Below are 102,765 nucleotides of genomic sequence, written 5' to 3'. Positions count from 1 at the left end.
CCTTCATGGGGAAAATCTGGCCGAAAGTTTCGACCCACCAACCCCAGCCCCCCTTTAACGTTGTCCGATCGGGCTGAAATTCACAAGTTAAGGTCCCCTAGGGCCCAGGAGCTTATCCACGAAATTTCAGCTCGATCCGATAACTCCTTCCCTGTTTTCCAGAAACCACGCATAGCCACTTAATTTTCATATTCTTTTTTTCTCTCGACGCCTACAGGTCACAGCCGACATCGGATCTGGGTGTACGAAGACTCATTCGATGCGGAATTCTCCGAGTAAGTGCCCTTGAAAGTTTCGTAGGAAAATCTTAACCCCCCGAAAGTTTCGACCCCCCAACCCTACCCCCTCCCCCCTTTAACGTTGTCCGATCGGGCTGAAATTCACAAGTTAAGGTCCCCTACGGCCCAGGAGCTTATCCGCAAAATTTCATCTCGATCCAATAACTCCTTCCCTGTTTTCCAGAAACCACGCATTAGCCACTTAATTAACCCATTTCTCCATAAGAGCCCATGTTAATTTGAAATTTTTAAAAGTTACTTAAAAGTTATATTTACACACATGCAGGTGGTTAGCTCAGTCGGTAGAGTGTGGGACTTTTAATCCTCGGGTCAAGGGTTCAAGTCCCTTATCGGGCGGTTTTTTTCTCACAAAAAAAATTATTATTAAATTACATCCACCGTGGATTGTAGAAAAACGTACAGAAATAATATGAAAAAAACTTCGCTTTCTTAAAGAGTTAAAGAGGCTGCGTCCCAAAGTCGAACCTTAAAACGTACAGGAATTAGGAGAGGCAGTTAACCCCCCGCTTTTAAAAACTCTTTTGTACAGGTTTTTTGTTGTGGGGGGATGCCGCCCCCTAACCCCTCGCTCTTGGCTTCGGAAAGGCCCTCTTTTAATTAACAAAAAATTGAAATGAATGAATAATGGAATAACTTCGAAAAATGTTAAACACAAGAGGACAGGAGAACCATTGCGCCGAAACTAGTAATTAGTAACAATGAAGTCCCCCCACAACAAAAAACCTGTACAAAATAGTCTTTAAAAGCGGGGGGTTTGGAGGGCGGCAGCCCCCCAACTGCCTCTCCTAATTCCTGTACGTTTTAAGGTTCGACTTTGGGACGCAGCCTCTTTAACTCTTCAAGAAAACGAAGTGTTTTTCATATTATTCAGTATAAAGCTTATATGGATTTGGGGTGTAATTTAAGACACTTGTCTCCAGGTTCTGAGGGGCTATTTCAACCCCGAGGGCTTTTTATATGATCTTTTGACTATTTGAAAAAAATGTCATCTCAAAATTTTTATGGATGCATTTGGAAAAAAAACGTGAGGGGTTACTTGCCCTTTTATCACTTTTGACTCTTATATTTATTGAATTTATATCCCTTGCCCTTAGGCTCGTGGGCGTTACCATCCCCAAAGACACAATTCCTGTGTCTTTCAAACATACTTAACAAAATGGCTATCTCTAAATTTTAATTGGATGTGTTTGGGGAAATGATGAGAAAAAGAGAGGGAGGGTGGTTGTCCTCCAATCCCTTTTGACCATTAAAAAGGGCAATAGAATTTTTAATTTCCAGTCCAATTAACCCCCTCCCAAGTTTATACACCACCCTTCCTATAAAACTTGATTCCCCAGGGCATAACTTACAACCCTTTACTTGAGTGCTCTGGGGGTGGGTTATCTTCTAAGATATAATTTACAAAGCTTTTAACTACGCTGAACAAAACTGCTATCTTAAAATTTGGTTTGGATGTATATGAGGAAATGATGGACATGAGGGGGGGGGGGTTGTTACCTTCCAATCACTTTTGCCTATTAGAAAGGGCACTGGCCTTTTCAATGTTCTATCAAATCAGCCCCTTTTAAAGTTTCAATGACCACTATTTCTATGGGTAGTCTCCTGGTCTAAAAAAATAAATGCTCAACAAATACATTGTGCCATCATCACTTTTTACTTAGATAGCGTTATTGCACTGCCTATGGTTGCACGAGTTGAATTGTAATTGATGTTTACTATGCCAAAACCATCTCTGTGTTTCTTAATATCTGTTATTAGCATTGATGAGTTAGCTGGTTTTGGTTCTGGAATTAATTCCTGGCTCTGGATTTATTTAGGTGTTTAGCTATTGAATCAACTCTTAATGTTTCATTTGAACCATAGTGACAATGGATAAAGTTCGTCAGTCTTCTTAGGTGTGAATGCTGTTCGAGTAGAAAATTGTTAAGTTTTGGTATATCTATCAGTCTTCTTAGGTCGTCAGTCCTTATAGGTGTGAATGCTGTTCGAGTGGAAAAATGTTAAGTTCTGGTATACACAGTTTTTAGGTTGTTACTTTCCAAATCTAAAGTGAAAAATGGAGCGTGTGCAACATCCACTACTATATCCTTCTTTGGTGAAGAAGCCGTGCACAAACATGAGGCGGTTACACTTACACTAGGAAAAATAGGAACATTTCATTCGGAGGTTCAAAAGAAATTTTATCTAAAAGCGGTGATCGTCAGAATAGCAATTTGGGCTATTTCTGCCCGTTCCTTGCGTGACGGCTTCGACCGCCAATTTTTCACTTATTTCTCAAAATTTATTTAGCAAAATTTTTAAATTGTCAAAACATGAACTTGATGAAACTTTCAAGATATCCAAGTGCATTTATAAGAATACAGCAGTTCCATTCTTCTGTGGTTTGCGACAGAAAACAGTCAGGAAGATATAAAGTTACGTTAAGGCAAGATTTCCCCTTAACATATGAAATGGCCAATCCACCCTATCAGATTGGGCACAGGAAATCTTGGAATTCCTGGAACACATGTAAGTTTCTTGTTAGGGTGCAATTTTAGATGGGTATACTTTTTGATATCTTTACAAGTTGCTCATCTGGGGAACGAACCCTTTGAGGAATGGATCAAGAGACTAATTTGTGCCATGGAAAGTTTTGAAGTATCTAGGCAGGCCTATTCCCTATCTCACAAAGATTAATTTTGCTTCTGGAACAACAATAAGACAGAATAAAAGGTATAGGTAAAATTCTAGTTGATTGACTTTTGGCTATTTCAGAAAGGGGTTAGGTTAAGAAAATGAAACTTTCAGGAATGAGTCTAAAGGCTAAAGTGTGTCCCAGGAAGGTATTTTGAGGTACCCACCTCCACTCCTTCCTCTAAAGGGCCCTGAAATTTGCCTACATGACATGTCTATACCTTTTGAAATTTTGACAAAATAACATTTTACTTTAATTTTCAGTTACCAGTTTCTTTTTTCTCTGTGTTTAGTTCTGAAAATGCAATTCCTGTTATTTGAGTAGAATTCCAAGCTATATCAATGTTTTTTGTTCTTCAAAATTTAGGAAATGTATTTGTATATCTTTAAAACCTTATAAATTGGGATTGAGCAAAGTTGTGAAGCTGAAAACAATTTTGTTGTACCTCATTCAAGCAGAAAATCTATTTTGCAAGGTTTCACTTATATAACACACATATTTTAAAGGTCATCAAAGGTCAGGACCCTCTAGAGAGAGAGGGAGTGGATGTAGGTACTTCTAAATACCTTCCTGGGACATACTTTAGCCTATAGACCCATCCCTGAAAGTTTCATATTCCTAACCTAACCCCTTTCTAAGATAGCAAGAAGTCACTAAACTAGAATTTTGCCTAAAGTTCATTTCCAATGCAAATGAATACTATATTTGGATTCAGGATAAAATTCTGGCTCTAAAGGTATGTCTATGTCTTCATTTGGTCTGTAATTTTAGCCAGATATCATATATATTAGTGATACTGCGCCCTCCCCTCCTCCATGATGATCTCAGTTATAGCCCTAGCTCTTCTCTATTGTTGTTCATCTTCTAGTACATCTCATGTCTTTGTTTATTAACAGGTAGCAGCATTTTTGACCTGTAAAAAACATCAGGCATGTGTTATGTTGATAAACTTATGTTTGCTCATATAATTTAGCTAGGAAGAAAGTCAATACATCACTTAATGCCTTTTTTTATGCTCTTCTCACATGTAATTATTGCTTCCAAGGCAAATTCCATTTTGAGTCCTTAGGGGCCTCAAAAGGTGACTTGTTATAGTTTCTAGGCTATGATGTAAAGTTACAAATTAATTTAAAAGCTAGTTAGATATGAAAATTAGCTTTTAAATGAGCTCTTAAACAACTCTCTTATGATTTTTCAGTGTCCTGTTAGCACCAAAGAAAACAGAAGATCAGTGGTCCAATCAAAGAATCCAGTCAAAACAATAATACTTGAAATAAACTTGTAAAAAGCTTTGAAATTAGATGTCATATGACTATATTTGAAACCGGGAATAATAAAGACAGGCAAAGTGATTCTTGGTAGCAAGTTCTATTCTAAAAGAAATAAGTTCTCAATTCACAAAAGCTCTCAGACTGTTTAAACTATCTTAATCTCCCAAAATCAAGTCTCTCCCAAAGAAGAAACATAACAAATCCAGTTTCTGTCCCAGAACTTCTAGTGAAAAACATTGTATTAGAGATCTACTTGTTGATAGCTTTCACAAGAGATGTCACATGACTGTTCAATTGTAAATTAATTATTGGATATAATGAAGGTTAAGGTAGTACAAAGTAAGAATTTTTTTATTTTTAGCTCCAAACTTGTCAGACCATATATTATTTGAAAGCTCTCTGTCTAATGGACATGATTGTGGCCTAGTTTCCATGCCTAGGCTTAATGAGCAATATAAACTCTCTTTTTCCTCACACCTCAGATATCCTCTTAAACCCTTCTCCTTCAACAAAGAATAATGGAACATGCCAAAATATTCTTGCTATTATTGTTTATTCATCAAAGAAATAATTTCAATTTCCAGGAGTTCCTAGGCTGTATAAACCATTATACCTCTCTAAGAAGAATCATTACAAACACATTTTGTGTCTTTGAACTCCTAGTCAAAGCAACAATGCTTAAAATCCACTCATCACTTCTTTTGTAACTTGTTATTTTCTACTTGATATTTAATTTTGTTATAATATGTTCCAAGTTCAGAAGAGCAAATAAACTACACTGACACCACAGATATTTATTCAGGTTGTCAATTTACTCCAAGTTTTACTCAGTTTATTCTGTTATAATATGAAAAAAACTTCGTTTTCTTAAAGAGTTACAGAGGCTGCATCCCAAAGTCGAACCATAAAACGTGCAGGAATTAGGAGAGGCAGTTGGGGGGCTACCGCCCCCAAACCCCCCACTTTTAAAGACTCTTTTGTACAGGTTTTTTGTTGAAGGGGGCGTCTGCCCCCCTAACCCCTGCTCTTGGCTTCGGAAAGGCCCTCTTTTAATTAAAAACAAATTGAAATGAATGAATAATGGAATAACTTCGAAAAATGTTAAACACAAAAGGACAGGAGAACCATTGCACCAAAACTAGTAATTAGAAACAATGAAGTCCCCCCCACAACAAAAAAATCTGTACAAAAGAGTCTTTAAAAGCGGGGGGTTTTAAAACCTTAACTTAAGGTTTGACTTTGGGATGCAGCCTCTTTAACTCTTTAAGAAAACGAAGTTTTTTTCATATTATTTCTGTACGTTTTTCTACAATCCATGGTGGATGTAATTTAATAATTCCTGTACAAATGTTGATATTCGTAACTTTTAAGAATTTCAAAAATTCTTGATAAGAATTTCAAGGATAAGGATTTTAAGAATTTCAAAAATTTGATGCAGAATTCTCTGAGTAATTTTCCTGGAAAGTTTCTTTGGGAAATCTTAACCCCCCGATTTTCTAGCTTAGATTCCTGTACGTTTTAAGGTTCGACTTTGGGACGCAGCCTCTTTAACTCTTTAAGAAAACGAAGTTTTTTTCATATTTTGTGAAAAAAACCACCCAATAAGGGACTTGAACCCTTGACCCGAGGATTAAAAGTCCCACGCTCTACCGACCGAGCTAACCACCTGCAAGTGTGTAAATATAACTTTTAAATAACTTTTAAAAATTTCAAATTAACATGGGCTCTTATGGAGAAATGGGTTAATTAAGTGGCTAATGCGTGGTTTCTGGAAAACAGGGAAGGAGTTATCAGATCAAGCTGAAATTTCGCAGATAAGCTCCTGGGCCGTAGGGGACCTCAACTTGTGAATTTCAGCCTGATCGGACAACGTTAAAGGGGGGAGTGGGGTTGGGGGGTCGAAACTTTTGGGGGTTTAGATTTTCCTACGAAACTTTCAAGGGCACTTATTCGGAGAATTCCGCGTCGAATGAGTCTTCGTACACCCAGATCCGATGTTGGCTGTGACCTGTAGGCGTCGAGAAAAAAAAAGAATATGAAAATTAAGTGGCTATGCATGGTTTCTGGAAAACAGGGAAGGAATTATCGGATCGAGCTGAAATTTCGCGGATAAGCTTCTGGGCCCTAGGGGACCTTAACTTGTGAATTTCAGCCCGATCGGACAACGTTAAAGGGGGGCTGGGGTTGGTGGGTCGAAACTTTCGGCCAGATTTTCCCCACGAAGGAAAAGTCGGAGGGGGATGAAATTTGGCAGGTTTCTTAGTTGGAGCTTGGGCTACAAAATGCATCCCTCCCCATCCCTCTGCGACCACTGGAACCGAAGATCGCTTAACATTGTTGTGGTTCGCCTCTTTATAGAGGCACGAGTGTGCCTCCTTGATAGGAGACAGGTTAATCACAAGGTATGTTTCACCTTAAATTTTTTTTGACTCTACTTTCCAATGTTTCTTGTTTTAGATCTCAGTTCTATTGATACAAGCATCATTTTAGGCCATATTCTTTCTTTTATGTGTGTTTGGTTAGTATTTTAACCTTACTACAGTGAAACAACCCAAACAATTACCCCAGTGATGATTTTAATCAAACAGTTTGTGGTAAAGAACTATAAGTAAGGAGCAACTCAGCTCAAAAGTACCCAAAGCTATAAAAAAAAGGAATTTTGACAACAATTTGTGCATAAGAAACTGATTTTTTATGCCAATTCAAAATAAATTAAGCATAATGCTGCCAATCAAAAGCTAAAAGCTAGAGAAAAATTACCTGATTTTCAAAAAAGGGTAACACCCCCTGAAAGTCAAATAATCTTAATGAAAATACTATATCCTAGATCAGGAGAGGGCTCATTTGAACAGAAATTGAAAAATCTAATGCCTTTTTTAGCAATCAACGATTGTGCCACTGGAAAATAAGGTTTTATGCCATTTTGTTGCACAAAACTACAATCTTGCCCCAAAGAGGGCAAAGTTGCCATTCATTGACAATTCTGATACAGCCAATTGGTTCATTAATGTCAAAACACTGTATATTGAGCCTCAATGTCACATGGTGGTGTATGTGTTCCTGAAAAATTATGTAATCTAGTCCATCCGATATATTGAATATCTTAATACTTCATTCAATAACCAAGTTTATTTACCTTCTTTTTCATGAAATTATGTTCAGTGATATATAAGTGTACATCAGCTATTATGAAACATGGATGATGGGTTATTGTGTAGAGGGGGGGGGGGGGTCACACACCTTAAAAACTACATTCCAATGCCCAAAATTGTCCAACTGCCCACGAGCCTTCATATAAAGGGTGTCTATGAAGGGGGGGGGTGTAGGAATTAATTTATCATCTCCCTTCTTATGGACTAAGCCTGAATAAACATGCTGCAGGGTGATACATCCTTTCTTGTTTCAGAAAAACGCTTCTGGCACCTATTTTAAGGCTTCATTTAACTAAACTTATTTGCTTCATAATACAGTAATTTTTGAGGAAAAGATTCTCTACAGGGTTAATTTTCTGGGGTATATTCCCTAGGCGGGATTTTCTGTAATTCATGCATGAAATTCTTTTTATCATGAAGGAAATTTCCTGGGAAATCTTCTGGGAGTGAGTTTTTCATGGTAGAGAAGAATTTTATAGAAAACATGCCAGATTATTTTTACATGTCTTACTGTCTTTTTTCCTGCACAATTTTACATATGTGGAGAATTTTCTAAGGGATTATTGGCCAGGGGAAAATTTTGGGGGGATCTTCCATGGGAGAATCTTCTGTGGGAAGGAAATTTTCCAGGAGGCATTTTACATAGAGATCTTCTGGAACTCTTTTTATTTGTCTTACTTTCTCTTTGGCTGCTCAATCTTTAATATGGAAAGAATGTTCCAGGGGGAATTATCTAGGAGAAATTTACATCAGATATGGAATTGTCCAGGGAGATTTTCAAGGTTTGGTGAGATTTTCCATGGGAGGAGTTTTCTGTGGAGAGAATTTCCATAGGGAGACTTCTTAAAGGAAGATTTTTCACAAAGCAGGGCATGGCAGCATTTTTGCAAAACAGTTGGAAATTAAATGAAAAAAAACAAGGTTTTTTCAAGGGTAATTAAGGAGAATCTTCCAGGGGGAATTTTCATCAAGGGGGCTGTCCACTCTTCAATCATTTGCTTGTTATGGGTGTTTTTTTTAGTGATTTAAAAAAAAAGATTCCTATTCTAATTCTATGGCCCTTGTGACTTATCAGTCATTCTTAAGGAATTGGAACAAAAGTCAAACTTTAGTGTAAAGAGCAAGAGGCTGGGGAGGGGGCAGTCCTTGTCATATACAGAATAATTTCTGTTCCTTTTAAATTTTAATGTTTCTCATCAATATCAGTTGAAAAAACCTGTTTTTTATTATTATTTAATAACTATAAAAAGCCAGTGAAAATTGGACTATGCTGAATAATTCTTTGAAAATTTATCAAAAAGAGTTATATTGAATGAAAAAAAAAGCAAGAATCTTGTATTTAGAGCTAATAGTTTGTGCTGTGAGTTCAACTGGTCAATAACATAAGATAATATTTATTTTCAAAAGACTATCACAAGTTCTATAGAGCCGAATTCACTTTATATGTCAGTAAAAGCTAAGAAAAAAAAAAAAATCAAAACAGTACATTAAGTCAAACACTTAAAATTAAAAAAGCAAAATCATCAAAGATAAAGGGCAAATCAGTAAACTTAACAATTAAATTACAAAAATATGCAGTAAATCAAAAAAATAAAAACAGCAATAGAGGAAAAGGGGAATTTGGCAAGTACATAATCACAATTTAAGGTGTTCCAGAATAAAGGGTATAAAACTTTTGCGAAACCTCTCTGTAACTGTATGGATTGGAGAGTAAGTTGGGATTGCTAAGGAGGCTGACTGGGGGAGTTGGAGTCTAATGGGATTGTGAAAATCAGAGAGTAAGTCCTCAGTATGCTGATTGGTCATTGGAAATAACTGATTTAGCAAAAAGCAGGCAAATTTTTTCCCTCCTGTCTTTTAAGGTGGTAATGCGTGCAGCTTTAAGGAGGAACGAGTATGGAATTTTGCCTTCTTTGTAAATGATCCTGAGTGAACGCTTTTGGACCGACTCGATTTTGTCACTAAGTTCATTTGAAAGTTGTGAATGCCAGACCGGACATGCATATTCCAATAACGGCCTGATAAAGGATAAGTAAACACAGAAGGAATGTATCTTAGGACATTTAAATTTGTTTAGCAGCTTAAAAATTTATAGTGAAACATTTGCTTGTTTAACAATGTTGGAAACATGTGTGTCTCACTTAAGATCATTAGAAAATGTGACACCAAGAAGCTTAACATGTTTCACTAGCATTTCGCGTGGGACCGGGTCACAAAAAGCAGGAGTAGATTTCAAGAAGTTGATCGTCATTATCTGTGATTTAGTGGGATTTACTGTCATATTTAGATTCTTAGTTTCATCCGAACATTGGGTTAGGATTTCAACAGGGTCACTTTTAATATTCCTATGAAATACTTCAAGGATCGACAAGTCATCCACATATTTCCATCTTTGGGGGAATTCCTTGCCAATTTCGTTAATCATGACACGAAATAATAGTGGTCCCAACAAGGTTCCTTGAGGTATTCCACAGTACCTAGGGAGGGGGTTAGAGAAGGTATTTTTGTATTTTACAACTTGTGATCTGTTTGAAAGGAACGATATAACAATATTTACTAAAAGTGGGTCAATTTCAAAGTTATCATGTAGTAAACGAATTAGGATATTGTGGTCAACTAAGTCAAACGCTTTTTGGAAATCGACTAAAACCAGGTTTAGCCAAACATTTGGTTTCTCTAGTTCACTTAGGACCGTGTGAATCAAGTGTACAAGGTAATTGGGTGGTGGAGGTTTTTCTTAAATTACCAAACTGTCGGATGTCAATGCGTGGTATAATTTTAATTTCAATAGCCAGTCACAAAGGAACCCTTTGTAAAGCTTAGAAAAAACTGGAGTGTGTGTAAGACGCAAGATGCAGGTTCAAATCGTTGGCTATCTTGTAAGGGGGCTTAGGGAGATGAAAATTAACTTCAACAGGGTTTTTTCCGCAAATCTCTTTAATTTTCCTGTACCATTGTTTGGGCTTGTTAGAATACAGATCCTTAACCTCACTGTTGTAATACTAAGAAGCTGCCTTTCTAAATTTTCTCTTCAGGAACTTTCTTAGATCATTAGCCTGTGTGATATGTCCTTGCTTGAACACATTGATTTTTTTCCTTATTATTTTTTTAAAAGTCGCAGTAATGTAAGGTTTATTGGTAGAGCATATTTTATTTTTTTTACCGGAAAATGGGCTTCATAATTACTCCTCAATAAATTTTGGAGGGAAATTTTGGCCTTGAAGTCATCATCATTTGTTTGGTACACAGGGACCAATTTTCACTAGTGATCCAAGAGCCAAAATTGTAGTCCTGAGTCAATTAGAGGTCTAAAGACGGTTTCAGTAATAGTTAAGGAATGTTTAACTGTAGCTAGTGGAGATAGGAGTAGGCTAAAGTGGTAACTACCTCCGAGAGGGGGAAGAATGGTGACAGGTCTGTAGAAATTTGACATATTAGTGCATATTAAATCAAGAGTAGAATTGCCTTTGGTAGTAGGGACTTTTACAATTTGTTTTAGACTAAAAGTATTACATGTAGACTCAAGTTTTAATTCATTTGCATCACCTAAGAGGAAAAGTCCATCATTTGGGTATTTAGATAGTATATAGTCAGCACTGCCATGCAATTTTTCAATAAAATTAATTTTTTCAGCCGCTCTCTGCCCAGGAGAGTAGTAAAAACAACACAGGACAATCAAATTGAAAGTACGTGGTAAGACCTTAGGTCGAACACAAACCCACAAAATTTCATCAAAGAGAGTAAGACAAGGAACTAATATTTCTGAAGGATAAAAATCATACGGACAAAGAAAAGAATTCCGCCCCCTTTCTTACCCAGAGGGTGGGTTTCGGGTCTGAGTTTAATAAACTGGGAGAAATCATTCATTTTTAACCTGTGTGTATTTTGAGCGTGTACTTCAGTAATAGCGATTATGTCTGATCTATATATTTTAGAAAAGGAGTCAAATTCATTAAGTTTTTCAAAATTAAGACTTTCAGCATTGCTTAACAAAAGTGTGAGAAATTTAAAACGACCTGCAAAGGTACCATTTTTACACTTGACTTTATTTAAATTACAAATTGGTACAGGGGGTGTGGTGGGATTCGTAGGGGGGGGGGGGCAGATTAATGTAGTCAGAACAAGGGACTGATGGAGCACATTTGACTTTTATGGGATGACTATTGGAGTCAACATCGATAGATGAATTATTAGAGTAATAGAAGGATTTGTCTTGGGGATTTGGAGGTGGGGGGACGGGCAATGATATGGATGAAGCACGACTAGAACAATTAGGATTTATTACAAAACAATCAATTTCTTCTAATAGCGAAAACCTGTTACTAAGCGGGATGGCTGCTGTGAGTTGCTGTTGTTCAGTGGGAGTGCTGTCTGCTGATGTAAACAAGACTGAGGCGGGGGAATTTGGGTGGGTATGCAAAACTCCGGCCTTTGGTACGCGGGAGAAGTCGGACGCGTTTGGGAGAGCTCTAGAGGAACCGAATTGTAATGATCTTGGTACAGGGGGCTGCGAGCTGAAATCATAATCGGAAAGGATGGGGCCTCCCTCCGAAATCCATCCCCGTTTTTTGTCAAATTCTTAGAACTAACATCGTACCCATTCGAAGGTATACCTCAGTGCTTCTCAACCTTTTTTTACCCATGGACCCCTTTTCTCTTTTTTTTTTATCTTGGTGGACCCCTTCATAGCTATTGGATATAAGAACAATTTTCTATTCTTCACTAATATAAATTTTAAGGTTTTAATTATCAAAGAAATAGTATACGATTAAGCTTTATTTTTAAATGAAAACTAGTCTAATGCAAATAAAATATTCAACTATAATAACAATAATAATAATTGTTATTATTACTATTATTGTGATAATAACTACAATATTACATTGTTTCTTCCATGGGCAAGCAACTCAAACTCTTGGAGAGTAGAGCTCCTCAGGTAGTTTAATTCACTCCAACATTATTTTTGTAAACTGAATGCAAAAAGAAGTTGAAATTAAGTGTGTGATTAAAAAAAGGGAAAAGGCATGTTTATTCAATGAGATCCCTGTGGTTGATGCTTCTCAACGAGTTTCTTTATATTTGGTTAATATTCCACAATGTCAAGTCTATTGTGAGCTTTTGATAACATTTGTGAAACACGACTAAATCCCGCTTCAACGAGATAAGATGTAGGAAAAGCAATAACGTAGAACTGCGCTTTATCCCAGAGCAAAGGGTACTCTGTAGCAACAACGGTTGTTTTCCATATATTGTACTTTTCATCTTTGGATTTTGCACGCGTTATTTCATCACTTTGTAATTCGATGAGGGGCTCTTGCAAAGACAATTCTATTTCGGCAACATTAACTTCAAAATGAATTGAAACCCAATCGGTATATCCATCCTGAGTAGGTCGCTAAACCGAGTTTGCATATCTTCATGTATATTTTCCAAATATTCACCATATAATACAAGATCTTCATCTTGCAAACCGCTGCTAACACAGGCCAAACAACGAAACTGTTCAAATGCACGACGCCAGATATTATTCTTATACAGCTGTAGTCTTCTTAGAAAAGCAGCAATAGCACTTTTACTAGATATCAGATTAGAATCGTTTCCTCGGAGCTGTTTGTTAAGTGAATCAAGTTTTTCAAATATATCTGATAAGTAAAATACATCATTTTTATTTGCAAGCAGTTTCGCCCCAAGTTGTGTGTCAGCAAGAAAGGAAACAATAGAATCCCAAATTGCAAAGAAACGCTTAAGATAATCCCCCTTTGATAGCCATCTCACCTCTGTATGTAATACAAGCCGCTCAAACTCTTCTGCATTTTGCTTACAGAATTCATGAAAAAGGCGGTCTCGGAGAGAATTTGATTTAATATGGTTTACTAATTTTATTACAACAGAAAGGGCATCATGCAGACGTGCACTCATTTTCTTTGCAACTAAGTGTTGATGGTGTGTCACACAGTGAACACAATATACTTCTAGGACTGTTTTTTTTTTTAAATGTGCAATAAAACCTTTGTATCTGCCTGTCATAGATGGTGCACCATCGGTAGCACAAGCAATTACATTTTAAAGTGGGATATTGTTTTCCTGGAAATAAGTAGCAACTTCATCAAAAATTGTTTCACCTTTTGTGTCTGTCGTAAGACTTGTATCAAAAAGCATTTCCTCTTTGGGTCCTTCATTGTTAAATCTAACATATGCTAATAAAAGGGCCTTATTATCTCTTAAAGTTGATTCATCAAGTTGAAGGGCAAACTGTTTCACTTGCAAATGAGCTATCAATTGTTTTTCTACATCCTCTGCCATTTCATCAATGCATCGTGACACAGAAGAGTTGCTTAAAAGGATGGAATTAGTAATTTGAATTGCATTTTGTTTCAAAACTGACGAAATTATAGCAGAAACTGCGGTGGAATTACTGTTTCATCAATATTATGGGGTTTTCCGGCCTTTACAATTATTTTGCTTATTTCATATGATGCCAGGAAACCATCATTTCCAAAGATATGTTGAAAGATTATGATCTTTGCTCTTGCTACTGACCAACGGGTAATAGATAAGTCGTTGAAGATCTATGGTTAGGTACCGGGCATTAGGAAGGAAATATCTGCTTAAAAATAAAGATCAAAGCTCACCGCCTACTTCATGAGAGAAGTTCAAAGATTTTCACCTTAGCTTGTTCTTGCCACTGACTGATGGATGAATATATAAGTAAAAAAAAAGTATAAAAAAAATAATGAAAGAATTACTAATATATATTTTTCAAAATAATTTAAATTACAGTAGAAATTGAATTCTTTAAAATAAAGAGCGTTCTGAGTTGGTTTTCTTCATGGACCCCCAAAATATTGTCGTGGACCCCCAATTTGTTGTATTTTGCCTGTGGACCCCCAGGGATATTACATGGACCCCTAGGGGTCCATATGGACCCCGGTTGAGAGCCACTGGTATAGCTTGTGGCTTAGAGAATAACCTACTAAAAGACTTTGGTATAAAAACATGATACTTGTCACAACCGAAACAACGACCCGACATAAAAACAGAACAAATTGAAACATGGTCAAACGAGCACGAACTTTTATTGCAAGAACCCGTCAGAAAATATTTACAAATATGAAGCCGATTACATCTTTTTCCGTGATTACATTTTGCACGTAAAAAAATCCTTGTAAACTGATTTCGTTTTTTTATTTTCAATTACACGATGATCACCATTTTTTTTTCCAGCTAATTCTTCCGTTTCCTTCACTTTCATATGCCACAAGTTTCTCATAAACAATTTCAATATCTGCATCGGATTTCGTAGTAACCTTATTAGTCTTTAAACCAAAAGTGTCATTATCCTCTTTCAAATTCAGCATACAACCGGAAGCCGTTATGTTATTCCTATATTCAGGAGCCTGATCCTCTACCATACTAATAGAAGATTTGTCACTGGGATTACGTTCATGAATAATTGATTTCATTTCAACATTATTAACTTGACCGTTCCGGTCAATGTCATTGCTAATCACCTGGTTTGTCACTGGTTCAAGCGCCCTTGACCTCTAAAATGAATTTACGAAGGGTAATATAGCATTTTCTGAATTTTTTATTTTCATTCGATTGACTTCATCATATCACTGTTTTGAGTTACAGATAGGGGTTCAGAAACTACGGTCGAAATGTAGCTTAATAACTCTTCTAGTCTGTCTTTTAATGGTTTTAGAATATCAAGATTTGTCTGGCAAGCAAAATCTTTAACACAGAGATTTTGGATATGTTAAATTTCCTCTGGTAACACATGAGTAAGGTTTGGTCTGAACTGATACCTCACGTGAGCAGGTACGTAATTTTCCAATGGTGGTGTTAAGAGTATAGGATGGGTCGACGGAAGAAAAGGTCTGGCACTCAGTCTGACAAGAAAATTCAAGATGGGGGGGGGGCGTCACTTCATGTTGTAAATAGGGAGAGGCTAGAGTCAACTTCTGCGAAGAGGGAAGCACCGGCAATTTGAGCTCTTTTAAGATATTAAGCATCCTAGCTCTTGAATTTGGAGAACGAAGGGTGCGATGTGAAGATAAAACAGGTGAATTTAAAGAATCTACCTAATTGATTGGCATTTTCTTAGATGAGCAGTCAGGACAACACCAGCTCTCACTCCAATTAGCTGTATCAATTCTGGCACATTTTTCCGCTCCTGCGTGAAACGAGCAATTGCACCCTCCACGCTTCACAGAGTTTGAAAAGACTCTAAGCCTACATTGGGGACAAACTAGTCTTTGTCTGACCATTGTTTTTTAAGAGGTTAATGGTCCGGCTGAAAAACTTGGCTCAACTCTTTTGTGCCAAAGTCAATGCACTCTAGTGTATAACTTAGACTCTAAATCAATTTCTGAAATTTTAATCCACCTAACTCAACTAGCCTGATGTTCAAGAAAGCAATGAGAATAATTTTAGAACTTTACTCTTTTTTGTTTCTTTTGTATAGAAAAGTGGATTTGGTAAAAAGCTCATTGAGTGGCTTCTGGCTAACTTTGAAAACTCTTAGGCAAGGTAAATCAGAAATCAATGAATCTAAACAAAGACATAGAGAGGTTTGGGGAAATATATTACAAATTGGGTCTAGATTCAGCGTAACTTTGACTGTAGGCCTTATCTTAGGAGTTACCAAGACCTGATCCAGCTTCTAAGATAAATTATAATGTTGGTACAAAGCTAGAACCTTTTTTATAGAATCTTTCAGATCTTACAAGAAGGGAAGAACTATTTCTTCTCTTCCCATACAAGGATGAATAATTCTTGCCAGACACTTACTTCTGCTCAACATCAATTTCTGTAAGTTTTATTCACCTGCCACACAATTTTTTCAAGTTCTTGAAAGTCAGCATCCTGAAAGAGGGAATGGGTAGAGGTATGCACTTGATAACAACATTCGTATACCTTGCCTTAATTTGGCTATACGATTTATTATATGATTTATGTATATGAGTGATCGATTGCACCAGTTACTTCAATTTGTTATTAATACTGTCAGCAAAATAAGAATCAATGTGTGTTGTTGATGTTTGGGGCTTGACATGTTTGACCAATAGGTCAACTGCATTTATATCACTTGGTTTAGCTTTGCCTTTTGTAATACTGTCAACAAAATAAAAAGTAATGAACGTTTTTGTTGTTTGTGGTTCAACAAATAAGAAGCAAAGCATGTTTTGTTTTTTTGGAATTTGGCTTGTTTGACCAATAAGTCATATGCGTTTGTATCACTTGGATTATCTGTGCTGTCAACAAACTAAGAAGCAATGCATGTTGCTGTTGTTTGGGGTTCAAATATGATGCATTAGATGTGTTTATTTGTGCAATGAAAATGATGAAGACTTCTAATGATTGCCCTTACATACCAAAGTATTCTGTGCAAGATGAGTTCGAGCTTAGCACTAAGGATCTGAAGGTGAAATTTAAAACAGGGTATCAAATATTTTGACATCAAGCAGAAATACCCAAAAATATCATAGACTGTAGGGAATTGCAATAAAGGTTTTGGGAGCATTTCCATCATCATATCTTGTCAAAAACAGTAATAGTTTCATTACAAACCTTTTAACAGAAAAAGAAGCAGATTTAATAGCAGAGACCAGGAAGATTTGTAGTTATTCCTATAAAACCCAAACCAAATGTTGAAAATTTGCTGTCAATCCATCAAGTACATCCCTCTTAGTTAAATTTGATAATATTTCCTCATTGTCATTGTAAAATTTATGGTACATTGCTGATGTTTAATTTTAATTGTATTACAACTGTTATCAAACAATGTAATGTGAATACAATAATAATTGATAGTGTAGTAAGTAGGCCTAAGCATTTGAATAAATACAACACAAAAAAATACAGGCTACTATTTATTTTTATTTTTGCCATTCTGAATGGTGTTTTCTAAATCCATTTTTTATTGGCCAACTTCACTTTTTTGATATCCACTCACAGAAAAATATATCAATTTAACACAGTATTTCTCACTTTCTTTTTGAAAACTGTTAATCGTGATTGGACCTCAACCACAACAAAAATTTCCATAGCTAATTCTAATTTTCACATTTTTGTTGAGTTGTGGGAATAGCCTATGGTAGAAACGTCGCTGCAGGGAATCCACCAATACCAGCAAAAAAGGGGTTTATGTGAAAAAAAGTTTGGAACCTCTGGCTTAAACCTTCTTCTTGACTGTTGATGTTAGAATCCATACCAACAGGACAGTGAGCTTGGCATCATTAGCACATATTGGTAAAAAATTATTAACAAACCTGCAACAATCATTTGTATACCAATTAAATAAGTTGGGCCCAGCTTAATCCCTTAGGGTGCAACACTGATGACAATCTCTGGCAAAGAGATAAGTGAATTACCATCATCATAATGAAAAATGCCACATGGTGTGATGAACCAGAAATGAAGAAACTCAATCAACTAAAGCGAAATCAATCGTACAAACCTGAGCTTGAAGTTAAAAGAGAATGCTCCATATTATCAAAGGTCTTTGCTTGCTTAAGTAGGATGATATCAATTGATTTTTTCAGTAAACTTAGTTGCATGATTATAGATTTGAATAAAATTAGTTGAAGATTCAACTATTTTCAAGCCAAAAAGATCCAATTTCAGAAAAGAAGTTACTGTCTAGGAAAAAAAAAACTCAGATGAGTGTGATCACTTACTAGCACATTTTAAAATCAGAATTTGATTAAGCATGCTCATGAATTAATATTTAGAATTATATTCTACTCTGCTTAGGATGTGTTTATTGAAGCCAAAGTACCTCCCTAAAGAATCTTTCTGAAAGTGTACCATCAGAAATGCTAAATGATAAGGAAGGTAAAAACCTTTGAAATATCCTGCTGCACTACAATGCATTGGGCCAACTATCTAGACAATACTTCTAGTTAGAACTACTGAAAGGTATATGGGAGGCACAACGTGTCTATGTACCCACGTTGGGAGGTACAGCCTCTAGGGCTGTGACTCCCAACGTGGGGCGCAGACCCAACTGGCGGGGAATGGCAATATTTAGGTGGGTCATAGACAGGACACGCATCCTTAGGCTGACTATACTTTAGAGCCTTAGTTTCGAAAAAAAGTTTTCATGTGAATGCTGTCACATTAAAATACATTTAAAGAGCAAAAGATGTTGTATTCAGACATTATTTTTCTTTGTATAAAATATGCCTAGAGGACAACCCAAAAAAGATACTATGTTATATTCTATATTCTAGTTTGCTTGAGAAGGTAAATAAATAAAATGAAAAATCTTATTTAAAAAAAAAACAATACCATAAACAATGATTTCAATGATCCATTCAATGGGGATGCTTTTGAAGAAAATCTTTTAATAATGTTTTTGTTACTTTTACTGAATTTATATAGGTCTACCTGGTAGCCATGGGTTCTTGACATACCAGAATTATTGAGGCGTGCAGTAGATGTTGTTCTGGGAAGCCATGCGCGAATAGCATAAGCCAATGATATCTCATGTATTTCTTAAGTCTACTTTAATAGCTAGTCGTGCAAGAAGCTGAAAAGGGTCACAGTGTGAAATTTTTTTAAAATGGGAGCGTTCTATTTGCTCAGCTATCACATGATGATCAAAATACATACCCAAGAATGTTGAAGGATATTTCCAGTTTTTTTTTCTAAATGATGTCCTTGGTTTTAACCTACATTGTTTGCATATATTTGGCCTTTAAATCATCTTGTATGCAATTTAAATTTCCCCATTGGCCTGAATCATCAGAATAACCTCTTGCTCTCTGTCGAAATTGTCTACAGAAAGTTTAGAAATAGTCTTCTAGAAACAATTTTTATAAACATACCATTTGAAAACCATTCTTGAATTATATATATATATATATATATATATATATATATATATATATATATATATATATATATATATATATATATATATATATATGTTTGTTTATTATTGCATTCTCTATTTTTAGTTTTGTGGAAGAGTATTGGGGAAAACTCTAGAGCCCTATGTAAAAACTAAAAACGAGACAACTGTGAACTATGAAAAACTGCACAACAAACTTCTATGCAAAGTTTGTTTTGCATTGTCAATGAAATAGACTTCTTATTGGAAAGTTTCCAAAAACAACAACCAATGTTGATTCTGTCAGAAATAGCCTGCAGTTCTAGATCCCATTGTTTTATCAAAAACCTAGTGATTTTGGCTGTTTGCAAAAAAAGGAGAAACAAATAAGACCTAAAGTGGGTTATAGCCCCTCAAAAGGGTTTCATGTAATTCGTTGTCAAGGCAAAAGATTTATTGGCAAGCAGAAAGAGCTAGGAACCTTCCTAGAGAATCTAACACCATTTCAGATAATATTTATTGCTCTTCAGCCACTACCTAGAAGTTGCTGTTTATTGGAAATTTTTACTTAGATTTTCTTCATTTAAAGCTATGATTCATTTTCAGGTAACCTATGGGAAGGCTTAAGATCTGCAGAAACTGCGGTGGAAGATATGTTTATTAGGAAGTTCATGAGTGGCACTTGGCATAATCTATTCGCATCCGAAATTATAATAAAACGACAACATAATATGATCAGAATTGGCGGCATTATTACTCGAGATTTACCACCCAGAAAGTATTATTTTCTAATTGGTTATACTGAAGAGCTGCTAAGCTATTGGCTCCAGTGTCCTGTTAAGTTAGAACTACAAACTGTAGAATCAAAGCTATCGGTTGTTTATGCTTACAAATAAATTTTAGTATTTTTTATGAATTATAACTAGTGCTAATTTGTATATATTGCTAGTGCAAGTTGCTATTTGTTCTTTGATTCCCCTAAACAATTTAAATACATAGAATATGTTCATTCACTACATTAGCTTTTAAGTAACATGATCAGATCAATAAAAAAAAAATCAAATAATGCAAGGAGTTACAATATATATATATATATATATATATATATATATATATATATATATATATATATATATATATATATATATATATATATATATATATATATATATATATATATATATATATATATCATGAAAAGAGAAATCACCAATACAACAGCACAAACACAAAAAAAAAGAAAAAAAAGAGAGACAGAAGGAGAAAAGGAAGACTGTTTTCCTAAATTAGTGATTAATATAGACCAGCACTTGAATGAGGCCTTAACCCTACTCATCCATACAATCACATAGGTCAAACAGCATAGCCATACACAATCAACCATAAAGAATAATCCATGGACAGGCAGTCATGTCGTCAATAAGTATAAGTCGTCATTTACCAAACAATAGAAAAAATAATAAAGACAAATAATTCAGAGGCAACAACCCAACACAAGGGCTCATCAGGAGAATCCTTTTTTAAGATATAATAAAAAAAAAGAAGGCCAGCTTATTTCCTATTTTGAAACCCCCGTTTTTATTTGACAGAACAAAAAGTTTTTTGCTCGCAGCATTTAATTTCATGCGTATTCCAATTTGTTAAGAAGAGGGGGGGGGTCTAACTGCTAAAATCTCTTTTTTTATGATAATAAAATACATAGATTGTGTTGATTCTGGAGGGGGGTCTTGCATTAAAAAAGGAACCATACATTGGATCTAAGTTGAATTTTCCCTTGAACTTTAAAAAATATTTAGCAGGATCATCTTCGAGCAAGTGTCCCCTGGGTGCCTCTAAATTCCCATCTCCTTTGTCATGATTTTTTTTTTACATCAGAGCTTTGCTCAAAGAAGCCTTTTTTTGCCATCCCCTCTTTCGACTCCCCCGTAAAAAAAAAAATGTGGTGGGAAGGCCCCACTCTTCTTAATGAACGTTTAAAAAGGCAGGAGATACAGATTTCCGAATGAATATTCCTATTTTTCTTTGTTATTAACTCTATGGGGTCATAACTGATAGTAGAATGTTTTGTTTGTTAGAGCTATACTTTTTTCAAAGTGTTATTTTTCTAGAAAAAAAAGAAGCTAAAACAGCAAATAAAATAGCAATTGGATGAGAGGTCGATTAAAACGGGAATACTAGATGGGGTTCATTACAGCTAATTGTGGCGTTCTGTATTCTTGAGCACTTTCTCTTATCAATCAATCAATTTATTTATTTAAAAAGAAACATTATCAGTTACTTAACTTCGACTAAGCATAGCTTGTGAGCCAAAAAGCAAAACGAAGATGAGAAAAAAATTGAAAAGTAAACAAACAAGCAGACAGACCAAGTTAATGCCGAAAAAAGGTGAAAATAAAGACGGTAATGTAACGGAAGTGAACAAAAACAGTTAATAAATCATAGAGACACTAAATTAAAATAAATTTGAAAGTTATTAAGGGAGGGATATTTCCTTATGCTGTAAGGATCTATATTTTAACTGATGAGAAGCTCTCGAGAAACTGTATTAATTTCATTTGATTAAATTTTTATTAAAAAAAGAAAGAAAAATCGACGATATTATAAAAACGAAAGAAGATAAATACAGAGAATAAATCATAGAGAACCCAAATAAAACTAAATTTGAAAATTAATACGGGAGAAAAATTTCAAAAAATTGCAAGAACGTTTATTTTAAGGGACGAAAAGCTATCAAGATTTTTAAACTTTCGTGAAGAGAATTCCCAAGCATGATAGAAGTGAAAATTGGGGATAGGCAATTACCTTTTCTTAAATCGCTTTTTGACAAAGAAAAACAACTCAGTTCCAATATTAATCTTATAAATCTGAGAAAAAACACAGTTAGATCTTGGGTGGATTGAGAAGTCTTTCAAGTTTTACTAAAATGCTTCATTTTCTGTCTTTGCTTAAAAACTTGTAAAATAAAAAGAATGAAATTCAGTTTCACCTACCTTGAAACGGTTTGGTACTATAAACCGGAGAAAATATAGAATAATAATGTTGGATATAGCTTAATCATTGCACGACTCATTTAATTTTTAATTTGATAGTAACGTACAGATTATAGAAATTTATCTTGAAATTTAAAATATGAGATTTCTTGGAGAAACTAGACAACGTGCCTCTCTGGCTTCGTGCAGTCTCGAGTGCCAACCTCATGGTGGTCGTAGTATTTTAATGAAAAAGGAAAGACCTCAGAAAATTTATCTTTTGGTAATTACTACTGGGGGGGGGGGTGAGCTATAGGCTTATGCTACTTCAGTGGAATAATTATAGTTACAAGTGCAATCTTTTAATTTTACCAATCTGCATTGCATTCAATAAAAGAAAAATAGTGAGATTACACATCAAATTATTATTGAAAAGGATGAGATAAAAAGTGAGAAATTTTCTTCAGGAGATGCTTGACATTGTTGAGACATCGACTGTTTGCATATCACCGACTGATCGTTTCGATCAGCCTTCTTTGACTTTCACATTGTGAGAACTTACTAGCTCCTTCCGCTTAACAACTATAAGCAGCTGACTCGTCTGATATAGCCAGTTAATCTAAAAGAAAAACATCAACACATGTAAGAAAAAGGAAGGCTAAATAAGAATAGAAGGACTTTGAATTTTAAAGCACGTGGACATGGCCAAGATTTAATAATAATAATAATTTATTTCTGATCCACTATACAGCAATACAAGTGGAGTTAAATAACATAAACAAAAAAAAAAAAACAAAAAAACAAGAATAGTACGTCAGAAATCGCACTTTCTAGTACAGCAGATGGATTAAATTGGGAAGAGGGCCTAATGAAAAAACACATGTTCTTTCAGCTTGGTAATTGAAGACTAAAAAGATGAAAGTAAATCAGTCACACTATATCGTCAAGCAATAGCGGATTTACGATACGAACTCAGAAGGTAAAGCAAAAATTTACAATATCTAAAATAAAAGTATGCGAATCTCTTGCAGATCTTTCTTTTTCAGTGGGTAAAGCCCCGTAGAAGCAAAACAGATTGATAACGAAACTTAAATATAATTTAGTACTAGTAAGACCCTTCCAAGAGTATTGCCTGCGGTTTGGAGAACCTTAAGCTTTCTTTTTAACATCTCTAAGAATCTGAGTATGCAGGGCTGAAATACACCACCGTGTCTGTGAAACAAAACGAATGGAAAAAGACCACAATTCAAGATTTCAGAAACAGACTTGAATTGAAAATTAAATATTCCCACTTCTCTATATTCGGTGAAAGACTGATACACAAAAACATCTGGGAAATCAATTTAACGAAGGACACTAATCTGATTTTAGAACGGCTTATAACCAAAAGATCATCGGTACAAGCAATATACGATGCGTCAAAAGAACCAAAGAGAAACGTAGGCCCAATTCTCGCGAGCCCATTGTGAATACAAGCATTGAAGAGATAAGGTGCAACACTCACCCCTGCCGATACCAGATCTGACAGGAATATTCTCTGAAAACCCCGAACTTGACTTTAGTCAAATTTACTATACCAAAAACGAAGTAATGGAACTACTGAAGAGTTAACGCTGAAAAACCGCCCTATTTTTTCTATTCCGTACCTTCTGGAGGGGTGCCAACGGAGTTTTCTCAATTTTAAAAAGATTTTTAAGAAAGGGCGGTTGAGTGTGTCGTGGTATCGTCGGCAAAGTAATGTAGTGGGCTTGCGAGGTTGTCTCCCATGTCGTTTATGTAGATGATGAAAAGCGTGGGTTTCAAGACACTGTCATGGGGAGCCCCTGCTTTCATTGAATATTCGCAAGAAATAAATTCGTCGATGACAACCCGCAGGGAACGATCAGAAAGAAAGCTGTCAATCACTTTAACAGACATCCACGAACACCGTACGCTTGGAGTTTCTTTAGCAGGCCACGGTGACACACTCTGTCGAAAGCTTTGGCAATGTCGAATGACAATACCTTAATGTCGTTACCCATTGCCAGAAGTTCGATCCTCTCCCGATGCTGGGCCACTAGGCAGTCTAATGTTGAGCATTTTCGACGGAATCCATATTGGTGATCGCCTAAAAGGTCATTTGATTCCAAGAAATGTTTTATTGGAGACGCCCTAATAGACTTTGCCAACGCATGAGAAGAGGCTAATAGATCTATAGGAGCCAACGTTCCTTTGATCGACATCTGGCTTTAAGGTAAGCATAACATGGACGGACTTCCATGATTGTGGGAAGGTTCTGGAACGAAAGTATATCCGGAAAAGCAATGAAAAAGATTCAGCTAGTTCAGCACTGCAGGATTGTAGGACACCATTTGGTATGTTGTCAGGATCTGCGGCTTTGGTCACACCAACATACCGCGAATTGTGAAGGATCTTGGGAGCGAAATATTCACACGATCCAGGATGGCATTGGCTCGGATGGAGAAATTTGGCACTTCTCTGCCGTCGTCGTCCAGATTTGAGAAATCGCCAAGAGCTTCAGCCTTTTACTGTGTGAAGGAATAGGAAGTCCCTTTGGACGACGATAAAGCCTCCTTCAAAATTCTCCACCAACTCATTGCCGAAGCATATCGAAGCTTGGTGGCAAATTTCTCCTTGTACTGAAACCGGGACTGCCGAATCGCACGAACTGCAACTTTGCGCGTGTTGAAGAATTCAATTCTGTCCTCTTCGCTCTAAAGGAGCCATCGCTTGTGTACCTTTTGCTATGCTCGGATAGCCTTCTTATACTGGGCGTCAAACGAAGGTTTGTCCTTAATGAACACCGGGATCCGCTTTGAAGGGATATGTTTTTCGACAGAGTCAACTATGACTTAACGGCACTACACTGCAGCTTCCTCTGGGCCTTCAAGGAGGAAGGCTCTCCACTGCTGAGAACGAAGAGTGTTTCTTAAACCGTCCCAATCATCTCTATTGTATTGCCAGATTGTTCGCTCATGCTTTATTGGAGGCGGGATACGAAGGTTTCCACATACAATGACGGCATTGTTGTCACGTCAAAGCATGAGCATCTACCTTAAATGAATCAGTATGATCTGTAAGGAAGAGGTCAATATAAAATGATCCGTCTGGACCTTGATACGTCTCGGAATCGACAAATTGTTTCTGCCCATAAGAGATAAATAAATCATACAAGTCCGACCCTTCCTTAGCCATATTTTTGCTGCGAAGCCACACGCTATGATAGACGTTGAGGTCTCCATGGGGGATAATGGCATACTTGCCCTGTAAGTATTCGAGTCGGACTTCAATGTAGTTAGTGATATGGCAAGTTGGAGGATTATACAAGGTACCAACAATCATGGACTTATCTGGGAGGGTCACCCTAACCCACAGCTTATTCGCCTGCAGAATCTGGTATATTTAGGCATGAATATGGTGTGTGGCTCTGTAGATAAACAGTAGCACCTCCTCCTCGTATTTAGCGCCTTCACTACGTGATAAGCATTTCTTTTTTAGTAATTACATATCCAAGCATATGAAGCTTCATACTAGAGAAAGGGTTTACAGTTGCAAATTGTATTTAAAATATTTGATCAGATTTAGCTGATTTTCAAAAAGGGTACTACAGACCTGCAATTTACCTGGAAAATGACTATTTCACTTTGATCCTGCAAGAGCGAACATTTATTCTATTTTTGTATAATAATATTATAATATATTTTTGTCATTATCACACTCATTTAAGTGAGAGAAATGCTTTTGAGATATTTACCAATGCCCTTCATTTATCAAGAAATTTATCAGTATCACTCCACAAAAAAAGCTAGTCAAAAATAGACCATAAAACCAGAAATTGATGCACCACAATCCAATAAAGAAACCAAATATACCGATGTCGCATGAACAAAAATTACTCGATAAAAGTTTGAAATCTGTGTTTTCGCTCGACAAAAATTTGAAAACTATGTTTTCATTCAACAAAAATTAGAAACATGCAAGAATTTTACAACAAAATTGGAAATCTGCAAAAACTTTACGACAAAACTGGAAATCTGCAAAAACTTTGCGACAAAATTGGAAATCTTTGACAAAACTGAAACAGGCGAGAAAACCTGAAAAAATATAACATCCTTGAATAAAAATTAGAAATCTGTGTTTTCGCACGACAAAATTAAAAATGGTAAAAATTGTCATCTAAAAATACTGCAATTTCAAGCCTTACCAAAAACATTTAAAAAATAGCAAAAAACCCTCGACAAAAATATTAAATCTTCAAAATTTTAGAACAAAAACTGAAAGAATTGAAATGATAAAATTTAAACAGAGAAACTTGAAGTAGGGAGTGAAGAAACAGAGACATCGTGAAGAAACACGGAGAAATTAACTTATTGCAATGCTATTTTCAGAAACTCGTTAAGAGAGCAGTTGATGAATCAAATTCCCTTATTTCTAAAGCGAAAAAGTCAAGTTTTTTGGGTAAATGTCACCTTTTCAATTTTTACCCCGATTTATAATTTTTTAAAAGTGTTTTTGCTGTTTTCAATTTCAGTCATGAAGTTTTAAATTAAAATGTTTTAGATAGGAAAAATTTTCACCATTTTTGAGTTTTTGTTTCTGCCAATTTCAGCTTTGTTCTAAGGTTGTAAAGATTATCAGTTTTTGTTGTAAAACTGTTTTCGCAAATTTCCAATTTTTGCCCAGGCTTTTTGCTGTTTTTCAAGATTTTCAATTTTTGTCGAGTTTTTTTTCGCCTGTTTCAGTTTTGTCCTAGAGTTTTCACTGATTTTCTAGTTTTATGGCACAGGTATCGCAGATTTTAAATTTTTTGTCAAACGAAAACACGGACTCCTAATTTATGGCGAGGTTATTTGCTGTTTTTCAATTTTTCTTCACACGATTTCACTGTATTTAGTTTCTTTAATGAATATTAATTTCACTTTTTATGATGTAGGGAAATCTCCCAAGCAAGGCAGAGAAAAAGCTTTTAGGAGCTGCCAAAATTAGAATAAGAATATTTGTAAGTTTCCTCTTTATGTACATTTTTAAAAGTCTTCTTGCTTCTGGAAGGGGACCTTCACATAAACATAGAAGGAAGTTTAAAAGGGAAAATTGAAAAGCAATCTACCTTCATTCCTTATAATTATTTTGAACCAAGTCTGTAATATCAATGTTAGCTACCCTCTTATTGCACAAAAGTTCTATGTGTGACATAAAAGACTACATTTATGTGCTTACCTTGCTAAATGGTGGAGAGGTGGACGAGCATTATGACTGCCTCCAGGAAGTATCCCAAGAGTGGAAGGGGGCAAGTACTACCAGGACTTTGTCTTTACGAAAATTTGAAAGTAATTATCTCTTATTTTCCTATTTATAAGCATTTTTAAATGTCTTTTTGTTCTGCAGAGGGCATTGATCCCCTGGCCCCCCTGACAATGTCAATAGGAGACATTTTATAAAAAAAAAGTTTTGTTAAAAGCACGCACCCTGAAAACCTCAGAAATAACCGTATAATTTGTCTTTGATATTTCAGACCCCCTCCTCCAAATAAATATTTTGAGGAGTAGACTTTTTAAGGGATGATTACCATTCCCATAATATTGTTATTGTTATACGAATATTAAACTTAAATGTGAAAAAACAGGGGATGTACAGGGGAGTAACACCCTACCTCACATTTAAGGGACCTTTGGTAGAACGCCCAAAGGGCTCTATCAAGTATATAGCTCTAAGAGCACTATCAAAACTTGCATGGTATAAATTCTGAAAGCATGTTAAATTCGAATTGTGTAATCAAAGATTGCCTTTGAAATAGGAAACATCCTTCACTGGGCTGCAGAAAGTAAAAGAACAATTCTTGATGCTCTCAAAGTCTTTTATCGGTCATGAAATGAATGATTTCTTATAACATAATTTTAACTCTCTAAAAAACTCACGAAAGACTAGCTTTCAGAAAAGCGCTAGTTTTCTTTTTTTACTCAATTTTACATTAAATTCAGAGGTTGCAAAGAGAACCTATTTTTCAATGAGCGTTAGGCTATAGATGTATGGTGAGATCCCTTGAGAAATAAATAAATAAAGAAAGAGAGAGATGGTATGAGCAGTATATCGATAACTTACGATAATAAACAGGGAGCACAAACACAAAGGCATGGCCAAAACAATTGAAATGAACATCCCATTGCTGTCAAAATACTGCTCCTTTGAAAACAGACTATAAATAAAAAAAATATTGTAAGTATACACTAAACTGTTTTCTTTTCTTATTGTTTATTACCCCAAAAGTAAGCAAAAGAATAGAGCTTATTCTTAAAAAAATATGTAAAAAATAAACATACAAAATATGTATGGTATAGGGTATAAGCACACAAAGTGGTGACTGCCTAAAAAGCTGGTAACCTCATATTTGCACGACAGATAATTCTAGATGAATTTAAAGCTGCAACTTACCTATTGGGAGTAGTAACAACCGCCCCATGTATCTACCTGAGTTTTATACAGCCGCACATTTTCCCCCTAGGCACTAAATCCCTCCTCCCCCTCCTAAATATTTTTTTGTGAACTCTTAATACATCATTTGAGGATTTTCTGCAAGCAAGGTATTCAATTCCAATCAAAACGACTACATATTAAAAAAAAAACAACAAACAAGCATAGAAGACGGAAAGAGTAAACAGAACACACAATAATTTAGGCTGTTTCAAAAGGTACGCACAGCGTCAGACAAATTAGGAGCGCACGATTTAAAATTATTGCACATGAAGTAACACCCAACTTACTAAATTATGCCGAGAATAAAGGACTCTCAAGTACGGTGACTTTCGAGTTTTGTTTTTTCATTGTCTGTCTTCTTTTAGTTTAAAGCTTCGGCTTCTTTTATACATTTGTATATATACGGCTATTTTAATTTATTTGTATTTCTCCTGACTCCTTTTTTTTATATTTGCTTGGTTCAGGAATTTCATTTTTAGTTTTTCTGTTATTCATTTTTTTTTTCGATTTTTCAAGCTTTGTTTTGCACTGGAGACTGTTCAGCAGTTATTTTCCGAGATATCTTTATTCTTCCAATTTTGTTATCTGTGATTTCATTTTGATAAAATTTTTCAAGAATATATTGTCTATTAACAGTAATACAATGAATGATTGCCAGTTGCTATCCCCACCACCCTCTACTCGGTAGCCCCATTTGCTATACGTGCCCTGCATTGGCACGTATAACCTTAAACCTTATTCCCTGTGCTATTTATTCAAGTTTTATCTTCATTTGACATCGACGTTTGTTCTTTATACGACTATCCCAGGGGATAGGGCTAATATATAATTCGAGAATCACATGTGGTTGTATAAAAATAGATCTCCTCAGCAATTCAACACCCTCCCCCCAAGAAAATGAAAATTTGAGGTTGAACTGAAATTACTCTTAAATTGAAATTACTGGCGATCACATGTAGAAATATCAATAAATATTTAAATACCTCCAATTTCTTGCGGCAATTTCATTCAGTTTCTCAGCACAAGCCACAAGAAACACTGAAAGACAATATATATCAATAAGACATCGCAAACCATCACTTTAACTTTAAATTCGATCTAACTTTCTTCTAAATTGGCTTTATTTCATACAAATGCACAAAAACCATAGTAATAATCCTAGAATTCCATCTTTAAATCAGAGGCGTAGCCAGCGATATAGCAATGTAACCTTTGTTTTGTAGTCAAGATGAAAATATCTTTTGGCATAAACGCACAAAAAAACATAATAATTATCCTAGTTCATTCTAGAATTAAATCAGAGGCGTAGCCAGGGACACAGCATCGAAACCTTTTTTTTAGCGAAGGTAAGGGATTACATATTTTTATGAAATACCCTATGACACCCTATACAGTTCTCCTAGCTTTTAACTAAAGCAAAGCATGTACGGATTAACAAACAAAAAGAACAATAGTCTAAAGACTAGAAGAACCAATAGAGGTCCAAGAATAAACAGTAGCCTAATAATGTAGAAATTCAAAGGAAGAAAAATGGAAAACATTAAAGAGAGAAAGAGTACAAATAGAAAAAAGAAGGAAATAAATTGTCAAAAGAGCAAATCTGAAATATCTTAGGAACAGCTAAGGATATTAAGGTAAAACTTGCAGGAAACGTTGAGGGGGATATTGAACTAAATCAAAAGACATTAATTGGAGCAAGGTTGTCAAAATGGTGGAACTGCAATGTATCTACAACGTTTAAGAGTTTAAGTTGAAACCTTAAGAGAAAGTTGTAGGGAATACTGAACGAAACTAAAATGTGCATCTGGTTATCGAAAAGACATATAGTTAATATCTCAGGAATGGCTAGTGGTATCAAGCTGAAACTTACAGGGGATTTTGAAGAGGATGCTGAACTAAATCAAGAGACACCATACATAGGTCATCAAAAGGAAGAATATGCAATATCTCAGGAATGGCTAAGGGCATTAAGTTGAAGCTTCCAGGGAATTTTGAGTGGGTTTTTATACTAAATCCAAAGATACCAAGTATATTCAGGCTGTCAAAACTGCAAATCTCTTGCCATCTTTCAAACGGCTTGGGGTATTAAGTTGAAACTTCCAGGGAATGTTGAGGGGGTTGCTGGACTAAATCTGAAGATTTCATGAGCATCTTGGTTTTCAAAATGAGGTTCCTGTAATATATCAGGATCAGCCAAGAATATTAAGTTGAGATTTACAAGGAAAGTTGAAGGCGACATTGAACTAAACCATAACATGCGTCCTATGTCTAACTAAATGCGTCCATGTCTAAATAAGAGAACATCTGCAATATTTTATGAACAGCTAAAGGCATTAAGTTTAAACTTTTAGGGAATGGTGAAAGTGAAGTTGAACTAGATCAAAAGGCACTACTCGCATCCAGGTTATCAAAAGGGTGAATTTGCAGTATCACAGGTAGGGCTATGGGTACAAAATAAAGGATTAAGGCACCAGCTGAAACTTTAAGGTAATACTGGATGGGGGATCAAGTAGATGTGAAATTTTGACTTGGGGGTACCAAGGGGAGCATATTATGGACAATAAATGTTTGAAGATGAACGTCTGATATTTCTAATTTATATGAAACCGATTAGCAGCAAGTAATGTTTATCATTTTCTTAACTGCCGAGTTCACATTAAAAGACAATGAACAACAAGCTCAGCACACATTTTTTTTAAAAACAATGATAGTTTTATTAGCAGACAAGTTTTGATCTTTTGTATTGAAGAGACAAAAACTATTATTTTTAACAATAGAGGAGGGGGTAATCCACCTCCTCCAGATCCATCCTATCATCCATTACCATATAGTGGTAATAACTATCTATGAAAAAAATTATTCACAATGCTATTGAAAAAACAACTCAGATTTTGGTTAAAACTGTACAGGAAAGTGAAATGAAAGTGACAAGAAAAAAAGAAGACAATTTTAATTACACTTCATTTGCTCCAAATTTAAGGTCAAAATTGAACAAAGAGACTACAAAAATTTCTTTTTGTGAGTAATTATTTGAACTTTATAGGCATAATTTTGCCTATTTTACATTAGGTAAAAGTAACATTCAGCATGTCATATTTCATGAAATGGATACAAACTTAGGAAGGGCCAGGATTTTACCTTATTTGACAAGACAATGTTTTGTTTTACTTGAAATTTGAAACCCCCGGTCAGCACCGAGTGTGTTTATTAATTGGACATTCAAGTTTTGGCGAATTTTGTGTGAAAATAATTACTGACGTTTTGTCTGCTTTTTTCGTTTCTGGTAATTTAAATGCGTTAGATTTCACTTGTTGTTCGATTGTCCATGCTTATACTTACCAAATGAATGCTTCCTGTATCCAAAACTGTTATACTACTAAGATGAAAAGCAAATCTAATAGCCAACTTGTTATTTTTGGAAAATATTTCTTATTACAATGTAACTGCTTCACAGTGATGTTTATTTAATATATTCACGCACAGTCGCAGATCTGGAGAGAGGAGTAAATATATTGTTTTTCGGAAGTTGATAATGACGTTATTTATTTTTGAAAAGTTACAAGATTTTTAACAAGGGAAGCAAAGGATTTACCACCTCCCCTTCCCTAGAATAGATAAAAGGCATGTGCGGTTCAAGTTATACATTATTTGAAAAAAAGTAGGTTTTAAGGCATAACTACCTTCACTTGCAATTACAACCTCCCTCCTCCAAAAAAAACAAGAGCCAAGAGCTCAAATGGCACTTATGACGAGGTCGGAAGAGCCAAGAGCTTCTTCTCACCAAGTTCCATTACGATCGCTCCACTCTAAACGTTTTCCAATATTTCTGGTTTCCCCTCAAACTCCCCCCAATGTAACTGGATCCATTTGGGAATTAAAATAAGAGCTCTGAGACACAAGGTGCTTCTAAATATCAAATTTCATTAAGATCCGGTAACCCGTTTGCAAGTTAAAAATACCTCATTTTTTCTAATTTTTCCGAATTAACCGTCTCCCCCCCCCCAGATGCTCAGATACCTGCCAACTTTCAGCGATCGCTATATTAATCACATATCTAGCTACGGATCTTCTTCATGTAAAAAATTCGGTGGCCGGGATTCGAACCTGAGACCTCTCGCACCCTAAGCGAATATCATACCCATCGATCATAAGCCATGCTTAAAAAGAACAATAATTTGTTTTATTGGAAAATAAAATTCTTCTCATCTATCTCATTCGCTCGCTCCCCCCCAAATGTTCAAATCGGGGAAAAGACTATTTCTAATTTAATCTAGTCTGGTCCCTGATACACCTGCCAACTTTCATCATTCTAGCCTATCTGGAAGTGCCCAAACTAGCAAATCCCCCCACAACTCCCCCAAAAGAGAGCGGATCCGGTCCGGCAATGTCAATAACGTATCTAGGACATGCGTTTATTCTTCCCACCAAGTTTCATCCCAATCTCTACACTCTAAGCGTTTTCCAAGATCTCCGGTTTCCCCCTCCAATTCCCCCAATGTCACCTGATGCGGTCGAGATTTAACATAAAAGCTCTGAGACACGAAGTCCTTTTAAAAATCAAATTTCCCTACGATCTAATTACCCGTTCGTAGGTTAAAAATACCTATTTTTTTCTAATTTTTCCAAATTATCCGTCCTTCCATTCCCTCCCCAGATGGTCAGATCGGGATAGCAATAATTTCTAATTTAATATGGTGGAGTCCCTGATACGCCGGCCAATTCTCAGTGATCGCTATATTAATCACGTATCTAGTTTCGGATCTTCTTCATGTAAAATATTCAGTGGCCAGAATTCGAACCTTTGACCTCTCGCACCCTAAGCGAGAATCATACCCCTAGACCACAAGCCATACTTAAGAAGAACAATTATTTGTTTTATCGGCAAATAAAATTCTTCTCATCTATCTCATTTGCTCGCTCCCAGCCCCCCCCCCCCCAGATGGTCGAATCGGGGAAGAGACTATTTCTAATTGAATCTAGTCTGGTCCCTGATACACCTGCCAACTTTCATTGTTCTAGCCTATCTGGAAGTGCCCAAACTAGCAAATACCCCCACAACTCCCCCAAAAGAGAGCAGATCGGATCCGGCAATGTCAATAACGTGTCTAGGACATGCGCTTATTCTTCCCACCAAGTTTCATCTCAATCTCTACACTCTAAGCGTTTTCCAAGATCTCCGGTTTCAGTGGCCGAATTTGAACCTTAGACCTCTCGCACCCTAAGCGAGAATCATACCCCTAGACAACAAGCCATACTTAAGAAGAACAATTATTTGCTTTATCGGCAAATAAAATTCTCCTCGTCTAACTCATTTGTTCGCTCCCCCCAAGATGGTCGAACCAGGGAAGAGACTATTTCTAATTTAATATAGTCTGGTCCCTGATACGCTTGCCAGCTTTCATTGTTCTAGCCTATCTGGAAGTGCCCAAACTAGCAAATCCCCCCCCACGATTCCCCCAAAAGAGAGAGGATCCGGTCCAGCAATGTCAATAACGTATCTAAGACATGTGCTTATTCTTCCCACTAAGTTTCATCCTGATCTCTACACTCTAAGTGTTTTCCAAGATTTCAGGTTTCCCCCTCCAACTCCTCTCAGTGTCATCGGATGCAGTCGGGATTTGAAATAAGAGTTCTGAGACACAAGGTCTTTCTAAATATCAAATTTCATTAAGGTCTGATCACCCGTTAATAAGTTAAAAATACCTCATTTTTCCTATTTTTCCGACTTAACCCCCCCAAGCTTCCCCAAAGAGAGCCAATTCGGTTTAGTTATGTCAATCACGTATCTAGGACATGCGTTTATTCTTCCCACCAAGTTTCATACCAATCTCTACACTCTAAGCGTTTTCCAAGATCTCCGGTTTCCCCCTCCAATTCCCCCAATGTCACCTGATGCGGTCGAGATTTAACATAAGAGCTCTGAGACACGAAGTCCTTTTAAAAATCAAATTTCCCTACGATCTAATTACCCGTTCGTAGGTTAAAAATACCTATTTTTTTCTAATTTTTCCAAATTATCCGTCCTTCCATTCCCCCCCCCCCCAGATGGTCAAATCGGGATAGCAATAATTTCTAATTTAATATGGTGGAGTCCCTGATACGCCGGCCAACTTTCAGTGATCGCTATATTAATCACGTATCTAGTTTCGGATCTTCTTCATGTAAAATATTCAGTGGCCAGAATTCGAACCTTTGACCTCTCGCACCCTAAGCGAGAATCATACCCCTAGACCACAAGCCATACTTAAGAAGAACAATTATTTGTTTTATCGGCAAATAAAATTCTTCTCATCTATCTCATTTGCTCGCTCCCCCCCCCCCCCCAGATGGTCGAATCGGGGAAGAGACTATTTCTAATTGAATCTAGTCTGATCCCTGATACACCTGCCAACTTTCATTGTTCTAGCCTATCTGGAAGTGCCCAAACTAGCAAATACCCCCACAACTCCCCCAAAAGAGAGCAGATCGGATCCGGCAATGTCAATAACGTGTCTAGGACATGCGCTTATTCTTCCCACCAAGTTTCATCTCAATCTCTACACTCTAAGCGTTTTCCATGATCTCCGGTTTCGGTGGCCGAATTTGAACCTTAGACCTCTCGCACCCTAAGTGAGAATCATACCCCTAGACAACAAGCCATACTTAAGAAGAACAATTATTTGCTTTATCGGCAAATAAAATTCTCCTCGTCTAACTCATTTGTTCGCTCCCCCCAAGATGGTCGAACCAGGGAAGAGACTATTTCTAATTTAATATAGTCTGGTCCCTGATACGCTTGCCAGCTTTCATTGTTCTAGCCTATCTGGAAGTGCCCAAACTAGCAAATCCCCCCCCACGATTCCCCCAAAAGAGAGAGGATCCGGTCCAGCAATGTCAATAACGTATCTAGGACATGTGCTTATTCTTCCCACTAAGTTTCATCCTGATCTCTACACTCTAAGTGTTTTCCAAGATTTCAGGTTTCCCCCTCCAATTCCTCTCAGTGTCATCGGATGCAGTCGGGATTTGAAATAAGAGTTCTGAGACACAAGGTCTTTCTAAATATCAAATTTCATTAAGGTCTGATCACCCGTTAATAAGTTAAAAATACCTCATTTTTCCTATTTTTCCGACTTAATCCCCCCCAAGCTCCCCCAAAGAGAGCCAATTCGGTTTAGTTATGTCAATCACGTATCTAGGACCTGTGCTTATTCTCCCCATCAACTATCATCACGATCTCTCCACTCTAAGCGTTTTCCAAGATTTCCGGTTTCCTCCTCCAACTCCCCCCAATGTCACCAGATCCGGTCAGGGTTTAAAACAATAGCTCTGAGACACGAGGTCCTTCTAAATTTCAAATTTCATTAGGATCCAATCACCTATTTATAAGTTAAAAATACCTCATGTTTTTCTAATTTTTCTGAATTACCGAATTAGGCCCCCAACTCCCCCAAAGAGAGCGGATCTGGTTCGGTTATGTCAATCACGTATCTAGGACTTGTGCTTGTTTCCCCCCTCCCCAACTCCCCCCAATGACACTGGATCCGGTCGAGATTTAAAATAAGAGGTCTGAGTTACGAGGTTCTTTTAAATTTCAAATTTCATTAAGATCCGATTACTCGTTTGTAAGTTCAAAATACTTCATTATTTCTAATTTTTCTGAATTACCCCCCCCAAAGAGAGAAGATCCGTTCCAGTTATGTCAATCAAGTATCTAGGAGTTGTGCTTATTTTTCCCAACAAATTGCATCCCAAGTTCTCCACTCTAAGCGTTTTCCAAGATTTCAGGTTCCCCCCTCCAACTCCCCCAAAGTCACCAGATCTGGTGGGAATTTAAAATAAGAGCTCCGAGACACAATATTCTCCTAAGTATCAAATTTTGTTAAGATCTGATCACTTGTTTGTAAGTTAAAAATACCTCATTTTTTTATTTTTACAAAGAAACCACCCCACACTCCCCCCCTCAGATGGTTGAATTGGTGAAACGACTATTTCTAATTTAATATGGTCTGGTCCCTGATACACCTACCAAATTTCCTCGTCCTAGCCCAAACTAGCAAAACCAGGACCGATAGACAAACCAACAGAAATTGTGATTGCTATAAGTCACATAGTAAATACCAAGTGACATAAAAAAAAATTATAGCAGTACCCTTATATTGGTTAAATAAGCACTTATACCAACAACTTATTTATGTGATGATTTTGTTGATTTTCAGGAACACTATCTGGACCAGGAAAACAACGCTAACACAAAATTCCAGGTTGTGGCTGATTTTGAATACAAAGAGCTTTTTGGGGCAAGTAAAACATTTTAGAAACTGAGCTAAGATTTTAGAAAAGAGCTTTTTGGAGTAAGTGAAACATTTTAGAAACTAAGCAAAATTAAAACACAAAAGAACATAATACTAAGAGACAAAGACAACTTACATAAAGACAAAAAATGAGAAATTTGAAATGCTGGTCTATTCCTAAGACGTATTACCAAAAACAGGTTAAACATATGAAAAATGATAAGTGCCAATATCCATGGTTCTTTCCAGTTTATCTGAAAATTATAAGAATTTCAAGTGCAGTAGTTTAGAGACTAGCATGACTTAAATGGTTGGACAAGACACAGTCAGGAGCAAGCAAAAATGAGTCACATGTTAGAAAGAGCATCAATAGAAATAAAAAATCTTCTAATTTCATTTATAAATACACCGACCATATCTTAGTCATAAATTAAACCACAGCAAATTCATAATTACAGAGTAAAGTAATTGCAATTTGAAGCCCTTTGATTATGAACAGTGTTTCTACTATGAAGAATTAGTTATTCACCTCCATCAGCCAAAACTCTCGAATTTGCTGTTAATAAAGCAAAACTTCAGAAAACCTTCAGGCAAAGAGAATGGAGTCAGGCCTGAGTTAGACTACAGTTGTGCCTGTAAACAAGAACAGAATTCCGCACTATAACAATCAAAAATTGTACTTTACTCAACTTTCAAACAACATTTTTTACATAAATCACATTAGACTTAGGGCTGGAGGACACAGGTATGCTTGTAGCCTAGCAACAAATTACCCTTCATTCATACTGAGGAAATTTCAGATGAAGGGGACACTGGGGCAATATGGACTCTCGGGTACGTTCCCACGCACTCTATTAGTCACTTAAATTGGAATTGACAGCAAGAAGCATTTACTTACAGATAGTTGATCAGCTGAGTTCACAAGAGTGCTACTTAGGTTAGGAATCTGATAATTAAAAGTTGCGGATGCAAATTGTGGATTGGAGATGCTCTAAGATTTTGTTGAGATTATTTTAGGAGAATTATGGATACCAGTGATCAGGTTATTAATTACAGGGTACCTACAACGCCCTTCTTGCAGCCAAATCTGCTTTGTCAGGGGTGCCGAGAAAGCATCAAAGCATTCTAACATTCCTATAGCAAGCCTGATAAAAATGGGTGAAACCATTGAGGAAAATACCATTAAATTAACTCAAGAGTAACAAGCCAGAGATAATCAAAACCTGTAGTGCCATTGACAAAACATTAAGTACATATAAATTATCTGATTTATCATTTATCTCACAAAAGCTAGAAGTTGTACTATAGACTCCAAAACAATGCTGTATTCCAGCCTAACAATAAACAAAAATGAAGCCGAAAACAATTACAGACAACTGGGAAAATAACAAAGTGGATTGGTTTATTCATTCCTGAGATGCCTTGGTGCGACTATTCACGCTCCCTAGGCTGCAAGCATTGATTGTGCAACAGGTTTCAATCCGGCAACAATCAGGGAGCGTGTTGACAACTACTCAGCAGTGTTGTAAAAGGAGAAATTTGCAAATTCTATATAAAATGTAGACAAAACTAACATTATGATTCCGCAGAGACCTAAGAAAGGGATAGCTTTATAAGCTGTTAATCAAGCCGGTCAACTGACATCATCCAAGATGGGTAAATTTGAAACAACATGTTTTACCATTAGCATTACATGTGTTATAATTCCCCTCTTTATAGTCTTTCTGTATGTTCATTTTAAAAATATATGGCCTCTGGTGCACTTACTGGCACAAAAGCTGCTGCTCATATAAGTAGATTGATGACTTCTGAAACCTTACATAATTTCTAAAACACTTTCAAAAGCAAACGCAATGCAGTCTTGCCTCAAAAATCCTATTGTACACGGACAGCCATGTGATTCATATCACTAGAATTATTGGAATTTGCTAATTAAATTGGATTGTAATCCTTACATTCCCACTATACACGAGTCAAAAACTTCAGCCTTTGAAGTTTTTTTTTTTTTTTTTTTAGCACCAACAGCTCAATATAAGAGAGCTACTGATATGAGGGTCCTTAACCATCCTGGCCAGCTCATCAGAACTGATAATGATGAAGATCTGCTTGGCAGTGCTTTTCTACTGGTTTTTATGCTTCAAAACATTTTGTCTATTTTTAGGGTTTCTGGAGCCTATCCCTTCAGCCACAATAAGTTTGCAAATGAAAAACTCCTTAGCTTTTATGACCATGCAGAATCAGCTCCTCCAAGTTAGAATCCTCCTGAAAACAAGGATGTGAATAAACCAGGCCCTTTCTCAAATATGTGTGTTAAGAATTACCAGGAGAAAGGCCTGTATGTCAAAATGTCTAAGATCTCCATTCTGACTAAAGCCAGTACCAAGGAAAATGCTACCAGCATCAAAGGCGCAAAAATGACTTTAAAAACCCAATTGACAAAATGTACAGAAAAATTCAAAGAAAAGAAAATGTGAGAAGTAAGAAGCCCACAGGTTACCAAGAAAAAGGTAAAACAAGTCTTGAATTTTGACATAATAGATAGTATAGTAGTCAGCATGGTATGGAAGAAGATTTCCATCTAAGTCAATTGGGTGATGAAAGTATGCATGCAGAAGTTGTGGGATACTTCAACTATGAGGACATAATAAACCCTGACTAAGTCCTTGTCTTTAATGGAAAAGTAGGGAAGATCTTCACCTGCTCTGTTAGCAAAATCATATACCAAAATAAGATACTCTATTTAAAAAGCCTTTATCCATTCATGGGGATGGATAAGATTTATAAATTTGACAGAGACAACATCAAAACAAACATTGAGCCTCTGTCCCTTACTGGCTATACTACATGATAAGCAACATAGTTTTTTTTTTTTTTTAATTTTTAAAGAGCACCTGTCCAATATGATATCAAGCGTTTCATTAAAATACTTTGCTAGTCTTGCAGTTGAATGTTGTCTAAGTTGACAGAAAATACCTAGTTTATATTTGTGTATCAAACATTTCTAATATACATCAAACTAAAAATCAGTTACTCTGCTCTTCTAGTTCTGAATTTAAGAGTTCCAGGCAAAACACAAATCAGTATCTGAATAACTCATGCCAAATGTTTATTATACCCAGTGTTCCAGGTACTTGGAAACTAATAGAAACTTTTCATAGATCATTCCCAATGCAAATTTGGTAAGAGATGCAAGTTTGTCATCTATTATGCAAATAAAGCCAGCATAATAAAAAATTGTATTATTATATTTGTTTGAGAAGAAATGACTTCAAAAAAAGCTATTTGCGATTCTGTAAGAAAGTGCCACAATACCCTTGTCTCCCTGCTCTCAAAAAAGGTTACTTTATCCTAATTCAAACAACTTTTTTACAGCAGACAAATGAGATCTAAGGTTAGACTGCACACATATGCCTGCAGTCTAGCATTAGCATAACCCTATCATTCACACCAGGCAAATTCCAGATGAATTTAACTTGTTTCTATTATTTGATAATTTGAAAAAAAACTTTAATTGACTGGAAAGACAAAAATTATGAGAATATCAAATAAATAGGATAATAATAGAAAAATACTAGGGAGCCATCTGAACTTCCAAAATGCACCTCTAGCTCATCCCTTATAAAAAAAAAAATAATTCATTACTTGTAACAATAAATGACGTTTATGACAACTAGTAATAACCGGACTAGTTATCATCTTTGTCAGTTGTGATGCTGGCTTTTAGCTTTTCAATGCTTAGATTTCTTAGCCATTTAGACTGATATTTAGCTGAAAAATTTATGGGTTTTATTTTTGGATTCCAGCCCAGTTTTTTTTTTGGTATAACTACTTCTAGCAAGGTGGTCTCCCATATTTTTTTTAGATGCAACATTACTAAGGATTCTAAGAAAAGTTTCAGCAATGGCAATAGGAGAATTGCAAGCTGGTCAGGTAAAGAACCAGAAACAATAAAAGAAATTGTAAATCTAAGCATACCTGTTGGGCCCTTATGTCCATCATGGTCCCCAGGAATTGTAGGGTTGTCTTTTACTTTAATTTACAAACAATTTATTACTTTACATTTCTTAACAATCTTGTGGCATTAAATCCATGGTGCTTGTATTTAAGTAACATTTACTAGCTAAGTTTCTGAGAAATCCAATGCCATTTCAGGCTCTAATAGCTGTACCAATTTATAGGTCCAGCTAAGGAAAAAAAAAAAAAAAAATCAAATTTAAGTTTATCCCAATAGAAGCCAGGCAAAACTTTCTTGCTGTACTTTGTTATTTTTCAAATTAAACTCATTTCAAACTCTGGAACAGGAATTAGAGTCCAAGCCTTGCAATAAACAAATATTCTTCATCAAAAAGGTCAAATTCAAGAACAGAAACTAGTCTCCGTTGTGCAAAAATATTCCCCAAAATTCTGGGACTATTAATGATTGCAGTTTTTCACTCTGAAAGAGCAGACTGTAACAAATCTAGGACACAGTAGGAAAACATTCTGGTCAGGACAAATTCTCAAGTTCATGGTTCTGACTTTTAGTCATTCTTGCATTAGATCAAAAGTTTAGTCAAGAGGATAAACCAGTGCATATTGCATAGCAGGATCAATGTCATATCAAAGAAAATAAATAAATGTTGCTGTTAAAATTTTAACTCAGAATCAATGCAGCCATTGTTCGTATTTCCTTCTTAGTCTACTTCTTTAGATCATCGTGAATTAAGAAGAATACCTGTTATCAATGGTGTATCCAGGATTTTTGTTTATGGGGGGATATTTTTATGAAGGTATTTTACAAAAAAAAACTTTAGAGGGCATGTCAAAAATTTGTGTACATACATTTTGTTGTGTTTTTCAAGTTGGACTTCTCTTTTTTGGGGGGTAGGGAGGAGGTTCAAACCCAGTGACCCCCCCCCCGCTCACAGGATACAGCCTTGCTAGTTATTATTGTAGATTATTTAGAATTAAATCGTGACTGTGCGATTTGTTTTCTTCCTTTAAATATTTTGCAGATTTAACTAATAAAACTTGCTGATTTGACTAATAAATATGCTAGTCAACTAATGATAGGCCTGATGTTCCTTTGTCAATATTTTGTTTAATCTTGACAAAACACACACTATGCCAGTCATCTGCCCTTCGAAAAGTTCTTCAGGAAATCAGCCATAAACCAAACCAGAGGCCACTCAGAAAAGGTATACAAGCCAGAAAACATGCCCATGCAAACTTTTTCTCAGCACAAGCAGTCAACACATGGAACAACCTGTCTGAACATGCCATCCAAGCACCAAACATCAATAGCTTCAGAAACAGAGTTGAAAAGTACTGGGAGAAATGCAACACCAAGTTCAATGCATTTGTTGAGTAGTCAACACAACTTAAAGATCAACCCACTACAAACCCATCAAGCAAACATAGGGCATTGAACAGGCAGGGCAACTGCTGAATGGTGCTGAACAACTTTGAGTAGCTTTAAGTAAGTAAGTTGCCGGCTTTTTAAATATAGCCTAAGCTATATCTTAAATTACCTTAAATCACATTGCCAGCAATGAAGACAAGTGAATGCTGGTTAATGATGATGATGACTCAACTCACTAGGTCCACCCCAAATTGTGAGCCAAGGTTTCTTGTACTAGTCTTTGTCAACTGCAGACTTGAAGGCTTCAATACTGCAAGACATAACAGAGTTCTGGCTAGAAGAGTTCCATAGGTTGACTACACAATTAGAAAAGAATATATTTTGCAGCCTGGTGCTAGCACATTTTCAGTAAGGCTTCAAAGGGGGACCTCTAGTACACTGCAAACTTACTATCTGAAACAGGATAGGGATCACACTCTGGTCACATACTAAATTGTATGTCATTAACACATCTCCTTGCCTATGTCTATATGTGAGAGATGGTAATTTGAGCTTGTGTAATCAGATAGGATATGGAAGATACTGAAATCCCTTTATACATTTAGTCTCTTGTTGCTATACTGATTTCAGAGTTGATATTGCACCCTTATTGACTGGAGTAGCAATACACATCCCAAATGCTAATTTTGGTCTGAGCATGCCCTTTAAGAGCTTGGTGATCTGCTACAGAACATTCTTTTTGTTAAACCAAGAGTTTGGTCAACACTGGCTACTATAGGCTGTGCATAAAAATTAAACTTATCATCAACCAAGACTCCCATATCTTTTTTGCTATGACTGCATATGAGTGGTAGTTTTGAAACATTGCTGGATTCCATAAAATACTGGTACAGAAGCTTATTTGCTCCAAATGAATGACTTTGCATTTCTGGGTATAAAATTCATGCTGCCAGGATTTTCTCCACTTTGAGAATACATCAAGATCAGCTTTGATGGCTATGGCACATTGTGGGTCATGGGCAGGACCAATTATTTTGAAATCATCCACATACAAACAAATCTTGTTCTCTGATTGAAGGTGCATTGCTGATGGGAATATTAAACAATGTTGGACCTAAAACCACTCCTTGAGGGGCTCCACTTTTAACATCTGCTGATTCCAAAAAGAAAATTCATCTGCCATCTCCAAATACCCCTACCACCTGCTTTCTATTGGTAAGAAATTGCATTGTCCAGTTGACAACATCTTCATGATGCATTGCACAAAGTTTAGAATTTAGTCTCTGGTGATATACATTATCAAATGCTTTGGCTAGATCCATAATATCATGTCAATAGGAGATCCCTCATCTGTAAGTTTTGTGACATGCTCTAGTGTATCAATCAGGTTAGTATTAACTGATTGATTAGGACCAAATCAATGCTCATTAGGTGATAGTAGACAGTTATTATTTAAATGAGCCATAATGGCTGAGTTGACCATATCCTCAATTAGTTTTCCAATTGCTGATGCAAGATTAATTGGTCAGTAATAGTTAGAATCATTTCTATTGCCACCTTTGTTTGCAGACATGATGTAAGCATTCTTCCAGTCTTGTAGAATATATTTAGTACATAGGGAGTAGTATGTAGTAGAAAAGTAGAGTGAAGGGATGCAATAACACAGCATATGTCTCATTTAGTGGCTGAGGGTAGTACATCTGGAAATGTGAATTTATTTGGGTTAATCATCTTCAATTTGTGTCAGATTCAACTCTACTTTCATCAATAGTTCATGTGGAAGACTCTAAAATCAACGATGATCATTTACCAATCACGTGCCAACTATCTTGCTCCATGGCGACCTCTGTGCAACGTAACTGTCCCAAGTGGTTCTCAAAGTTAAATTGGGAAAATACCAATGTTTCACTTTATGTATTGACATTGTCCCAGTTATTATCATCTATTAAAGTGCCTTTCCACTTATTGCAAACATCTGTATCTACAACTTCAACGGGGATAGATATCAACTCGTATTATCAGCAAATAGTGTTCTGTCTAAAGTCTGCCGCTAAAACAGCTGTAGCCTCCGAGTGCGTGCGAACGGGTACTCGCAATCCCTTTTGGAAAGTTGATCTTAAAGTGAAGATAGCTAAACAAAAAGCTAAGTTCTGGCTCCGTATGTGGATAGCCTGTAATCGTCCTTCTTCTGGTTCAGTACATCAAATAAAACAGAAAACCAAACGAGAGTACAAATATTCCCTGTGTAGAGCGAGACTGAATGCCTGGGATGGTCCTTGTGACAAGAAATCCCGGGATGGTGTTATAAACAGTGTTAAGTGTTCACCTCCAATTAATTCGTCTCTTTGGCTATGTGACTTCGTTTCTCATTATAAAAATATTTTGCTTTCATTTAATATTAATCTCCAAAATCATTTTACAAAGCTTGTAAACTCAATCCTCCCAATTCGTATCAACCAATCTCAAGTGTTGTCGGTGGAATCTGGTGTTATACTCCGAGCTCTTATGCAAGTGAATAAGTCTGAGTCTCTCAATAGTGATGGTCTTTGCTTCAAGTTTTTTGCTTATGATTGTCCTGAACTGCTGAAGCATTTGCAATTATTGTTTCAGATGTGTTTGGCACAGTCTGTTGTGCCAGATAGTTTTTTGTCCGGTTGTATATCTCCCATAGTCAAGAGGGGTAAGGACCCCAGTGCTTGCTCTAATTATCGTCCTATCACTGTGTCTTGTTAGTAAGCTATTTGAATATGTATTGCTACCGGCCATTAACTCCAAGTGCAATTTTACACCCTTCCAGCTTGGTTTTAGAAAAGGTATGGGCTGTTTTCAAGCTCACCATATTGTGGGTTGGCTAATGAAACAAGCTGTTGCTCAAAAAAGTCCCCTGTATTGTTTGACTGTTGACATATCTAGTGCTTTTGATAATGTAATTCATTCAAATGCTTTGTTTTCTCTAGCAGCCTTGGGTGTTAACCTTTCTATTGTTTCAGTGCTTAAGTATTGGTATGCTAATTCTTCAGTTAGGGTGAAGTGGAAAGGTATGGTAGGGGAGTATATTCCTGTTAAAAAAGGCGTTAGGCAAGGTGCCGTGTTATCCCCGAGCATTTTTAAATGTGTTTTAGCTTTGTGTCTCCAACGTTTTCAACCGTCAATTTTTTACAATGATAATTTAGGCATTAGTCACATTGCATATGCTGATGATGTTCTGCTTCTTAGCCAGACAAAAAATAGTCTAATTACCAACTTCTACCGGCTTTCAGCCGCACTATCCACAGTAGGCCTTTCAGTTAATGCCTCCAAATGTGAGTTTTTGTGTTTTGGGAGTCCTCCACCAGCATCACCTCTTTGCTTGGGTTCTTCAACTATACCATGTTCAGCAAGTATTAAATGGTTGGGTCTCTCTTTTTCCACGTCACTTTTGTCTACTTGCTCTGCTATTACGTCCAGCGTGCTGAAAAGTATGCGGGTTGGATATGCAAAAATTTCACCAAATCATGGTTGGTATAACCAAAATGGACTATGCCATCTTTATTCTAGTTTTTGTGCCCCTGCTGTTTTTTATCTTTCTGGTTTTGCTTTCCTCCTTCGCAAGAAGGATACAAAGAAAATATGCTCAGGATATTTTAAGTATTGCAAGTATTTGCTGCATCTGCCTTGGTGGTATTGGAATCATACAGTTGTCTCTAAATTTGACATCGTTGATGTGCCCTCGTGACTGAAACATTTATCTAAAGATATATGTTTTAAAACTTGGCAAATGGTCAGTGGTTTTGACCCTCTTTGGCCATTTTTTGATTGGAGGTAATTTATTTATGTTGTATGTCGTTATGCTGCTATGTTATTTATGTTATTATGTTTTTTGTCTTGTTTTTTCTTTTTTTGTGTGTTTACTCCACAGTTTAATGTACTTTGTGGGTTATAAATAAATTATTATTATTGGGTTTCTACATCAGTTTTGGTAATAATAATGGGTGCAATACCTTTTAAAATTTCATACCTTGGGGGATCTGCAAGTGGACCATTATCAGGACAGTAGCCTAAATACAAAGACAGAATGCTTATTTAATTTATTGGCTATTACCCTTGGGTCAAAGATTCTTGTGAAATCTAGGAGAAGTTGAGTGACACCATGCCTACTGGGGTTACCAGATGATGCATACCTCCAAAATTTCTTGGAGTTAGATTTCATTGTGACTGCTATTCATTCCTCATACTTTTCAGTGGTTTTGCTATTAGGCCTAAGACTTCTCAGTTGGTTATGCACCTGTTCTTATTTTGTGCAATAATACCCCTGGTTTTAATTCCTTATATATCTAATTATAAAGGGACAGGTAAAAAGTAAAAGTGAAGAATATGGGATTATTCTTTACAGTCTCTACTGGAAGTACTGATCTTTGTTTCATGGCCCTTAAGCCAAGATTTCTAATAAGAGGTTAGGGACCAGCTGTCATGTGCTTTTGCATGCCCTTCCTTCCCAGATTTCTCTAGGTACCAATTTAAAGCTGTTTAGACTCTGGTTGAGCTTACATGGTCACAGCAGTGACCCCTATTACAAATGTAATAGGCTAACAGTAACACCAGGACTCACACTCCTAACCTTATGGACAAGGAACTTCTTGGCTAAGAATAGCTGATAAAGCAAGAGGAAAAAATTGCAATGGAAGCAATTATTACAGCCTAAACTAGCTTGAACACTGTTAAGGGGGATCTAAAATTCCAGCACTCTTTTTTTGCTAGGCCTACCCAACTCTGGTATTGTAAGAAAATTTAATTATAATTTTCTCAATTAGGATTAACAAAAGAACATCTCTAATTTAAAGTTCAATAGACTAGGATCCCCCCAAGGTCTCAGTATAAATGGTTTAGCACAAGCTAGTGACTACCATGGAAATAGGCCTACAATAGTCGATGGCATGTTTAGCCAGTATTGAAGATACTGCTTTATCGATATCTAAGTAAAAATAGTGTGTTTCCCATGTTGTACTCTCACGTTAAGTAAGAAAGATTGAAAATATTCCATATTGAGCTATTTTAAACTTTGTAAAACGTAGGACATCTATGATCGAAAGACAGGCTTTTCTGCTAGGTCCTCTCTTAATTGCCTTTTTTAACTCGTTTTTTCGTCGTCTTCACAAAAATTGTAAGGTATCCCTTATAATAACAATTCTGTTTCAGCTAAAAAAAAATTGTTGGATTATATTGTTAACGAATTTTTCAGAAAAATTTCAGAAATCTGTTGCAGAAATTAAAGTGCAATACCAAAAAATCCCTAATGCAGTAACTAGTTTTCCTATGCTAAAAGCATCTGGGGAAAAACCATGGCTGCCGATATTTTTTTCTGTTTGCAGTCTTTTTTTCTATCCCAATAAATATCTCTTAAGATAATTTAGCCTAAGAAGGGCAATCAAAAATTGTGTTTTTTTTAATTTTCTACCAAATTAACACATTTCTGAAATTTGTCAGCTAACAATTTCTGATAACCAACACTTTTGTTACCAAGAGCTGAAAAACTGCTATCTTACATTTTTGTAAACAATTAAACCAAAAAAAAACACTAGCTTGTTGTCTAGCTTGTTACGTTGTTAGTAATAAATGATATCGACTTTATAAGAATTCTTTAAATAATAAAAATGATCCGATCCATACCAGAACTTATAAAAATTATAAAAGTACCCTAAATGAACCACTGAAAAATGTAAAAAAAAAGATGAAAGAAGATTCACAAAAACTTGGGGTGACTATGAAAAAACATAGAAAACAATTGAAAGCGTGAATCGACAGAAAACACTGTTTTCCCCCATATAGTATTAATGAAGAACGGTTTGCCAACCAATATACAAGAAAAAGTATGCAATGCTCTTTCTCGACATTTTCCAAGTATTGAAGTAAATCTATCTTCCCATTGTAACGTTCTACCTTTTTTATCCCAGTTGACCTGGGTTCTACAAGTATTGAATAAACGTCTGCTTACGAATCAACTGACTTTTTACATGGTGTCAGAGCCCCTCTAAAAGTGATGGAAGCCAACGTACCATACCCCACAATGGACTGGTCAAGCGACAACCTCAAAGAGGCATGGTCGAGATTCCAAACACATGCAATCCGCATGTTCCAAGGACCCCTTAGTGGAAAGACTGAAAAAATCCAGTTTGCGTTCTTGCTGATCTGGTTAGGAGAAAAAGGGAGAGACATTTTTAGTACATTTACAATATCTGCTGAAGAAACAGACAAAAATTGGAACATACATATCCAAATTCAGTGAATATTTCAGCCCCCAGTCAAACACGGTGTTCTCAAGATACCTCTTTCACAAAAGAGACCAACGTGATGGTGAAACAATCGATCAGTACATCACAGAATTAAAGTTATTGGCTCGGGAATGTGAATACTCCACAACAGACTTGAAAGAGGAAATGATAAGAGACAGACTTGTATGTGGTACCTCCTCAGCGAGAGTCAGAGAGAAGCTTCTACAGGCAGGTTCAAATCTGACCCTGTTACAAGCAGTTAATATATCGAGGGCACATTTAGAAACCCAGGTGCAGCTTAGAACAATGTCGCAACCTGGCTCGAGCAGCATCCACGGAGGCCAGGATGCATACATTAAACAAGAAGTTGACTTCATTCGAAAAGGCAAGAAGACGAACCAGAGTACACAAGCCTACAAACAATGTTATTTCTGTGGCGGAGAGTACTCCCCCCTGCACAAATGCCCAGCCAAAGGAAAAGCGTGTAGCAATTGCGACAAGCTAAATCATTTTGTGACAGTTTGCAAAAGCAACAGAAAAACAGTAAACCTCATAAACCAGGAAGCATGTCGAAATAAAGACGATGATCTCTTTATCGATACAGTGAACATTATTGATTCTATTAACATGGATAAAGGTGAGGACCAACCTTATGTGAAGCTTATGGTGAATGCACAAGCCAGAATCACTTTCAAAATCGACACTGGCGCCCAAGCAAACATCATTCCAGAAAGGAATTTCAAGACCCTCAAGCCAAAGCCTGTAGTACGTGAAACGCTACAGATTCTTACTAGTTTTGGCGGCCAGAAAACACATACGCTTGGAGTCTGCAACCTGACATGTACATACACAAACGGCAGCAGTGAAACTCAGCCCTTCTTCATTGTAAAAGGAGCTGAACCAAAAGGAGTACCAGCTAGACGCGTTCCGATATCCCTCCAAGACAGCTTTAAGAAGGAACTCGATAGGATGGAAAGCCTTGGGGTCATAGAAAAAGTCTCCCACCCCACAGATTGGGTCAACGCTGCAGTTGTAATTGAAAAGCCTGACAAGAGTCTTCGGGTCTGCATCCACCCCCACGACTTGAATATGGCCATTAAACGACCCCATCTCCCAATGCCTATATTCGACGAAGCTGTTTTTAAACATGCCGGCGCTAAGTACTTCACAAAACTTGACGCTCGCCATGGATATTGAGTCGATATTGACTTGACGAGGAGTCGTCCGAATTAACAACGTTCAACACACCATATGGCCGATACAAGTTCAAACGGAAGCCGTTCGGCCTAATCTTGGCGCAAGACGAAATCCAGCGCTGCATGGAGGAGGCCTTTGAAGGTATCAAATGTTTTTCAGTCATAGTGGATGACATCATCATAACCGGCCGAACCAATGAAGAGCACGATTCTAATGTGCGCAACGCGCTTATAAGAGCCCGCGAGAAATGCGTGAAGCTCAACCTTCAAAAATGCATGTTCAAAAGTGATAGCATCCCGTACTTTGGACAAATAATATCGGAAGCTGGCATCCATCCAGATCCACGGAAGGTTCAAGCAATAGAGGAAATGCGCATCCCATCGACTAAAGATGAACTTCAGACCGTCTTGGGAATGATGAACTATCTGGCAAGGTATATACCCAATCTTTCCTCACTGAACCAACCACTTCGCGAACTGGCAAACCAGCGAGAGTTCAAGTGGGAAGAAGAGCACAACTCAGCAATCACAAACATCAAAGAATCGATTTGTGACTCATTATCATTCCTTGATCCAACATCAGGAAACATCGAGCTCTAAGTCGATGCTTCGAAGTTCGGCCTTGGGGCTACCATTCTCCGGAATGGAAAAACTGTATCCTTTGCATCGAGATCGCTTAATCGCACCGAGAAGAATTACTCACAGATAGAAAAAGAATTATACGCTATCCTCTTCGGCTGCCTGCATTATCATCAATACCTGTATGGCCGGAAATTCATCGTTATGTCCGACCACAAACCTCTGCAAGTCGTCCTAAACCGCCCTATTTCGAAGTCGTCACCTAGGCTGCAACGGATGTTACTGAAAATCCAGCCATATGATTTTACAGTGATATTTCGCCCTGGTAAAGAAATTCCTGTTGCCGACGCCCTAGCCCGCTTATATCTCCCTGAAGAGGATACAGAAACGCAAATGGAGATCGAAGCGTACGTGCACTCTGTGATGACGCTTCTCCCAATAAGCCCGGACAGGCTGAAAAAGCTAAAAGAAGAGACAGCAGCTGATCATCAATTGGTTCAGCTCACTAAGACTATCCAAAGTGGCTGGCCCAAATCTAAAAGGTCCGTCCCCACAAACATACTCCCATTTTGGAACTTCAGACACGAGTTAACAGTCATAGACCAGATCATATTGAAAGGCGATCGTTTGGTGATTCCAAAAAATTCCCGCAAGAACATCCTAGACCGCATCCATTCATCACACCTGGGAATTGAAAAGACTAAGCAACGAGCTCGCTCTATTGTGTTCTGGCCAGGTATGACAAAGGATGTTGAAGAACATATCAGACACTGCTATGCGTGTACCAAATATCAAAACTCGAATCAAAAGGAGCCGTTGTTACCTCATGATATCCCTCGCCTACCTTGGAAGAAGATCGGTTGTTATCTGTTCTACAAGAGTGGAGAATATTACCTCATCACCGTCGACTATTACAGCCGGTTTTTCGAGGTTGATAGAATCGGTAGCAATGCATACGCCCATCAAATCGTATCATGTCTTAAGAAACAATTTGCGCGGTATGGAATCCCTAGCGTCCTTATCGATAATGGTCCGCGGACTCGTCGATAATGCGGACCGATAATGGTCCGCAATTCACATCAGCTCTATTTCAGAAGTTCATAAAAGACTGGGAAATAGCTCACAAGACTTCATCGCCAAACTTTCCGCAGTCAAACGGACTTGCAGAAAGGACAGTACAAACAGCCAAGGATATCCTTACTAAGACTCATCTCGCAGGAGACGATTTCGAGTTGGCAATGCTCGAATACAGGAACACACCGGTCGATGGACTGGTTTCCCCAGCCCAGATGCTGATGAGCAGAAACTTGAGATCGATAGTTCCTTGCACTGGAGAACTACTCTCCCCAAAAATCGTTCATCATAGCGAGTTCGTGCAGAACCGAAAAAAGCAACAATCACGCCAAAGGAAATACCACGACAGGCAGTCAAAAGAACTAAAACCCTTGCAAGTCGGCCAACCAATTCAAGCCCAAATCCAGGGTAAGACATGGCAGTCTGGCACAATCGTGAGAGCAGACAAGCATCCCAGATCATAAATAATCGAGACGAACGAAGGAGGAACCTATCGGTGAAACAGGCGTCACATAAAGGTGCTCTGCCATTCAAACAGGTCACCTGATGCTACTGAAGCCCTGGAAACCGCACATGGTGAATCTATGGGAAAACCACATGCCGAAGCTCTTACTTCGTCACCCATAACTTCGTTTGCTGCTCTCACCCCTCCACCTAAAACGCCTGATCTAAACTCACGGCCGACTTCCCATGATCTTAGTCCAGCATTCCATACGTCAATACCTGTACCAAGCACAAGTCTCACGACCCACGTGGATCTACAGGGTGCTCCGTATTCGACCCATTCAGGTCGATGCGTAAAGCCCGTAAAGAAACTAAGACCGCTAATCGTAGAGGTGAATTAGAGAAGTGATCCAAGTGCCTTATCGTATTATGAAGTATGTATGAGAGAATGAAAAGTGTTAGAGAAGTGAGCCAAGCGCCTTCTCGTATTCTAAGAGTGAAGACCACTAATCGAAAGAATTGGTCTAGTGATGCATGCCCGATTGAAGTGGAGTGGATTGGTTATGGAATAGTGTTTATTTGTTGGTAATATATAGTATGGTTTTCGTACCAGCTCACTAGTTTGAAAAAGAGGAAGGATGTAACATTCTGACTTACCTTTTCTATTCCAGTTGACCTGGGTTCTACAAGTATTGAATAAACGTCTGCTTACAAATCAACCGACTTTTTACACCATATTGTAAGTTCTGATGATAATCCTCCTTTGGAGTTTCTTACGATGACTCTAATTGATGTTTCTATGTATATGAAATCCTTCTCTCATGACAAAGTAGAGAAAATTGTTTTTGCGATGAAAGGTACCTCGGCCGGTAGAAATTCACTTAATCGTCGTGTGTTTAAAACGGCATTTTCTTATATTGCAGATGTTTTTACTTCCCTTATTAATGTGTGTATGAAACAGAGAAGGTTTTCAGATTGCTTGAAGGCTGTTTGTATAGCTCCTATTCTAAAGGCGGTAATAAGAGTGATATTGAAAATAATCGACTTATTTCGGTCTTACCTGTTATTTCTTACGGTCTAGAAAAGTGCACTAACGCTAGAATGTGACCATTTAGAACTGCATCAACCGTTAAATCCAGTTTAATTTAGTTTCAGGAAGGCTAGAACTACAGAGATGGCACTATCATATATATCTTGGTAAAGCGTCTGGTTTGTTTCTGGATCTGATTAAGACATTTGACACTATTGACCACCAAACTATTGCGAAAATATGAATTTTATGGGCTATGAGGGGCTAGTTTGGCCTTCTGCGTGATTACCTCCAAAATAAAGAGCTGTACGTCCACCTTAATGGATTCTCTTCAAGCAGGGGCGTCGTTTGGGGGTAGGAGCAGTCACCCCCAAGTGAAAGCATTGTTAATTGTGGAGTCTTCCAGGACCTCTGTGTCATGTTCTACTCTTTATTTTTAGTTATTAATGATCTGCCAAATGTTGGTACAACTACTTCTAGAAGTAAAGATTTAGTCTATCCCGCACCTTCTAGGTCCAGGATCACTACACTCTTATTTGCTGATGATGCAACATTGATGTGTGTAGCTTCAATTGATCTACTACTTACCTCTACAATTAACTCAGCAATGACCAAGGCATGTCTATGGTTGTAGGTAAACCGGCTTAACCTAATTATAAGTAAGTCAAATTTTGTTATCTTTTCACGGTCTCTGGTCACAGAATTATCATTTGGATTACGGAAATACAAAGGGAATTGTTAAGCGGTCGAGGTCCATTAAGTACCTTGCGATTGTTATTGACGAAAATTTATCATTTAAGTACTATATAAAATCTCTCTGTAAAATATCATCGCGTAATTTAGGGATTATCTGTAAATTTAAATATATTTTTTCTTCATATGTTTAATGGTTATTGTGTTTTTCTCTGATAGATCCGTATATTGTATACTGTTGGTCTATATGGCTTGGTACTTTTCCTTCAATACTTCGCACAATACATGTAACACAGAATAATGCCATTAGATCAGTTTGTGAAATAGGGAACCAGGAATCGGCCAGGTCAGTATACAGTATAATTAGTATATTTTAAGAAACTTAGCTTTTAGTTTTAAGAAACAAGGATGTATACGGTCAAAATGCATCTGATATCCTTAGCAATGTTATATCATATTGAAGAACTTATTTTTTACTTTTAAGAAATAAGGATGTATATGGCCAAAATACATTTGATCTCTTTAGCAATGTTAGATAATTTTGAAAAACCATAATCAAACCACTGTATAAGAAAGGCGATAAGAGTGAGTAACTATCAAACATTAGTCTGGTCTCAGTAGGTACCAAATTACTTAGTAATATGATACTTTTTAGACGGAGAGATGCTGTAGACAAAGTTTTAAGAGAAAAACAGTGCAGTTTTAGAAAAGGTGGAAGATATGTCGACCATATCTTTGCTCTTAGGTTAATAATTGAGATGTGCCTGAGTTATCAAACACCTTTTGTTCTCAGTTTTATAGATTATAATTAAGCGTTCGATTCTGTTAATAGAAGGGCTTTAGCAAAGGTTTTATCCTTGTATGGTATACCACACAAATAAATTAAAGTGATTTTCAAATGAGGTTTGCAGCTGGTTTTTTACTAAATCAAGAGTTAAGCAGGGTTGATTTCTATCCTCCTTTATATGGATCATTTCGTTGGATTTTGACTGAAGAAGAACAGGAAAGGCAATGGGAGACCACGGAATCAAATGGGAAGGAGAAACTTTCCTGGCCTTAGATTATGCTGACGATTAAAGCATCCTAGATGAAAATGAAAGCAAGATAAATTAACTTTTAGAGGTTTTGCGAGTTAAGGGTGCTAGAATAGGTTTGAAAATAAGTGTTAAAAAGACTAAGTCACTAAGGCTAGGAATGAGTGTAGATGAAAATGTGACGTTGGGCAACGAAATGATTGATCAGGTGGACAGCTTCACTTACCTTGGTAGCATTATTAGGAAAGACGGTGGGAGCAGCGAAGACGTTAAAAGTAAAATAGCCAGGACTCAGGGTGTTTTTCCACAGTTAAAAAAAAGTTTGAACTAATAGGAAGACAAGTGTTCAAATCAGGATTAGAATATTGGAAGCTACAGTGATGACAGTTGTCAAGTATGGCTCTGAAGCATGGGCGCTCTGAAAAGCAGTTCAAGATTTGCTAGATATTTTCTAGAGAAATTACCTATGGATTGTTCTGGGTACCCGGCAGACTTACCGTATTTCAAACAGTAGGCTGTGTGACAAGTGTGGTTCAATCCCGCTTTCTATGGCAATAATGAGAGAAAAGTTGAAATGGCTAGGGCACGTTCTGCAGATGAAGGGTGATGGACTGCCAAAGATTGTTCTTTTCGGCGAACCGTCTAAGACTAACAGAAAGCAGGTCGTCCGCAGTTGGGGTGATAGGATGTCATAAAGAAAGATTTGAATGAACTTCCTAGAAGGGTGTTAATGGGGAGGCTTAGAAAAGATTAGCATGGAGGAGGAGCATGCGTAGCTGTGTTGGCCTCAGCTGGCTTGGTGCTGCGGTGAGTTGTTAGTAGTAGTAGTAATGCCTGCACCTGGATTGCGTGATTTTCATACACTGGTTTTTATTTGCACTTATTGTAATGCGTGCCTTCCGGACTGTTTTACAGGGATATTTCGTTAAAGGTCGAAGGTTCATTGTCAGAATTCGTACAAGTAGAGATATTGAGGTTCCTCACCTAGTTTCAAGTAGGACTGCTTTTTGAGTTATTTATAAAGGGGCTAAGATTATCCCAAGTACCAAGGAACTACCCATTAGTGAATTTAAATCTTTTTTACTTGTGGGGCTGCTTGGTAAGTGGACCTTCGAAACAAATCGACATTGATGGAATTAAAAATGATAATAAACGTATAACTATTTTTGCTTCGATATCGTAATATTATGCAATTTTATTGTGTATGAAATATTTATATAAGTTTTTTTTTCGGCACAGGGTTTCACCCTTCAACTTCTTATAGAATATATTCGGTTTTTATCTGTTTGTTAGCAGCACGACCTCACAAGCGAAACTTTTGGTGTGCTACTGGTTTATTTTGTTTCTGTTTTTTGTGATAAACTGTTATTGCTACTGCTACTACTACTTTACAGTTTTGTTTTACAGCTTTGAAAAAAAAATTATTAGGTTTCTTTAGTGTTGGATTCTTAAATTGCAATAAATAGGACGTCATACAATTTCTTTAAGAAGATGTCACAAGAAGACAAATTATAAACTTTTTTTTATTAGCATCCGACTGGACTCAATTACGGAAGAAAATTAAAATCTTTATTGCCTTATTCATATCCACAATCAATATAATATTCCTGAAATGATGTTTTTAACTCAAACAGATATGAGGCGTTTACGCAATGGCGGTGAAGTTCATCCAATTTTCTTCCAAGAAAAATAATCAAGCAATCACTGAGTCCGACTTTATTACGTTTGTTTTTTGTTACCGTAAAGGCGGTGACCACTGATCCGGCTATTGTTTCAGGGATGAGCAGGCAATGATTGAAAGAATCTCCCAGCGCGGGAGGTATCATTTCTAACAACCCTCTTTTTTGGAACTAAATATTACGTAATTCTCTACAGTAGGGGCGGGGGCTCAGTCTAAGAATTATTTATCTCCTCTATATGTATGTATATTGTACATTAAACCAATCATCAGCAACTCAATTTAATTTTTGAAACAATAACATAGAAGAATCTAAATTTTGTAGAACCGTAATGAAATAATTTATCCTTCTAAATTGACTGGCTATCACAGAATTTTTGCATTATGTCAGTTTAGCCTTTTTAAGGCTAATAGTTTCATTCTGCATCATAAAATGTCAAAGAACGGCATTTTTCTATGATGTGATCTCTTTTGTTAATTAGGAAGAGTAGTGTGACAAGAAAAGGAATCTCAGATGTAAAAAACGTAGTCCATTTAACTGCCAAGTGACATAACTGACCATTAGGTCTTTATTAGCATGAAAAATGAAAAAGACAATAAAACAAACAAACCTATCACGAAAAAAAGGAAAAGAAAAACACAAACTCTATCAAAAAAATAAAAGGAAAGAAAAATTTACATGTTGAAAACGTCCAGTATTTATGTACTTGTAATAAATACTGGACGTTTTTAAGATGTGCATTTTTCTTTTCATTTATTTTTGTATAGAGCTTTTGCTTTTCTGTTCCAGTTTTCTCTCTATTTCGTTTAATGTTAAGTTAGCTTGTTTTATTTTCTTTTCCCTTTTTCTGTCGATAAAGGCTTCTGGACATGAAGCCGAAACATTTGGGCTTTTAATAGTTATATACTATCTTGTTGAATAACTATACCCGTTTTTCTATATTTTTACTTCGTTTTAATTACAAATGAATAGGGAGTGTGTTCTCAGATATTATTTTCTTATTGGTTATTGCACGGCATTCACTTGATCTCTGTGAGAGACACACTTTGATTCCACCTACAAGGAACTTAAGACTTGAGGAGCGCAGCATCCAAATAGCATACGACCTATAGTTCAGCAGCATAACGAAAAAAAAACTTGATTATTTGACCTAATCACAAGTATTACTATGTATTATTTAAGAATTAACGACGCTTCTTGACTACTAAGGTCCCTGCGTCGGCGCTGCAGTGCATTCCTGCAGCGTGATTCGATCTCTACTACTACTACTACTAATAACTCACTGCAGCACCAAGCCGCCTGAGGCCAACACAGCTACGCACGCTCCTACTCCAACCTAATCTATTCGATCTCTGGGTCCCGTATTACCAACCTAAGGTCAAATCCAATGCGCCACCACAGGACACAAGTATTACTAATAACTTAACTGAACGAAAGTGGAATAGGTACGTTTCTATTTTTCTATATTAAAAATACAAATAGTTTTCTAAGGGATTACATTTTGGCACATTCTACAAAAGGAAGAGAAAAACGAAAAAAAAAACGCTAAGCAGTTTTATTGTTCTTTAACAACTTGTGGCTTGAAATCTGGAAGACATGCTTCTTGAAAAAGGTCTCGGTATATTTCGAGTCTTTGAGTCATCTGAAAAAAAAGAAGCAATCTAATTCTAGAATTAAGTATGAGAGTGATAAAAATAACCAAAATACTATTATCATGATAGTGAGCAATAGATCCAAGTCCTATGTATCCACAACTTCTCATTAATCATAGGAAAGATCTCATACATGTATATGTACAAAGCCTTATTGAAAGCGACTTTGTATACATTTTATCCTAAACAATTACTGAGCCTAAAAACCCCTGAAAATTCTAATCACAAATTAACATACAGACAAGGGCTTGAATAACTTATACATAATTCATGCAAGATACAATCCGATTCATAGCCCCTACTAGACTAATGCGGAGACACAACAAAATCTATTATGAGATCTATGCTTGTTTTCAACCTCTCAACCATTCTATCAACCTCTTTTGACTTAAAAGGAGCTAATGAAACGTTTGCGAATCCACCAGGTGTCTCGTATGCTAAGCACTTCCCTAGATTCCCAATCAAGCTACAGAGAAAACTGGAAGATTTACTTCTAGATGCTCTTTCTTTTATACTTGTTTAGATACCTGTCCTCCGCTACTGATGAAGTATCTTTGTGATTCTTTCCTCGACCCAGCTAACATAGCCTACCCGTCGTGCGTTGCTGTGACCTCAGAACAAAGAAAATCCATATAAAATCCCCCCAAGGAAAATTCTCCCGCGGCAATCTCCACCGTGATTTCAATACCGATCTTATTTTCAAATTAAAAGTATTTGAAAAATTCCTCCCGGGGACAATTCTCTCCCAAGATATACCACCCCCAACGGAAAATTTTCTCCCCTCCGTGGAAATTTTGCTCTTCAATGGGAATCAAGCCCATAAATAAAAAAAAACACGCTAATGCACTGTATCGATAAACACTAATATTGATTTTTTTTTCAAACGTCATGTTTTCCACAATAGAGTTAATCCCAGACAGATAAAAGTCGTCCTGTACCCTACATTTATATAAACTGCCTAATTAATTTATTTTGATTAAATGTGCAAAGAGTAGAAAAAAGATGCGCAAATTAAATTCATATTGTCATGGAAAAGCCCCCCCCCCCAAAAAAAAAAAAAATTTTCTGCAGATTTATAACGATACCATTGAAAATTTTAAAGTGTTTGAAAATTAGGGTGAATACGATATTAACGAAATAAAAACAAATCAAAAAATTAAATAATACATATTTGTATGACCAGAACGGTCATATTGGAATCATAACATCACATTTCTAATTAGTGGCTTCAAAGACCTATCAACACCAATTTTGGCGTTGTAGCATTCTTTATTAGAAAAAAAGAGTAACAGACTTACTCTAAATCCCCATTTGTCTTTGACTTGGCGACACAAATTTAGGTCAATTTCGGCTACTAAAAGCCCATCTCTTGTCCTTGATAGGGCCTAGAAAAGAGAAAAAGAACACACTTAAATGGACGATTTTTATTTCATTTTAGAGCCTTTTCAGCTACAACTGACTTAATTTTTTTCAGTGAAAGATATTTGAATAGGAATTTTCCATGTTTTTCGAGAAAGAAATTTTTAAACATATTTGATAAAATGAAATTTAAAATATTAAATTTTTAATTTTTATTAAGAAAATTGGGAATGTTATATTTTGACTTAAACCTAAAACGTACTAAGTGTCTGTTTTGTAAATTTCACAAGTAAAAAAAGAAGCAAAATCTTACGTTACACCAACCATGAGGACATAAAACACCGCGACTTCATGTAATATTTTGGTGCAAAAGGCCTTTTAAGGCGTTTAAGGCAGTGTGAAAGGCTTCATTTAGCCGTATGCAGGCACTGTAATTGCACATGAAGGAAGGTTGGGACATATTTTATTGCAGACCAAACGCAAATTGTGAAGAAAGGAAGACTCTGAATCTGGAAATTCAAAGGCCGGTTACAAATTACTTGAAATTTTCTTGCCGTGCCTTATTTTGCCATATCCAAAATTTTTAGTTATTGAGATAAAAAAAAGCAGGGCTACATCATAACTGTAATTATCCCATGAAAACATTCAAATAAAATTAAAGGATACAAAAAAAAGAAAAAACAGGACGGTACGCACAGTCATCACAAAATGCAATCATCATCATGATGCACTGAGATCATTGCATCATGCAATGATCATCTTTCATGAAAATCTTTCCTTTTCTTTGTAAAACAAACTCGATTGAACTAAAAAAAAGTATACTTTTTTAAATTTCCTTTTAGAGCTATGACCTAACGAAATCACATCCAAAAACAAATTTTGCAACACTTTTAATAAATGTTTTAGTGCAGAAGGCAAAACTCAAATGATGGAGTAATGCTTTCTTTAAAAATACGTATTAATAAAAAAAACTAAAAAAACCTGCAAGTTCAGAGCTATACATTGAGTCAAATAGACAAAACATATGAATTCAATCACATTAATTTTCTTTTTGTTTGTCTGTTTAGTTTTTTAGCGTTGACATTGTAACATTGTATGCTGTACATCAATTTTATTTGCAATATGTTTTTTCTTCTCTACATGCTATTTCGTTTTTTTTTATTTATTTGGGATGTACAATAAACGATTATATTATTTAACCCAAATATGCACTTTGGCTAAATAAGTCCTAAAATTACCATTACCAATGGGCATTTATAAAAGCAATACTGATGGCTATTGGTGCTCTCTGTCTATCTACCACAACTAATCCTTGTTAAGTGGATGGTGCATACATCCTTTTAAACATCATAACCCCCTCCCCAGAGCAATGATCCTCAGAATATTCTACGACCACGTCAGCAATATCTATCACCCTTCAAGGGACATCCTAGTTGAATTGATAAGGTTGTATATATATATATATATATATATATATATATATATATATATATATATATATATATATATATATATATATATATATATATATATATATATATATATATATATATATATATATATATATATATATATATATATATATAACATAGTCGCGAATTTGATATTTACCAAAATTATTGGGTGCGAAGATTAAAGGTATAACGGATTTATATGTAAATTATGACGGGTTTCCAAATATTTAAATAAATAACAAATTATTAGGTAATTTGCATCAAATATGTTGCAGGGAATTATTTTTTTTTTGTATATTTATGTTGATGCTGTAGACTTGTATTTACTTTGGCTTGATTAATTTTTATTTAGTCAGTGCTAACGTATGTAACATTGTCAGTGCTAAAGTATGCCACCAGGCATGTGCACTGGTTTGTCATATTTATTTATGTAATTGTTGCAAATAAAAAATTATATGTATAAAAATCGAACACAAGACATTTTCGACTATCGTATTTTTTAAAACTAGTCACAGATGAAACCTCACTCCGTTTTTGATTTGTCTTTGTTATAAGATTATTTTCCATGTGCTTTTCCAGCCTATTTCAATCAAGATTTAGTTTTAATTTTTGTTTCCACCTTATAAATAATGTTACTTGGTTGTACTGAGTCTTTTAGTTTACTCGGTCACCAAAAAGTCTGATAAAATACCAGAACTTCATTGATGCAGTCTATCAATTCGAAAAAAAAATTGTTTACCCTCTTATTTGGCTTCATATTCCTGCTCTCAGAGTAACAAAAACTCATAAATTTCCCATATTTCTACACGTTATAAAGTAATTAAGTTTGATTTTAGGTGTTCTGGTTTATCTCAGCAATATTACATTTCTAGGGGGTTCTAGTGGCTTTTAGTTACTACACAGTTCCTAATAATATAAGAGTATCCAATTTTCTGATTCTCTTCAGTTTCCTAAGTTTTCAGATTTATTCCGCATAAACCTAAGTATGTACACTTACAGGTGTTCGGGAGCCATCTGGAGCTGCAACATAACTTGAACCATAAAAATGACCAAAGTCTTTGTGAGGTGGTCTCCCATCACCTGATGTGAATTCGTTTGGAAACACTTCTGTGCCAACACGATTAATAGCACATGTGTAGTAGCTATTCGCTATGGCAGCGTTCCTTGCTTCGATGGCCCAAAGAGGCTCACTAAATGTAATAAAATTAGAAATAAATCATCAATATTATATTGTAAAATGAGCTTGATCTGGAAAAGGAAAGAAACAAATAAAACACAAGAAAGAAAAAAGAGAGAACGAAAGCATAAAAGCCGAATGGCCAAATCATACTTCAGAAACCAAGGCTTGTCTAGACATAAAAAGACCTTCAAATGTTTGACAGGATCGAAGCTAAAGGAAAGGATGTAACTCTTATCTTCAGAATTTTAGGAAAGAGGCAGAAGTTATGAAGTAGCTGGCAAAATGACTTTTCAATCATGCTCTAATTTAGAAAAAAAAAATTCCAGTAGGTACTAAACAACATAGTTTCTTATTAATATAGACTGCACTAACTTAGGTCAGGTACTATCTACGCAAAAGTTACGCCTAGAGGCAAGGTCGAAGCATGTAGATACACCTTTGCAAATTCACCTGATGACTGAAAACCCACCATAGGAATCATGAGAAACATTAACAGTCAGAAAAAAAAAATTGAATTATGATTTGTATTTACATTAGTGACGAACTGTCAAATTTCCTATATCGACGTCTATATTGGTATTTTGTTATTCATATTCATGAATAAAAGAAAAGAGGCTAACATTAGTTTTTTGCTTATGAAAAGCTGACATGTTTTGTACTTAGGCTACAACCACCATTCCTGAAAACTGGTGGGAACAGGATTCTCCGTTCTCAAAATTAGTTTGAAGGACCCTCACTGGAAAGTCTGAAAGATACTGGGTTAAAAATATATTTCTTTTATGCTTTCCATCCCCTCCCTCCATCACATAAAATATCATATAATCTCCTTTCCCGAAAGGTTTAGCCTGCGTACATCAATGACGACTCTTATTTCCGCTTCTTACCTTAGTCCACCAACCGTTGCAGACGGATTAAAAACAATTTCAGCTCCATTGATACCATAAGCCATCCAATTTTGAGGATGATGGCGACCATAACAAATATTGACAGCAATTTTTCCAAAGACAGTCTGAAAGAAAAAGATATGACTAAAATACTGAATTAAGCGATGATAAAAAAAAAGAATCCTAACAGAAAGTACATGAACATTTGGTTTGACCGTTAAAGGAGAAATTCCAAGGAAATATACCACCAAATATGCCCCAAAAGAGGAAAGGGGCTTGAACAGGAATTTCAAAGGATAGCGAAAGCTAAAACATTGTAAACAATTTAGAGAAAAGAATACTTTCTAAATAAACTTTTTAAAACGATCTAAGAAATAAATCTTCGATTTTTTTCAATTAAGTTCTGGTTAATGAACAAAATTATATTGTAGTACTATCTACTCTCCCTTTTAAAATGTTGGCAGCTGTCTTTTAACCAGAAAAAAACATATCTTTTTTTCCAAAAATAAAAACACATCAAATATTGTTTTGGGTCTTCAACACGGAGGGGGGGGGGATTGCTCCCCTTAGATCACGAAAAAGTAACATTGCTAAACATTTGCTCGTTTAGGGAATAATATGAATTTTCATTAATGCAAATTTAAAGTTGTTCACACATACTCGTGTGAACAACTTGCAAGCGCTAGAAAGCGACAAAAAACAGGAAAAAAGATAAAACCTAAAACCTCAGATATTAGAAAAAGACCCCTTAAACAGCAAGAACTAGACCATTTTAAATACAACCACAACCATCTTATTGGTAAGAATCCAACCTCTCCCTTCACACGGTTGAGTGACGATTCACTGAACAAAAGATGTTTCTGGTCTATTTATCTCAAATAAGGGGGGGGGGGAAACAAGGTTTTCAGACTCCTGTACTCACTTATCTAAAGTAAAAATTTCCGTTCTGAGCTTAACGACTTCATTAGCTATCCAAAATTTTGGAACATATAGCTAGTTGCTCAAAACAGCAGACACTTCAACAGTTACAACAGTTATACGCCTAGCGTACTTCAGGATATGGGAAATGACATATATTTGTCTTAATCGCGAGTAGTTACCATTATATTTTATAAAGCAAACATTTTCCTAAAATACATACAGAGCATAAAGACGAAACAGAAGACTATTGGAAGTATAAAAGCTAATTTTCAGAAAAATGTCAAATATGCCTGTCGGTTTAGGCATTACAACGTAAATTCATCTTTAGAGTTACTGGTAGATTTAGGAGTTTAAAGGGGAAAAAAGTTAAAGAGGCTAAAGAGATAATTCTTTTCCCCAATCCTCACAAAGGAGTGTGCGCTGCGGATAGTTCAAACTTGCAAAGTGATTTTTTTTAGATTTTTTTAACCTTTTAAATTATTAAAAGGTTTTGCGTCCTTTTAATAATTAATAGAGCATAATGTACAATGAGATAAATAAAACCTCTCTTGGAAGAGAGTAGCTTCAGGTCTCTAGCGTCTGACACCATCATAACTACGAGGGCCAAAGGTCCGAAAAGTCAAAGAGGGCGATAAAATACCAGCCTTTTTGGCTTCTACAATAATTTTATTATATGTATATACATGTATTATATTTCTACATATATATAATTGATATATATATATATATATATATATATATATATATATATATATATATATATATATATATATATATATATATATATATATATACATATATAAATTTATTCCCCATCATAAATGTGAAATACAACACTGATGAAGTAATAAAGAAAGAAAAGGGAAAGAAATAAATAAATTCTGACAAACGAGAACAAAACCAAAACAAAGAAGAACTGACAAGAAAAAATTGCAAATAAGGGCATTTATTTGTAATAACAGACTTTCACCAAACTATTGCTTTCACCAATAATCTGCCGCCGATAACTGTCATTTCTTTTCTGCTCAGCGGACACTGGACTAACAACTCCGTGCCGCGAGGATAGGGAGCTGTTGTTAGTCCAAGAAGGCAGCCGTAGCAAATGTTTCGCATACTGGTAGAAACATTTCCGTATATCCTTATTATCAGAAGCAGTAAGAAGAGACCAAAATGGTACAAGGGCGAGTAAATCCGCAACAGTAAATGCATTATAAACACTAGCTAAGATACGGCGGTTAAATTTAAACTTTAACGCAACTAGTAAACCATACGCAAAAAATCTTTCAGAAGTTGACGCGTGGCACGAAGATTTGACCCAATCAGTACTGACCCAATCGTCAGTGTATCTTCTGCTTTAATAACATGTTCAGCTAACTTAACATTTGTCGAGCATTCTGAACGGTAACTGAATACCAGGAACTCAGTCTTACTCTCATTAAATCGAAGACCAATACGTTTATACTCCCGACTGTTCTACTAAAATCAAGGATGTTATCCGCAGAGGTAGCTAGCGAAACATCAATACCTTTAAATATACACGTGGTTAGAACATTCTGTTGTGACACAATGACAGTATTACTAAACAGGGGCGGAGAAGTAACAGCGCCCTGTCCAATACCCTTTTTTTTTTTACTGGAATTGAAGGAATAAGTTTAGCTTTTTATACTTTTCATAGACTTGACAAAAATATTAACTCCACGCTTATAAGCAGTCAGTAACATATGCGGATGTACACCCGTATCGAAAGCTCTACATACGTCTAACCCAGCAAAATATAACAGCAAAATTATTTTCATGAGCATGAAGAAGTAAATTAGCAATCAAATGGTGAGCATGGTCGCGGCCTATTCCTTTCTTGAAGCCGAATTGGTTATCCGGTATATTTTGTCAATAATTAGCAGCTCAAAAACTTTTCACAAAACCGGTGACACCGTAATTGACCTACAAGAAGAGCATTGGTCCGAGGGTTTTCCCCTTTCTAATACCGGAGTTACTACTCCATTGCTGAACAAACTAGGAACTATACCCCAACAGAATATCATCTGAAAGAGTAAGGTCAGATGCTCAATTAGGAGAGGGGATCCACATCTTAGATGCTTTGCACAGAGAACACGAGAAATTTTCTTCTGTAGCTTAGAAATGCACTCAGTAACCGCAGATCAAATAACAATAAAACTAATCAAGTTTTATAAGCAACCATCAAGCTCCCTTTCATATTGGTTTGACAATGATGCATCAGACCCGGAAAACTCACTTTTAAAGTAACCATACAACTGGTCACTGGTAGTTTTGACAACATTATAAGCTTTTGAATTATTTCTTTTGAGCACTTTCCACACGAAATTAGGATCACTTGTGGCTTTACTTGATAGTTCAGCTACTTATTTAGCCTGATGTTGCCTAAGCCCTTTCGCGAAACGTTGCTTTGTTTTGAGACGAACTTCATTTACCAAACCTTGCCGTGGCATACCACACTCCTCCGAGACACGAAACCAGAATTTCGATCTAGCACAAGAATCAACGAGGTCAGGGTTACCTGATGAGGCATGCTTCTCAGTTCCAAGACATACTCTTCGTATGGGTAAACTAGCACGCTCAGCAGCGCGTAGAGCGTGAACGATCTCAGCACAGTAAATATTCGGCAAAGTTTGCTTCTCTGCAAAGGTTAGTGTCTTTTTTTGGGAAATATTTGCTCATACTCGATTATCACTGACGAAGAAATGACTGCTAATAAGTTTTCTCGATGAGAAAACCGAAGCTTGCAGGACCTAGTTTTGCCGATACGGGAGACATTCGTACAGTTAGTTACCGTCTTAAGAGACATAAAAATAATCACTAGAGTTTCCAAGGGTGGAAATTCATGCCTAAATTTCGCTTCTGAAATAAGTCTTATTGCAAAATAAATAAAAATAATATTCCTCGGCTTTTAGTCTAAATCTATACTCTAGGCCTTAATGAATCTTTTGCGTCACTTGCTTTTATTTATCTGCTCATGGTATCCCAGTAAACTGACTGTTCCCCATGTACTTATTGTAGGTTCTCAAAAAACTGAATTTACGAAAATATTTATTATGACCCAGTGAATTATGTAACCCTGAATAAGGCTAATGGTCTATTTCACTTATCATAATAAAAAATAGAATTTGACTAAATCGCGGACAAATGGTCATTTATACCAGTGCTAAGATACGGTTATTATCTGTTTTATTTTGGCTTATTAGTATTCCATTTATAATGAGCTTTAATTTTATTTTAAATTTAATTCACCTTTTTTGAGGGATGATATACTATTTTATTCAATATTTGCATTTACTAATACGGTCTATTTGCCCTCAGCTATTCCATGGATAGTATGCTGGTTTTTGGATGGTTTTCATCAGTGTTGAGCAATCATGCTAAGGGACTCCCACATTAAAGTGCCTTTTTGATTTAAGTGCCTTTCTTTTTTCAGATTTTTATTCAACTATTAAACTTATTATACCTCTTTTTACGTCATTTCGCATTTTTATTTTGAGCTGTAGAAAAGTGTTTTTTGCTTTTTTGTCATGTCTTGACAACCACCTTCCAATTCCGTCACACAAAAATTTTCCTTCTTTCAAAAGCATACGAAGTCTCTATGGAAAATCAAAGGTTAACCTACAAAATAAGGATGGATGGAAAAGAAAAATCTTATATTGCTCTTTTGATCAATTCTTTGGTGGGAAATTTTTTTAGAATTCTGCTATACAGTTTTAAAAACTAATCAATCACAAAGCCTGTTTCTTTTATAATGCGGAATAAGTCAAAATAAGAGATTTTAACCTCAAAAACAGGATGTCCAAGTAAGCTCTCCATGTAATAGGTGGATTCATTGAAGTCACCCACTCTTGGAATATGATTTTTCCTTGTTTTGCCGATTACATTGCCAGTATTTGAAATTACCACTGCCGTATTCCATATTGTGTCACCATGTACTTCGTCTCTTTCCAGAATTGGTGATATAATTACCATATTGTGACGTGCTGCTACCTAATAACATAGAAATAGAGGTGAATAAAAACCAACTGCAGAAAAGACAGAAATATTATTGGTAAAGCAGCCTTATTGCTATATTCAAAAGCACTTGTAAAAAAGAAACAAATAAAATCCAACACCATCTATTTTCATATGAATAATTCTCGTTGTCTTTCCCACTCCGGCTATGTTGAAAATCCTGTCTCCACAAAAAACCTCCTACATTACAACTGTATTGTCACTAATAAAACAATTAATGCAGTATTTGTGACAGAAAATATTTTTACTGCAGTTAAATTCTTTCGTCATAAAAAAACATTCTCAGCATGAGCAACAATGATGAAATGCAACTAGTCTTGAAAATTATCATCACAAAAAAAAAAACTGAAACTCTTCTTAAAAGAATCCCAAGATTCTGGGGATTGTTCGACAGGGCAACTGAACACCACATGGAACTGTTTGATAAATATCAGTATTCGGCAGTTATCTTTGGCCAATAAAACCGGGAAGATCATATTATCTATGACAAAATTGGGGTGCTAGGCTCATCAAGGAGCAAAGTACTTAGCTTTCGTCATTTATGGCCATGATTAAATCTCCGTTTTCTCATCTCAGAAGAGTCAGAAGCTTGTTGAAATTATCATAGAAGTTTTTAACAACTGTCTTATTGACATGGAAGGAATAATTGCTCGGTTTCTTGCTCAGTGCCTTGCATTCATGTCTGAAAACTTGTCACTTATTGCAAAATTAAGCTTCAGAGAAGAAAAATTTTGGATCAAAGAGACACGATTCAGCTGTGTAACAAAAAAAGAAGAAAAAAAGAACTGTTTCTACCTACACGGTACTTGGTGAAGGTATTCGGTATAAGAAAGGTTACAAGGAGTTACTCTCGTTGTCTCAAATTTGGCAGGAATCATACTGCAAATTTACTCGGAAAGAAGGTAAAGTACATAGCTGAAGATTACTGATATAGTCGTCACGTCAAAAAGCTTTGAAGACTATGGCTTAAGCCGAACCATATACGAAGTTTTGGTACCTCAGTAAAAAAAAGCGTCACAATCTTGATTGTGATGCAGAGAGTGCGCTGACGAAGTTAATCTAAGAGAAGTTTGAGAAGTTATGTAAAGAAAACCGAGATGGTAAGACAAGCCAGGATTTACCAATGGGGCCCACTAGGCCCGGGTCTAGTGGCATACAATGCCAGAGGGTGCAATAAATTATCAGTGAGTGATTTTTCTCTTAAGACAAACCTGACTGATGTAATTTATTGTCAAAGTGCCAGGTGCACTCTGACACCGCGCTGCCTATTCACAGAAAAGTTATTTTAAAACAACAAAGGAATTCCGTAGCCGCTTATAAACTGTCAGGTGTCTTCCAAAAACAGCTGCTGAGAGTTCGGTATCACCTCTCTCTTTGATTACTTTTAGCTCATCGGTTGCATTCTGTTCAGTGCTTCCACGCTCCCCGAATTTTCGGAAATTTCCCCGAAAATATCGCAAAAACGGAGCGGCAAAAACGCTTGAGCCTGCGAGCGTTAAAGCTTTAAATCTGGCCCTGGTTAAGATACTCCAGAAGATATAAAGACACAAGGCTCGATTTTTTTCTTCTTCTTCTTTTTTTTTCAAATGCTTGAAAACCATAGACCAAACTTGGGCTTACTAGATTATAGAGTAAAGCAACGTATCATTAACACCTAACGTATATAAGCAAAGACATGATTGTCGATAGTACAGAAAATACATTTCAAAGTATGTTTCTACTGATCAATACAAAGTAGACATTTTAAGTTCCAGTCGTTCCAAATTCCTTTTTTTTGCCAATTGAAGATCCTATTTTTTCTACGATAAACGTATTGAACCAAGAATTTAGTAAATATTGTACGATGATATTTCTTTCTTGCAATGATTTTGAGAAGCAATGAATAAAAAAAATAAATAATTTAATGAATAGCATACCTTTTGAAGGAACTTTGTTGTTGGTCCGTCTTCAGCAGATTCTGCAAATTCACACCATGGAACTTTTTCTCTTGTACAAAAAGCAAAGGGCATAGCTAGAATGAAAATAAAATCATCAAAACATTTGTTAATACACAATAAGCCTTGTTAAAATAACAATGTATTACCAAACCTGCACACATAACATGATTTGAAAATAATGAACCTACCCCAAAGAAAAAAACAACAAAAAACAAACCACACCTTTATCGCATTTTTATGCTTTAGTTTCTTACATTTTTTAATGTGTTTGTTTTGAACCTTTTCATGTTCTATTGGTCAATTGAGAAACTGAATTAAACAACAACCCCATTTATCCCACAAAGTTCTCCCGTCTCTTAAATTTTTCACTGAGTACCCTTATTGACACTATAATTTTTTTTTTTTTTTTTTTTTTTTTTTTACAACAGCCCGACATACACTTTTCAAAACACATTAGATTATAATGATACACATTGTTGCTTATATTAGTCAAACAACATACTGAACACAGTTTACTAATGTGAACAATATTGGAGTAAGTTAACTGCTGGTAGTAACAAAGAATGTATGTTCAGTTTTAAATAGCGTCCCATATATCATTGACACAATTAATATTATCTACTCCAGCAATCTCCCGGTAACAAAAAAGAATTGCTTTTTTTTAACAATTTTTTAACGTTCATACGGTACATGACCGTAATACGGTACATGAACGGTCATGTACGTTCATACATATTGAGACTAATAAAAACAAACGAAATAAAACTCATTCGGAAATAACGATTCACATTAAAACTTATAACGTAGAGAAGTTAAACTGAAAATAGGAAGAGGAGCTGACATTGAAGTTTTGGTACACCTAAAGGTTTTGGTTCTCGAAGCGTTATGATAAAAATAAATGATTGAAAATGTGTACTGTTTTCATTAAAGTAGAAGTTAAACTTTAGCGGAAAGAGAGGGGAAGGGAGGACGTTGCTGAAATTTTCATATTAGAGTAATTCCTGTTTGTTATAAGTTTTCACACAGCTCTATGCTTCTATGTGCGAATCTTAGTTTTTTACTTACTTTTGTCCATGTTAATTTTTCATTATAAAACTGGATAAATTACACACTGCACAATAAACAGCTGATGATACCATTAGACTGGGAGGTAGATATTATAAAATGGCAATCCGGTGTAATTTGGTAGTGTTGAATTCCAAGTTTTACTTCTGGTATTCCTTGGTAGGGAGGATACCAAGGAGCTACCGTATGAGGGTTTAAAGTGATTACACCCTCACGACATAATTACCACTCGGTTGTACCTGTGCATGTATACCGTTACTACAACTTGACTGCCTAGCGTGTTAACCAGAAGTAATTTAATTTTAATCATGGCATGGTATTAAATACTTGGAGGAAGCCCAATACCAAGATTTCTCTGATGGTTTTAGGCTGCAGGTATTGGCCTGCAATTACAGGTTATAGCTTTTCTTATTTGGCTCGTAGACAAGCCTACAGTAACTGCTATATTTGGACAAGTGCGGAGCCGGCAATTTTTTCCAAGGGTCAAATAGTGGAATTAAGTAGTTACGAGTTACTTATTTACACCAATAGCTTACTTTCCTACTTGTAGTGCTGCACACAATGCACTAAAAGCTACTTTATGATCAAGACCCCCTACCCATTTCTTTCAAATAAACACAACGTAGAAACAATAGGGAAAATCTTTTCAAGACAGAGGAAATATTTTTTTTTCGAGAGAAAAATATATATACATATACATACATATATATATATATATATATATATATATATATATATATATATATATATATATATATATCTTCTATATATATAAAAATAAGTTGTCTGTCTGTCTGTGGATGTGTGGATCAGGTGACGTCACCTGAAAAAACTGGATCAGGTGACGTCAAAACTGAAAAAACTAAAAAAAGGCAAAAACTACAAAAAAAACTAAAAACTAATAAAAAAAATAAAAAAGCTAAAAAACTAAAAAAAACTAAAAAAAAGGCAAAAACTACAAAAAAAACTAAAAACTAATAAAAAAGCTAAAAAACTAAAAAAACTAAAAAAAGGCAAAAACTACAAAAAAACTAAAAACTAATAAAAAAAATAAAAAAGCTAAAAAACTAAAAAAACTAAAAAAACTAAAAAAAGGTAAAAAACTAAAAAAACTAAAAACTAAAAAAAACTAAAAAAAGGAAAAAACTGAAAAATAAGCTAAAATAAAGGTAAAAACCAATAAAAAACTAAAAAAAAAACTGAAAAAACTAAAAAAAGGCAAAAACTACAAAAAAAACTAAAAACTAATAAAAAAAGTAAAAAAGCTAAAAAACTAAAAAAACGTAAAAAACTAAAAAAAATAAAAAATAAAAAAAAACTAAAAAAAAGGAAAAAACTGAAAAATAAGCTAAAATACAGGTAAAAACCAATAAAAACTAAAAAGAAAAAAAGGAAAAAACTAAAAAAAATTTTCATCTAAAAAACTAAAAAAAACTAAAAAAGGTAAAAACTAAAAGAACTAAAAAAGAAAAAAATAAATGACGACACTCAAAGAGAAAGCGACCAGGACAAAAGGAATGTTCGATTAGCAATCAACAAAGCAACGGGACACAGGGAGTATAAATGACGACCAGGACATAAGTAAAAAAAAAAACTATCTATATATATAAAAATAAGTTGTCTGTGGATCTGTGGATCGTGGATCAGGTGACGTCACCTGAAAAAACTGGATCAGGTGACGTCAAAACTGAAAAAACTAAAAAAAGGCAAAAACTACAAAAAAAACTAAAAACTAATAAAAAAAATAAAAAAGCTAAAAAACTAAAAAAACTAAAAAAAGGCAAAAACTACAAAAAAAACTAAAAACTAATAAAAAAGCTAAAAAACTAAAAAAACTAAAAAAACTAAAAAAAGGTAAAAAACTAAAAAAACTAAAAACTAAAAAAAACTAAAAAAAAGGAAAAAACTGAAAAATAAGCTAAAATAAAGGTAAAAACCAATAAAAAACTAAAAAAAACTGAAAAAACTAAAAAAAGGCAAAAACTACAAAAAAACTAAAAACTAATAAAAAAAAGTAAAAAAGCTAAAAAACTAAAAAAACTAAAAAAACTAAAAAAACTAAAAAAAGGTAAAAAACTAAAAAAAATAAAAAATAAAAAAAAAATAAAAAAAAAGGAAAAAACTAAAAAAAAAGGAAAAAACTGAAAAATAAGCTAACATAAAGGTAAAAACCAATAAAAAACTAAAAAGAAAAAAAGGAGAAAACTAAAAAAAATTTTCATCTAAAAAACTAAAAAAAACTAAAAAAGGTAAAAACTAAAAGAACTAAAAAAGAAAAAAATAAATGACGACACTCAAAGAGAAAGCGACCAGGACAAAAGGAATGTTCGATTAGCAATCAACAAAGCACCGGGACACAGGGAGTATAAATGACGACCAGGACATAAGTAAAAAAAAAATTAACAAAACTAAAAAGAAGGTAAAAACTACAAAAAAATTAAAAAGAAAAAAAACTAAAAACTAATAAAAAAACTAAAAAATCTAAAAATCTAAATAAACTAAAAAGAGCTAAAAAAGAAAAAAAAGGGAAAAAAATAAAGGAGAAAAACAAAACTAAAAAACGAATGTATATACAGACCGGGACACCGGGATACAAATGACGACCGGGACACAGGGAATATAAATGACGACCGGGACACAGGGACACAACTACAACGGGGACACCGGGGGAAACAGGGGGATGTAAATGACGACCGGGACACCGGGACAGGGAATGGTCGATTAGCAATCACCATCAACAAAGCTCAAGGGCAATCATTAGAATCATGAGGTATAGATCTGAATACAGATTGTTTTCCCATGGACCATTATATGTTGCATGTTCAAGAGTCGGTAAACCTGACAATCTATTTATATGCAAAGACAATGGGACAGCAAAGAATGTTGTATATTCGCAAGTTTTACGTAGTTAAAACCATATATATATATATATATATATATATATATATATATATATATATATATATATATATATATATATATCTATCTATATTCACAGGTGGGACATAGGGACACAACTACAATGGCGCGTAACTATTATGGCGCGTAACGACTTACGCGCGCGGGGGGGCTTGGGGGGCGCGAAGCGCCCCCACCAACTAGGTGTTGGGGTGGCGCGAAGCGCCACCCCAACAGCTAGTATATATATATATATATATATATATATACATAAACTTACATTAAAATGTGAGAATTAAAACTAATTGATTGATAATATTAGCATGTTTTTTTTACCTAAACTAATCAATAAAATTTTATGGAGAAATCGCTATTTCCCCATTTAAAATTATTTTTTTAGAGTCTACCAGAAAAACTTCTTCAATAATTGTACATTTCTATAGTTTAGAAGGAATCACATATGCCATTAAAACTATCAAAGGTCTCGATAAGATCACCTGCAGCACCTTATGTCAATTTAACCTTTACTAATCAGAGGACACTTTTGTTATAGCATGCCCTGGAAAGTTTAGTAAAAATATCTGAAAGCTGCTTCACTTACAGTGTGACATAGAAAAGGTTATATAAGGAAGTAGTTGAAGTATCGATACAGGCACTTTTCCAGACCCTTTTGGGGGGTGTCACCTTCTATCAGATATAATATAATCATGCATTCCGATAATAAGCATTTTATATTAAGTGTATGTGACCTTACTTTCTGTTCATGCGAGTAAATGGCAAGCTATTAAATTAAACTGAAATTACATGTTATTTAGTGATAAACATTTTGACTTATGATTATTTTAATCAAATTGATAAATAACTTACTCCAAGCTTCCTGCATGCATAGTACATTGACATCACATTGTCCAGCAACATTTGCAATTTCCTCAATACGCTGATGCAAAGCTTGGATTTGACATTGAATTGGTTCAGTTGTTTCAAGGACAATCTTGTTTTGAATCAAGCCAACTTTGACAATCCTGTGAAATAAAACACTGATTTACAGCTAAATAATGAATACAGAAAAGCTAGATCACAGATGGGATAAGTTTCAGCACAGATGGTCCCAGCAACTGAAACATCGACGACTGTCACCGCCGAATTGTACTTAACAGCCTAAGCGGATCTGGTCTGAGCTTTTAGAGACAATACACTAGCGCTGCCTTAGAAAAGAGCCATATACCTTCAATGTGAGAATTTTTATTTATTTTTCTTCTAGCCACTGTCAAAGAAATAACAGGCTGCAGAAGCTTGGGAGAGGGCTCATTCGGTCTGAAGTTGGATGTTCTATTCACCTTTCACGGAATGAAAGTGATTGAAGGGCTGCCAGCCTCTTTCCGTCCCTGGTATTAATACCCCTCTCCATGGTAACGGATTAAAGTTGAGATAGACTTTTTTTTCGAAAACGTCAAAAAATCTAGTAAGTATACCTCTGAGGTATACTGAGGTATCCAGAAATTACAGACTTACCTGAGTAAATCAACAGACGCTATTAGGCTGCTATAAAAATATCCCTGTCCGGTCTGGAGTCAGTCCAGAGGCGTCTTCTTAGGATAAATCCTTCATTTTTTTTTCAAAACTTTCTTTCTTTGTATCCTGACCAATGAACCACGTAGTGCAGGTACCAATCTACTATTTCAATGCCTTCGCCGGGAGTGCAATGCGTGGTTTGGAGCAAATCACCCGACTCTTCCCGTGTCCCCCTTAGATTTCTCCCTGCATCTATTTGGAGCTGGGTCGACTCTGGATGAGCACACCGCTAACCCCTTTCAGGACCAAATAATCAGCGACACCACGAATCAAAAATCAGCCTTTGCGGACACAGGATTGGAAGTCCAGTCCACTAACTACTCGACTAGTACAGGTTACCCCTTTAATCAACATGAATTACTACCTTGAAAGAAAGGAATTTGCTTGCTTTTTGCTAGATTCGTGATTACTACCTTGAAAGAAAGGAATTTGCTTGCTTTTTGCTAGATTCGTGATTCCAAATAACCTTACCGCAGCAATTTTTCCTTATTTTCTCTACCTCGTTAGACCCCTTTTCCTCTACTTAGCCTCCTCAGCTGCCACAATTTACTCGCCAATCTATGCTACTGCTGAGAGATTCCAAGGGCGTTACATCTCTTCTGTCATGAAGAACCTTAACAAGTCTTGATATCTGTACTAAAATAAACTTGGTTCCTTTGTCACTTTTCTATTTTTCGTTGTGGTTTTATTTACTGTTCCGCATGTTGTTTACTAGTTTATTTTTCTGTTTTGCTCATTTGTCAAACAGTTTAAGCACTAGGTTTATTGTTTCCATTTTAGAGTGTTTCCTTTTTTTTTACCCAGAACCTTTTTTTCTAGTTATATGTCGTGTTTTAATTACTTCTTTTTCTTAAAATTGTTTAATTATTTTTTTTTTTACTCACGCTATGCCTATATTCATGTTTTTATTTAAGTATTATTTGACCTAAAAGGTAAACTCAGCCTTTTTTCTTTTTCACTTGTGTCAGTTCCTTATGCACAAAGTATTATCTAGTGTAAAATCTGGAGTTTAAAAAAATATGGGACCTTGGCTTAAACATAGAAAAAAAGACAAAAGACAGGAAGTTAATCAACAGCAATGAGCTCATGAACAATAGGATCAATAAATCAGAGACTCACCTTGGTTTTCTCAGGTTTTCGGATGGACACGAAATTTTGTAGCCTTTCAATTCAAAATTCTTTGACTCGGCAGCAGCAACAGCTTCTTGGCAAAATTGTAAGTTTCTAGATAATTGATACTGTATTACGATTAAAGACTATAACGAACTACAAAAAGAAAATGTCATCCATACTAGTATGAAATGAGATTATTCCAAAAAGTTATTAACATTAGTTTACCGGAAATAAAGATATATTCTGCAGTCTTGGGAGCCTATTGGCAAAAAAAAAGCTTGTTTCTGTGACATAAAATCGTTGTACTGAACTGTCCTTAATTTAATACATTAATTTAGCGAAGAATAATCTTTATAACAGTATAACGAAAAGAGAAATCACCAATGCAACAGCACAAACACATTAAAAAAAAAGAAAAAAAAGGAAGACAGAAGGAGAAAAGGAAGACTGTTTTCCTACATTAGTGATTAATATAGATCAGCACTTGAATGAGGCCATAGCCCAATTCATCCATACAATCACACAGGTCAAACAGCATAGCCATACACAATCAATCATAAAGAATAATCCATGGACAGGCAGTCGTGTCGTCAATAAGTATAAGTCGCCATTTACCAAACAATAAAAAAGGTAAAAAAAGATAAATAATTCAGAGGCAACAACCCAACATAAGGGCTCATCAGGAGAATACACACTTGCCTATAGGGTTTTGGCACTTTAAATTCTCTACCCAGGCAAGTGGCGTGCCTACCATAAATTCCCTATGGTATCCCCGTGTTAGGTATCACCCCCAAAATATATGCCTATGAAAAAACAAGCAAATGTAGAACAACCAAGTAACACCAAAACAAGCTTATCCTACCTTAGTTCTGGCTCTCATGTATTTAAGTTACCAATTCACAATCTATATTAAAACTAAACAATTATTCAAAGTTTTTGTTTAATCACTTCCTCCATTGTGTAATGTTGGATGCTGAAGCAACCAATGGGGCAATGATAGGAGGGATTGTAATAGACAAGCTGGCATACGCTGACGACATCGACAAGCTTACCGGATCCGTCATTGAGATCCAAACCAAAGCCGATAACCTGAAAGAAGTTACACGAACCTTCGGAATGAAAATCGACGAGGATAAAACGGAAGCCATGCGCGTTTCAGGGTTAAACAACCCATCCCCACCAAAAATAAAGCTTAATGGAGCGGAAATAGAATGGATAGACAGCTTCACATATCTGTGGAGCCAGGTCAAGAGCAGAATAATCACCCAGTGGACATCAAAAGACGCCTCGCTATTAGTAGCAGTGGCTTCAAAGCTCTGACGCCAATATTGAAGCAAAATCGAATCTCCGCAAAGCTAAAACTTAAACTATTCTGCTCCATTATCATTCCTACAGCTATGTACAGCTGTGAAACGTGGACAGTCAGAGTAGATGACTCCAGGCGACTTGCCGTGTTTGAGACAAAGCTGCTGCGTTGGATCACCGGCATAACACACGTAGATGAAGTCTCAATGCCATCCGACCTACTCGACAGACTGCAGTACAACACTACCATCCTGGACAGAGTATGCATCCAACAACTCAGGTGGCTTGGCCACATCCAGCGCATGTCCAATGACCAACTACCGAAAATGGCATTCGAAGGTCGCATCCACGGTTCTCCTCCTCGCGGTCGCCCTCTGAAGCGCTGGAAGGACAACTTCTACGACTACAACCTCCATGGTCTTCTCAGAACGGCATAAAGCAGAGAGCACCCAAGACGCCCACCAAGCCCGGATGGGACTTAAGTAAGTAAAAGGCCATCTAGTGACGTAATTATTTTTGTCCTAGCTAAATTGTATAGACAACTACGAATTTACCGAAATTGGTTGAATTTGATAAAAGCTGGTGAAATTCTAGTTGAGGGGCTTCTAGCTATCTTAGAAGGTAGGCTAGTTGCGTTATGTAAATGAAACTTTCAGAGATGAATTAAGGGTTTAAAACGTACCCCAGAAAGGATTTATGAAACAACTAGCCTATATCTACCCTTTCCTTATTTCCGAGGCTTAAAATATTGTATAGACCATTGGTCTTTTCCTATTTGAATTGAACAAAAGACTTTTGAATTAATTTTGACTTTTCATTCTCTTTTTCATTGTTTCTTGCTTTTTAAAATGCAACTTTCATTGTTTTAGCTGGATTTTTAGACATGTGCTGGGTAAAATTCTAGTTAATTGACTTCTTGCTATCTCAGAAAGGGGTTAGGTTAGGAAAATGAAACTTTCAGGGATTTGTCTAGAGGCTAAAGCATGGGTCAATGTTCCTAATACCTGAACAATTGTTTAAGAGTCATGAAACTATTGTTAATAGATGCATTTTGATTTTGGAACATCTTTTCTCGCTTGCAAAACTACCGCAAACTCACCGTTATGGAGTTATTCCGGCCCAAATATCCTGTATTTACACATATAGAATTGCAATCATTTCCGTTTTCGTTGATCGGATATTCGAAATCGCGAATCTGTAATAGTTTAGAAACAAATTTGGGCTATATATTTGCACATCAGAGGGGTGGGGGTAAAGCATAGCATATATTAAATACGTAAACTAACCATTGCTGTATTTAATATATGCTATGCTTTACCCCCCCCCCCCCCCTAATGTGCAAATATATAATAACTCCATAACGGTGAGTTTGCGGTAATTTTGCAAGAGAGAAAAGATGTCCAAAAAGTCAAAATGCATCTATTAACAATAGTTTCATGACCCTAAACAATTGTTCAGGTAATAGGAACATTGACCAAAGCATGTCCCGGGAAGGTATTTTGAAGTACCTGCCTCCACACCTCCCTCTAGAGGGCCCTGACCTTTGATAACCTTCAAAATATGATTGTTATAAAAGTGAAACCTTGCAAAATAGACCTTCTGCTTGAATGAAGTACAACAAACAAAATTGTTTTCAGTTTCACAACTTTGCTCAATCCCAATTTATAAGGTTTTAAAGATATGCAAATACATTTCCTAAATTTCGAAAAAAACATTATTATGGCTCAGAATTCTACTCAAATAACAGGAATTGCATTTTCAGAACTAAAGGCAGAGAAAAAGCAACTGGTAACTGAAAATTAAGTTAAATGTTGTTTTGTCAAAATTTCAATAGGTATAGACCTGTCATGTAGGCAAATTTCAGGGCTCTCTAGAGGGAGAAGGAGTGGAGGTGTGTACTTTAAAATACTTTCCCGGGATATACTTTGGTTAATGTTGGTATTACCGGAATAATTTTTTGGGGTCATGAAACTATTGTTAATAGCTGCATTTTGACTTTTTGAACTTCTTTTCTCTCTTGCAAAACTACCACAAACTCAACCTAACCTAACAAAAAATTGTCTCTAAAAGCTACAGAGCAATTTTCAGTCTTAAAACGTTAGCGATTTCAAATTTTCGATCAACGAGAACGGAAATGATTGCAATTCTATATGTATAAATACAAGAATATTTGGGCTGGAATAACTCCATAACGGTGAGTTTGCAGTAGTTTCGCAAGAGAGAAAAGATGTTCAAAAAGTCAAAAGGCATCTATTAACAATAGTTTCATGACCCAAAAATTGTTCCGGTAATACCTACATTGACCTATACTTTAGCCTGTAGACCCATCCCTGAAAGTTTCATTTTCCTAACCTAACCCCTTTCTGAGATAGCAAAAAAGTCGCTCAACTAGAATTTTAACAGATTATCTAATAAAAATCGAATAACATACAAGGAAAGACAAAATAACCTATTCGCTACGAGCCGTACTTGTTAATGACCTCGATACCGTTATACAAAAAAGTAAAACTTACTCATATTCTCTGCCATAAATAATCCGATTCACCTCTTTTAATTCTTCCTTGGGTATGTACTTCTTTAATATATCATCAACATTATACAATTCGTCCATCTTCAAGCACCACAAAGTTAGTTTAAAGGAAAAAACACGTTTCTTCTAGTATAGATTGAAAAGTTGATATAGAGCTTACGAAACCAGACGTATTGACTTGCGTGCCTCTGCATTGCGCGCTGAAAAAAAAGTGAGGCGTTTAGGCAAATTGCCCATTCCTTAAAGCAATCTGGAAATATTGAAATAATTGCAGTTAAACCAACAAAAAAAGGGCGATTTACATGCAACTTTTTTTGGGAAGGACCGTAATCCTCCCCAGCATTCATTATACGAGAAAGAAACTTTGAAATATGTGCAAGTGCTTATGTATTATACCGCCAACACTCAAGTGCTTCGTTTAAGTAGAACCTGTTTCTCTGAAGATCAATCCTAATGAAACATCACAAAATACGATGAGAATATAATACTTTAGAAAGAAATTTGGGCTATGTATTTGCAAAAAAAGGTAGGAGGGGGGTAAAGTTTGCATGCAAAATGTATCACGTACGATTATTTTGCATATTATGAAGTGAGGATTGTTTCTAACTTAACATTGTCCAAATACTTCACCCCCATCCCCCACCCAGCCCCCAAATGTGTAAATATATAACCCAAATTATATATTTTCCATCTGTTCTGTCACTTGTCTTTGTCTTGTTTCACGCTAAGCTGAAAGAAACTAATGAATGAAACCGTTTCTACTTAGGTTCTTCTTAAATGAAGCACTTGAGTGTTGACGGTATAATACATAAGTACCCATGTGCCTTACCCATCTCTCTTTAGGTTTCAATAATATAGCTTCCCTGTTACCATTGGATCCCAAATATCGAAGTATTATGTGTACAGATCCCACGATTGCTTATCATTGCTGGTCACAAGGCTCGCAAGAATTATTCAAGAAGGAACACAAACTGCAGTTTCAAGAAGGGGAGGGGGGAAACAGATGTCTGAATTTTTTTCACCACGAGTTATATACGTGCATTTTCAAATCTTTCAAAGACACTGCACTTTTGATGCATCTATGGTCTTCATAGGGGAAGGGGAGGAGTTTTTACTTCTGTTCTTACAAGTTATAGTTTGTTAATGTTATTCGTTTGTAAATTCTTAGTATCTTATTCTACATGTCCAATTCGTATGGAGGTATTGTCTTCACAGTCTTTACCTAGTTTAATTAGAAGATGCAAACCTGTTACAGGGTGGCTTAAAAATTTTTCGGTTTTGAATGAGACCCAAATGCAAAAGTACCTTCAAAGCTCAGTCAAGACTAGATTTACATTATCTTCACTCAAAATTTTCAACTTATCGAAAGCAATCATTTTTTTTAGCCATGTGGTTTTATTCCTCGTAACATGAAAAAAAAACAACAAAAAAACAAAACAACATAACCAAGATTACAAAAAGGAAAGGAAATGAGAAATTCCTTGGAGGGTGTAAAGAGGGAGGCTCTGAATAGATTGGGTTGGAGGAGGAGCATGCGTAGTTGTGATACGTCTCTTTAACAACCAGCATGCACAAAGTGCCTTTGCCTTTTGATATGATTTTATGACAACATAAACTTTCTCTGAAAATTGGTACTTTTTACCCTAGCCAGTCCTAATATGCCCCGCCAACACCCTTTTGACAACCTGGATGCACTTAAACTATTTTGATCTTTTGGCCGGTTCAACTTATCCCTAAACATCTTTAAACATCTCTAAGCTGTTCCTGAGATGTAGTTGGGAAGCTTCCTTAATCATCATGAGCCCTACTCCCCGCCTATGCACCCATCCTTCCTACCTGAGTAAATAAATTCTTTATCATCTAATTTCATGTTTCCTATCCCTGCGAAATGAGATTCTGAAACTCCTAACAAATCAATATTTTCAGATAACCGTGTTGTTCAGCATAGTTGAAAAGTCAAATTAGTATACCTCTGGGGATGGCAAACCCCCTTCCAGAGCCCATAGGTTAAGGGCTGAAAGTTATGAGATTATCCATTGCTTACATATTGTATTTATTATCGCAAAAGGAGGCATGTTTGACCCTTGGTGTCCAAAAAGGCCACGATAATTTAGGTGAAGCTTTCAGAGAATGCTGAGAGGAGTGTTCTCGTGCATAACGCCAATCACTTTAATGTGTTTATCCGGCATGCCATACAAGTAGATCTCTAAAGCCGATTATGAGGGTTTGGCATGCTCAATGAATAGAAGAAAAGTTCAATAGCTATACCTCCATGGTTGACATGACCCCTAGAGCCCCTTGGGAAAAGGCTGTAAGTTCTGCCACTATTTACATACAGTACTGTTAATAAAGGAAAAGTTTTCAGGGAATTTAGAGGGGGAAGTTGAATTAAACTGAAAGATACTATGTATATTCAGGATCTCAAAAGGGCGTATCAGAAAGATCTCAGGAACGGCTTAAAGCATTAGGTTGGAACTTTCTGGGCATGTTGAGCGGGATGTTGAACTAATGAAAATGGTCTATGTGGGACTACTACTGTCGTTTCTGCTACTTGTACTGCTATTACTAAGGCTAATGGTGAGAAGGTAGAACTTTCAGGGATTGTTGAGGGGAACGTTTGACTAAATCAAAACACACTCTCTGCATGCAGGTTATCAAAAGGGCACATCAGCAATATCTCAGAAACGGCTTAAACTACCAAGTTGAAACTAAACTATTAGGGCATGATGAGGAGATGTTGAATCTTTAACTGGGACAACTATGGGTGTCTGAAGGAACTAAAGAAGTCTAATTAGTGACTAAAGAAGGTCGGAAGAGACTATAGGTAATCTGGAACACCTGAAAGAAGCTGATACTAGAGATCCCAAGTCAGAAGGCACTAATAATATTGGTAGGGGTAAAATAAGGTCAGAAAGGACTAACAGAATCAGAAGGGATCAAAGGAAGTCAGAGGAGAGCTTTAACATAGGAGAAGGACTGAAGTAATTCAGAAGGAACTAAAGGAAGCCAGAAGAACTAAAGAGATTTAGAAAGTACCATCGGAAGTCTAGTGCAATTCACTCTCTATTAAGCCAACACGATTGCGCTGTCTATGATTATCATTGACAAATAAAAAGCAACAACAAAAAAACAAACAAAAAAAACAACAAAAAAACAACAACACCAGAATGATCCACATACATGGGGACAGAGTGCAACTCAGCTTAACTCCTAATTCAATATGAAACCAATTATCAACTTCGTTTTCAACCTTAACTGCAGCGATGTTGTTATCGTACGTAGCACTAATCATTTTCATGTATTTACCTGACATACGATACAAGAAAAGGACCTTTGTTAAAGCTCTTCTATCCGCTGAATCAAATGCTTGCTCATGATCTACAAAACTGAAGATTAAAGGACTCTGATGACTCAAGCAATTCTCAATTATTAATATAAGATTGAAAATTTGGTCGACACATCCTCTCCCCTTCCTAAAACTCCACTGTTCTTCTTTTTAAACTTTATCTGCAGCATATCTAGGTCTAAAAAGCATAATAGATTAAGTAATTTGCTTCCTAGCTGATGTCTCTACAATTACCGCACTCACTTTTATAACCACTCACTTAATTAGAGTTTTCCTAAAATCATTAGGTAATTCACCTTTTCTAAAAATTTTCAGTATTCATAATCATTCATAATCTTCAGTAATTATCTCTAACTTCATAACCACCATATGAAAAAAAACTCATTTACCACAATCTCAGCACACGGAGCCTAATCATTTTTTGGTTTTTTAGTCTACTTCCACTGGTTTTGGTTTTTTAGTCTTCTTCCACTTACAAAATGTAACATTTAGCACATTTTCAAAATGTTTGCCCACCTCTTCTTTAACTACTTTCTAATCACTAATTGAGGCCGCGGTCCCATCTTTAACTGGGAGAAGTCATTATTGACTATTTCCTTCCAATTTTTAACATGCCAATACAATATTTTACTATTATGCCGTCTGGCTGCATCTTCCGGATCTTCGGCATTTTATCCATGTGTCATTAATTCATATTTTAATGTTTTCTCTACTTTCCTTACATTTCTCTTATTCTCATATAATCTATTATTCAATTAGAGGTTTTAAGAATTCAGGGACGTTAATTATTGAGCTATTATCACTCCAAGGTTTCAACTTAACAAGGGGAGCAGGGGTCGGGTAGGCATAACATTTACTATCTCAAAATAGTTTCACTTTTATCAGAGGCAACACTATAGCTTTGCTTAGTAAAGAGCCACGTACCTAAATGCATTGCCCCCCCCCCCCCAGATCGCTTTGTATAGGCTTAGAAACTTGGAAGGAAGCTGATTTGAATAGAAACTATAAGTTCTGTGGCTTTTCTTCTGGGCTGGAAGTAACTGGAGGGTAACCAGCCTCCCTCCCATGTTGCTTTTCAGTCGCGTGTAACCCCCCCCCCCCAAAAAAAAAACCGCCCATAGCATCAGATCCAAATTTTAAGACAAACATTTTGTTCGAAAATATTAAAAGGCCTTATTAGCTTGTGTTCGGGCCGACAGGACCCTACAATCCCAGTAGCAATGACCCTAAATTACGTAGACTACCAAATTTTCACACATAGGTTTTAGTGCAAACGACAGGTATGTTCGGCATTAACTGCTCAGTCAGCTTGGGACTCTTAGGAATCGTTCACTAGGTCAAAATTTACAAAAGCTTTCAAGATGTTAGCTCCAGAAATGACATCGGTAAAGGATACGGCACTAGACTTTACAGTCCCTACCGGCGGCGCTGATCTCAGTTTCTTGGCTCTTCAGCCAGGAAGTGCAATTGGGGGTTGGGGGCCAGCCATCCTGTGCTTTCGCACACCCTTCCTGTGCTTTCGCACACCCTTCCTGTTTACCTTCCCCAGATTTCTTCAGGTACACATTTAGAGCTGGGTCAACTCTGGCTAAGCTTACAGAGTCACGCCACTGACCCCCGTCCCAAACTGAAGAATTGGGTACAGCGGGACTCGAACCCGCATCATCTCTGACAAAGGATCCCGAATCCAGCGCACCAACCCAATCGGCCAGGACGGCTTCATCGTAAGACATCGTAAGACGAAATGACATCGTAACTCAATAAATTAAAAGGCTTCATGTGCACCCGTGTTTTCAAAATTCGTTACTTTCAATATCTCAGGAATGGTTTGAAAAAAACGAATTAAGACTTCAGCGGTCTTGGGATGGGGGGGGGGGACTGAAAACAACTGATGATTGAACATTTTGACTGAACATTCACATTTTGCACAAAACTTGAATCAAAAGCAAACATTCTAGTTCTTAACCACAAAAACTGAAGAACTTTACTGAGTTACTATAATTAACCAATAATTATCCTGTATCTATTTAAATACGAACGAAAAATTAATTAAAAAAAACGGTTTAAAATAAAATATTTTCAATGAAAAGTAAAAAGCCATATAAAATCAGAGAACGAGCATAAATGAAGTCATACAGTAATTATAACTCAAAAAGAGCAGAAGCTAATATGCATGAAAAATTAAACTAAAAATCAGAAATTAAAATGAATAATGAAGCCAAGCTAAAAATGAACATAAATAACGACAAATAAGAGTAAAGGTACAGCCTTCCTAAACCCTCTTAAGAATAAAGTGTCATTTGCGCTTTATTGACAGCAAAATATATTCTAAATAGTTTCTCAATTATCATTACCACATTAAAAAATAAAGAAAATGCTGAGAATCCAACGAATAGCTGTAAAATTTGAAATAATGAATAGATAAAGATAAAATTTATTGCAAAAAGCCAGCAAGCCATAGCAACACAAAATACATTCTACAAACAAAGCTCGGGGAACAAAGTACAACTTTAAATAACATAAACCAAGAAAAAAACAACAACAACAAAAAAAAAACAAAAAAACAACAAGATCCAGCATTTTAACCGACAAGCAAAAATCATAATAAAATACGATTCCTAAAAACCTTAACGAACTATCCCCTCAAACATAATTCCTTGTGTCTGATCCCTAAACGAAAAAAATTACACAACTGTTTAATAGCAAATGCGTTCCATTCAGACATCCACTCAATTAACCAACATATACTCCCGAACACTCGTCCAAAACATTCATTCCACAACTCAGACAGCTCTTCACACTCGGATACAAAATGAAAGAGATTCTCATTCACACATCCACACATAGGGCAAAAGTAGAGGCCGACCACCGACCCAAACTTTCCCAAATATTTTCTTCTCTCTCCTAATTCAAATAATCCTCCCTTACCTGCAACAAATTCTCAAAATCCTCTCTATTTAACCCAAATTTAAAATAAACCTCCTCCCCCAACACTCTTTGGCTTGGGAGTAAGACCCAAAAGACATAGATTGGTCCTTATGGGACTGCCACTCTTGGATTTCTTGATCGTTTAGAGTTTGTTGGACTTCCTTCCAAAATGACACGCTCTCATCCATTAGGCCTTTTGCTTATTCCACATGTCCGAAAGGCCACAAAGGTTCAGTAGTTTCCTGGCCTGATTTGGCCACGAGTTATATCTATCGTCCTTCAAACTCTTCAAATAAGCTGATTTAAGAAGACAAACTCTAGGCGGCCTAATTATATTCTCCCAAAATTTCACCATTCTAACCAATCTGGCGCTCCTTAAAGGGAAAAGCCCCAAATCTCCTTTCAGTATTAACTAAATGAATCCTTCCAGCACAAAATCCTCTTAAAATATCTTAGCTGAACTACTTCTAACTTAGCTACTTTAGCGAAACCCAAACCCCGTCATCAGTCCGATATGCCACAAATTTGTATGCGTACTCTCTTCCTTTTAAACACATTCCTTTCAAATGTTTAAACAATCAATTTTTGAATCATTTATTAAATCATCGATTCAAAATTTTGCTTAAACAAACTAAATAAATTGCCGCAAAAATTATGAATATTATTTTCAAATTTTTATTTGGGCATCGATCTTCTGTATGTTTGAATGAAAAAGCATCAACAGGAAATTAAAAAAAAAAAAAAAAAAACGGTGCTTTTAAAATTGTAAAATTAAATTAAAAATTACAAATAAAACTATTCTCAGAAATTTTTTTTTCCTACAATATTGATGATTACCGGGATTTTCTTTTTACTGTTGTTGATTTTGATAAATACAAACTTTGTTCGATAATATATATCCCTTTAATACACCGCAATTTACTGTGCAGTCTTTCAGAAGCCCTAAAAGAGGAATCGATAGTCCCGATGTCTGGCCCCATTCCCCCTCGTAGAATGCCCCCGCAGACAATTACCCCTCTAGAAAATTCTCACAACATGTCAAGTTGAGCAACCAAAAGGTAAAGTAAGACAAACAATAAGAAAGAAGACAACAAGGAATTCGGGAATATTTCTTCGGGAATATGAATTTGGGAGTAGTTTCTTTGCATTTTTGGGGGCTCGAGGTTGAGTTGTCATAGCGCGGTAGATAAAGTTCAAATAAAATAATTTGCTTACTTATTTGAAATAAGGAGTTCTCTCCGTCTCAAATTTTCTTGATTCTGACTCGGAGTTTAAACACCACGCTATGAAAACTAAATAAAAAAAAAAATGAAACACCCCTTAAAGGTACATCACACGGGAAAACCTTCTAATGTGCACCTAGTTGACGCGTTCTCGATCGCAAGGGGTGAACTAGTATCATATACTATAGACGTTGGTTCCAGATAAATTTCACGAAACGTCATTACTCGTACTTCTTAATCCTTTATCTCTATGTACTTCCATCAAAGGGCAGCCTGCAGTTGCAATTAATTTCATTTTTCCACAGTTTTTTTCTTTAACCTTATCTTAATCTCCTATGATAAATGAACCCCCAGGTCTTGATAATAGCCCCACTCATGATTAGCTTTGTGATGTTGTTTAGTTGTGGTTGATGTTAGGACAAAACCACACTCTTAGCAATACAAATCGTTTTCAGTAAAGCAAAAAATCCATCTGTTCCTTTTAGGTTTCATCTGTTCTTCCAGAGCAGTATCTCTTATCAAATGTTTGATGAGGTTATCCAGTTTAATTTCTGTCCGTTCTGGGTTTTATTTATTCATTCATGTTAACTTATGTTCGTTTTATGTTTGGTTTATTATTTGACTTAGTTCTTCCTTGCATTAATATAATTTTTTTATGACTCTTCACTTTTCTTGGATTTTTTTTTCAGAATACTTTTTTTTTATTACTCGTAAAACATGTCTGCTAGAAAGATTTGCAGTCTACGGGGTTAATCTCTTTGATGAGGAATGGAACTCCACGAATGATATATTAGTATAGAACATTAGAACCTAGTTACCAGATGATAAGAGAGTTTTGTCATAGAGTTAAACAATATATGTGTTTTTATCTTATAATAACTTATTAACTTGGGCAAACCATAATAGGTATCTAGCAGCAAAAATAAAATAAAAAAAGGAAAAAACACGATGAAATACAAAAACGAACTAAAACTGACAGATAGATTACACTTAAGAAAACAAAAGAAAAATCATGATTCGGGTCAACTGATCTTCCACTTCATTTTACCAAAAACAAAAGCGGTCAGAGAATCTATAGCTCAATATTTTGCTGTTATTCTGGACTGATTGGTCAAAGTTGTAAGATCAAGAAGATACTAACAACACTTATAATAATAAGAGCGAGGAGTTCTTTTGTCCCCTTCCAATATGATGGACCAGAAGGGATATAATGAGATAGCATGCAGAATAAAAACACTGTATAGGTGCTCCAATGTTAAGCGATAAAGCAACAATTTACTACCCACAAGCAATTCGTAGCTATGATGAACTCTTTCTGCAAACTGATGAATATCAGCCGACAGCGTATATGCAATACGAGTAGAAGCAGAAGAGGGCTGTTCAGAGCATGAGTCAAACACAAGTATTTTACTTTTACTCTCCTTAAACGATAGACCGAACTATGATACGTATTTACAAGTCTCGGAAAATGAAACGAAAAATCAATCTGCTAAGATTGAGGATATCTTCATAGTTCAGTAGCATAACTGATATACTGCGAGGAACATACAGCTCTGTAATACAGCCCGCAGCGGCTCAACAACATAATTATTACGCAAACGATGGGAACTGATAGCTCACTGCCTAAAGCCTTCGTATACATGAATCAATAGAATGGGCCTAGTCTAGGGGATAAGGAAGAATGAAATACGTTGAAGAGATAAAAAAGGAAAGGACAAGAATTGGTATGGCTGTAATAATACAAAAGGTAAAGATATCATTGGTTTAAGAATTGAAAGAAAAACAAAGAATAAATTTGTAACGACAATCAAGTTAAAAATAAGCGTTATTTGAATAATGGCATAACATGATGACATTTGTTTAGAAAAATTTGGCGCTTCACATTGATATTTCAGTTGCACAGTTTTATGTTTTTTTTCTCAAAGTTTATGAACATGGATACAGACTTGCAGCTAAATTAAATATAGTTACTTTCTTTTTTCACATATGTTTATTCATATTGGTTTTAATTTTTATTGTCTTTAGTACTGAGGAGCTCATTAAGGAGATAGTCAAACACTTAGTTTTTAAAAATTCTGCCTCTGATCAAAAAAGGAGATAGTCAAATATTTATACTTCTAAAACTAAAATAATTACTTGCTAGCTTATTTTCCTTGATAAGTGTCTCTTGATTCCCGATTCTTAAATTTTACTTCGTAATGTGCACATGGGCACAAAAAATATCGTAAAAATTATTCAAGGGGAAAGTCCTCGCAGCCAGTTTCTCAGTTCAGATCTTTGCACTCAAGCCTAATTCGATGGATTAGTTCCGGTTTCCAACAAGAATTTCTGTTGAGGAAAATGGAGTCACAGTCTTGCAGAATCGAAATAAAACCTAGCGAAGGAGCTGGAAGGTTGGGTAAATCCAGGCTTGATTGCTCGTAGGCCTTTTCTGCTATAAAAGAACAAGTTTCGTCAGATACTTTTCAATCGTCTTGAATAAACTTTGAAGCACACATCGGACGCTTGTGCCAAGTGAGCCACTTCGTAACAGCAAAACCAACGATATATGTAAAAGTATAGCTTTCGAGGCTGTCAGATAATTCATTGAAGTCTTCATTCTCTTGTTCCAACAGAAGCCTATTGCTTTTGTGAGTCGTGGTAAGCCCAGTCAGCTTCACCTTTTTTTTGTGAAAGGAAGTTGAACAAATTATTTCCCTGGACAGGAATTGGCTCGCAGTTGCCTTTATTTTTGCAGTACTAACCAAAATGTAAACAATCAAAAGACCAAAATGTAAAGAATCAAATAAAAAAAGAAAAAAAACTCATCCCCGCCGCTTTCTCTAAAGAAGAAAATCCTAGAAATGCGCATGACATAAATCATTTGTTTTGGCATCTGCAAGTCTTTTGGTATGTCATATTAAAGCTTAATAATTAAGCTACAGCAAATTATTCGAGAAAGGCCATTAGCAGACCAGGTGAGGGACCACACCCCTCCCTCTGGCTCCAAACATGCCTTGGACAAAAAAATGGGAACATTTTTCCTTGCCAATAAGAAAAGAGTTTTGACACTCCAGGGCGCAAAATTACTATCTATTTACGAAATTCTGGCTGTTTCCCTATTGCAATGTTGATTAGAATTTAGCACTAGAAAATTCCTTATTTGCTAAAACTTAATTTAACCCTCCCCCTTTAGAAATCCAGTATATGCCACTCAGTTAAGTCATGCCTGTGAGATGGAGCAGTAGCGAACCACTTCGCCAGCTTGCCCAATTTCTTTCTGCTTCCACAATCATGAATGATACAAATTCTCAACATCATTCACTGATTGACAGATATACACTGAATTCTTGATAGGAGGGGAAATGGGAGGAGCTTTTCAAAACTGTAGTAGCCAAACATTATTGAGTTGTGATTATACTGTATAAATTTCAATACAGTGATCTAGACAGACCATGGTGACCATTATTGAAAGAGGTTGTGCATGTTTGTCGCAGTCGAAAGCTCTCCAAACATCACACACAACTTTTAAAACATCATTCGGAATGACGCCTGAAAACACTTTTGGTGGCAGGTAAAAAAAAGAAGGAAAAAATACTCGAATTACCACAGTCGAAAACTCTTGACCGGGATTTACAGTTCCCCATCACAAGGATTACAAAGAATCGTATTTTAGCACCGTAGCTTTGTCACCCTTAATCTGTAACAGCTTATTTGATGGTCGTAGTTTGATGACCGAGAATCACTCGATCAATACTTTTTTATTTACCCAATTATGACAAACTCAGAGTGACAATGCCAGAAAAAAGCATCATGTGACATGAAACATGGCCATTTCGAGAGCCATCTCAAAAATTACAGGAGTTAGAGGGGTTGTTATACCAGCTCTGCAGAAAGATATTTTTTTTAGTGTTTACCATAACAAATCGAAATTCACTTAATTTGGCATAGGAGTTAAGTCAAGTATCAGCACTAGTACCCTAATTCCCATTATGAACTTTATTTTGTGCTCTGGAGAACCTACAGCACAACTTTCATAAACACTTCCCGGTTGAAACGTCGTTAAGCCCTTCAACATGGCCGGTCAGGATTATTGTTTTACTTCGCCAATAGGGCACAAATAAACTTTCATTTAACTGGAAAATTCTATGTGACTAGAATCTTCATTTTGACAAGAAAATCTTCAATGCTAACAAAAGTTAAAGTTAGGAGCTACTTTTGTTAACAGACACCAAAACTACCGAAAATAGGTATTTGATAAAAAAAAGAAGAAGAAAAACATACACAGATTCATCAAAATAACTTCAAAAACACAAAAAATATAATTATGCCAAAATTAACACATAACACAGCTTGTTCAAACACTAAGGAGTGATACAGAAACAAAAAGCCTGCGGAATCAAAATTATATAGTAGCCTATGTAGACGTAAAGCAAATAGAAGTTTCTGTGAATGATCAAACAAAAATTAGAAAAAACAAACAGCCAATAATTAAAATGAATAATCAATTCAAACTTAAAACGAGCAGAAAATATTATGGATGAATACACAAAATCTAAAATATCTAATTACGTCCGATTTAAAATGAATATGAATTACCATAATTAAAAGTGGGATTACCGCCCCTAAAGCCCAGAGTGTCATTTGCACTTCAGTGAAAGCAAAATCAGAAATACTATAATACTAATCAAGGTAAAAGGAGAAAAACTTGAATTTTTTCATTTGTGACTTTCGGTTTAGTTTAATTAAAATTAGAACCATACTTCCATTCATCATTATATTTTTTTCTGAATCCATTTCAGGTTAAAAGTATAGAAAATATATGTCTAAGAAAAAACTTTGAAAACCCCGATTGGTAATTTTAAAAGCAATATTTTAAGTCTATTGAAGTAGTAAATTTTGTATCGCCAAACCTACAAATGATTCGCCAATCTACTACTGTCAAAACGAGTGATTTAAAAGATAATTGTTTATTTCAAATACACTTAAACATAAAAAAAAAAATTACTGTGAGCTTCAGCAGTATTTAATTTACAGAGTTATAATGAACGAAGAAAAACTGTTCTTCAGACAGTTTTTACTTAAAAATTTAATTTGAATTTCTTTTCGTTTTTGTTTTCATATATTCGTTTATATCAATTTCTGTTCCTTTCAAATTACAAGACTTTCATTCCACTCGTTTTAGGCTTTAATTTCGCCCTTTATTCTTCTTCGAAAAGTTGTTTTCCAAAAGATTAAGAAGACTAATTTTAGAAATTGGGTTTAAGCACAAGATCTCAAACACCAACTTTTACGAACGAAGTGATTGAAAATCGTCCGCTAAAACATTACCATAGCCTCAACTTACTTGAGGCCAAAATACTGACAAAAATTCATCATCTTTTCCGCCCTGTGAAAATCTTCTATTTTGGCCATTTCCAAAGAAACACCCGAAAGTTTAAAATAGTTTTTTTTTGCAACCTCATCTAATCTTAATCTGGTCCATCCACTTACAGACTCGTTACGGAACTAATTTTCTTCTTTGCATATTCAGAGGAAATATCAGAGCCACCTAAACCACACCTTCATGATAGACACTGGATTATCCGGCTCCAGTCTATTCGTTTATAAGAGTCATAAGTCATAATTGTCAGATCAACACAAATTCAATGCCTAAAATAACCCCTGGTCAATTCTGACCCCCCCCCAAATCGAACATACTATTCTATTTTTTGTGTCTTTACGTCTGCACCAAACTTATGCTCCCGATTTGAGCGAATATCCCTTGATTTTGCAAAATACCTTTTTTAAACCTTCATTTAAAAAATTTCGGAAAAATCCTTGCCCTCCTCTGTCTATATTTTGAAGAATTGGCACTACTGTACCACTTGCCTCGGATTACGCATTGGGCAACACCTCTTATTTACATTAGCCCTCTTGGGACCAAATTTCCTGGGAACTTGTTTCTTAAAACTACCCTAAGCATATTTGCACCCCTTTACAGTATTCCAAATTAATCTGAAATTGCCTGTATGATGTAAGTCAAATAGCTTTCTATCTTTTTCGATACAATCTTGTGCCTCAAACTTTCTCATGGGATTTACATTATACAAAATATATTAGCAAAAGGGGAACTTGAAACCTTGCTCCAAACACAGACAGCAATTTGGGTTTACAGATGACTCGTTTCGGATCTAACTGATAAGCTCATTATCTACCTTTACTGATAACTTTTTATTTTCATAGCGGCGCCGACAAAATAAAAATACCGATCTGGAACTCCACCCAGAAAATGGTTTTTGATAGTCAGTGGATCAGGACCATGCTTTTAGTACTAATTACTAACGGAATCTACAAACATAAAAGATTTTCAATTATACTACATATTGTAACACCTATTGAATGAGCTTTGGGTTTCTGAAACCACTCTTGTTTATCTCTCAGCTCCTTATGTTTAGCGCAGGAAACTTACTCATTCCTCTACAATTCGAACAAAAAGATTTCCCCCTTCTTATATTCTGGCGCTATCAGTAATTTTTAACTCATTCAAGAACTACTCCATCAAGAATCAGTGTCAATAGCCTCTAACAAGTCAAATATACAATTTTCTTCCGCCAAATTTTAGTAATTAACCTACCTTATTGGATATCTAGTGAAATGGTATATTCATCTGCTAATATTATTTATTGTCCATTTCACCATTTCTTTTCTTTTTATTAAATAAAAAAACAAGTTTTTTTGACTGAAAGTAAGGAGCGACATTAAAACTTAAACGAACATAAATTACTTCGTATATGAGAGTGGCTGCCACCTCATCAACGCCCCGCTCTTTACGCTAAAGTTTGACTCTTTCTCTTAACTCCGATTTTTAAAACAGTAAAAAACTTTAGCGTAAAGAGCAGGGCGTTGATGAGGTGGCAGCCCCTTTCATATACGAAGTAATTTCTGTTCGTTTTAAGTTTTAATGTCGCTCCTTACTTTCAGTTAGAAAACTTATTTTTTTTAAATTTAATTTCTGATATGTTTTTGAATCAATACATGTTTTGATTTTGGCTCTCCGCAGATGAATAATTGAAACGAAATTTGGATATTTATTTTTTTGGCTAAATGGCTTTCTCATAGTTTTGATCGAGTGATTTTGAAAAAAAGCAGCAGAGGAGGAGGCCTAGTTGCCCTCTGATTTTTTGGTTGCTTAAAAAGGCAACTAGAATTTTTTATTTTTTACGAACTTTTTTATTAGTAAAAGATGTACATAACTTACAAATCAGCTTACGTAACGAACTTCTGTATTCTCATGTTTTTATTATGTATATGGGGGGGGGGGGGGTTCACCTCCTCGTCAGTACCACTCTCTTTACATTAAAGCTTAAATGTTGTCCCAATTTCTTGAGAATGACCCCCTGAATCACAAAAGCCGTAGATTAGATAGTTGAAATTACTACAAATACTTTAGCGTAAAGAACGAGGTATTAGGAGGAGGTGAGCCCCTCTTATACGTAATAATTTCTGTTCGTTTTAAGTTTTAATGCTGCTTCTTACTTTCAGTTGAAAAAACTTTTTCATAATTATTTTTTCAATTTTTAAATAATACTAGAAAATACTGCGCTCCCTTCATGGAAATTTTCTTCCCCCATGATAAATTCCTCCATGGAAGGTTCCCCAGCATATCCCCCTCCTTTCAACCCATCCCCCAACCAGAACATTCTCCTGAACACGTCTGTGCACTTCCCAATCACCATTACTATATGTAAGCACTGGTCAAAGTTTGTAACTTGCAGCCCCTCCCACGGGGACTGTGGGAGAGTAAGTCGTTCCCAAAAACGTAGTTATAAGGTTTTTCGACTACACTGAATAGAATGGCTATATCATAATTCTGATCCGGTGACTTTGGGAAAATAATTAGCGTGGGAGGGGGCCTAGGGGCCCTCCAATTTTTTGGTCACTTAAAATGGGCAAACTTTCATTTACATTAGAATGAGCCCTCTTTCAAGATTCTAGGACCACTGGGTCGAAACGATCACCCCTGAAAAAAAAAATAAACACGCCTGCGTGATCTATCTTCTACAATAGGGTCCTCTGATACGCTCAATCTGATGGTGTTATTTTCGTTAAGATTATATGACTTTTAGGGGTTGTTTCCCTTTATTTTCTAAAATAAGGCAAATTTTCTCAGGCTCGTAACTTTTGATGGGTAAGACTAAACTTGATGAAATTTATATATTTAAAATCAGCATTAAAATGCAATTCTTTTAATGTAACTATTGGTATCCAAATCCCAATTTTTTAGAGTTTTGGTTACTATTGAGCCGGGTCACTCCTTACTTCAGTTCGTTACCACGAACTGTTTGACTCGCAGCGTATTATACACAAAAATGTGACAAGCTTATTGACATACTATTAAAATGACTAACCTTTATTTGCTGCCTTTCATCATTACTAGCAGCAAAGATAACTCCACTGTCTTCACTCTTGTAAAAAATATACTTTAGGATTGGAGAAACAGATTTCAAGCAGTAGAATTTACAAGCTAAAATACAAATTTTATAAAAGAAACAAAAGCAAAAAGGCTGCATAAGATATCACTCGTCACTGCTATTACTAATATATTTTAACAGCGCTAAGCCGCTTTAGACCATTCTAACTGAGCACACTAACTCCCCTCTTCTTCCACTCTATTAAAACCTTCACTCTTTATTCCCTCTGATGATATTCCCACCGTCATTATACTGTTTTTATAGCCCTTTTCTACCTCATTAGAGAACATCTTACCTTTTGAATAGCCACAACTGAATTGCTTAAAAAAACCTGTGGCGGTCAATCATCCTTTACTCGTAAAACGTTACCGAGACATCTTTCATAACGGACATAAGGAGTGGGATCATGGTTCTATCCGCGACCACGACAATTTAAGTAATCCTTTTTTATAGGGAGAGGGGGTAGCTTTCATAGACTGGCACATAAATCTTGTAATTTGAATGTTAAACAGCAATACTTTATATCAGTTTACATTCAGAATTCCAGCTATGATTTGAAATTCATACTAACAGCGTTGACGAGCTTGCGGAAAGGTGAAGTTGTAGACGGCGCATGGGTAGATGGTTCTTTTTCCTATATTATCATGCCTATTTCATCTGAGAAGGTGCTGCTCTTAGAATTCCAATGGAAAACAAATGATAGCGGCAACACATACTTGAATAAAATCCGTTTTTTAGATTCCAGTAGGTTTTCCCTAAGTCATTAAGTCAATTAATTCAAGTACAGAAAAGCGACGATTTTAATAGTTTCCCCCTCCTTAAACAGCGCTTTCCAGATGATGATATGTATGATTTGCTAACGTGTAAGGGCATATACCCGTATGAGTACTACAAATCCACCTCAAGGCTACGTGAGACAAAGTTGCCACCCATTAAAAGGTTTTATGACTCGATTCACGATCGTCAATGCTCCACTGCCGGCTATGAATTTGCTAAAAAATTTGGGTCAAAAAAGGGTGTAAAAATGGGGAAGACTATTGTAAAATGTACGTGACAAGTGATGGATTGACGTTGTTGGATATTGTGTGAAAAACACGGATAGAATTTACAAGGAATTCGGTTGGATCTGGGGTGTTATTTTTCAACTCCTCATCTGGTGATGGATATAATTCTTAAGTCAGTTAACAGAAAATAGGATTGATCACCGACGTGGATCAGCAGTTATTTGTAGAAAGAAGAAAAACTAAAACAAATAAATGACCCTGCATTGTCAGTTTAATTTACATATATTGAAGTTTTTTCCTTACGGTTTCGATAGTTCTTCTTTTACGAAAGTAAGAAAAGTGAAAACATTTCAAACGTATTTTGTTTTCAGTAAAGCACAAATTGTGTTCTGGTCTTGAGAAGGCATAAGGGTTATCAACCCTATTCATGTTGATTTTTGCTCGTTTTGAGTTTAACTCAGCTATTTATTCTAATATCTGTTATTTTTGAGTTTCATTTATTGATTGATAGTGATTTTTGATAATTTTACGCTTGAAAGCTTATTTGACATTATTTTTGCTCATTCTTGGCTCAACGGAGCTCTTTACTTTTCTTTGAAAAACTTGTCTTGTGGACATAGCTTTTAAAAATCAATTTCTGTCCGTTTTTATTGACATAGTCTTTTTCATGGAAAAAATAATATTGTATATCTTTTCAGTTTTCTTCAATAAGAATCCATAGTATGGGTTGCTATTTGTATGTTGGAGAAACTTTTCGACAATTTTTATTCCTGACACACAGTATTTATTAATTCAGTTATACAGCTTCTGAAAATGACCTGAAAATAATATATTGCTGAGGTGTCTTATTGGCAGCCGTAAAAAAATGCCTTTCGATTTATTTCAAAGCAATATTTAGACTTAAAGCATAATGGACCAATCTGCTAGTTGTGGGGGGTGACATGCCTAATATCTCTAAAGACACAGTTCTTGGAACATTCTACTAAACTGAACACAATGGCTGCCTAAAAATTTTGTCTGGATACGTTTGGAAAATGAATGGGCTTGAGAGAAGGGCTGCTTGCCCTTCAGTCTCTTCTTGCTCTTAAAAAGGGCACCAGGCACTCGTGCTGTAATTGGACTGCAAGGGGGAGGACTTCCTTCTTAATATATCTAGTAAAAAAATTTTAATCAAGTAAAAACAGAGTAAAAAACATTTTAAATGTATTTTGTTTTCAGTTAAGTGGAAATTATGAGTGTTTATGGTCTTGAGAAGGAATGGGGGTTGTCAAAGATATATACCTTATATGAACCCAGGGCATCTTACCTTGCCCTCCGGACTGCGGGGGGAGGGGTTGTCACCCTCAAAAATATAATTTTCGGTCCTTTCAATTATGTTGCACAAAATGGTTATCTCAAAATTTTGATTGTATGTGTTTGGGGAAATGGTGGGCGTGAGAGGGGGGTTAGTTACCCTCCAATCACTTTCGACTATTAAAAAGGGCACTGGTCCTTTCAAATTCCAATCAAATGAGCTGTTTTCGAAGTTTCTACGACAACAAATGACCATCTCAAAATTTCTATCAGATGCATTTCCGGAAAATACGAGGTGTGGGAGGGTGGGAGGTATCCACCCTCCGATCACTCCAAATCTCAAAAAGGGCACTAGAACTTCTGCTTACGAGTCTAATGAGCCCCCTCCAAACTTTATAGCATCACTCTTCATACATATACCTTATATGCTCCCGGGGCATAACTTACAACTCTTGCCCTGAGAGCTGTTTGGGGGTTATCATCCTCAAAGACATAATTTCCGGATCTTTCAATTACGGTGAGCAGAATGGTTATCTAAAATTTTGATTGGATGCGTTTGGGGAATGGTTGGTGTATGCCTACCCCTAAACAAACCACAGTAGTGGAGATGATCAACTTGCTTAACTGCATTACCACATAAAGTTACCTGGCTAGACAAATAAAGCTAAACTGGTGAACTAAATTGGAACACACTTTGCCCACACAGGGGGTCAAGAGGACGTATCAGCAATGCTTCAGGAACAGTTGATGGTATTAAGTTGAAACTTTCAGCATATGTTGAAGGAGTTATTGAATAAACCAAAGGTGCTATGCCCATACAGCTACTAACGCTAGTACCGCTACTACTACTGTTTCTAATATGCAAGCTAAGGGTATTAAGGTGAAGCTTTCAAGGAATATTTGCGCGGATGTTGAACACAATCAAAACGAGCTATGATTATGTAGATTTTCTAAAAGGTCACAAAGTAATATCTCAAGAAGGGCTTATATTATTAAGTTAGACCTTTGCGAGGTCTAACTTAGGTAAGCTGTGTAAAGGGTAAGCTGTGGCGGATTTTGAACTAGCCAGAAGGAACTATATGTATACTATTAATACTACCATTAAAGTTACTGTAACTATTGACGCTACGGGTATTAAGGTGAAACCTTTAGGGAGGAGTTTCAATTAAACGAAAAAAAATATATTGAGGTTTTCAATTTCATAGGCAGCACCACTCTATAATAGCTACCAATACCACTGAAACTTTCAAAGGAGATAATTCAATTGGAAAGTAAAAGTTCTAGTCACCTTTTTTAGAGTAAAAAGTCTCCTGTTCAAAACATATCCACTTAAAATTTTGAGGCAGCCATTTTGTCCAGCATAGCAGAACAGTCCAGTAACTATGTCTCAAGGGATATTTGGTATATCAACCCCCTACAGTTATGCAGTTTGCCCATTATGCTTTAAAACTAAATATAGCTTTAAAACTAAAGCAAAGGCACTGTGTGTATACAAGCCAAACTATGGATTCTTGTAGAACTAATTAAAAAACAACAACAGTTTTTTCAATTGAAAGTAGAGAGCAACGTTAAAACTTAAAACGAACAGAAATTATTACGTATATGAACGGGGAGGGGCGGGTTGCTCCTCCTCAACACCTCACTCTTTACGCTAAAGTAATTTAGTGCTTTAAAAAAAACTTCTTATTGCTCTAATTAAACAAAAATACTGTTTCAGGAGTCGTTCCCAAAGAACTGGGATCTAATTCAAACTTTAGCGTAAAGAGCGAGGTGTTGAGGAGAAAGAATCCCCCTTATATACGTAATTATTTCTGTTCGTTTTAAGTTTTAATACTGCTCCTTACTTTCAGTTGAAAAAACATGTTTTTTTATTTAATTTCTGACCGTATTTTGAATAATGCCACGAAATCTGGCAACACCTTCACGGAAAAATCCCTCCTCCCCATAGATTTATTCTCTAGACAATTCATCCAGGTAAAAATTTATCCCGAACACTAACCCTTAACATCTTCATGGGTATAATTGAATCGGCACAGAAAAAGCAAGACATAAGAAGAATTTCATAGAGGAATTCTGGCAATTTCCCCCTGAAAGTTCCCTCTCCATGGAAAATAATTCCCGTGAAAAATCCCACCAGCAGAAAATTCGACCTCCACCCAAACAATGTATGCATATTTCCCAATAACAAAAACTATACGTAAACAATAGACAAAATCTATTTTGAACATTTTCCAACCTTGCAGACCCCACATGCTTACGTGTAAAATTGAGTCAACAAAGAGAAAGTAAGAGAAACAAAAATAATTTGTACAGGAATTTTGGCAAATTTCCCCGTTTAAAATTTTCCCTGGAAAATCCCCATCCCCCGAAAATGTCTGTGTACGTCACAATAACAAATACTACACATTAACAACCGACAAATTTCATAACTTACAATTCTTTTCCAGGGGCTGTAGGGGCTTGTTATCCCCAAAGGGCATGCTTAATAGGCCTATCTACTATTATGAACAATGTGGCTATGTCTAAGTTTTGATCAGATAACTTTGGGGAAAAAGGCGTGGGAGGGGGTCTAATTGCCCTCCAACTCTTTGGTCACTTAAAAAGGGCACTGAAACTTTAAATCTCATTTCTAACGAGTCCTATCCCGAACTTATAGGACCATTGGTTCGACACGCTAAGCCCTGAGAAAAATAGACAAAAATAAATAAACAAACAAATAGACGTCCATCCGTGATCTTTCTTCTGGCAAAAAAAAACGACAACATAAAATTCCGCATTTTTGCAGATGGGAGCTTGAAACCTCTACAATAGTAGAGATTCTCTGATACACTGAATCTGGTGCTGCAATATTCATTAAGATTCCTTTCTTTTTAGGAGGGGGTTCCTCTCTTTCAAAAATCAAACAGATTTCCTCTGGCTCGTAGCTTTTGACGGGTATCATCAAATTTAATAAATTGTATATATTTAGTATCATCACAAAAAGCCAATACATTTGAAGTATCTATTGCTATTTAAATTTTCGTTTTTTAGAGTTGAGATTACTATTGTGTCCAGTCACTCCTTACCTACAGTTCGTTACCACGAATTGTCTGAAAAGGACAGGACATTTAAGAGAGTTCAAAAACGTTAAGAGTTTTTTAATTTTTAAGTATTAAACCCAAATGAATACGATACATTTTTATATCGAACTTATTTTAGTCTCTTGAAGAATTATATTTACATTATATACAATTAATATTTACTCGTTTACATATTCCTTCAGCTTATGTTCTCCAGTTGCGAAATTCTAGTGTAACTTATACTATTGATATCTAAATAGACATCGAATTTGATTACTCAGATACTATTTCAATTCCTTTAGCTTGGCACATAGTTATGTAATTCCTTTATACCTTGTAGTATTGAAATTCACATAGATACTTAATTCCTTAGTAACCAAACACAGGAGACAACATAAACTCGTTTGAAATAAAACTGGATGAGTCAGTTTCATTTCTGTTTATGTTTCACAAACATGGTTTTTGAATTTTCACTTGCAACTATATTAGTATCAATCACCACATTCATTACTGTTGTAGTGATAACTATTAATATTGTCTTTCTTCGTGGGCTTTCTATTGCTACAATACGAAAAACTATAATTAATGATATTCTGTGGTCTGGTAGCATTATTGGATGTACTCTTATCTTAATTGATTATGTTGTTACAATTACAAGACTTTTGGATGAACAAGTAAAAGAAATTCAATGTTGGATGTTACCAATATGTGCTCTCCTGATTATTTACTTTTCAAACTTTGAGCAAAGTGTTTGTTTAGTTGCGCGGTTTATAATGCTACGCTATCCAGAACGCATAAGAAAATGGTCCAGCAAGAAAATCCTACTTGTTTCAATACTCACTGGCATCTGTATATGTGCTCCAGGTTTCATCTCCTTTATTAACATAGATGGGTTTTTATTATACCAATATTGCCGCCTCGAAAAAGCACAGAACACATTGCCTCGCCTGAGTACACAGAACGCAGTGGGGATCTACTTGCCTTTATTCTTGCTTCTTGTGCTAAGCCTTATTGTCTTAAAATTAGAGAACGCTGCTGCCAAAAAGATCCTACCTAAACCAGGACAAAGGACTGTAAATATCCTAACAGCTAAAGCTCAGGTATTCACAGCTGTATTTCTAATTCTGACAATGGTTCTCCCACCTTTGTTGGCGGAAATTTCCATCCATTATTTTAATATTAAGGACAGCGTTTTGGTCATCCCGGTTTTATTTTTTGTGTGCTGTATATTTCGCTATTTGATTCCAGCTACTATGTACATTGTTTTCAACCAATCAATAAAAAAATGTTTAAATGACCGGTTAAAACTCTT

At 35.9% G+C, this 102,765-nt stretch overlaps 2 protein-coding genes across 4 annotated transcripts; one reads left to right on the top strand and one right to left on the bottom strand.

The window, feature by feature from the left end:
* The first annotated feature begins 2,575 nt into the window (after nucleotides 1–2,575).
* LOC136036127 (small ribosomal subunit protein uS3m-like) lies at nucleotides 2,576–20,248 on the top strand. The gene is made up of 2 exons (XM_065718148.1): nucleotides 2,576–2,807; nucleotides 19,842–20,248. The coding sequence occupies exons 1-2, from the start codon at nucleotides 2,612–2,614 to the stop codon at nucleotides 20,129–20,131; spliced, it is 486 nt and encodes a 161-aa protein (XP_065574220.1). The 5' UTR covers nucleotides 2,576–2,611; the 3' UTR covers nucleotides 20,132–20,248.
* A 2,302-nt stretch (nucleotides 20,249–22,550) lies between these two features.
* On the bottom strand, nucleotides 22,551–96,150 carry LOC136036125 (beta-ureidopropionase-like). 3 transcript variants are annotated; one of them, XM_065718144.1, is made up of 13 exons: nucleotides 96,035–96,150; nucleotides 80,152–80,368; nucleotides 76,340–76,444; nucleotides 74,516–74,670; nucleotides 69,665–69,759; nucleotides 67,518–67,724; nucleotides 62,796–62,920; nucleotides 61,729–61,921; nucleotides 59,217–59,303; nucleotides 37,085–37,202; nucleotides 29,659–29,713; nucleotides 28,304–28,397; nucleotides 22,551–22,823 (listed from the first exon to the last, which is right to left on the bottom strand). In XM_065718144.1, the coding sequence occupies exons 2-13, from the start codon at nucleotides 80,247–80,249 to the stop codon at nucleotides 22,731–22,733; spliced, it is 1,425 nt and encodes a 474-aa protein (XP_065574216.1). In that variant the 5' UTR covers nucleotides 80,250–80,368; nucleotides 96,035–96,150; the 3' UTR covers nucleotides 22,551–22,730. The 3 variants fall into 3 exon arrangements, with proteins under 3 accessions (XP_065574216.1, XP_065574217.1, XP_065574218.1); XM_065718145.1 differs by lacking the exon at nucleotides 29,659–29,713; XM_065718146.1 differs by lacking the exons at nucleotides 22,551–22,823; nucleotides 28,304–28,397; nucleotides 29,659–29,713; nucleotides 37,085–37,202 and adding an exon at nucleotides 57,704–57,908.
* Nucleotides 96,151–102,765: the final 6,615 nt, after the last annotated feature.

Source organism: Artemia franciscana, chromosome 15 (assembly GCF_032884065.1).
Source record: "Artemia franciscana chromosome 15, ASM3288406v1, whole genome shotgun sequence".
In the NCBI taxonomy this organism is placed as follows: domain Eukaryota; kingdom Metazoa; phylum Arthropoda; class Branchiopoda; order Anostraca; family Artemiidae; genus Artemia; species Artemia franciscana.
Note: the sequence above shows the minus strand (reverse complement) of the source record. Positions and strands in the feature narration are given on the sequence as shown.

Bases quoted from the DNA above. Each gene is read 5' to 3' on its own strand.
- LOC136036127 (XM_065718148.1), top strand. From the start codon at position 2,612: ATGAACTTGATGAAACTTTCAAGATATCCAAGTGCATTTATAAGAATA. The intron at 2,808-19,841 runs GTAAGTTTCTTG...ATTCATTTTCAG, and splicing joins TTGGAATTCCTGGAACACAT to GTAACCTATGGGAAGGCTTA.
- LOC136036125 (XM_065718144.1), bottom strand. From the start codon at position 80,249: ATGGACGAATTGTATAATGTTGATGATATATTAAAGAAGTACATACCC. The intron at 76,445-80,151 runs GTAAGTTTTACT...TCAATTATCTAG, and splicing joins ATTTATGGCAGAGAATATGA to AAACTTACAATTTTGCCAAG. The intron at 61,922-62,795 runs GTAAGAAGCGGA...TATTACATTTAG, and splicing joins GCAACGGTTGGTGGACTAAG to TGAGCCTCTTTGGGCCATCG.